General features: G+C 46.4%; 1 protein-coding gene across 2 annotated transcripts; it reads left to right on the plus strand.

The window, feature by feature from the left end:
* Positions 1-54,407: 54,407 nt before the first annotated feature.
* On the plus strand, positions 54,408-114,828 carry TCERG1L (transcription elongation regulator 1 like). 2 transcript variants are annotated; one of them, XM_027746331.2, is made up of 13 exons: positions 54,408-54,747; positions 56,053-56,199; positions 57,036-57,216; positions 65,693-65,848; positions 90,480-90,605; positions 94,875-94,969; positions 96,088-96,176; positions 97,454-97,608; positions 104,026-104,095; positions 106,533-106,668; positions 109,605-109,694; positions 111,744-111,862; positions 113,879-114,828. In XM_027746331.2, the coding sequence occupies exons 1-13, from the start codon at positions 54,484-54,486 to the stop codon at positions 114,033-114,035; spliced, it is 1,785 nt and encodes a 594-aa protein (XP_027602132.1). In that variant the 5' UTR covers positions 54,408-54,483; the 3' UTR covers positions 114,036-114,828. The 2 variants fall into 2 exon arrangements, with proteins under 2 accessions (XP_027602132.1, XP_039234880.1); XM_039378946.1 differs by having other exon boundaries at positions 104,029-104,095.
* The last annotated feature ends 28,506 nt before the right edge of the window (positions 114,829-143,334 follow it).

Genomic DNA, 143,334 nt, shown 5'->3' on the forward strand with positions numbered 1-143,334 from the left:
AATAACACTAAGGAGAATCCAGCAATAAGCACCAAAGTGCCTTGGCTAATTTTTAAAAGCTCTATGTGTGTGTTCATAGGCAGAGGGAGGAAAAGGAGAACGACTGTGAGAAGGAGGTAACATTTTCTTTTGTATTTGCTCTCCCTGTGATTTTTTATGGTCTCAGACCAGTTTATTTTTCTCTTCATCCCTCCTTTTTCTGGGTCCATCCACATAAATGGAGGAAATTCTTTCTCCAGGTTTGATGTGCCAGAACCAGTAGTTGGACAGCAGCATCACAAAAGGCTGATTTAATAACCCCACTTTGCTTTGCCTTTCTAAGTGAGTATGTTGTGGTAAAACAGGTTTGTGTAGCCAGATAACTTGGGTTTTCCACTTTGGGATGGACCAGACATCTCATGGAAAGGATGACTAACCCTGATGGTCTCCAGATTTCACGTTGAACCTGTGCCTCCCATACTCTTATGTGATGACTTGTGCATCATTCCATTACTAATTTGGGCTCCTACATTCATTCTTGGGTAGTTTTGATCCATAAAGCCATTGTTGGGAAGCCCTGGATAGGAGAAAAGCTGTGATATTTGTTACTGCTCTTGTGGGAGAGCTGCTCCCTGGGAATTTTGGAAAGACATTAATTACTTTTATACGCTTTCAGTTTGAATTCTGTTAAAATGTTTTGAGTTTTACTTCCTTTTCCAAGTTCAGTGTGAAAGAAGATCCAGTTGGATAGGGTTTGGGCTCAGATTAATACCTTTCCCAACACTTACCACTTCAAAATGCAAACCTCAACTTTGCAGAAACAACCTGAGTTACATTTCAGGTGCTTCCGAGATCTGACTGGACAAAACCATAATTTTCATTTCCACTTCCTTTTATATCTGGAACTAATTCAAATGTATAAGAAGAAAATAGGTGCCAATAAGTATTAAATGTCAAATAACAACCTTGAAATAGGTAGGTTTGGAGGAGAAGCAGGAGCACTTGCACAACAACTCCCTTTTCAAGGAAATCCCCTGGAAAGGAGAGAGAGCTTCACATATCATCACTCTGGAAGCAGAATTACCTTATTAGATAGTTCATGAAGGTGGATGTGATGGCTAAAAAAACCCTCTCCACATAGCCCCCCGTCTTGATTAATGGCTGAACAAAATTCACACGAATTTCCCACCTTGCAGAATGGAGGAGAGTTGTCATTTGGGACACATCCAATTAATTACGGCCAATTCACAGTTGTTCAGGTGCACCACTGTGGTTACTCCGCCTGAAAACCCACCGGGCTCTTCATCATTTCACTGACAGTTCCTTTAGTGGCCACTCATGGACTTTTTGTGCCCATCTTCTATACCTTAATGACTTTTCCAAGCCTGTCCATCAAGGCTTGGCTCCCTCTTAGAGCTTTAAGTAGACCCCATTGGGGTCTGCAGCTTCCTCCTGAGGGGCAGCTCTGACCTCTGCTCTGTGTCAGCACTGACAGGACCCAAGAAACACCTGGAGCTGTGCTAGAAGAGGGTTAGGGTGGATCTCAGGAAAAGATTCTTCCCCCAGAGGGTTCTGGGGCCCTGAACAGGCTCCCCAGGGCAGGGTCACAGCCCCAAGGCTGCCAGAGCTCAAGGAGCGTTTGGACAACACTCTCAGGGACAGGGTGGGATTGTTGGGGTGTCCCGTGCAGGGCTAAGAGCTGGACTGGATGATCCTGGTGGGTCCCTTGCAGCTCAGGATGTTCTATGACTCGAAATAAATCCTCAATGTTTTACAGGAACAGCTTTCTGGGTGAAATGGCTCCGGCCCCAGGAGCTGCCCCATCCAGCCCTGCTGGCAGTGTTTGCAAAGACAGCACCTCTTGGAACCTTTGTGCAAAAGTTTTTTGGAGGTGGTTTTTTTGATCAAAATTTAAAGTATGTTTTACTACCTGCGTTTTTCCCAACTCCTTGTCCCTGAACATGAAAATACAAATAAAGCTCTATTTCCTTAGCCCCTCAGGCTCCCTGTGCTCCTGCACTGAGGGTGCAGCCCTTCCGAGCTTCCTTGGGGCTGTTCATTTGTTTCCAAAGATCAAAAGGTCAGGCAATTTGGGCTCGGTGAAGCTTCAAGAGAATTACATCATGCATAAAAATTTGCTATTTTTGAGCTAACAAACTTCTCCTACGAGGATATTTTGCTCACTTGAGCAGAAAAGAGGCTGTGTTAGCAGCTTTTGGGTGCACTGTTCTCTGATGGCAGATCCATGTGTGGATCCTCCAGACTTTCCCTGGATTCAGCACCAGCTCCCCACTCCAATGCTGCCCTCAGATCATCCACAGGTTTGATACCTGTTTATTCAGCAACCATGGGATCACAGAGAAGTGAACTCTGTGTGCAGAGGTTGAGATGTGCACAGTGACTGCCTGTCTTTGAGGCGTGTTGTGCACACAAACAGGGTCTTGAGTGTCTGCTTAAGTGCCCCAAACCAAGGCTGGGTGAACAGATTCACGGAATCATGGAATTGTCAAAATTGGAAAAGACCTCCAAAATCATCAAGTCCAACCTTCAAGCAAATCCCATCAAGCCCGCTAAATCATATCACAAATTCCCATGTCTGCTCATTTTTTGAACACCTCCAGGGATGGTGACTCCACCACTGCCCTGGGCAGCCCCTCCCAATGCCTGACCACTCTTTCAGTGAAGAATTTTCCCCTCATATCCAACCTGAATCTCCCTCTTGGGAATTCACCTGAGTGTAGAGAGACACCAGCACTGAGGGGAGGGGCGAGGAACTGCGGTGCCTTCTGGGACTCTGGTGAGGAGAAACCCATTTTATCTCCTTGTGTTCAGGTCTATTAAGTTCCCCCATTCCTTTAACACTGTTGTTTAAGGATGGCTTTGCAACAAAACTCGGTGCTGCAGCAAGATAACGCACCCAATTTCCTTGGTGAATAGCAGAACCGTGTCATTTGATTTAAACCTAACCAGCACAATCTATGGATGTGTGTGTTTAGGCAGGGCCTGTGCATTTTAACTTTTATCACTCCCAGAATCACATTTCCAATTATTGCAAAACTGCAAATCCAGCCAACGCTAATGAAAAAAATGTGTGGAAGATACTGAGAAAATGAAGGTGCTGTGCTTGTAGCATCACTGCCCAAACTGGGAGAGTTACACACAACTTCTCTCTCTCGGGGATGGCTTTCCTGTACCTCCAGGTTGGATGGGGCTTGGAGCAACCTGGACTAGTGGAAGGTGTCCCTGCTCATGGCAGGGGTTGGAACAAGATGAGATTTAGGGTTCCTTCCTATCCAAACCAATCTGGAATTCCACTGCTCTCTCAAGCATCGTTTTCCAAAAATGCCTGTTGGTCTCCTCTTGCTTTAACTGTTTTCCCCCACATTTAATTTTCCCTCTGGCTTTAGGCAGTACTTGCTGGAATTCTGCAGTTTGGACATTTTCTAACTTTCTAACAGAAACTGAGGGCACTTGTTAAAAACTTTTTGTTTTCCAATTGCCCTCAGATCTAATTCCTAATCATGTCACCCAAATAGCAACGAATATCAAATTACATTTAAACAATTTGGATTTCTGTATTTTCTGTCCTGGCACATCCAAGGATGTGTTAGAAGTGTGAAACACCTCTGAGGTGAGAAAAGCTGATTTTTATTCAGTGTCACTGAGCTCATGTGTCTCCTGACCTGGCCAGGAAGGACTTTCTGTGAGGGCATGATCTGGGTGTCACTGTGCTGAGGAGCTGTGATAGTTGGATATGGAATGTACCTCCAACCCAGGGGGAGAGGCTGAGCATCCCTAGGGATGTGGGGACCAGAGCAGCCCTGCCCAGCAGGACTTGGGGGTGAATGAGGGAGTGGACATGTGCACTCACAGACCAGAAAGTGAACAGGGTCCTGGGCTGATCCCACAGCGTGGGCAGCAAGGGAGGGGGGATTCTGCCCCTCTGCCCACTCAGGTGAGACCCCACCTGCAGCTGCCTCCAGCTCTGGGGCCCAGCACAGGAAGGACATGGAGCTGTTGGAGTGAGTCCAGAGGAGGCACCAAGATGATCAGAGGGATGGAGCAGCTCTGCTGTGAGGAAAGGCTGAGAGAATTGGGATTGATCAGCCTGGAGAAGAGAAGCTTTGGGGTGACTTGATTGTGGCCTTACAGTGCCTGAAGGAGCTGACAGGAAAGATGGAGAGAGACTACAAGGGCCTGGAGTGACAGGACAAGGGGGAATGGCTTCCCACTTCCAGAGGGCAGGGTTAGATGGGATATTGGGAAAGAATTGTTTCCTGTGAGGGTGGTGAGGCCCTGGCACAGGTTGCCCAGAGAAGCTGTGGCTGCCCCATCCCTGGAAGTGTCCAAGGCCAGGTTGGATGTGGCTTGGAGCAACCTGGTCCAGTGGAAGGTGTCCCTGCAGGGGGGTGGGATTGGGTGAGTTTTAAGGTCCCTTCTAACCCAAACCATTCTGTGATTTTATGATTCTAGGTAATATTATGAAACCCTCCTGTTTTTTGCAAATTCTGTCCTGAATTTGAAAAATAAGTCCAAATGAGTTTATTCAAAAATGAATCCTGATCAATTTTAAGAGGAAAAATGAGACATACCAAGAAACCATTTCAAGCCATAGCAACAGTATAAAAATTATTATTTGAGGGGGATCTTTTACAACTTAATTCCATCCCTATTTTCTATTTTTAACCTTTAATCAAAGCTTCTGGCTTGTAGGGAAATACAATAAATCTTTATATCTCCAAAGCTTTTAAAGTATTCAGTGCACTTGCTGTTCTCTTTCTGACAGGAGATTATCCTTTTGAGTTGGAAATTTTCTCTTATTTGTGTCTGAAACAGTTGAAAGTGGAAGTGTAGCCTCAGATACTATAAATAGCAGCTCTAATGAAGGTGGGGGGTGCGTGGAGGCTTTTCATTGCAGGGATATTCATCGAACCAGCTGCTGGAACTGCACTCAGAGCACAAAGTCCTGCTTTTGTTCTACTGTTTCTTTTCTTTTTTGGTTGCAGCCCTCCTGTCCTCACACAGACCTGTAATGGGAACTTAACCAAACTTTGGGATTGTTTTCTCCATTATGGGCTTCCCAACCTCTCAGTGCCACCTTTAATCACCACTAAAACACATCCTGACTGTCCCCGGGCACACTGAGAAGTGCCCAGCGTGGGTGGTGCTGAGCCCAGGAGTGAGGTCTGTCCTCAGCTGGATTTGCCCTTTCTTCAGCCTCAGCATCATCACCAAACTTCAACAATGGGAATTTCACGGAATCACAGAATCACTGAGGTTGGGAAAGCCCTCCCAGACCATCGAGTCCACCCTGTGCCCAATCCCCACCTTGTCACCCAGCCCAGAGCACTGAGTGCCACCTCCAGTCATTCCTTGAACACCTCCAGGGATGGGGATTCCACCACCTCCCTGGGCAGCCCCTTCCAATGCCTGAACACCCTTTCTGTGAATAAATTTTCCCTGATATCTAACCTGAACCTCCCCTGGTGCAGCTTGAGGCCATTTCCCATTCTCTTTTTGCTGGTTCCTGGGAGAAGAGGCTGACTTACCAACTCCTCCCTAGTTTATTGTTGACAAAAATGTTTAAAATCATTCTCAGTCACTGATTTTAAGGCAATGGATCCCAGGATTTCCTGCCTGACTTTTTCTGTATGTTATTTCTCACCTGCTCAAAACCTGCTACTTCTTTCTTCCTCTTCTCACTTTGAAATTAATTATTCCGGTGTTTCACTCTGTTGGATACTCAAAGAAGCACAAGAAAGAAGTGTAAAATACAGTCCTTCAGCTCCAGGATGCCTCATCCAACACAATTTTCCCTTGCTGAGCTGGAAGTGGGAAGTTGCTTTTGCCTGGAGAGCTGGACTTGAATATTGCATTTATTAGGGTATTTCCCTGCATTTATTTATTTCACTGTAGTTATTAGGGTATTTCACTGCATTTATTGGGGCATTTAAATGCATTTATTACAGTATTTCAATCCATTTTTAGGGTATTTCACTGCATTTATTTATTTCACTGCAGTTATTAGGGTATTTCACTGCATTTATTAGAATGTTTCAAAGACTTTTTAGGATATTTCCAATGCATTTTTAGGGTATTTCAAAGAACAGTCAGTTTAGAGAATTTTGTGATGTCTCTTCACCCAAGAGGCAATAACTGCATCAATCACAGATGTGAAGCCACCCCTGGGGGCCTCCCTCGCTGTCTCTAAATGATGTAAATTAGATCCAACACCACCCACTACGAACAGCTTCAGGGAGATGCTGCCCCTAAACAGGAAAGTGGAACCCATGAGTGATCATCACCATGGGAGGAGTGGGGGGACAGGAGACCCTAAAACTGCTCCCTTGAGCCCCATTTACTGAGATCATTTTATAGCCTGGAAATTCCAAGGGAAACTGTGCTTCACATTACCTGATGCCCCCTAACATTGTGAATTTAGCTTTGAATTTTTGTCATCGTCAAGTTTTGCTTCTGAGCACTTGTGAATTAATTAACTATTGCCTTAAAAGTAGGAAAATGTGGCAAGGATTCTGAAATACTTTGTTCTGGACTTAAAAGGCTTACTTGTTTCAGAAGTACCACCAACACTTCCAGTGAGTAATGCTCCTAAAAATAACCTGTACCTGAAGGGAAAGGGAATGTTTTAGGTGAGTCAGTCTGTGGACTTCAGAACCACCACTATTTCTCTACAGCAGGTGTAGGACTGCGTCACATTCCCGGTGAGATTGAGAATCATGGAATCACAGGGTCCTTTGAGTTGGAAGGGGCCTTGAAGACCATCCAGTTCCACCCCCTGCCTTGGGCAGGGACACCTCCCACTATTCCAGGTTGCTCCAAGCCCTGTCCAACCTGGCCCTGGACACTTCTAGGGATGGGGCAGCCAAACCTCCTCCATGGGTCACCCTGGAGGTTCAATGGAGAATAAATCAAATGTACCTTCTCCTTGTCAACATGGGGGTGTTTCCTTTACTGTATCTTTGATTAAATAATTTCTTGCATTATTTTGTGCACAGGCTGGGTTGTTCCAGGCTTCCAATTAACAGTTGTGTTATTGGTCTTATAATGAAGTTTCATTACAAAGACTCTTCTCTTCTAGTCTCTGTTTTGAAACAGATTCCTAAAAAATATGCCACAGGGATTTGGTTCCTCAAACATCCATGAGGAAACTCATTGACTAAGGTATCCAAAAGTAGATATAAAAGGCACAGGAGTTTATTAAAGTTAGAACAGATTTTTATGCAAACAAAGACTTCTGGTTGAATTTCCAAACGTTGCCCCAGTTCTGATAAGTGCAGTAACTTATATTTAGAAACTTACCCAAGTATAACAAATATCTCAGATCTCTGCTCAGAGTGCTGGGACCACATGTAGGAGAAGGCACAAGAATAACAGGATTGTTTTTTCTTTGCTAATAAACAAGTCGCTAAACACAGCTGTGAAGTTGGACCTCTTTGTGCTGAAATCCAGCTCATTAAAGAAGTGTTAGGTACGTAAATACCTTCACAGATACTGATTATTTTCCTACTAGCTTCCAATTTTCAGCAATCCCCTAGAAAAACAATAAGAATATGCAAAAAAAATGTTGATTTTCCCCAGAAAATATGGGGATTTTTAAAAAAAATCAGTTACTGATTCAGTCTGTATAGGTTAATCTGCCTGGGAGAGGAAAATCACAAAATCACTGAGGTTGGAAAAGCCCTCTCAGACCATTGAATCCAATCTGTGACTGATCCCACCTTGGCACATGGCACTCAGGGCTCTGGGCTGGGTGACGAGGTGGGGATCGGTCACAGGTTGGACTTACTGATCCCAGAGGTCTTTTCCAACCTCAGTGATTCTGGGATTCTGTGATTCCATGCTCTCCCCAGCCTTGCCTCTCCAGCCATCACCAGCTTTCAGCTGCAGTATTGATTGCACTTCACATTCCCTCTGCTTTTTAGTCCATGAAAGTCCCTTTTTAATTCTCTGAAATCAAACTTCCCTTGTTTCAATGAAGAGTTCTTCCTCACAGTCCCTCCACTGGGTAACATCTGGAAGTCTGGTTCCACAGAGGATGAACCAGCTGGTGGTTGGCTTTGGGGCACGGTCTCAAACCCACCCCAGCCCTGCTGACTCTGAATGAGTGCCAGGAACCTGAAAACAAACCCCCTTCAGTAAGGAAAGATGGCTTTGTTCAGTCAGATGGCTTCGTGATGGTGCTTTAACCTGCTTCTCAAAGCTTTGGTTTGTTTTTCATGCAGAACCCGAAAAGCTTTCCCAGGTATCCACGTGCTCTGAACCTCTTGAGCTGAAAATGTCATGAGAACATGCCTCCTGATTTTCTGCTATTTCATGCTGTCTCTCTTGATGGCAAATTGCCTTGAGAAGAGCCTCTTCTGCTGGTTTCAGGAGCCTGCCTGATTTGTGTTGCTCCTCTGTCGTGTGTTCAGTGGTGTCTCCATGCACAGGGCTGAGGAACAGGCACTGTGGGGAAAAGAGATTCAAAATGTGTTTGAATCCAAAGCAATTTGTTTTGAGCTGATGGTTCCAGGCTGGACATTCTCTGGCTTCCTACACATTCTGCCTTTTCGACTGCCTGTGTGTCCATGCACAGGCTCAGCTCTGGCTGTCCAGGCTCAGCACAGAGTGGAGCTGGCTTTGCAGGGTGAATGTGGCACTTGGGGACACGGATTAGTGGTGCATTGGTGGTGCAGGGGGAATGGTTGAACTCAGTGGTCTCAGAGGGCTCTTTCAACTTAAACCCTCCCCTGTTTCTGTGAATATGGAGCTGAAATCTTTCCTTGTCCTGGCTTTCAGAAAAATACTTCAAAGAGCTCTCCCTGAGAAGGTTTAAGACAGAGGTACCTGGAACAGACAGTGAGTTAATGAATAGGATGGACTAATCTGGCACTGCATCAATGGGCCATTGAGCGAAACTCCTGCCAGCAGCTTTGAACTCTCATGCCTTAAGTGACCATATCTCACCTATGAGTTTGAATGTCAGAAACAAAGCAATTCCTGGAAGGATGCACTGGAGGAGTTTCCCTGAGCAGGGAATTTTTCCAGAGAGCTGTTGCTCAGCACAGCCCCAGCATTACTTTACAAAACACAGGACTTTGACAAGCCCCCAAAGCTCAATGTTTTGTGTCCAGCCCATTGTCAGGTGCTGCTCTCACGGGCTGAGTCAGAGCCAGGTCTCACCTTCCCATCTCCTCGAGCTGCTGAAACCCTCCCTGTGCCTGTTCCCCTCCATCCCTGCAAATTCTCCCCTGGGACCAAGTTCAGGGCTACAAAGCTGCAAGCCTATGTGGGTGAGGAGTACTTTTCCTCCTCCCTAAACTCCTGTTCACCCACAAGAGGAGTCCGGAAGAGTCTGATATCTATCCAAAACCCTCTGAAATGCATGGTACGTGTCAGCAGGCAGGGAAGGAAATCCTTGTCGGGATGAGAGGGTTGGAAATGAAAATAACAAGATCAGAATGAAAAATTTCAGGTTTCAAATCCAATGTGGGACATGGAAGTTTGGAATAGTGCTGGAAAATTCAGCAATGCCAAACCTGTGTTTGTGTCCTAGGCCTGGGTGGAGGTTGGTCCCTGTGGAGCCAGAGGAGGGGCTGGGGATATTTGTGGTCACATTAGCAGAGGGCTGGTCTCTACTTTACTCTGTCAGTGCCAGCTGGCACAATGCCATGTCCTGAGTGCCACAGGGAGAGCAGAGCCCCAGGAAGGGAATGTTTTGTGGAGAAACCACATCCCTCAGTGGTGCTGCAATTCAGAAAATGGAACTCTGATTCCAGTATTACAGCAGAGCTTTAAAACAACATTTCCATAAAAAACCCTCCCAAGTTTTACAGTCTCAAGTCTACAGTGCACAGAGGGGATTTGGGAGGGGTTGCAGTTTATTTTTGGTTTGTGCTGGAAACAAAGCCATTGAAGTTTTCAATGTCACTTAGTATCCTTTGAATACAATTAATCAATATGTTAATAACAGATGCACCTTGTGCCTGCTCAGTAATTATGTTTGAATTCCCCAGCTGGCTGGAGCAGATGTCACTCCTGGAGCCTGGGGAACAGGGAAAGGGGGATGAGCAGCCGTGTTTTCCGGGGTTGGAGGGGGCACTGGGGACTCTGCTCACAGAATTAGTTTTAAGGGTGTTGTCTCAAGTGTATCTGCCTGCTTATATATAATGGAGTTTATTCATATATCATGGACATGACAAAGGGGAATGGCTTCCCACTGCCAGAGGGCAGAGTTAGATGGGATATGGGGAAGGAATTCTTCCCTGTGAGGCCCTGGTACAGGTTACCTAGAGAAGCTGTGGTTGCCCCATCCCTGGAAGTGTCCAAGGCCAGGTTGGACGGGGCTTGGAGCAACCTGGGACAGTGGAAGGTCCTGCCCATGGCACAGGGTGGGACTGGATGTGCTTTAAGATACCTTCCAATGCAAAGCAGTCTATGATTCCATGATTTACTGTATGTGTAACACTATAAAATATACCTCTGTGCAAATTTCATTCTGGAAATATGGTCAATGGTGTGAAACCTGCTTTGGAACTAGTGGTGTGAGAAACGTCTTCCCAGAGGATTTGGGTGGCAGAGGATGCTTCTGTTCCCTCTGTTTCCCTTCTTTCCATGGCATGAGAAGCAGGAGGTGTCGGCAGTGCTGTCAGGCTGTCAAACAGGATACCCCCAGTGCCCCCTGACTTCTCCTGCACCTCTCACTGCCAAGCCCAAGCCCACGGGTGGCTGTGCCAATCCTGCCCCTGCCAGCTCTGCACAAATTCAGGTACAACAGGTGTGTGGATATTTTTTTGTTTGCTTGTAAAACATGAGCTATAAGAGTATATACTCTTATATGATTATGGTTGGAAACATTAAATTCAAACAAATTCAGCAAAGGAGGGGCAAATTTATTTATAGTTGTTGGCCAGGAATCTCCCACCACAGCGGTGCCTCCAGGGGGGTCTTATGGGGCTGTGCAGAGTCAGCAGGGCCAGGAGCTCCACAGCCACCCTGGGAAGAGTTATTTGATGGAGATCTAACTCTTCCTTGGCTCCTTTATGTGTCTCATAAAGCCTGAGCTCAGGGTGGCTTTATTTTATATCCCGCACTTCTGGCTGTGCTGGTCGATATTGGCAATATTTGGTCACAGGGAGATTTTAGGGTTTCCTTACGGGGGAGTGAGGACGAGGTACAAGCTCAGCTGCAAATCAACAGTGCAATTTTGGGTGGGGATTAGAGTCAGTTACATAATATTTTGCAAAGCCCAGCTCTCCAGAGTGTTCACTGCTCTTCGCCTGATATTGATTATTACTGTTATTATTATCTGCAGTCCTGGGTAATGATGGGAACTGGAAATCCTAGATCCTTGAGGCCACCTCCTGAAAGTGTCGGCCCAAACCATCTGGGAGGCAGAGGGATATTCAAGTACCTTGGAGATGTGCTCCAAGGAGAGATGGTTGCTCCAAGGAGAGTCAGCTTCTCCAAGGAGAGACAGTTTCCTGTGCCATCCTGGATGGATCTGTGAGTGTTCATGGGCAGATTTTCCCTGTGGGCTCTAGGATACATCCTCACATGTGCACACACACACACATACACAGGGTTTTGCCCAAGGACATGTGTGCTCTGCAGTGATGCCATAACCCCCCAGCCCTCACTGCTCCCCATGCAAATGATGGGGTTTCAGGCTTCAGAAACAACCCCAAAATTGAAATTCACAGCCAAATAAGTAATTGTGTTGCACTGAGCAGTTAAATTTGAAACTGGATTATGTGTTCTCTACTTCTGTTCAAATAGGAGATTTGTTTTTCAAATAGGAAACTTGCTTTTCCTTGCTCTAAATTCTGTAAACGAAATATCAATGCCCAGCGATAAATTCAATAAATGACACTGTAAATCCTCAGCCTGTGACAACCATTACACTGAAGGAGGTCCTGCTTTTAAACTCTTCCCAGTCCAGGTGATCTGACAAAAAGCTGCCATGAAACATTTGGCTCTCTGAGGTATCCAACCTTTTCTGAGTGGTCCTGCAGAATTTTTGTGGTTCTTTTAGTACTGACATTTAAAGCTGCTCTATAGCAATATTTCACCATAACATTAAAACTTTACTATAGCAATTTGGAATATACTTTTCTATTATTTTAATCTGTGACATAGGAATAGAATAAATTTTTGGCAGAATTTTGGCACCAATTTTAGGTGAACACCATTTACTGCTACCGTAGCCAGATCACAATCATGGCAAGGAAAACTCATCACTGTAGTGCCACATGATCCTTAAAATACATAAATATTGGGCAAAAAAAGATCACTTCTTATAACAAGGCTATGTCACATGTTATATATATGTTGTTATATACACATGGTTATTAGTTTTAATGTTACCATTTCAGTAGTACCTGTAAGTTGAATAATATCTGTAAAGTTTTTTCAGAGGTTGATAAATGGCAGAACAAAAATACTGCCATTGGAGGGGATTTGCAGCTGCTTATAAAACCTGCAGAGCTCAGGAAAACACACAACTCAGTTTCAGTATAAGGAGAAGACTATGAAATAATGTTTTCACAGAATTCCACACTGAGAGTGAGTCTGGTCAACATAAAAAATGAGTCATGCAAGTGTGAGCTCCAGCTGAGGGTTTGTCCAGCCTCCTTACAACAAAATGCTTAAAGTTCATCAACTTTTTCTTGCATACAAATTACAGTGATTATAACCCACACAGATTCTGTGTTGTTTGTCTCCAGCCCATCCACACTCACACCATTAAAATTCAAATGGATGTAATTTCAAATTGCCTTTATAATGTGAGGTAAATAAAACCAACATTCATGTTGGGTGGCAGCTCCTGCTTGTTTTTAATGGATTTTGCAATTACTGAGATGGATGATTTTGTAGCAGGAGGGTTGGTCTATAGGCCCGTGAAATGAGTGCTGTGGATGATGGATTCTGATGCCTTCACTGGCTGTTTTCTTGTTGCATCAGCTGTCACACCCAGTCCCTGCAAAAACCCAGCTCCTCATTCCTTCAGGTTCCAGGATGATGGGGAGGGGCAGAGCAGCACAGTCCTCAGCTCCTTGAGTTCAGCAGAGGTGTTCTATGTCTTAGTGGTCCATGAAGCCAAAGTTGTCACTGTCACCCAGCTGTGTGACACATGAAACAAGGAATTGTGATTAGGAGCCTGTGATGATCTCACAACAATGAGCCTGGCCCTGGCACAGGTTGCCCAGAGAAGCTGTGGCTGCCCCATTCCTGGAAGTATCCAAGGCCAGGACTTGGAGCAACCTGGGATAGTGGAAGGTGTCCCTGCCCATGGCAGGGGGTTGCAATAGGTGACCTTTAAGGTCCCTTCCAACCCAAACCATTCCATAATTTTATTTGCCCTCAGGCTTTCCCAGGCGATACATTCCAACTTTATTTTTTAACACCTTGCTGATTTTAGAAGAGCAAATTTTCAAAGCCAGGCTACTGCCCTTACCGAAAGGAAAGCACAGCTCAGCTGCCAAATGACAGAACTAAGATCTCCAATAATAATTTCTTTTCCTGAATTGCAAACAACCTAACCCATGTGCTGTAAGTACAGTCCCCCATTCCTCTGCTGTGCCACTCCCTCCATGCAGCTACAGCTCTGGTTTGCTTTGGCCCAGTGGTGTTGGCTCAGCACAGGTCTCACACCCATGGGTGACCTCCAGCTCCCACCACACTGAGGTGGGACTGGTTAAACCCCTTCCAGGACTGCAAACTCAGTTAGAAAGAGAGAAACTCTCAGTTAGAGAGAGTTTGCTGAAACTAAAATATTGTAGAGTATGAGGATCTCACCTATAGAATTGTAAGGCTGGGGAATACATACATTTAAAAGATTAATTATTTAATATTACCACGCTCCTTACCCTGTAAGGAGGAGTAGTGGGTAATGTATAGCACAAGCAAAGGCTCTGCCTTCCCCTCCAGCCAGAATTGCCAGTATTTATTTATTGCCAATATCATCAGCAATGTCCTGACACTGTGGGAGGCTGTTGCTCTCGAACAACCAGAATGTTTCTGGATAAAATAGAAGATGGATAAAAAGGATCTTTATTCTGTCAGTTTGATGAATAATTACAGTATGGTGGCAACTAAAGAGCTGTGCTTGAAACAGGTTCCGTCATCAGAGTTCGGGCTGAAAGAGAAATGCTTTATTTTTACTGTATTAAAAAAAGCTGTGTTTACAATCCGAAAATTGACTGGATGGCTACAGTCCTTTATAGGGGGATTAATGCATGTTTAATTCAAATATATGGCATTGATCTCACAGTGCTGAATATAATGGTGCTTCCAGCAAATGGGCCTCTCTTAAATCCTCAGACTCCAAATGTTTGCCTGACTACACTTTCTAAGTATGTTTTTTTTTGCAATTAATGACAATATATGAACTTCCCTCAGCATGAGGTTTGTCACTGGAAATCAGTGGCTGTGATGAAGTTGTTACACACCCAGAAAGGTTCCCTGTGGGGCCACAGCTCCAGCCTTGTGCTGTGTTTTTATGTAGCTGGTGTGATTGAACACTGATGTGGGAACAACGTGGGGAAACGTGCAGGCTCCTCATTTGCCTGTCCAGAGATCCCAGTTGCAAATATAATCCTGGAAATGAGTGTGGGACTGGCAATCACTCAGCCCTGCAGGGAAGGGCTCTGCCTTTTGTACAGTTGGGGAATAAAAAACTCACTGGGAGTGATCCCCAGAGGGTGGGAGGCACAGTGGCTCATGGGGCATGTAGTGATGGGACAAGGGGGAACGGCCTTCAGTGAAGGAGGGTGGGTTTGGATTCAGTGTAGGGAAGAAACTGTTCCCTTTTGGGGTGGTGAGACTCTGGCACAGATTGCCCAGAGAAGCTGTGGCTGTCCCACCCCTGGAAGTGTCCAAGGCCAGGTTGGATGCGTCTTGGAGCAACCTGGGCTAGTGGAAGGTGTTCCTGCCCAAGGCAGGAGGTGGAACTGAATGGTCTTCAAGGTCCCTTCCAACCTAAACCAGTCTGGGATTCCATGATAGACAATGAAAACATCCAAACTGAGCTTTTGTGGTGAAGTCAGGAATAAAAAAACTGTGTCTCATGGAAATTTAAATGAAACCCCCTCCCTGCCATTGCTTTTCACTGATGGCCCTGGTCACACAGAGTGGGAAGGTTGTACATTAATCACGGTGATAATCTGGCAAATACCAAAACCAAGATTTTAAAATGACAGTGGTGGTATTTGGGATCAGAACCACCTTTGGTGTCTACCTGAGGCCCTCACTGTGCTCCTCATTGCTGAGGAACCCACAAATAACTGGATTTCGATGAACATGAAGTTTAGGACATAAAGGAATCTCAGATTAAATTCCCTCCACAGGATTTGTAACTGAAGAGCCAGGGCTGGTCCAGGCTGCCTTGGTTCGTGTTCCTGAACCACTAAAGCTCTGACTGATCAACCTCTGCTCTTTGCTGAGCTCAGGACTTTGATCTCAGGGTACAAAATCTTCCAAAATCGGATTAGGAAGAATATGGGTAAAATAACGTCACCAAAGCCCTCAGGATGAGGTGGATTTAATGGGATGTGTTAAGTGCCTCCTCACTTTCTGAAGAACATTTAGTTTGGAATTTAGCCCAGAAAGTGCATCTGCCCCAGCAATTTACACCTCATTGGCTCAGGCTAAGGAGGGGGAAATGAAGGTGATTAATTAAGGACAAGTAAATTAGTCTCACTTCGTATGTGAACTGTGGTTGATTTGGTTTTGTACAGAAAAGCTGTTTGGGGGCCGTTTTGGCCTTCGATTCTGAAATAACAACGAAGAGTGTGTGTGATGAATCCGTGATGAATCCGGCAGGGACCAGCTCAGGAGACTTGATCAGGATTTTGTTAAGGATAGAAAATGTGCAGTTTATCTCAGAAGGCCTCTTCCCCCGGGTAGCATTTGTCTTCCCATAAGGTTTTGTTCTCACTTCATTCTATGCTAAGGATGATGCTAAAAGTGCTATTTTTGAGACAGAAGAGTCTAAAGGAAAGTTAATAGCTCCTGAGAACAGATAAAACTTTCCTGAAAGTGTATTTATTTGGGAAAAAAAAATCCTCTAGTCGTGTAAAGGCTCTGGGTATGATTTTGTCTTGATCCTGATATAAATCAGGAGCAAATCAAGGAGAGTCTGGTCCACTCTTGGGAGCTACTGAGGTGGTTCGTCGAGTGCTTTACATGAAACCCCCTGTTGCCAAATGGGAGATGCCCTGGTTTCACCAGGAAGAGGAAATTAAGACCCTAAAGAAGGCTGGTGTCTCCAGGCTGCAGGCAGTTCCTGGGTGGGTCTCCCTCCTGGCAGGGACACATTCCAGCCTGAAGATGGGGAACACTTGCTTTTGGATGGGGGAGTGAAAAGTGCCAAGATCCAGTCAAATAGAGATAAAATCCTAAAGTAGCTCCACAGGGCTTTTTTCCTTTGAGTTGTGAATTCTGCAAGACCAAAGTGCAAACCTGTGTGTTTCCAGCCAGGCCCGCTGATACATAACCCTTCAGACACAGACTGTGACCAAACCTGGGCCAAAGGGAACTGATCCAGGCCTGGGCTTCTCTGAGCAATTCAGGCACTGACAGGGGTCTCAGTGGAGCTCGTGACTCACCAGAAGGGACCAGGAGCTGATGGCACCATAATCCCTTGTAATAGATTATTTGTTATTTGGATACTGCTCTGGCAATATTTAGACACTGTATTAGCAATAAATCCGATCACAATCATCCCCATCACCACCATGTCCCACTTCTCACACCTGGCCAAGAGCCTTCCCTTGACTGCTCTGCCACACTGGAACAGGAAAATGAAGCATAATAATTGCAGGTGCAGGAAAAGTTATATTAAAGCAGGAACATCACCAGTTTCTTTATTATATGTAGCAGCTGAAGAATAAAGCTCTTGTCAAGTGGGAAATGAGAGGTTTGGCTGGGTTTTAATGCCAGCATTGGGATTTTGCTGCAGTTTCCTAAAAGAAATGATTGAAAATGTCTTTTCTTCTGTCTGTGAAATTTGTGCCCCTGGGCACGGCCTGTGGGCTCTGACTTCAGGCAAAATCTGGTGTAACCCCATGTCTGGGTCACCATGGGGCTCCCACCCCTCTGGGGTCCATGTGGTATCCATGGGGTATCCAACTTCTGTCCCTGTGCAGCCAGGCAGCTCTCCCTGAGCACCCAGCAGGGTCCCTGCCCCTGGGATCTCATCCTGTGGAGCTGTATTTTTGAGCTCCTAGAGAATTTATGGAATGCAGGGACCTATGGGGAGTGCCCTCCCCTTGTATGGCCAGAACAAGCTTGGATGGAAAAGGGACACAAGCCATGAGGCCATGATGGGAAGTAAACACTGTGCCAAGAACTCCTTCCCAGAGGCCTTGCATGCTACCAAGGCTGTAAAGACTCTGCAGCACTTGCAATATGTATTAACTTAAATTCGAAGAGCTCTGAGGCACAGCTGAAAGGCTGTAGTTTGGGTCTAATGCAGTTTGTTTATCTGGGCAGGTTCCTGGGTAACTTTTAATTTCCTTTAGCTGTGTCCTGATGCACCAGTCCTGATGCTTCAGAAAGGACTCACAGTCGTCATTTCTTCTTTCAGATTTTAATGTGGTTTGATTCTGGTCATGGTTGGTTATTCTATGCTCCTCATTATAGTGAAAGAGCTTTTCTGAGAATGCATCTAGGCTCTCCTTTGTGGAACAGCAAAGGTTTGAGTTCATTTTGATTTATTGTAGTTAGAAAAAAAAATTATGAAGATTAAAAGTTGTATGACTGTGTCCTTTGGACTTTGTTCTCCCTTTACCAGCAGTAGCATCCTTATTGGCTTCAGCAGGAGAAAAAAATTCTCTGAAATAATGAGACTGGCAACTTATATCTAAATATTGTGGCTTTTGCTTGGAGCAGAGTAGAGGTGTCTCTGTGTAAATGTTGGCACTTTTCATTGCCTGAACCTCAAATAGCTGAACTTCATCTGATATGACCTTCAAAGTCACCTTTAGGTGAGTGAGGTAAGAATGAGCAATAGGTGTCCTGAGAAGGGGAAGATGAGAAAACTTGAAGCTGATCAAGCATTTTTGAAATTATTTTTGTTCTCTCTAGACAGAAACTTGTTAAAAAGTCAGTCAATTAAGGTAATAGGCAGCACAGTCTCGTGCTTGGAGGGGTCTGTAAATGAGCAGCACAAAAAAGAGAAGCATTTTCTTCTGTGAGACCAGGGGTACTTGGATTAAACAGATCAATAAACCACCTGTATCACGGGAAAAACAGTCATAAATTACTCAAAAATTCTGCTTTTGAACAAATCATTGGGCATATGGGCAAAGACAAAGCTGCGAGTACTGCTGCTGGAAGCCGTCCTTGCACATCGCAGGCCTAATGACTCTGTCTGTTGTCACCAGCAAATGAGGCATGGGGTGGAAAAAATGGGCAAACAGGGATAAAGCCTTAAGGTACCACGGAATAAATGAAGTAAGTAAATTGTGTGCCATGCACTGTATTTAAAATCCAGCATCAATTATGTGTGTGAGTGTGTGTAAACCCTGTTGACTGACATGTCAAACACCATAACGGGAGGAAAACATCAGTTTTCCAGTTTTCTAACCACTGGAAATCTAGGAATTGTAAGTGCTGTTTTCCTTCTGGCTTAAAGTTTATTGCTCTGACTCGTGGTGAGGGGTATTCCCAGCCTTGGGTGGGTGCAGGGTGGGGGATCTGGGGGGCAGTGGGACAGGTAGAGCAGGTGCCAGCAGCCTCCCCCAGCAGTTCCACACTTTCCCTGGGAAAGCCCATTTCCAAAGGAAAGCTGGCCGGCTGCCTGCCATTCCTTTCACACTTTAAAAATGAGCTCATGATAATTTAAAGGACTAAACTTGGCCCTTTGTCCCTTTGCCAGTTTTTGTGGTTTCTCAGCACACACTGACAACTCCAAGGGTTTCCCCTCTTTGCTGTGCTGGGAGATGAAGGGAACAAGGACAGAGGGGAACAGGAGGCTGCACAAATGATACTGGGAACACGCAGGGAAACAGAGTTGTTTTCTCCTCTGCTCTCCAGTTCTCTTCAGGATAACAAGAGCTGGCGTTTGCCAAACAATCAGAAGGGCTGTTCAGGGTGTGTTGTCAGCAATGAGAGGAGTGGGACCACAGAGGGAACCCCTTATCTGGGGCCTGGGCAACATCATGGCACTGCAGCCCCTCAGCCAGCCCGGAGCAGAGAGGGCTCTGGGGACACCTTAGAGCCCCTTCCAGGGCCTAAAATGGCTCCAGGAGAGCTGGAGAGGGACTTTGGACAAGGGCCTGGAGGGACAGGACAAGAGGGAATGACTTCAAACTGAAGGAGGGGTGATTTAGTATAGATACATGAAAGTAATTCTTTCCTGTGAGGGTAGTGAGGCCCTGGTACAGGTTGCCCAGAGAAGCTGTGGCTGCCCCATCCCTGGAAGTGTCCAAGGCCAGGTTAGACGGGGCTTGGAGCGACCTGGGCTAGTGGAAGGTGTCCCTGCCCATGGCAGGGGCTTGCAATAGATGACTTTTCGGGTCCTTTTGAACCCAAACCACTCTATGGGTCTATTAATTCTGCTCTAAAGACCAGAGGGCCTGAAGAGATACAGAATTTTTTTTCCTGACTTCTGCTAAATGAAGTTTTATGGCAGTATTGCATTCAGGCAGGATTTCTGCTGAAGATACTTTGCAGTGCTGGATGATTCCTTTGGGGGATTGCTCTGCATTTTGCAGCCTCCTCCATGAATCTCTCCTGTGACTTTAAAGGGAGAAGCAGCAGAGGGGAGGGCGGGATTCACCCATCAGCGACTTTATCTCTTCCTTCCAAAGCCGTATCAAGCAAACGTTTTCTAGTTGGCTGCATTATCTGCCACTCCATCTCCATATTACACGAGATTTCTTAGCAGGATATTATAATATCCCTTTTTCTTTGCTTACCAGAAGCTCTTATATCGGACAAACATGACACATGGCTCACAGCTGCATGGTGGGGTTTATCTGAGCTCAGAACCAGAGTGTAATAACAGATTTTAATAATGCAGGACGGGGCTGTCCCTTCGTGATTTATAAACTTCATAGACACAGCAAGTCACTGCTAACGTGGATTTACTGCTCCCTCTGCATGAACAGCACAGGAATAATGGGGTGAGCAGATGCAGAGTTAAAAGAGAGTCACCATTTGTTTCAGCAGGGCTTGGGATAAATCTGTCTTCCTATGTCAAGGATCTGAGTTTTGCTTATGGGCCAAGCAGAACTTGGAGTCAAGAAATAAAAAACAAGTTCTGTGAAGAAGAAAAGCAGATGGGGAAGGGGCAAGAAAGGGTTTGCAAAGCATTTCTGGGGCTATGGAAAGTCTGTTTGGAGCTGCAGTGCCAGGAAGCTTCTTTTGTCCATCCTCCTAAATGTTGTCCAAGTTCCATCTCCACATGTGAGAAGTTGGTGTAGCAGTTGGAGACAAATGCCAGGATTCCTGGCTGAGGCAGGAGAAGCCATTTGAGCCTTGTGGGCCTTGTTGGCCTGTACCAAGAACCACCCTTTACAATTCTTCTATAGTCTGATCTGACCCTGAAGTGCTGTCTGTGGCTTCCACCCCAAAAACTGATCCTTGCTGGTCAAGGCTTGTATAAGGGGAGGCTTTGGGCGTGTACGTGTTTCCTCATGGAGCTTCCTAAGAACAACAGGAAGGTTTGTTGAGAGGGGAGGGAAGATGCTTTGGACTAGTTTTATCCTGTTCCTGTGGACTTAGCCCTTTAGGACCTGGAGAGCATTGACAGGCCCCTGCTGTCCAGCCCAGCAGCTCTTTTGACCCAGAGATGCTGCAGGAGACTTGGCCTCAGTTAACAGAAATCTCCCCACCTCTGGCTGCTGCTGTCCAGGCCAGTCCCTTTGGGAATCCGTCTCACTCCAGCCTCACTATCGATAGGGACAATTTCTCAGCACAATTTTATGGAGCCCGAATCCTTCAAGTGTGTGCAGCCAGCTGGGCTTTCACTGCTGATAATCCATCATCAGGGTGACACTGCTGCCAACTGACTAATAACAGCTCTGCCCATGAAGCCTCTAGAAATCTTAAATATTTTCTATGAAAGGCACATTCAGTCCCTTTCAAGAGAAACAGGTCTGACATGTGAAGGGGTTAAATGTAATTCAAAGCTGGAAGAACTCAAGATCTTGGGCTTTGATGTTTTGCATCTGAAGGGGAAGGAAACCTGCAATTAGGTAACTGGGACAAAAGAACTGGGGTTTTCCTCTAAAACACCTTGTGTTGTGTTAAAGCATTTGTACAAAGCGATGAATGAGGCTTTTTCAACATCTTCACTCTCTGCTGCTTTCACAAATCCGAATGTTACAGCCAACAAAAACACTGAGGGAGTTGGCTGAAAACCTTGAACTTTTCAGAGGAAAGAAAGAAATTATGACATTATCTACAAATTCCCTTAAAATACGTTAGGAATTCTAATGTTCCCAGTCGTTTAGGGAAGGAGGAGCCTCTTTCCCTTCACTGGAACAGAAAGGAGTTAACTGATGAGAGGATGAGCAGAGCTTTTAAACAGGTTAGGGAGAGAATTCTTCATCCACCTGTTTTCATTCTTCAAACAAACAAATGGAAAATAAACACATTGTGATTTCTCAGTCCATTATTCTCCCCTCCTTGTTAGGGCAGATGCTCCCTCAGTTAAAAAGCAAGGAAAGGGCTGTGCTTCCTCTAAAGGGCATCCTTTCTCTTCTTCTTTTCATGCTGGCACTTTAAAAAAGATAAGGAAAATGAGGTTCTATTTTTCCTGGCCAAATACCTGTTTATCCTCATTGTCATGTCTCTACTCTGCACTATTGTGATGTGGTGGGAGGATTTCTTTCTCTCCTCGCTGGGTTGTTGCACAACTAAATCACAGCACAAGGCAGAGGGTTCTGGCACAGCCTCTTCCATCTCACTTATGCCTCTACAGGAAAAAATAGGCAGGTTCACAGTCAAGCCTTGAATTCAAAGAATCATGGAATGGTCTGAGTTGGAAGGGATTTCAAAGCCCACCCCATTCCACCCCCTGCCATGGGCAGAGACAGATTCCACTAGCCCAGGTTGCTCCAAGCCCTGTCCAACCTGGCCTTGGACATTTCCACGGATGGGGCAGCCACAGCTTTTCTGGGCAACCTGTGCCAGGGCCTGACCACCCTCACAGGGAAGGATTCTTTTCCAGTGTCCAGTATCTAAACCTACTCTCTGCTCATCTTCCAGAAGCCCTTGGTGATGTCTCTGTTGGTTCTTTCTTCAGCACACTCCTGCTCTTCTGCCACCATTCCATTTTGCAGCCCCAAAGCTGTTCTCTGTTTCTTTAAAACCAGGTTTAGGGCCCTTGGTTCAAGCAGGAGGGCTAATTCTCTTTGCTACGTTGGCTTTTCTTTCAAATATATGGTTGAGAGCTTTAATCTGCTGCAGGCAGGTGCCACCGCAGGTGAGCTCTGTTAAAAGCATATGTTTAATTATGCTGCTGAAGTCTGAAAAAGCTGTTATTTTAAAAAACTTCCCTCAATAGTCTGTGTAAGCATTGGCAGCCAAATATTCTCAGCTGCAGATGTATTCAACTTATTATTTTAAAACAAATTTCAGCCTTGCAGAAATATTGAATTAAAGGAGTTTAAGTACAAAGTAAAAATTATAGATGTTTCATTCAGGGAGATGGGGTCAGGTCCCTGAATCCCCTGATTCCCTGGAACTGAACTGAACAGAGAAGCCTCAACCCTACAGAGAGAAATCTGGGGTGAGAAGCTTTGGGTAAGTGGCTTTAGGAGATCAAAGGATGAAGGTGAATGTGCTTGAATTCGAAGAGCCCACGGTTTCAACATCTCCAAGTGCCACATTTACACATCTGTTAAGTCCCTCCAGGGATGGGGACTCCACCACTGCCCTGGGCAGCTGTGCTCCAGTTTAACAACCCTTTCCAGAAATTCTTCCTGGTGTCCAACCTAAACTTCCCCTGGCATAGCTTGAGGCTGTCTGCTCTTGTCCTGATCCTTATTACCTGGGAGAAGAGACTGACCCTCACACAGCTCTGCCCTCCTGTCAGTGCTGCTCTGGCAATGCATCAAGGCTGGACAAGTTGGGACGAGATGGGATTGGGGTAGACAGGACACCCCTCCCTCCAAGAAACCCCCGAATTCCTACAGTTTTCTGAGAAATAACAAGCCACAATTAATTCTGCTCAGCCCTTGCAGTGAGATCTCTCTCTCTGCTTCCCAGGGAACACCGGGAAGGCACAGGCAGCCAGCCCCGTGTGGGAGTGTTTGAGCAGGATCCCATCCGGCTGCAGGGAAGGCAGTAATGGAAGCACTGCAGACTCTGAGACTACAGTATAATTTTATTTATGGGTAAATAATGCTTAGCACTGAGCTCCCGAGCATTAATCTCCAAGCAAGGGTTTTACTTCTCCATTTCCTGCTATTGTAAAATTAATGACAGGTAGGATGCTCTGGTGAATGCAAAGGGCTGTTACACCCTGGGAAGTGCCTGGCTTTGCTGTTTACAGCCACAGCTGCATTCTCAGACCTCTCCCCAGGCAGATTTCCTGAGAACCTTGGCTGTCTCTGAGTTCAAGCAATAACAACCAGGTGCAAATCCAAGGCGATGTTTCAAATGTCTCCTCTCCCACTGAATTAGAGCCCTCTAATGATACAACACTAAATCCATTCTGAAGGCTTCCAGCAACCAGAGTTTCACTGTGAAGTGTTGAATCATCACGGTGGGAAAGTTGTGCTGGAACAAAAAAGGTGATTTTGCCTCTCTGAATGTCAGTGATCCTGTACCAGTGTATATGGATCAAATATCAGTTACCAAATATCTCCTGGGGTGCATTAGGAGGAGCATTTCCAGCAGGTCAGGGAGATGATCCTACCCTGGGAAGGCACATGTGCAGTGCTGTGTCCAGGTCTGGGCTCCTCAGGACAGGAGGGACAGGGAGCTCCTGGAGAGGGTCCAGCAGAGGCTGCGGAGATGCTGAAGGGGCTGGAGCATCTCCCTGACCAGGAAAGGCTGAGGGAGCTGGGTCTGTTCAGCCTCCAGAGGAGACACTGAGAGGGGACCTCCCCAATGTCTGTCAGTGTCTGTAGGGAGGGGCCAGAGCATGGACCAGGCTCTGCTCCGTGGGGGCCAGCAATGGGACAAGAGGAATGGGCAGGAACTGATGCCCAGGAAGTTCCACCTGAACATGAGGAAGAACCTCTTTACTGTGCAGTGACCCGGCACTGAACAGATTGTCCAGAGAAGGTGTGGAGTCTCCTCCCTGGGGATATTCCAGAACCATCTGGACACAATCCTGTGCCATGTGCTCTGGGATGGCCCTGCCTAAGCAGGGAGGTGGGACCAGATGCGCCACTGTGGTCTCTTCCAGCCTGACCCAGCCTGTGATTCCATAAAACTGAGCACTGCCAGCCTGCTGGGTGTGAATTCCCTTCCTGTCCTCGTTTCTCAGGAGAAAGTGCTGCTTAAAATGCCTCTGAGCAAATGTCTCCATTCACCCTCATCTTGCTCTTGACTTTTTGGCTTCTCCTTGACTGCAGGGTCCTCCTGTGAAATGCCCTCTTGCCAATGACACACTTCCATCCCCAAATCCTTATTCATAAATGTCAACACTTCTGGAGATAAGAAGTAAAAGTGGGCTCTAAACCTTTATTTCAACTCATAATGACACTTCTGATTTTAAAGAGCCCAGTGTTAAGCAGTTTCATTGGATTTTCAGCCTAAATCAGCAGTAATGGGAGAAGTCCCACCCTTGTCACACAGTCTTTCACCCCACCAGGCTCGGGAAGTTTGCATCTCATACACACACAGGTTCGCAGCTCTCACACCTTCCAATCCATATTCTGAGATTTACTGGGCATTAACTTGTCTTTAAATGTCTTTTAACGATAAATTTACTCATTTGCTTTTGTGATGGGATGTGACAAGGTGGTGTGACATTTGTTTGATCCTGGTAAAATAGGGAAGCTTTTCAAAGATGAATCGAGTGAGTGGTAAATTATTCATATGCAGTGTCTGGAAATCTTTACATTGGTTTCCTAAATCACAGCAACCAGGAAAATTGGAAACCTCAGCTAATACCCTTGTAATAATGTGTCATCCAGAAAGGAATTAGAACTAATATTTTGTCACTTTTCAGCACTTTTTGTGAGCGCTGCTGCTGTAAATGCTTTGTGCTGCTTGATGGAAAGCTGGGGATGGCATATCCTGCCCATTGTGGAGATTGCAAGGTAAGGAATATTGCAAGGCTCACATCCCAGCGCCAGTGATGGGAAAGGATTGCTGGGAGCATATCCTTATTGTCAGAGTGGTGGGAAAACGAGGTCTCTGTGAGTGGAGAGCAAGAGGGAGTTTGGAAGGTGGGTGGAGCTGAGCAGGGACAGAGCCAGGAGGATTTTATCCTTCTAGAGTGGAATTTTATCCTTGACATTCAGAGGTAGGGGAGCAGCAGCCTCCAGGGGCTCAGTCACCAGCACTCAGGGATGGAGAGCTGGGAGAGCTGTTTTCTGCTTAAATCTCACCTGCATCATCTGAGCCTTGGGATAGCCCTCGCTGGGATTCCTGAAGGTGGCACAGGGAAAAAGGAGGCAGGTTTGGAGCAGCAGCAGACATGGGGTCCATCCTCTGCAAATGACTTGTTCTGTGCAGCCCTGATGTGTGATAGGTGAAACACTACAAAGACAGCGACAAAACTTCTCTGGTTGTGCCAGCACAGCTTCCCAAGGCACACTGAGAGCATCTTTTCACCAGGAGCATCACTGGCACCACTGTAAAGTCACCGAGGTCACATCACCAGTGATTCCCCAGCCCCACATTCCCATGTGTGTGTCTCTGTGCTTTCCAAAGCCTGGGGAGGGCAGGCAGCCAACATCAGAAGTGTGACACTGAAATGCCACCCAGGAGAAGGGACTTCTTCATCTTAGGTCTCCACAGGAATGTTTTTATTTTATAGTAATAAGTGATGCCTCCTTAATAGCCTTTATAAGGCCATGTTGGACTGTGGGAATCCTCAGGCACTGTCAGAACTGCCAGTGTTTCACTGCAGCAAGTGAAGGGGTTCCCTAAAGATACATTCACCCTTCAACCCACCCCCAGGGCCTTTCCAGCCCCTTGGCTCCTTCCAGCTGCATCTACAATGAACAGTTTCCTGAAGTGCCTCCAGCCTAAAGAACTTTGAAATGATTCAGGCCTTTTAGTCAGATGTTTCTCCCTCTCTCTCTCTCTCTCTCTCTCTCTGTGTGTGTGTGTTAGCAGCTCTCTCAAACATTTCTAACCCTCCTATTACAAAAACATCCTGTTGTGTAACTGATTGGATGAACATCACAGTTCTTTTTAGAATCGTGGAATCCCAGAATGGTTTGGGTTGGAAGGAATCTTAAAGGACATCCAGTCCCACCCCCTGCCATAGACAGGGACACCTTCCACTATCCCAAGTTGCTCCAAGCCCCGTCCAACCTGGCCTTGGACACTTCCAGGGATGGGGCAGCCGCAGCTTCTCTGGGCAACCTGTGCCAGGGCCTCACCACCCTCACAGGGAAGGATTCCTTCCTAAAATAATGCTCCCACATGGTCTCACAATGCAGGAGCCTTCCTGTGACCCCACAGTGCCACTTTAGGTCACAGCAATGACCTGGGAGCAGCGAGGCTTGACTTTGAGAGCAGCTGATACTTTAAGCTTCCAGCAGTGATTCCTTTAAAAGTCCAGTCTCTTGCTCCAAGTTGTTGTTGTTCAGAGGAGCCTAAACCAGATGGAACCTGCCTAGGTAAACATGAAAATAAAAAGCTCAGAAATGGCTTTAATGTTTACTTTGAAGCAAAGTTATTTTAATGAATTCCAATTAACAGTAAAAAAAAAAAATCCTTTTGCTAGACAGTCCCTATGGTTAACAAGGGATGCAGATGTTTTTTGCACTAATTGTTCTAATCTAAGTGTTTCCCTACTTTGCATTCCAAGGGCACCAGCTCACAGTGCCCCATGGTATTTAAATAAAAAAAAAGTGATTCCATGTAGCTTTATTCAACAAAATGCAGAAATAAACCTGCTACTCTTTGCATTTCAAAGTTATCTGGCAAATTTTATGACCTTCTGAATTTAAAAAGAAGAGACAGTATTCCAAATTTTGCAACACATTAACTAAGACATTCCAATTTATTCTTTTGTTTATTGTCAAAAAATTTATTTCACCAAATGCTTCCACTCTCTCCCAAAAACTCCTCACTTGAATCTCTTGTTAAGTGATGCCATCAGACAGATTTGAAGCTAAGATAAAGTAAACTCGAGGCCTGGATCTCTTGGTTGTTGAAAAGTCATTGTAAGTCAGAGCATCATCGAAGTGGGTTGGAAGGGACCTTAAAACCCATCCAGTCCCACCCCCGCCATGGGCAGGGACACCTTCCACTAGCCCAGGTTGCTCCAAGCCCCGTCCAACCTGGCCTTGGACACTTCCAGGGATGGGGCAGCCACAGCTTCTCTGGGCAACCTGTGCCAGGGCCTCACCCCCCTCACAGGGAAGAATTTCTTCCATATATACCACCTAAACCTGCTCTCTTTAACTTTGAAATCATGAAGATGCATCAGAAATTAAACTGCTCTGCTCCAGAAGAAATTTCTCAGCTTCACTTGACATCTTCAGTTGCTTTAGAAAGGAAAATGTTCCTGGGGAAATGTTTCTCTAGTTAGAGGAGAATCGTAAGGCTGCAAACCCAGTGAACCTGTCAGAAACTTCACAGCCCCGCTCTTGGAAAAGCGAGTGTTGGCTGGTTTTGTCTCATCCCTTTCAGATCAGTGTCAGGAAGGACTATCTGTGGTGGTGCTTTGCTATTTTCCCTCAGGCTCCAGGATCTCCAGCCCCTTGCTTTCATTTTGGATATACTACAAATGGCACTGCTGAGGTCCATCTGGCTCCTGCCAGCTGTAGAATTGTGGAATCAGGGAATACCTCGAGTTAGAATGGACCCATAGGGACTTTCTTTTAAAGCATTCCTTTATCTGAAATATCCAAGCCAGTGTTTCACCTGGTTCTAGTTTCAATTGTCCATATAAGCTTTGTTAAATATAACCTTAACCTAAACCTGTCCCCTCATAACATAATTATATATTGGAAGGTGCTGCTGCTGTAACCAGAATTTCAAAGGAAAGTCTCCCTAATCATGGAATTGTTTAGGTTGGAGAATCCCTCTAAGATCATCAAAGCCAACTGTTAACCCCTCACTCAAAACCCCCTGTGTGTACATGTGTATGTATAGATACACATAAACACACAGAACATTGTAACTGGCAGCTATTTTTGCATTATTTAATTACACTGATCTCTACCATTATTTATGGTAGATTTTCCTGAGCTGGTTAATGATCCCAGGCCTTTGACCTGGGATCTGCCTGTGACCTTCAGGGTTACTGCCCCATCCAGTGTCCTCTCACCTTCTGAAAATGGCTTTTCAAGGAGAGTAAATGGGGTTTTGACACAGAGCACTTAAATATGTCCCTGGACATCAGTGTAAATTAATGTTTGTGCTTAACTGAGGGACACAGAGATTGGTACTGACCTTGGAGGGCCTTAACAGCAACCTGAAATAGACCTTGTGCAGTTCTCAGCTTAGTGCTGTCCCCAGGTGTCTCTGGATCTGGGAGCGGGGTCTCTCATCACACTCATGGGCAGGATTTGGCCCCCAGCATTTCTCACGGTGCCAGAGTGCCAGGCAGGGCTTCACTCCTGACCCAGCCTGGTCAGAGTGCACAGGGATGCCCTGGGCACTGCTGCCCAGCTGGGCTTTCTGCTCAGGCCCATGTGGGTCTTCAATACATAAATTCCTTTTTCTTTGTTCATCTGTTGGTTCTTTTGTGTGTTATAACACTGGGTATAAGGGGATGGGGGGATACTCAGAGACCTTCAGGCATCATGGAATGGTTCAGGTGGGAAGGACCTTAAAGCTCATCCAGTTCCACCCCCTGCCATGGGCAAGGACACCTTCCATTAGACCAGGCTGCTCCAAGCCTCATCCAACCTGGCTTGGACAGTTCCAGGGATGGGGCAGCCACAGCTTCTCTGGGCAACCTGTGCCAGGGCCTGACCACCCTCACAGGGAAGGATTCCTTCCCAGTATCCCATCTAACCTTACTCTTTCATTTTGTTGTAGTACTACAGTTATCTTTTGAAGTAGGAAATGTGCATGTAATCAAAGTGTATTCCTGCTTTTCCCACTTAAATATGTGTCGTCAGGGCAGGAATTGTTGCTGTAACTCAACAGGTTGAGCCATCTGGTCTAGTGGAAGGTGTCCCTGCCCATGGCAGGACCTTTCAGGTCCCTTCCAGCCCTACCAGTATGTGATTCCCTGAGTTCCCAGGCACTGTGCCAAGCCTGGAGCTGCAGAGAACTCTCTTTGCTGTGGCTCATTAGCACGGAGCAGCTGTTGGTTCATCCACTATTAATGGCAGGATAATGAGAGACACCCACTTGCAGAAGTGAGGAATTTGGAGAGAACTCTAAAGCAGGACTGTGCCAAACTGCACAGCATCAGTCAAGGAGCTGAGTTAGAACAAGCCAGGCTTTGGGAAATCAGAAAGGAATAATGATAACAGCAGAAAAGATGAACATGCCCCTGACTCAGCAGCCTTTGGCCATAACACGTGTCTTCAGCTTCAAATTAATGAACAGAAAAAATTAAGAGGACTTTTGCTGGGATGATTTCAAATGTCAGAACCTGATATATATATTTATATACATGATACTCTTCATGCTTGAGACAACCTGACTCTGCTGCTGCTGCATCAAAATTTTGCCCTGGGGAATATGTGAAAAAAACCCTCCTGAAATGAAACTCACTTCATTTATTTTCCACTTCTGAAAATAACGGAGAAGAGTTTACAAATCCTTAACCATTTTTGTGCCTTTTAAGAATTCAAAAGGAAACACAGGATCTGCAGTGAACCCTCAAAACCAGAAAACATAAAACCCAAAGTATTTGCCAGAGGAAATTATTGTTATGCAAATTATATTTTTTAATACAAATTACAATGTTTATACAAATTACAATTTGTATACCAGTTACAAATATCTTGCAGAAATATAAGGGGACAGGGCTACTAAATGAGGAAAGGGCGGAAAATCTGAGCAGCAGCTCAGAGGAAAGGGGAAAATCCCTGTACACAGGCCATGGGGATTGGGAAGAAAGGAGATGGAGCACTGGCTCAGGAGGCTGGGAGCACTGGCTCAAGCTCAGGGTGAACTGGGGATCTCCAGGGGTAAATTCTGTGACCAGAAAAAGGTCTAAAATGCCTTCTCTCGGTCCTGGAGAATGACTGTTGTGAGGTCAGGCCACCATGGGTGCATTGCCCAACTCCTGGGATACCCAGAGCTGCTCTGGTATCGGGTTTGGAGAAATGTAGGGTTTTTTTAAAATGACAAGAAACAGCAAACAGCCAAGAAACCTTTTAAATTAAAGTTATAAAAGGACCAACCCCAGCACATCCAATCACAGACTCATGTCATGCTGTGCCTCAAAGCCACCATGACCAGTGTCACCCCACTCAGGCTCACCCCCTGGCTTTTCACACCTCCTGGATGGTGGCAGCTGTCAGACTGGATAAAGGAAAGTCAAATTAAAGGAACAATGACTTGGTCACTTAAAAAATCCATTCCGAACAAAAAATAGGTTGGAGGTTTTTTCTTGTCATTTCCTGAGCTCCAGCAATTAAGATCCTTTCCCTGCTCCAGCTGTCCCTAAGGCAGAACAATTTCCATAAGCAAAACCCTTCCCCCACTTTCATTGCCATGGGCCATGGTGACACTCACATGAGTCACATCCAAACAGTGCTCTTGCTTCTCATTTTTGCTGTATGTTTCCATGCTGGAATCCCAGAGGGATGTCCAAGACCAGGTTGGATGGGGCTTGAAGCAACCTGGTCTGGTAGAAGATGACCCTACCCACTGCAGAGGGTGGGACTGGATGGGCCTTAAGCTCCCCTCCCACCCAAACCAGTGTGTGATTCCAAGGCAGGGCAGGTTCTCCCTGTTACCACCCAAGGAAAGCAGGAGGGGAAGGGCCAGGTGGTCACTGCCTTCACTGCCAACACCTGGTGGCAAATCCCACCCCTGAGGGAAACAAGACACAGCCAGAGGGGGCAAAAGGAGTGGGAGGGGGGTTGGATCTCTGCAGGATCCTGGGTGGAGGGTCTGTTCTGCTGTTGTGGTGAGTGACTCTGAGGGTCTGTGTGGGTTTCACAGGGTCCTCAGAAGCTGCTTGGACGTGTTGACTCTTGGTAATGGTTTTGTTGTTAATCATAGAATCAGCTGGGTTGGAAAGGACCTCTGAGATCATCATGTCCAACCCTTGATTGACTACAACTGTGGTTACTAGACTATGGCACTGAGACATCCAGTCTCATCTTAAAAACCTCCAGGGATGGAGAATCCACCACTTCCCTGGGCAGCCCATTCCAATGTCTCATTACCCTCTCTGTAAAGAATTTCTTCCTGATATCTAACCTAAACCTCCCCTGGCAGAGCTTAAGACCGTGCCCTCTTGTCTTCCTGATAGCTGCCTGGGAGATGCCATCCTGCCTCCTCCTGCAGCCTCCCTGGTCCTGTAGAGGCTGAAATGGGAATGTGGCTAAAAGCAACCTATTTGCCATGTGGGATCAGGGTGGCATCAGCCCTTCTCATACCTGGGGAAGGAAGTCCTTTTCTTTCCATGATGTGGGTGCTTTGCCTGTGTCTGTCATGATTTTAGACAAGTTCTAGGAGAGGGGGTGCCTGGAATGGGATGTGTCCTCTGACAGGGGGTTTAACCCCACAGTGCTCTGTGCTGGCTGAGGAGGTTCTGTGTGCCCCCTGTCCCTGCAGCTCTGGTAGTGTTTGGGTTTGTGGTGAAGGAAACCATCCCTCAGATTTGGAGTGTGTGGAAATTTTGGCCACTGAGTATCTGCTGTTTGCTTTTCCTTAGCTGGGGAGAAGGTTTTAGATACGATGCCATAATGAACTCATTAACATCAGCTCCAGTCACATACTTTATGCAAAGACTGGATAAACTTACAAACTGCTCCTTCTTTTCAATTTGGGATGGGACAGTTATAAATACCTAGACCAAAAATAGCCTTATTACAAAAGCTCTGGTCTCATTAGGAAATTCAAATGTGTGTTGATTTTGCATCTACATATATTAAGTTGTCTGGTTTCAAAGATTCCCATGGAATAATGTTATGGAAGTAGTTAAACTATGTGGGTCACAAGTGGTGGTGGTGGTGGTGGGGGAAACCTCAAAGCTTAGGTATTAATTTTTTTCTCTATTGTTAATATTCCAAGAATTAGATCCTAATTTGAGCATGCAATGGGTTTTCCATTTTATTTTGACCTGACCCTGTGTAGCTCCGTGCCTTCTCCTACCTCTCCAAACCCCCATGGTTTTGGGAGAGGGGATGAGATGAAGAGGGTCCTTTCTCAGGGTGTGTGTTCAAGCTTAAAGGAAAAAAACAAATTCAAAATGGGAGTCATCTTCCTGCTGCTCAAGGTGAAGTACTGACCCCAATGTCCATAATTTTATATTAGAAAATGAAGTCAGATGTGGTGAAATACCTTTCCTGCAGTACTTTTAAGTTTGCCACTTCAGGAGCTTTGTGACTTTCCCTCCTGAGCAAACACCTTGTGTGGGTGGGGATGTGCTGCTGGGGAGGTACAGCCATGGCTGGGGGATAGCAAAACGCTTTTCTCTAACAAAGCCACAATCAGAGATGATTTTTCCTGCGTGGAGCCCTGTGTGATGCTCTGAGCTGCCTTCATTTGCTGCTGTCATCACTAATTACATGGCAGCAGGTAATTGTCCCAGTGTGATTTATGCAGCAGCTGTGAAGTGATGCATTAAATGCACTACTGAGAGGAGACCTAAAGGTGAGCTCTGAGAATCCCAGTCAGAGGAACAGTGGATTTCACAGGGAAATCTCCCTGTGCAGGTTGTGTGGAAGGTGCAGTTGCTGTGCTTGATTTGCCAGGTAATTTTCTGTCTTCATTGTGGGGCAGAACCAAAGGACAGAAAAAGCTCATTTAGGAGTGTTGTGGTGCTGTCAACTGAAAAAAGGGTGTGAGTCAGTGAAAGGCTTGAGCAAAACAGCCATGACTAACAAAAGATTGCAGCAGTCATGGCATGAGGCAAACATCTGTAATCTTGGAGATTTCTGAATCAGACAATTCTAGAAGCACAAATGGTTTTTTCATCGATCCAAGACATGTTTTACTGATTCCCTGCTGTCTCACAATGAGAGCTTTGCTGCATTTTCTTTCTGTATGTGGCAGTTTTCTATCTGTTCTCCCTGCAATCCCATCCTGATGGCTGGCAGGTGAGGGGGAAGCAGTGAGACCAGGCATTCTTTATTTTCCATTTGATTGCCATGATCAGCTGGAGCTGTGTGTGGGTGGATATCCTGCCTAGCAATTATTTATATATAGCAGTAGACAAATAAATAATAGGTATTGATGGATTAGTGCTGAGATGTACTTTTAGGCTTTCTTTCCACAGGAAAAGTAACCCATGGACTTGTGCAGATGTTGGGAAGGAGCTGTTGGGAGTCTTGGGATGTGCTCTGTGGGTCCTGGGCACAGGGCAATGTGTTGGCTGCCAGAGGTCACCTCTCACACCCTCCAATTCACAGCTATCAACCCACAGGAAACAAATCACTTGTTTCTGTGGTTTTTTCCTTGTTTGAGTTTTGCATAAGGGCTCCCTGGTGCTGTCCTGCTGATTTTTAAATGCTTATGTGTTTCCTGGTGTGAGTTAAACAACCAAACTCTGTTGGTGTCTGTGGGGATCCTTGGAGCAGATCCTTTGGCAGGCCTGGAAATCCTAGGGTGGAAGTCTGCTGGTGATGTTTGTTCTATTGACTTGCCAATGATTTAAGTGAATGCAGAAACAGAGCAGAGTAAGGGGTTGAACTTGTACAAATCCTCTTGAAACCAATGCCCTGCTAGGAAAAAAGGGCTGTGTTGTGGTCGTCCTGAAGGAGGGGTGTTTTGGAGAGCCTGGACAGTGTAGATCTAAGTGTGGAACCTGCTATTTCTGAAGTACTTCGGGAATTGGCTCTATAAAGTTTATGGAAAGCAAAAATATTACCTGTAACAAAGTGTGTCTCATTAGTGGTGTGAACACCCCCCAGGCCCTACTCAGGGCTGTAAAACACGGGCTCAGGGAGCTGCTCTCACCTGACAGCCAGGTACTGATTAACTGAAATGATGCCTCTCTGCACCCAGTGTTTCAGTGTCTAATGAACTCCTGGATAATACTGATTGCAATCAGTTCTCTGCCCAAAGCTCCCAAAGTGATGGCTCTGTTCGTTTGCTAAACAACCCCAAGATCTGAACATACATCTTCTGCCAACTGCCCAATGAATATTAATCTGCTTGTAATAAACCGTCTCATAAATAATTCCAGTTTCACAAAATGAGTGAGTTTAAGATATTGCAAAGTTAAATGAACCATTAGTGATGTCTTTTATAAGTATCACCAATTATTGGATGTTGTTTCAGAGAGTTTTCCATCACGTACCTTTCATTGATGAAAATGCTACAAAGAACCTTTAACTTCTGATCCTTATCTATCTTTTTATTGTCTCTATTGAAATGTTAGATGGATTTATGTTGGATTACAGTGCTTATGACACAATTCTAAGCATAAAAAATACTGCAATGCTCCCATTCAGTGAAGAACAAAAGTAGGAGATGACAAAGTACTTTGATAAAATAAGGGCTAAGGATGTCTGAGTAAAGATTTTTACTCCTTAAATTACCTGCCTTACCCAGGACAAGACTTTCAAGCTACCTCAGTTTCCCATATTATAAACTAAGGATGACATTCCCTATTATGTTTAAAAAAATCTTTTCTTGAAGAGAATCCTATGGCATGAATGACCTTTCTGGATGAAAGTGCTGCTCAGCTCTGGGTAACAAGTTATGTTACCTGATTTTTTAATACCAAAAGGTTTGCAAAGTTTGCCAAATTCAGCTTAGATAGGTAAAGAAATAAAATGCTGGAATTGTTTGGGTTGAAATGATGCCATGGCCCCCCCCATGGGCAGGGGCATCTTCCACTTCCCAAACTTAACATGTTTCCATTGTTGTCTTATTTTGAAATATAACCCACTGTTGTAGCTGAGCGTCAGGTGGGCAAGATGAAGATTTGCCTTTAGAAATCACAAAAATAGACAAACCACATGAGCTTAATTATCAATCACTAAAACTGCAGTGAAAAATTTGTTCAACTGCTTCCTTCAAAATAAAAGGTCTAATAAACTGTGCAAAAGGCAATTTTAAGGGAAGTGTTTATCGCAGTGAGATGATTTATTCCCTAGAAAGTACTCTCAGCTTGACTTTTTGGAGGCTCTCAGTACAAAAAAAATAAATTACTACTTTAAGCCATGAGAAATTTTGAAGCAGACAAAGTCACAGTGACAGTGGCCTACTTTAATCTGTTATTTAAGGCATATTAAAAAACAGGCTCCTTGCATTTATAGTTTCTAAAGCTGTTGTCATGTCTGGTTACAGGAATACCTCCATGATTGCTGAAAATCCCCTTTTATTTTGTGGGAGAACCCAATTTCTGTGTGGGGAAGACAGTGCCCAGGTTTTTGTTTGCGTGATCTGATTCCGTGGTGGAGGAAGGTTTTCCTTGAGTGAGCACAGACAGGAAGATGCTGTGTCAGCACCTTCCCCCCTCCTTTTTAAGATTCTGCCTGGGGTTTCCACGCAGTGTCAGTGCCTGGCTCTGTTATTCACACACCTGGTGATTCAATATTGCAGAGGGTTCATCAAACCCACTGAGCTGAGAAACTCTGACTAATTAGGAGGCAGCTGTACAGTGGCCATAAATCCATTTCCTCAGAGAAACAAGGTAAGATGTGAATCTCTTGGCTCTCAAACCATGAATGGTTAAAGAATTTAGCTATTTATAAGAATATTCAAGCTGTACCAAGCCAGATAAGACATGCTTATGAATAACATTACCCTAAAATCTTTATCTGACGCTTCATCCCTTCTCTGCCATTGCTGCAGAGATTGCAGGAGATAACAACCATTTGTAAATTAAACTAAATGTTGTGTATGAATTATTCTAACATTTTGGGCTAATTTGGGCCTGTAACTCTTAGGGACTTGCCCTTCTCTTACCATCACCTGCCTGGGAGCCTTGGGGTGCCATGTGGGATGTTGTGAGAGACCTCTGAAGAATTTGGGCATTAACAGCAGGTTCAGGGTAAACCCCTCTTTCTAGAGAGTTAGAACTTGTCTGCAAATATTCTTCCCAGTGAGGGTGGTGAGGCCCTGGCACAGGCTGCCCAGAGAAGCTCTGGCTAGCCCATCCCTGGAAGTGTCCAAGGCCAGGTTGGATGGAGCTTGGAGTAACCTGGTCTGGTGGAAGGTGTCCCTACCCATGGCAGGGATGGCTTTGAAGATCCCTTCAAACCCAATACATTCCATGATTCACCTTGCAGGATGATGGTTTTGAGCACAGACTGCACCTGCCGTGGGGTGAAGGATGTGCTGATATTCTCCACATCCCCAGTGGGTCTGACTCTGGGCACTTGCAGCTCTCCAATTTGGTGAGCAATAGCTCTGGTCTCTGCAGGAGTGGCAGGGTATTTCCTTCAAGAGGCCTCTGGAGCTTCAGGTGCTCATTTAATTCACTCGAGGACCTACAAGGTCCTTGTAGGTGACTTGTCTGTCCCCCAGGCTGTGGAGGGACCAGTCTGTGCTGCAAGAAAACCAGCCATGTCCAACTGGAGAAGTCCTGTGCTTGTAGAGGGAGTTGATACCAAAATCACAAAATCATTGAGGTTGGAAAAGCCCTCCCAGCTGATCAAGTCCAACCTGTGCCCAATCCCCACCTTGTCACCCAGCCCAGAGCACTGAGGGCCACATCCAGTTGTTCCATGGACACCCCCAGGGAGGGGGACTCCACCACCTCCCTGGGCAGCCCCTTCCAATGCCTGACCACCCTTTCCAGGAAGAACTAACATGTTGCAACTCCAAGTCTGTACAAACCCAACTCTTGCAGCACTGCTCTGATATTTGCCCTGTCCCAGGGTGATGTCCATCCTCTGTGGGAATGTTGGGAAGGAGCAAAGATGGAGCTGGTTTGTAGAGGTGATTTTTCAACTTTTTTCTCTTGTAGAGAATTAATTAGCTGTTATCGGGGGCTCGGCAGCAGCAGGTTGCCATGTGGTTCTTGGGTGTGTGGGTGTAGTCCTGGAGGTTTTCTGAATCTTTTAATTACCAGGCAGGAGTGGAGCAGAGCCTTGAGGAGATTTATGCCTATGGAGGAAAATATTAATACTGTCTGGATGGGGGGCTGTGGGGAATGCCTCCAGTGTGTGCAGCCAAACCTGCTTGAAACAGGCTCTGAGAGAAATAAAAGCAGAGAGAACAATTCCACGGGTTGACTCAACATTACACCAGTGGTGGGGATATGTACATTAGGCTTTTAATTTTAACAGTCTTATTAAACCTGGCTCCCACAGAAGGGGTTCAGAGAGCCTTTGGCATTGCCAATAGTATTTTCTCCACTAAAAGCACCTTTTTGTGTGTTCGCCTCTGGTAAAAAAAAAAAAAAAACCTTCCTGTTTTCACTTGGTTAATTTTATTTCTTATACAGATTTTAAAGGCTTATTGCTTAAGAGCAGCAAACACTTCATGCACAGAAGTCACAGCTGTGACACAGAAGACACAATGTCACAGCTGTGTGACATTCCCCAGCTATCACTGGCAAAGAAAAACCTTTGTTATCTCCCTCGGGAGCTGCCTGGACACATCACCCAGGACAGACTTCCACCCTCTCCATCAGTTTGCAGTAAGATGTGCTGAGGTCTGGTAGGGGCATCCCTGGGTGAGAAATGAAGGGTATGGCCCATTATTCTTATTTATGTATTTTTATATAAAATAAAAAAAAACCCTAAACCCCAAACCCAACCAAACTTTGATGTGTGGTTTCCCAGGGTACAGCTCTGCTGGTGCCTCAGTAGGGTCTGGGTTGGTCCTTGCAAGGTGTGGGACCTGCGTAAGGTTCACATGTCCTGTCTGTGCCACCAGCTGGGGCTTCAAAGGGAACATCACTGCCAACATCCACTGTTGAGTTTCTGCAGGCTCAGCTGCAATGGGAAGATAGAAGCAAGAACCCAGATTTAAGCCAAACCCAGAGCTCTACAAACACCTCCCTTAGTCTGGGTTTATTCAACTTGTCAGAGGACCCTCTGTCTTTACCCCACACTTGATGCACAGCTCCTGCTCCGTTTGGTGGGCAAATAAGGCATCTCCTGTACTTTGGGACAGCATATTTCCCCCAAAAATAGGGCATGTAAAGCCCTGGGGATTCTGTTAATTTGATAACTCAAAAGACCGAACAATTTTAGTGTTTCTTTTGCCCAGGAGCTCTGAGCTCCCCTGGCCATGTCATTAGTTCAGGTTGGCACATCCCAAATATTGATTGTGCAAAGCTGCAGAGGAATGAGATGGGAAATGGGCACAGGTACCAAAGGCATTCAATCACTTCCCATGGGGGGAAAAATGGAGATAACAGGAGTGGTGGTAAATGCATTGATTTGGGATTTTGGACCACCAACTTTTTTGTTTCATGACAAATTTTAGATTATCCTTGTACAAGTGCAGGTAGAAATTGCTGCATATAATTTTTATTCAGAGGACAGGCATTAGTTAACAAAAGAAATAAAAAACCCTCATCTAATAGCCTGTAATAACTCATGGTGTCAACTCCTAAATTGTGTTTCTGTGGCATTGAGATTGGCATTGAGATTACCCAGAGGTTTTCTTCCAACTGAGGGTCTGAAAGATCTGCATATTCTATGTCGTTGATGAAGACAAATTCTCCCAATGTTCAATTGCATTAGGGTGATGTCTGAGGGTGGTTCCTTAGGAATATGATGATAAATTAAATTGGTTGGTGTTGGGCAGGAGCATGTGCAGTTTCAGGATAGGGAGATGTTTATACCTAGAAAGATTTTCTATATATAAATTCATATCATGTGTTGCGATCATAACTGCTGGGTTTCCTCCTCCTCCAAGTTCAGTTGTGGGGTTCTGAGCTTTTCCAGAGCTGCCTGTGCTCGGGAATTGATCTCAGTGATCCTTGTGAGTCCCTTTCAACTCAGATATTCTGTGATTCACCTATTCTGTGCAGAAATGCAGCTGACTTTGAAAATTCACTTGGAACAATCCAGTTCTGCCCAACCTCAGTTTCACTGTGTAAGAAATGTTCATTTGCAAGATGGCTTAAAATTTGTTTTTCTGTTACTCTGTTTATTTGTTCTCTTTCTTTCATTTTTTTTTCTATTGTCTGTTCTCACTTATTTTGTGACCCTGTGTTTTACTCATCCTTCTTTCTCTTTCTTATCCTTCATGGTGATGGGACAGGACCAGGGGAATGGCTTTAAGCTGAAGGAGGGTAGGACTAGATTGGAATTTTGGAGGAAATCCTTCCCTGTAAGGCCAGTGAGACCCTGGCACAGATTGCCCAGAGAAGCTGTGGCTGCCCCATCCCTGGAAGTGTCCAAGGCCAGGTTGGATCAGGCTTGGAGCAACCCATGGCAGGGGCTGGGACTGGATGAGATTTAAGGTCTCTTCCAACACAGACTATTTTATTATTCCATGATCTTCCATCAGTTCTCCCTCTGCCCTTTCTTAACATTACTTTCTTCATATGACTTTCTGGATACACATTTGCAAAGCCCTGCTGGGAGGGTTACCAGGGTGGTAGGGGGTGGTTGGAGTGAGGTTACATCTAATCCCTGTCTTCCATCTGTGCAGGAAGCCAATTTCTGCTCCCAGCCTTGAATTCAGCTGTGCCTTCCACAAATCCAGGCCTTGGTCCTGCATGAAGAACATGGCTGAATTCTCAGATGAACCTGGTTGGGAATGTTCAGGGTGTCCTTGGGTTGGCTACAAGAGGGAAGGGGGAACCTGCTGATGCTCATCTGCACAGGTCAAGGGTTGGTTGGATGGTTAATGGAAATATTCCTTGTAATGTCGTCTCCCTAATTCTGTACTGCTATGAAAAGGAGAGAGGGGGAGAAAAAGTGATTCAGAATGTATTTGACTGGAGATAATGTGGATCTCTCTGCAAACACAGTTTGACCATCTATGGAAGAAATATGATCTCTTTAGTTTTGTGTTTCAGACTTCTGCAGTCAGTGAGTGCAGCAGAAATGAGTCACTGACCCCAGCAAAATATCACTGATTTGATTAATTAGCACTTAAAAGGACTCCTCAGAAAGGGAATTTTCAAAGGTTGGAAATAATGCTGGTATTTTATTTGTCCTTTCATTAGCTGGGATACTCAGAGATTCTGACATGATTTTTATGGTGTGGCTTTCCAGCCGGTGCAGTGCAACCTCTGACGAGGCCACTTTGAGCAGGAATATTGTCATACACAGATCAGAAAGGAAATTCAAAGGGAAGCAGGTTTTATTTGACTGAGCTGGAATTTCTCTTTAAAATTAACTTTAAAATTAGAAAGCAGGGGGTCCATTCAGGATAGATAATGTACACTTTCCTTTTTATTGATAAAGATGTTATTAAATCATATTTCACTGTTTTCAGTGAGATACATCACTTCGATGCTTTAGTGATTTAATCCTTCAAATCCCTCACAACTGCATGAAAAGGAAGGGAAGTCACGTTCTCCTGTCTTGCAGGAGCTGTTCATTGGGGGGATATTCGGTGGGGCTCAAATCTTCTGATGAGATCAGTGAAAACGTGATGTTTCACAGAATCACAGACAGAATTGGGTTGAAAGGGACCTTAAAGGCCATCTCTTTCCCTCCTCTGCCATGGGCAGAGAAACCTTCCACTAGACCAGGTTGCTCCAAGCTCTGTGCAACCTGGCCTTGGACACTTCCAGGGATAGGGAAGCCACGGCTTCTCTGGACAACCTGTGTCAGGGCCTCCCCACCCTCATTGTAAAACATTTCTCTAGAGACTTTCCAGAGAGTCTCAGTCAGTGGAACAAACTAATTAATGAGTTAGAAAAGCCTTCCCTTAAGTGTAACATTTGCTGTTGCTGCAGGGAGTGCGAAGCCTTGGACGTGACCAGTAAGTGGAGATGTTCCTGAGCAGGGAAGCTCAGCAGGTACCTGGAGGTGTTTTGGCTGTGATTAGAGCTCTCCCAACAGGGAACAGGGGTGATGGTGTCTGTAGCAGCCTAGAGAGACCCAGTCAGGAGTTTGGGGAGAACAGGCAGCTCATCCTTGCTCACTGCCCTGAGGGTGCTCTGGGTCAGAACTGGCCTTGCTGCACCCTGGGCACAGACACCAGAGTAGAGAATAAAGAAAACTGGGAAACCTCCAGTAGAATTGAAGAACACAACGTTATTCCAGCCTCCACCTGCTGCAACTCTCCATTTCTCTGTCACTTTACTCCCTTCCCATCCCTGCATTTTATGACTTTTTTTTTTTTCCCCTGCCCATTCACCAGACCTGGCTTGTGCTGAGGCCAGTTCCTCATCCCCACACTCACAGGAGTGATGCTGTCAAAGAAACATCCCTGAGAGCACAAGGGACCCTTCCCCTTGGGGCAGTATTGCTGCTTAGAAAGGGATCTTTAGGTTTTCATGCCTTCAGTAGAGCAAAGCAGAATTTTAAAGAGGGTGGTGTGACACGCAAGTGAATGTCTGGCAGTAGAAGGCCTGGCTGGAGGCACCTCACTGAGACCAGGGAAGTGATTCCCAGTTTCCTCTGAGCACTGGGAGACTGGGACTGGGTGATGGGCTCCAGATAAACTGCTTATCTGTGGGGAAAAAAAGTCAGAAATAGCAGCCTTTGATTTGGTTGCCCTTTCTGACAGCTGATGGATGAACCACTGGGCTTGAATCTGGTCTGATCATGTCAGTGGGATGAGCCAGGTAGGGCCAAGCCAACCAGCCTGGGAGTGTTACCATGTCCAATTTCAAGCACTGGCATTTGCCCTTAATGATTCAAGAAACACATGAACAGTCTTAGATTAATCAACATCTCTGGATTTCATGAATCCCATAAATTCACTTAATGAATTCAGATTTCCAGACCTCTGCCTATGCCTGTTCCTGAAAGGAGCTCAGAAGGAAAGGGAGAAAAGCAGCTTTTACTTGCATTTCATGTAGGACTAGATGTGTTCTGCAGTAATTTAGAGTTTAATCTGAACCCAAGTTATAGCATTATGTGTGTGTGATGCAATGTCATTACGTGCTAATTAAATTAATTGAAATATGCTAACTGGTGATTAGTCAGACACTTTAATTGGATGGATGGGGCTCTGGCACAGGGAACAGAGTGACACACACGTCTTGCACAGCTCCCACCTTTGGGTTGCCTCTTATGCAGTAACAAGCTTTGCATTTTATGGGGCTGAACTTTATAGGAGCAGTTCCCATCCTGTGCCTCTGGGATATCCTTTGATCCATGCTGTTTATGTTTTATTGGATTAAAACTGCTTTAATAACTGCAGAAAGCTGTGTTTGGATTAAGGAGGGAAATTAATGCTACGAGGAAGGAAATAATGAGATGATCCTACTCCTTGTGCCCCTGACTGGCTCAATAATGAGCCAAATGTGGCTGTCAGGGACTGTCGGGGGGGGACTGGTGTCATGGGGACCATGGTGCTGGTTGATGGTTAGACTTGATCTTACAGGTCTTTTCCAGCCTTAAAGATTCCCTGATTTTATGACTGGCTGGAGCAGACATTCCTGGTTTCTGGTGAATATCAGAATGCAGAGGACAGGCTGTGGCTTCATGCAGCTTGCTCTGTTCATGGACATTGGATAATTTTTAGCCACGAACTATATAAATGTAAATTTTTCTGAGTGCTTTGATTCAGCAGATCGCAGGTCTAGGGACTGGAGCAGATCCAAGCTCCAGGGAGAACTCAGAGCCCCTTCCAGTGCCCAAAGGGGCTTCAGGAGAGCTGGAGAGGGACTTTGGACAACAGCCTGGAAGGACAGGACAAGAGGGAATGGCTTCCCACTGCCACAGGGCAGGGTTAGATGGAATATTGGGAAGGAATTCTCGGCTGTGAGGGTGGTGAGGCCCTGGCACAGGTTGCCCAGAGAAGCTGTGGCTGCCCCATCCCTGGAAGTGTCCAAGGCCAGGTTGGATGGGGCTTGGAGCAACCTGGTCTAGTGGAAGGTGTCCCTGCCCATGGCAGAGGCTGGGACTGGGTGTGCTTTAAGGTCCCTTGCAACCCAAACCATTCCATGATCCTGTAAGTTTGGAGGAGAAGAGTCCACTGGTGTAAAGCCCAAGGCTGATGCTGTGGGATACTCCATCACTCAATAAACATCAAGAGATACCTCAGCTCTTACTCCATGAACAGACTCTGGTCCTGTGTCTGGTCCCATCAGGGCCAGCAGTGGAGCTCTAGGGGCTCAGACAGATGGTGGGAATTCCTCCTGCTTAGCCTCATCCCATGGGAAAAGAAAAATTTCTCCTCTCCTTTTAGTGGCCCATCACAGCACATCTTGCTGCTACAATCAAGCAATGAAAAGAGTGCTGGGTTGGGCTTTTTTTAAAGCTTTTATTGGTATTCAACAAACAATAATAATGTAATCAGAGCGATCAAATCTTCAAGCACTGTCAAATTATTTCTGGGAGATGAAAGCATGAAATGTTCTGCGCTCCTGGCAGTTTGTGCTACAGACACTGAACAAACTGAAGGTTTGATAATGCATTAATAGTGCATTTTTTGAGAGGAGCTGCATGAGATGCCACATTTCCCCGTCACAGGATCGATGGGATGTTCTTCTCATTGTCTGATGTGTTGGAGGCTTTCTCTCCTGTTTCTGCACAATCACTCTCACCTCTTGCACAAAGCCCTGCACACTCCCAGCAGTGCAGCATCACCCCCCGGGCCCCTCATCCTGCTCAGGAGCAGTTGGAGCTTCACTTATAGTTAAAAAAACCACCTGTCCCTCCCTGGTAAAGTCTCAGATTTGAGGAATCAAACCCAGTTGCACTTAAATGTTTGGGTGTCTGTAGAAGTCCTAGAGAATGGAAAAAGAGTAGTTAAAATACCTTTCATCATTTGTTTGTCCATACTCATAAGACTTTCTGTGGTTTTTTAAGGGGTATAATGTGGAATAAGGAGAGGTGAAAATAAAGCAAGGTTTCAGAGGTGCAGTGGGAGCTGGGCTGTGGTCTGGACTGGGCTGTTGGAATTCAGGATAAAAGATGGTCTGGAAGGGGCATCGCTCACGGATCAGGGACAGGAGCAGCTTTCCTGCTTGCACCAAAGGAAACATAATTGACAGATTTATAGTGAAGTAAGAAAGCGACAGAAGAGTTACAGCAACAATCAGAGGGGCTGCAGAGGAGTGTCAAAGAGCTCTGGTGTTCTGAGAAATCTTTAAAAGATATAGGTAACTGAACTTTTGAAGTATTGTGATATTTAATATCTCCCAGTTCAGAGTGCTCAAACATGCAGGACCTGCTCAGATGTGAGAGTTGCATCACTTGCAGGACAGACACCTGTGCTGTGTCCCCATGGATGGAGAGGTGCCACCACCTCTCTCCTCACTGGGGGCCTCAGTGAGGCTTTTGAATTCTGAGGTCACGTGTGTCAACCTGGGCAGTGGGACCAGGACAAATCCCTGGCCAAGCTCTTGGCTGGAGGCCTCCAGCTCCAGGATGGTGCTGGCTCTGCTGGACATGACTGGGAGATGATGTTCATCTACCAGTGGTGCTTCTCTTTGCTTTTAATTTGTTAGTAAAAGAGCTGCTTCATTTACTCCAGACCAAACGGCCCCCATGGCAGTGGAGCTGTCACTGGAAACATCCCCCTTGCCTCACCTGAGGAGAAACCTTTGGAGTTCTGCTGGCTCACTCCCATAAATCTGGGGGATTTTTAATGGGAGAGGAAGCCACAAAGTTAATTGTGTCATTATCTGAGTGATAAATATTTCTCCAGGAATGACATAAAGCTCTCATGGTCTGCTGGCTGTGTTGATGAAAGGGTTGGATGTAGCACTTAGAAGTATTTTTGTTTGGGCTGTTTTTCCATAGGAATTTACAGGAGAACCCATTTCAGCTCCTCTTCATGCCCACACCCTTCATGGTCTCACGGGCCATCAGTATATTGAATTCTCCCTAAAAACCCCCGTGAGAAGCTCAAGAAGGACTTAAATAAACCAAGAAAAAAACCCAAACCAAACCCCAAAAGAGCACACAAAAGAGTGATGACCCCAGGGACCTCCCTACACACTTTTATGAGCATCACAGGAGACCCACACAACTCCATTCCCAAGAAGAATTCCTGTGGCAGATGTAATTGTCATTTGCCAGCAGGACCCTCTGCAACTGATTCCCTTTTCTCTTTAGGATTTTACTTGTCAACTGAGCATTAAAGCATTTCTTTTTCTTTCAATTTTCATCTGATCAAAAAATATCCTAAAAAGAAACTCAGGGCATTTTTTACTTTCTCTAGTAGAATAGTGCTACCAGCAGTTGCTCAGGCTATTTTTAAATTACACAGAGCAGAGGAATTTTCTAATAAGAAGGGAGGATCTCAATCATTATTAGTCTCTCTTAAAGCCCAAGCCCAAAGCAGGAGCTTTCCTCAACTCTTGGGAGAAGGAAAGCACAAGCCCAGCATGCCAATGCAGGGTGTTGTGGTTGGTGGTTTTCTTTTTGGGGTTTTTTTGAGGTTTGTTTTTTTATTGTAAAACTGTCTTAAATTTGCAGTGTTTGAGGGGTCTGTAGAATTCCTCTCTTTTACAAAGTCAGTCAGGTTTTTACTCAGCAGTAACAGTGATTTTTTTTTTTTAAGGGTGGATATGTTTTTTGTCCAAACAACTGCATTAGCTGATTTTTTAAAGTTGTTTAGAAATCAGAGAATCACAGAATGATTTGGGTTGGAAAGGATACTAAAGACCATCTCATTGCACCTCCTGATATGGGCAGGGACATCTCCCACTATCCCAGATTGCTCCAAGCCCCATCCAACCTGGCCTTGGACACTTCCAGGGATGGGGAAGCCATAGCTTCTCTGGTCAACCTGTGCCAGGGCCTCACCACCCTCACAGCCAAGAATTCCTTACCAATAGACCATCTAACCCTGCCCTGTGGCAGTGGGAAGCCATTCCCTCTTGTTCTGTCCCTCCAGCCTGTTGTCCAAAATCCCTTTCCAGCTCTCTTGGAGCCCCTTTGGGCACTGGAAGGGGCTCCAAGGTCTCCCTGGAGCCTTCTCTGCTCCAGGCTGAAATCTTTTTCTCATGGCTGAATTCCAGCCGTGGTTGAGCCATTTCTCTCCCTAACCTGGGCTGTCCAGTTGTGCCCACATCTGCAAATGGCTCTCCACAACCTGCCAGGAACACCAGTGGCATCTTCAAACAGGGAATCCATGCTTGGCTCTTTAGAAGATGATTTAACAAGTTGTGCAGTGTTTAGTGTAAATTCCTTCTGAGCAACGAGTTTCTTATGTCACCAGAAAACTGCCTTTTATCGTGTTTTCTGCCCTAACTAAAGGCTGGCAGTCACAGCTCAGTCCGTGCCATTCGCAGCCTGTGAGGGAAGGCCTGATGAGTAAGAGGATAATTCTCTCTCTCCCTCGGAAACGTAAGAAGGTGCTGGTGAGCCCTAAGGAGCAGAGTCCTAACGAGCAGCTCTTCCCCATCCACAGCCGGCCTGGCCACGCTCAGCTCTGTCCCTTGGCTGTGCTGCCCCCTGTCCTGACACAGTGACCACCTCCTGTGCTGGCACAGGGAGCTCGTGCTCCCCACGGAAAAGGGGGAGGCACCACTTCTGCCCAGTTCGGTCTGGGTGGGTGAGAGCCCTGCAGGGATGGATCCTGATATGAGGAACCAGCAGCACCCGCCCCAAGGGACGGGGCTGAAAGCAGCAGTTGTCCTGTGCTCTCAGTGTGCAGTTCCCAGGGGCATCCATCACTGCCTGCCTCACCCATTCCCGCACCAGGGCTGGGAACTGGATCCAGGAGACGAGTGGGGGCCTCCTGAGCGTCTCCTCCTCCCCCTCCTGCTCCCTGGGGTTCCTGGCCGGAGGCGGGGAAGCTCCGGCGGCTGCTGAGAGTGTTGAGTTGTTGCTTTGAGCTGCAGCCCCGAGAGCTGGGGGAGGCTCCGATGCCTCCGGCGGATGCTCTGGTCCCTTCAGGGAACAGAGCACAACTGCTTCGGTGCTACCGAAGGCAGCAGGACCGAGTTCTACCCCCAAAACCAAACAGTGAGATATAACTGGTGTGTGCCCCACACTGTACTGGTGTTTGCTCCCCATGTACGATCTGGGAGCTAAGCACTCACTGGAGAGGCTTGGACTGGGATTTGTTCTTTGCCAGAGACATCCGAGTCCCAGAAGTTTCTGGCAGACCCCAGGCTCCTCTTCTCCTCACAGCAGCACATCCCAGCTTGGGGGAGGGATTTTGATGCAAGCATTTGTTTTTAGGAGGGTTTTGTGTCCTAATTCCTAAATGACTGTCTTAGCACTTTCTATGGATGAAAAGCCGGTGCTCTTTCTCCAGCCCCAAGCTGGTGGCACGGGGGGTGGCTGTGTCACTGGAGGTGACCCTGCCTCCCTCTCCAGCCCCTCTGTGAGCGCAGGGAAAGCTCAGGCACGGGAGGAGGCAAAACCGCAGCACCCAGCCCTGCTCCAACCCTGGGCTGCAGGAGGACTGGGGGTGGAATAAATGGCCTCAGCGAACAGCTCCAACTGCGAGGGAAAATCATCCCTGAAATGGGTAATTAGGCGGCAAGGAAAAGTGGCTGCAGCGAGGAGGGAGCGGGAGAGCACTGTCCTGGAAAGGCTCCTGCGGGAGTGGAGCAGAGCCCGTTCCAGCTGAGTGGCTGCGGAGAGACACCGGGGATTTAGTGCCGGGGAAATTAAATCGGAAGGTTTCCAGATGAAATAATTAGTTCTCGGTACGTTTTTTGTAGCTTGACACTGATATTCCCACATTTGGTTCCCCAAATGGGTTTGAAGGGAAGTGTGTGATTTGGGCCACTGTCTCCACCGCTGAATCCAGAATAATGGGGATTTTACTTAAGAGCAATAATCTGGGAAGGGAAATAATTAAGTAACAAAAGTGCATTAAAGTTACTGCAAAGAGGATAAATCCCATAAAAGTGTAATTGCTTCACTGATAAAGTGAAGTTTAAAACTTGCAATTGGCTCTGGCAAAACTGTGTTAATGTGAGGAGGTAAAAACACCTAATTAAGAAGCCAAAAACGTATTTTTATATTGAAAAAATGTATAAAAAGCAGAGGTAGTTGTGATTTTCCCCCAGTGTGAGACTCAAGCGCCCACGACTCCCCTCGCTGCCCTGATGTATTTTCAGCCCACTCAGCTCTGGTGCAGGAACCCTCGTGAGCCCCTGTGCACATGGAGTGGGCTGATGGAAACTGGTGCCTCAGGAGAGGTGTGTCCCTGGCAGGGAGCTCTGCTGGCTCCTCACTGGCTGCTTTGGTTTGTGTTGTGTATGGCAGGGGTGTGTGGGTGGGTGCAGCACCTTTCCAACATTCCCACTCAGCATCCAGAACATCCCTGTGAGGCTTCACAGCAGTGTGAGAGCCTCATCCTTGTCTGGTGAGGGTTCTGTGCTGGGCACTGGTAAGGCTGTGTCTGGAATTCTGGGGTCAGAAGGACATTGAGGGGCTGGAGCGTGTTCAGGGAAGGGAACAGAGCTGGGGAAGGGTCTGGAGCACCAGGAGCAGTTGAGGGAGCTGGGGAGGCTCAGCCTGGAGAAAAGGAGGCTCGAGGGGGACCTTCTCACTCCCTGCAACTCCCTGACAGGAGGGGGGAGCCGGGGGGGATTGGGCTCTGCTCCAAGGGAATAAGGGACAGGACAAGGGGAAGCGGCCTCAAGTTGTGCCAGGGAGGTTCAGGTTGGACATCAGGAGGAATTTCTTCCTGGAAAGGGTGGTCAGGCATTGGAAGGAGCTGCACAGGGAGGTGGTGGAGTCCCCATCCCTGGGGGTGTCTAAGGAACGACTGGACATGGCAATCCTGACTCCCTACAGTAGGGAGAATTTTTTGTCCCTCCAGGATGAAATGTAACTTGCTTCTGAGAGTGAAAACCCAAGTTGCTGAGTATGTGACAGGCATTTTTGCTGGACTGTGGTACCTTCTGCCTGCCCTGCTGGTGCTGTGGAGTGTGTTGATGTGATCACTGCTCTTTATTGATAAACTAGCACAAAAAAAGTTGGATCTTTCTACTCTAAACCCTACTGTGAGTCTGCCTATGAGGGGCTTCACTGACTATCCATCAAGTGTCCCTTCAGAGCAGTAGGTAGATATGAGACGACACCATCTGTTGTTGTTGTCGTTTTGGATTCCAGGGCTGTTTGAGCAGAAGGATGTTTGACTAGCAGGATGTTTGGAGCTTCTCACATAAGTATTTGCTGAAATTCATGAAACAGTTAATTTCCAGACTAGTTATTTTGAGTGAACTCATTGATCTGACTTCACTGAGAACCTGCAATGCTCCAAGTTTCTTCCTGAGGTACCTGGAATGCTTATGAGATGAGAGGTGATGCAGAGGACCAGGTCTCCAGGCTTTCAGTGATGGCTGAAGAATGTAAATCAGGAAAGCATCCCCTGAAAACTTAAACATTAAACCCCTCTTCTGATTTCCTGCTGGGCTGTACCAGCTGCAAACCAGCATCTTCTCCTCAAACCCTTCATGCTTCACATCTTTGTATTTTAGAGGACTAAGAAGTTTCAGATCTAACTCAGAATGCTGTGTTTCTGCAATAGGTCTCCTTGGTGATGCACAGACTGCTCCAGACAACCCATTGGCTCTGTAGGTCAGAAGGGAATAAGGAAATTTGTCACTTTCTGCTAACGGTCAGCAGGGCCTCCCAGGAGTGTCTCCCATGGAAAGGAGATGTGGTGGCCCCTAGGAAAGCCTCAAGGGCTCTTCTGGAGCATTGGGCCAGCACCAGGTCAGACACTTCACAGAATCCCAGAATGGTTTGTGTTGGAATGGACCTTAAAGCCCCTCCAGTCCAACCCCCTGCCATGGGCAAGGACACCTTCCACTAGCCCAGGTTGCTCCAAGTCCTGTCCAACCTGGCCTTGAACGCTTCCAGGGATGGGGCAGCCACAGCTTCTCTGGGCAACCTGTGCCAATGTCCCATCAGCAATGCTGGGCTGGAGGGAGGTGCCCACCTCCCTTGTGTCTGTTCCCCGACCTGACAGAGCAGCTCCCTTCCCAAATTTCACAACCTGGCACATGATGTGTGAGGGCATCACTGGCTGTATTTTGTGAATTCCAGGTGTACTGAGGATGGTTCTATCCATCCTCACCCTTCTTCCTCTATGCAGAGGGGAGATGAGTTGCTGCCTCTACAGACTGCTCAGCCCCAGATTTAGCATGGAAACTTTTTTGGAGTCTTTTAAATGGATGCCCATATCAAAGTGAGAGCAAAGCGTGCTCTCAGAAGTGCTTTGGCACAAAGGGGAGTCAGAGGTAGATATCTTTATCCTGTGTTTCTTTTATCCTTCTGCTACCATGGAGTGGAACTGGGAATGACTCCCAAAAAAGCAAAATCTTAAAAAGCAAACCTTACCTGAAATGACTGTGCTCTTTGTTCTGCAATTCACAAAGAAAATGTTTGCAGCCTCTCAGTCTCGAGCCTGCACACACAAAAGATGCCATTTTTTTTTTTTTTTTTATTTCTCATGGTTTGAACATTTTCTGTTTCTTAGCCATCTGAAGTGATCTTCCTGTATGCAAACCCTGCAGAGCTTTACCCTGAATCTGTGCAGCAGTTGTGCTGTTTTTAAAGAAGAGAGGTTGGTTTGACTTCTGAATCCAACAGGATGAGAAGAAATTTGGGATTTGAGTGAATGAATTTAGCTGCCCCAGCAGCCTTGGCACAGGTTGCTCAGAGAAGCTGTGGCTGCCCCATCCCTGGAAGTGTCCAAGGCCAGGTTGGATAGGGCTTGGAGCAACCTGGGCTAGTGGAAGGTGTCCCTGCCCATGGCAGGGGATGGAACTGGATGAGCTTTAAGTTCCTTCTAACCCAAACCAGTCTGGGATTCTGTGTTTGCCTGTGCCCTCTTGTTCCTGCTTTCAGTTGACTGTGAATGGAAGGGCAGCAATTCCTCATTTGTTTTCCCTTCCTAAACAAGAGTTTGAAGTATTGGTATCAATAACTCTATCATTGTGTAAAACCAGCTTGTGAATATTGAAGAAGAAATCAGAAAACAAATTCAGTGGAATATAATGGAAAGGAAACTGATATTTTACAGAGGGAATTTTACAGGGGGAATGATGCTCCATCCTTTTCTCCACCCAGTTTGCCATGGGTCATGTCCTGCCAGAAAGATTGGGAAGTCTCTCAGGGAGCCAGGTGTTCCAAGGCAGTTCCCACTCTCCACAGAACCTGAAAAAGGGCTCTAGGGAAGGCTGAAGTCAGGTGTCACACAGGTTTTCCTGTAGTGATTTTTGTTACACTGAAGCCACTCTTCATTTGCCTCTTATTTCTTTGATATTTTTAATGGGGTTGAAACAGGCTCATGGAAATCAATGGAATTCAGCAAAAATCAAATCAGGGATCGGGTATTTCACACGACAGGAATAGAAACGAGGTCATTTCATGTCAGGATTTTCAATCTGATGTGTTTCCCTTGGGTACTCTGCTCACTGGAGGGTTGACTTGTGCTCCGAGGAGCAGTGGAAGCTACTCCCCCATCCACCACACGCACCTCCAGCAGCTGTGAAATCCCATGGGATCCACACGGGTTTAGGCATCGGGGGTTAATCCCTCTATCCAGCCACAATTTCCAAAACAGGGGAATTTGTCAGAGCTTCCAGCGAGCTTTGTGGGAGAATAAAAAGCATCTGTCTGTAATTAAAGACACAGGACAATCAATTCTCCTGCTCCAGGAGCCGATCGCGAGCAGACTCGGAGGCTCGTTTCCCTTTGTCATGTGGTGTTGCACATTTAGGGGCACGGTGGGTTTATTTGATGCATTTCTGAAGTAGCTGCTCTTCACCACTGCTGGAAACAATGAGTGAAGCAGCAGATAAGGATTAACCCGAGGGACAGACTATTGGTCTGTGCTGGTGTGAGGAAATAGAACAATCACCTTGCAGGCTCGTTTGTTTGCCCGGGGTTTGACAGCTCTGCTGGAGGAGGAATGAGAGCTCCTGGGACAGGGTCCTGATTGCTGCCCTGCCGGGAGGGAGGGAGGGAAAGGGGGGATTGGTGCCTCAAATGAACGAGCTCTCTGTGCTCACGTTTGCTTTCTCACCCAGCACTAGATCCCTGTGATGGGGGAGGAGATTCCCTGTCCTTGCTCCTTCCCTGGGACTCTGAGCTCAGATCACACATGGAAACAGGGAGGAATTTATTCATTAGGGATTTGCTAAGTGTGTAGCTGTGCCGGGATTCTGGTCAGTGCTATCACCTACAGGCAGCTTCAGATGTTCAAATGTTCATGGCTCCAGAAACACTTGCACGCACGGTGTTCTACACAATGCCTTTGGAATGTGGCCTGGGATCTGCTCTGCTTGTGTTCCCCAACCAAATCAAATGGATCCCTATGGATGGCTGCTGATTTATGGCAACTGTATTTTGAAATAGTCAGTGCATTAACAACAGAAAGTTTGGTCATTACCTGATATTGTGTCACAAAGACAACCCTGTCATGAAGAACAGTGGCTAAGAATGTCCTCAGGAAAAAAAATCTGTAATTTAGATATAAATGAAGGGCATGTCTTATTTGAGTGCTTAGATGCATTTTTCAGAAATGAAGATGATGGGTCTGAACCTTTTATTTCAGGGCTAAATTGGCTTTTTGTCTTTCTAAAGTGCTCTTTGCAGTATCCAAGGGCTAAGGTGTGCACCAGGGGTGAGACTGAACTGTCTCAGGTGCCTTTTTCCCCTATTGCATTTAAACCCAACTACTTGAGGACCTCTGCATTTCAGAGGAAACAAACATTTTTGTTTTTTTGGTTTTTGTTGTTGATATTGTCATTGCATTTCTGTTTCTCTTGCTTGGTTACTATTCCCAGAATGTGGTTGAGTTTTACAAACACACTAAAATATTCAGCAGTGATCCTCTGTCCATCTGACTCCTGTCACTTTGTACCTTACTCAGATCAGTATTTCAGTGTCTCTCTGAGGGTAATTATGAGCAATGTATTTCCCTGATTCAGTGTTCAGCCACAGGTCATCAAATTTGGTTTCAAACCTTTTTGAGTATTACCTTTACTCAGGTTGTTCTCTGCCATAGGAGATCCAGTTCCTCTGCAATGGTTTTAAACTGTGAAGCTGAAACACTTGGTGTGATCTCAGGCTCATTTCACTGGTATTCATTCCTTTAATTTTTGCAGGAGCGCCTGGAAGCTGGGATGCTGTCAACAGCTCGCAGGGGTTTGTTCAGCTGCTTTATTTCCCAGCGTGGAGGAGAAGGCAGGAGAAACAAGCCCACAGGTTGTAAAGAACACATTGCTTGTCCTGCTGGGGTGGCTTAGCCCAGGATCACCTGAGCTGGGTTGGAGAAGGGATCTGCTCTCTGGTGGTAGCAGTGGTACCAGGCTTCTGTATGCTGGAAAATCCTTAGAATTCTATGCTGGTTTGGTTAGAAGGGATCTTAAAGATCATCCAGTTCCACCCCCTGCCATAGGCAGGGACACCCTCCATTAGACCAGGTTCTCGAAGCCCCATCCAACCTGGCCTTGGACACTTCCAGGGATGGGGCAGCCGCAGCTTCTCTGGGCAACCTGTGCCAGGGCCTCCCCACCCTCACAGGGAAGAATTCCTTCCCAATATCTAAGACAGTTCTCCCCTCTTTTAGTTTAAATTCAGGTTATTTCCACTGCAGACAGAAGGGTCGTGTTCGAGGGGGCAGCTGTGGGATATCTGAGCCTCCTGCTGCTGCTGCTGCCGTGGCACATTCACGGGCTGAGAAAGGTAGAGAGACTGGAGGGGGTCGGGCAGGTCGGGGGTTTGGGGCTGCTTGGGAGAGGCCGGAGAGGTTTGGGGGGTCGAGGGTGTTGGGGGATTGGGGAAGGTTGGGGGTTCGGTGAGGTTTTGGGGAGGTCGGGGGGATTGGGGAAATTGAGAAGGTTTTGGGCATGGTGGGGGGCTCTGGGAGGTTGGGAGTGTTGGGGTGTCGGGGGTGCTGTCGGAGGGGCCGTGCCCAGCCCAACTGTCTCTCCCATCCCCACGCATCCCCCCTCCGCCTCTCCCCCCGACCCCCCGCGCGCGGGGGCTGCCCCCCGGGCGCTGGAGAAGTGGCCGAAAAGCCCATTTTATTCCCCCACGGCACACGGCAGCGTCCGCGCTCCCGGTGGGGGCTGTGCCGGGGGCCGGTCCCGGCGCCCCCTCCCTCTCTCCCTTCCCCGGAGCGGCTCCGGCGCCCCCGCCCCGCTCCGCGCCCCCCCCCCCCCCCCCCCCCCCCCCCCCCCCCCCCCGCGCCGGGCGGAGCCTGCCCGCGGCTCCCGCCGCTCGGAGTTCACTCGGCGGCGGTGCCGGAGCGGAGCCGGTGCCGGAGCCGAGCGGAGCCGCTCCCGCTCCCCCCGTGCCATGCGGGATGCTCCCGGCCGCCGCCGCCCCCCGCCCGCCGCCTCTGCTGTGGCCGCCGCCCGCGGAGCCCCCCGCGCCCCCCTGGGCCTGGGTGCTGCCCGCGGCCGCGGGGCTGCTCCGGGTGGGCGCTGCCAACGCCGGGGGTCCCCCCCCGCCCCCGCCGCTGCTGCTGCCGCCCCCCGCCCCCGCCGTGCTGCGGGGCTGGCGCGGCCCCGCAGAGCCGCTGCTGCCGCTGCTGCCCGCGACCACCGAGCCGCTGCTCCAGGGGCAGGTAAGGGCGGAGCGGCCCCGCGACCCCCGGGGGGCACAGCTGTCCCGGGGCCGTGTCCGTGCCCGTGCCCGGCGCCAGCCCCGCCACCGGGACACCCCCCCCCCACCCCGCCGAGGGGACGCGGCGGGACGGACCCCGCGGGACGATGGGGGCACCCCGGGCTCGGCATCGCCCTTCCCCGAGCTCGGCATCCTCTTTCCCCCGGCGGTGCCCCCCCTGGGCTCTACAATCCCCCTCCCCGGGCTCTGCACCCCCCGGGCTCGGTCTCCGGTCGCGCCTCCAAGTGTGGGGGATCGCGACGCTTCCAGCGGCTCTAGAAACCTACGGCAGGGTTTTCCCCGGGACGAGAAGGGCTGGGAGAGGGGCTGGGGTCCCTTCGGCAGGGCTGGGGGTCCCTTCGGCGGGGCTGGGCTCCGGCTCCCCTCCCCGCCGGCTGGGGATGCGCTTCCCGCAGATCCGGCGGGAACGCGAGGGATGCTCCGGCAGCCGGGGCAGCATCGCCGCTCTGCGTTCTTTGAATATTTATAAAGACGAAAGTTTTGAGCCGTGTCACTGGAACCGGTGTGTCGCGCCAGTGCTTCCCCTGATGAATATTTGAATTATTAATTGCTGCCGTGAGCAGCAGCAGCAATAGCGGAGCCTCTCGGCCGGGTGCTCTCCCTGTCACAGTGCAGGTGCCAGAGCTGTGCTGTAGTTTTGCATCGTCTTTATGTTTTTCACCACGCAGAGGTAAAAATAAACCCGGGATTTGAGCGCTGTGGTGTCCGCGCGATTTCGTGTGATGATTTCCAGCCGTTTCGAGCTCGAGCGTCTCTTGTGGTTCGGGAGAAAATAGTCGGTGCTGGGTCTAATGAAACGGGAACATCAATTATTCCCCAGCGTGAGACCACTTGACTAATCCACAGAGGTGGTTTTGCTGTGGGAACCCACTTGCCAAGAGAATTTAAGTTGAGAAAAAATACGTTTCTGCCATTTCCTTTGGTTCTCCAAAGCACTTTCTAGCGATGTTTGGTTTTGTGCATGAGGTTCAATCTGATCAGAGCAAACCCACTGCAGCCATTACCAGTGCTGCTGTGCTCCGGGCTACTGGTTTGTGGCTTCCTAAAGCAGTTTATGATGCCAGTGCCATGTGCTGCTCACCGTGGGATGCCCAAAGAACCACAGATTCTTGTTGGACTGGAGGAATGTGCTTGAAAATCTCAGTGCTCTTCTGTAACATAATTAGGAAGTCATGAAAAGCAGCAGTTTACTCGGGATAAAATCCTCTTGTTAACTCTTCCTCCTGGTTTTTTTCCCCCTCCAAAGTGGATATTTGGAGCTCATTCTCCAGTCATAGGATTTTCACCTTCTTCGAGCATGGAATTTGTCCCTGTTTTCCCCCCTGTGTTCACGGCTTCAGTTCCGCCTCACACTGGGAAAAGCTGGATCGATAAAAGGCTGCCCAACTGCAAAGTAAGTCTGATCTTGGATGTTGAAGTGGTTTTGAGGCTGAAGCACATAAAGTACGGAAGCTGAGGAATGTTATGGGTTTAGTGGATTGTGATGGAGTGTGAGAGGTCAGTGGTTTGTCAGGAAAACCCTGTGGAGGAGGAATGTTGGGAGGGAGGGTTGATGGAGCAACGCTCACGCAGCTTTGCTATTCTGAAGCCTTAAAAAAACTAGAATATCTCCAAAATTAGCCTTTACTCTATTGAAGAGAGTGTCTTATTTTTAAAATGGGATGTGATTGTGGGAGTTTTCCCTTTCTTCCTGTTTTTTCCCCTATTTACCCCAGAGCGATGCCGAGGTCCAGCTCTGGCAGCAGCCGTGTCAGTTATGAGTGACCAGTGCCCGGTCACTCATGGTCCTGTGTCCTCATCCCACCCTCAGTTACCTTCACCTGACCATTTACCATCTGAATGCTGAAAATGCAGCTCTGTGCCTTCATCCCATCCCCTCCCTCACCTCATGTCCCCAGTTCGGAAGGTGGCTGCATTCTCTGAGGTGCTGATGGGTCTCTCTGGAGTGGCTGTGGCTGTGGCTGGGACACCGTTTCCTTCAGTGATTCTTTTCTCTTTGTGATGCTGCATCAGCTGATGATTCATGTTAAAAGCCAATTAATTTTTAAATAGTCACTTAAGCTCAGCCTCAACAGTGAGGGACCAGAAATCCATCTAGTTTGGCAGATTTGTCCCCAGGTGAGACACCACCTGTTATAATACTGAGTTAAAGACACTTTAGTCTCAGTTTTTTATTACTGAATTTTTTATCTCAAGCGGTAACATTTTTCATTTCTCCCTGTTGGACAGATATACTTGAACAATGCATTTGCTCTGGATTCAGCCTGGATACATCCTGAGGAGTCCAGGCTGTTCCAGGGAGCTGAGAAACCTCTGCTGATGACCAACCAAGTAGCTCTGGCTGTAGCCAGGCCAGCTGCTGCCTCCAGGCCACTGCCCACGCTGGTTTTGGCACCTCAGCTGGTACCAGGTCAGTAGCATGTAAATAATTAAACACTTGTCTGTTACTTGGTGTTTTTCCCTTAATGCATCTCCCAGAGAAGCACAAGCCATTCTCTAGAGTAAAGGTTTCCTTCCATTCAACTAAAAATCTCCTGTTTGAGCTGAACCTTGATGGCAAAGTGCATTTCATCCTCTAAAATTACTCCGAAAGAAGGAAAAGACTATGTGTAATTACAGGAGATTGTAACAGGTTGTTCCATAGCCTGTTGTTGACCTCTGGAATGAAGGGACCAGCCACTCCCCAACTGCACAGTTTGTTTTTCAAACAAGAAAATTGCTGACAACCTGAATGATTCCATGATTCTCTGGCACAGCCTATGCACAGTTCTGTTGGCTGCTCATTGTAAGAGTTCGGTGTGGTCTCTGTAGACTGCTGGCAGTAGAGGGGAGGAATTGATCAGTCAGCTCATTAAGGCTCAGTTATGCACAGGGATAGTGTGAAATAAATTCCATTGATCTGCATAAATCATTAATAGGACTAAGAGTTATATACTTATAAATATATTTATACTATTATGTATATTTTCTGTATAAATATTCAGGGATTCTGTAAGTTACTAAGATTTATACTTGGAAAAGAACAGTTACACTTGGAAAAGAGCAGGACATGCATTTCTGTAGAGCTGAATCTCTGTTTTGTCACTGCAGTAGTAACATAGCAGTTGTTTCAGAGAAGAGGTTGAGAAGTAAAATGCTACTGATGTTTCAACCTCTAAATATATTCTTAAATTGAGAATTAGAATTAATGGCTCACTGTCAATTGTTTCTTCCTCCTCTTTCCGTGGTCTCTGCCCCATAAAGTCCTTTTTATTTTGCAGCTGAGCAGCACATGGGATGTTGTGTTTTGCCATCACTGTTGAGATTCAGAGTGTGCTGGAAGAGATTGTTGCTGTTTGGGTTCATTTGCCAACCTGATTAATTAGCAGTGAATATTGTTCTGCACTGAAACATGTTGAACCACTTGAATGGGTCCATATTTTGGTGTTTTAGCAAAGCCATGTCTATCAGCTGCCTCCTCCTGACAGGATCTCCAGTGCTCAGCTGGGGGAGTGAAGCTGCTATGGGGAAACCCTGTTTTTTATTTATTTATATTAATTATATTATTTATTTGTATTAATTATCCATAAAACCTGCTGCATCCCCCCAGCATGACATGGGGAAGCGTCAAGCTGTGTTCCCAGGCAGGAGAAAGTGGGGTTTAAGGAGAAGTAGGATGGTGAGGGAGGTGTTCTGGGCAGGGGAACAACAGCCCCTCCTTTTTTATGTATGTTTAAAAGATTTCAATATTTTAAAATATTTCACAACAATGTTATTTAAACATGCACAAACATTTTATTACACGCATAACACAAGAGTGTACCTGGCAGTGGGTCAGGGGGATGTACTGGGCAGAACCAGGACATTCCCAGCCTGGTGCCATGTCTGAGGTCTGGAACTAGCATGGAGAAGGGAAGGTTTTCTTCTGCCTGAATAATATATGCAAACACCAGCCTGTTTGTACAGGGTATCCTCAGGTGGATCCAGCTCTTCCTGCGGCAGTGTGTGCAGCACTGTCTGCCTCTTCAGAACTCCCTGAGCTCCACTGGGAGGGAGAAATGCAGCGAGGAGCTCAAAGACCCCCAACCACCTTTCTAAATCATAGAATCCTGGAAGGGTTTGGGTTTGAAGGGACCTTAAAGCCCACCCAGTCCCACCCCCTGCCACAGGCAGGGACACCTCTCACTATCCCAGGTTGCTCCAAGCCCCGTCCAACCTGGCCTTGGACACTTCCAGGGATGGGGCAGCCACAGCTTCTCTGGGCAACCTGTGCCAGGGCCTCACCCCCCTCTGAGTCAAGAATTCCTTCCCATCTTTCTCAAAATCTCATTTCTGGTTGCTGTGGTTGTACCAATCCAGTAACATCCCAGGCCGTGGGGCCTCAGAGCTCGTGCAGGACATGTGTGGGATGGGGCCATCCCTGCAGGACGGCACTGTCGGAGCCCTCCAGCCACAACCAGAACCTGCCTCTCCAAGGGTTATGGTGGCACTTGAAGTATTTACTGTGTAGTCTTTACACTTAAGGTGGAGATTAATAAAAACCCTGTGAGCAAATGGCTTTGTTAAGTGGTACAAACGGAGCAGTTAATAAGGGTTCTGCCGGCTCTGCGTTGGATTCATTTCGGGAACCGCTCGTACGACGGGTCTGCCTTGCACAGTTATCAGTAATGATATAATTGTTTCCTCAATGGATCTGTAGTTCCAGAGATAAAGGAATGAGCACTGAGTCTGTGGTGGGTAATATGCATAATTTACCAGCTGCAGCTCCAGCTACTATAAGGTGTTATTTTCTGTAAGGAAAGGAAGCTCTATTATTATCTCACAAACTGCAAACCATGAATTTATGTACTTAGTGGTTTGTGTATCTGAGGAGAACTGTGGACTTTGGCCACCTCGGAATGATGGCTCGTTTTGTGTCTGCTGGATTTGGCGGGTTTGGGTGGAAGGCAGTGGCTGGATGTTTTTCAGAGAAAGGACTGATGTTTTTTCAAAGAAAGGATTGATACTTTTCAAAGAAAGGATTGATATTTTTGCAAAGAAAGGATTAATATTTTTATCTCCTGCATTGTGCTCTCAGCCATGTGGGTGAGGTCAGGGCTGGTTTGGTCCTCAGTCAGATGTGCCCCTGTGGCACCTGCACATCCCTGTAAGGTCGGCGACTGCTGAATTAGGGGTGAGGAAGCATTGGCAGGACCCTTGGTGGCACCTGTTAGATAAAAGCTGTCACCTTCTGGTACATGATATTTTGTGCTTTTACTGTTGTTAATATTGGTTTAAATGCTTGAAGGGGTGTTCTTGTAGTTTGACATTCCTGGCTCTCAAGAGCTTCACCAGCAGTGATTACTTGCAAAGGGTGTGTTCCTGTTGGTATGTTTGGGAAGGTTTTCACAGAATCATGGAATGGTTTGGCTTGGAAGGAACACTAACGTTCATCTTGTTCAACCCCTGCCATGGGCAGGGATGCCTTCCACTAGACCAGGTTGCTCCAACCTGGCCTTGAACACTTCCAGGGATGGGGCATACACCAACACCCCCAAGTCCTTCTCCCCAGGGCTGTTCTCCAGCCATTCTCCTTCCAGCCTGTGATGGGATTGCCCTGACCCACCTGTAAGACCTTCATGAATTTGGCACAGCCCCAGCTCTCCAGCCTCTCCACATCCCTTTGGATGCCCCATCCCTTCCCTCAAGCATGTGACTGCACCACCCAGCTCGGTGTCATTGGCAAACTGACCAAAGGTGCATCAATCCCACTGTCCCTGTCACAGACACAGATGTCAAACAGCTCCAGTCCCAGTCCCAACCCCTGAGGACACCACTCCTCACTGGGCTCCACTTGGACATTGAGCCATTGACCACAACTCTGCATGTGACCTTCCAGACAATTCCCTACCCGCTGAGTGGTCCATCTTTCAAATCCATGTCCAGGTTAGAGACAAGGATGTCACGTGGGATGTCCTCAGTAGATTAAAACTTTGATTCTCCCTGTCAGTGTCCTTTCTTTCTTTTAACCCCAGGAACCTTTACAGAACTGAGCAGTGTCTCTTGTAGCAATTATCAGCATTAGGATTTATATGCAAATACACACCTACATACAGGCACAGTTTTCTGGGTGATTTCAGTTTAGATTTCAGACATTACAAATCTCTGAATTAAGTGAGGTTGCTTTGTGTTGAATTTGGGTTCTGTCTTACGTTTTTTAGCAGTTCTGAAATACAGGACCCAGAACCTCCAGCCTTCTGTATTTCCTGAGCACAAGCTTTGATTTGAAGCCCATTTGCATATACAAATAATCAGGTTTGGGCTTCTCAAATTGGATTATCTTGTATTTAACATGTGTGTGCTGGGGCTCCCTGTTTGGGAAACAACAATAGCACTGCAGGACCCTCTTCATGTCCCTGAAAAGCCATCAAACCCCTCTTTATTTGTGGAGTGTTCAAGCATTGCAGAGCCAAATGCTTTATTAGGTCTGGGAATGCTTGACTTTAATCACAGTCTTCACAAAGTTTTTGTTTTGCTTATTAAGTTTATGGTTCTTTGGTGCTTTTTCTTGTTATTAACCCAAATCAAGAGAAAATTTAGCCCAGTTCGGGTTGATTTAACACTTCCATTATATAAATAACACATAAAATGTGTTATTTATGGGCAAGGCTGGTAATTCTGACCCTTTCATACCATTGTCCTGCCTGACCACAGACCCTTTGGTAAATAAATGCAGCTCTCCTAGTGCTTTGCAGGGCTTTGTTTGTGAAGAGTCAGGGATTTTTGTTTATTGCAAATGAGCAGAAAAGTGAGGGGTCGGTGAGGCTCCCCCTGGCACGCTCATACAATACCTGGAGTTCACAAATGGAAGTGACACAAGCTGTTTTCCCCCGTTGGGTTGCAGGAGACAGGGATATCAATATGTTTTCCTTTGCAGAGGGATAAATATGCTGTTTAAGTCAATCCATGGCTTCACTTATTGAAGGATCGATGTTGCTGCAGGAGCTCAGCAAGTGATGGTTTGGAGCCTGTAGGATGGGGGTGGAATGGCCAGATGGGCATGGAGCATCACCCTGTAGGTGTGGGGGCTGGGATGGGTGGGGCTGGATGGTTGGAAGGGCAAAGTTCCTTCCAAGAGACATCAGAAGCTCCTGTTAAAGCATGACTGTTGTCAGACCTTGATGATGATTCTTCCTGATTCTCAGGAAAAATTTATTTCTGGAAAGGGTGTTCAGGCATTGGAAGGGGCTACCCAGGGAGGTGGTGGAATCCCCATCCCTGGAGGTGTCCAAGGAAGGACTGAACATGGCACTCAGTGCTCTGGGCTGGGTGACAAGGTGGGCATCGAGCACAGATTGGACTGAATGTGCTGGGAGGACTCTTCCAAACCTCAGTGATTCTGGGATTCAGCAGACAAGTCTCACCTCCCTGCCCAGGGTGTACCCTGACCTGCCAAAAACAGATTTGGGAAAACACCATTGCTAGGAAAAATATTGCATATTTTCCCCCCTCAAGGATATGTTGACAGCTGCATTTTACTCCTATTTTCAAGGCATTTGACTCTTGAAATTCCACCTATAAATGTGGAATGGTTAATGATGATTCTAAAAAACTCTTTCAAGAACTTTTTCAAAAATCTTATGGCAGAATCTGGTTGGTTTCTGAGAAGAACTTCTCAGATGAAGGTACTCAGCCCTCAAGGAGTCACATCCTGGGCCAGCTTTGGCAAGTCCAGTGTTGTGTTAGAGCTGATAAATTGCTGAGTGATTGTTGAGCTGCCTTCAAATAGGAGAGAGGCTTTGCTGACCCCACACACCCCACTCGTGCCTCCTCTCCCGGATTAACAATCGCAGGGATAGTCCTTTCTTCATGGAGTTATTTAGCAGGAGAGAAGGAGAGAGAACTTCATCAAAGGAGGGGAAATCACCCAAACTTCTCTTTCAACTGACTGATGAAACTTTAATAAGGGGATTGATGAAAGTTTAATAAGGAAGCCCTGCTCCAGGACTGTTACTCATTGGTGCTGGCAGAAGCTCTGGCTGGCCAAGCAACCAAGGCTCACATTATTTTCCTGTTTTCCTGGACTCTTTGGGGAAATTGCATCCTCTTCTCCAAAATAAAATAATCAAATGAGAAGTAAAGAACCTTTCTGCTCAGGTACCCTGTAGGAAGCCAGTAGAAAAGCCGTTTTTCCAAACAACATTAGTTTTCATAAGAGCTACAGAAGATGTTTTGTGGGTTTTTCTCAGTTGCAGACAGCTGGAATTAGGAATGAGCCTTGACTCTGGGAGGCCAGGTGTTTGACCTCACTAAATGGCTGTTCTAGTCCCCAGGTGAATACAAAATGAGGTTGGATTTACCACTTGGATTAGTTGGACACTGATTTTTATTTATTTTTATTTAAATGTCTGTCATGACTCTGGCAGAAAAATTTGTTTTTGTTTATCCATCACTGAGTGATCAAAACTGAAATATTTGTGAGCTTTTTTGGCCTGTGTGCCTGTTAATTAGTGCATCTGCAGGTGTTTCTTGGCATTGAGGGATACAGTAGAAATAACAAACTTTTTTTTTTGGTGATGATTACTGAAAATATTTAAACGTATGTTTTACTAATGCATGGCTTAGTTGTTGAAAAATAATTGTCTATAAAGGGTTAGAACAAAGCTAAGAGAGCTAGGGGTGTTCACTTGGAGAAGAGGAGGCTCCAGAGAGAGCTTAGCATCCCTTCCAATGTCTAAAGGGGCTCCAAGAAAGCTGGAGAGGGACTTTGGACAAGGGCCTGGTGGTACAGGACAAGGGGGAATGGCTTCCCACTGCCAGAGGGCAGGGTTAGATGGGATATTGGGAAGGATTTTTTGGCTGTGAGGGTGGTGAGGGGCTGGAATGGATTTCCCAGAGAAATTCCCATCCCTTGGAAGTGTCCAAGGGCAGGTTGGACAGGGCTTGGAGCAACCTGGGCTAGTGGAAGGTGTGGGATAGTGGAACGGGGGGGGGGGGACAGACTGGATGAGCTTCCAACTCAAACCAGTCTGTGATTCCACCCTGCAGCAGTGATGTTGTAGGTGCTGCATCACCCCCCTGATAGTCCCCCTTCCCAAACACCAATTCCATGTTTTCCTCTCAGTGATACGCAAGGATAAAGGAACCCCCCAGACTGACATTGTGCCTGGGGTGAGGAGTCTGATCAAATAGTGATTTTTTTGGATCACCACAGTTGCCTCCTGTTGCCTGAAGGATTTCCACAGGAGCTGGGAGGGTTTGCTGAATGACATAATAAGCTAATGATTGCTTAATTCTGGAATCCTTAGCTCGGTGTGGAGGGAGGAACAGCTGCTGTGTGTCAAATTAGGTTTTCTCCTTAAGATTTTTACTCCTCATATTCTCATTTATTTAACATATTTAGCCAAGATTGAGCTCTGAAGGTCTTTCCTGCAAGTTTGTCAGACAAGGTGAATAGGACAGAGTCTAAATGCTGCTTGAGCTTTAATTTGGAAGACTCCTTAGTTCTCACATTAGACCATTGGAAGTTTCCTGCATGTGATGTTTCTGAGATGAAGGATATGCATGTACTACTTGTAAAACCCAGGTATTTGTGTGCAGAACAAAGCAGAGCAGCCAGGAAGGCAAGAGGAACATTGGGTTGTTAATATAGCAAGTAATAAAAAAAATCAGATTTGAAATCAGACAGCTTATATTTAGGAAAGTTGAGAATAATTGTGTTCAATGTGCTCAAATATTTGGCTTTTTTATTGAGGTTTTTTCATTTATATTTAATAACTCTGCGCAGTTTGGATATGAGTCACTGCTGCCTTGTCCCTCTGGGTTATAATGATGTTTTCACATCTATGGGGTTTTAATATCTAAAAATGCTCCAGCCATGAGCTGGGACTTCAGAATAAGGATTAGGAAAGGGGCTTTGGGAGTCATTAGGAAATATATCTCAGAGCCACAGAATAGTTGGGTTGGAAGGGACCTCTGGGGATCCCCCAGTCCATCCCTCTGCCCAGGCAGGGTCACCTGGAGCAGGTGAAACAGGAACGAGTCCAGGTGGGGTTGGAATGTCTCCAGAGGGGGAGACTCCACACCCTCCCTGGGCAGTTGTTTCAGGCTCTGCCACCTCCATGGAAAGAAGTTCTTCCTCGTGTTGAGGTGGAACTTGTTGTGTTTTAGTTTATGGCCATTGCTCCTCGTCCTGTCCCTGGGCAGCACTGAACAGAGTGTGGGACCATCCTGACACTCCTTGGAGATATTTGTGTGGATTGATGAGATCCCCTCAGCCTTCTCTTCTCTGGGCTAACCAGGCCCAGTTCCTGCAATCTCTGCTCATCAGAGAGATGCTCCAAACCCCAGATCATCTCTGTGGCCTCTGCTGGACCCTCTCCAGTAGCTCCTTGTCTTTCCTGCTTCATCTTCCAGGCAACCAGTACCAGGACAAGAGGCAATGGCCTCAAACTTTGCCAGAGGAGGTTCAGGTTGGATATCAGGGAAAATCTCTTCACAGAAAGGGTGTTCAGGCATTGGAAGGGGCTGCCCAGGGAGATAGTGGAGTCCCCATCCCTGGAGGAGTCCAAGGAAGGACTGAACATGGCACTCAGTGTTCTGGGCTGGGTGACAAGGTGGGGATTGGGCACAGGGTGGACTTGATGATCTGGGAGGGCTTTTCCATCCTCGGTGATTTTGGGATTTTTGAGCCTGGAGACCAGAATTGAACCCAATACTGCAGATATGCTCTCACTATATAATATATACATATATTATATATAGTATATATTCAAGCTCCAATGTCTCTGACATGCAGCAGGGGCCAGGTGGGAAGTGTTGCAGACTTCTGTTCCATCTTGTGTTGAAACTGAGTGCTGGAAACGTCCTTTTCCTTAAACCCACTGTTTCCCATCCAGATAACCCTGCTGTGCCTCCCTGTCCCACAGGTGGTTGCCAGAACAGCCTGAAGGCCATGGGTACCAACCAGACCCTGGCTCTGGCCACGGCGGCCGTGGTGTCGGTGGAGCCCGAGGCCCCCCAGCCCTGCCACCTCCTCACCTTCTCCCCGCTCAAAATCCCGCTGGTGGCTTCGCCCTTCCCAGGTAAGGTCCCTCCTGGGACACTGATGAGCAGCTTTTCATGTTTTCATGCAGCAGAGAGGCTTCTGTGTGTGTTGGGTACGTCCTGAGGGGTGCAGGGGGTGTCGCTGCAGTCGGGGGTTGAAGGCGGGTTTTCTGGGGCAGTTTGGAGGCGTCCTCTGAAATGGTGTCAGAGCTGAGTTCAGAATTCTGTGGACATTTGCAGTGGCCCTCTTGCTGTGGCATTTACGGGCAGTTGATGAACTGAACGGGTTCCTCCATCTCAGTGAGTTCTGTAAGGAAATGTGGTCTGAGCTACACCAAGCCGCTGGAGCTGATCCTCAGCTTAAGTGTTGGTGTTTGAAAGGTATCTGCTCAATGTACAATAATATTTGATTAAGACTTAAGTAGATTCCTTGGCTGTTTATCATTTTAAAGCACACTGGGAGACCCAACCTGAGTCTGTGGTTTTTTTCCAATAGGTTGCAACGTGGTTTCTGACTGGAAAACAACACTGTTTTCTTGGTGTGGTGTTGAGTAAAAACTTTCTGTATGTGGCAGCTGGGGAGGTACTGGGGCATCTTTGCCTCACCGGGGCTGGTTTAAAGTCTTAAGGGCAATTTTTGAGACTGTACTTTGAATGCTCAAGGCTATATTTAGAAATGTTATGTGTTGATGAAGTTAAAAATGTAAATTAGGGTGTGTTTTCCATATAGTGAGATTGGATTTCACAGAAGGTGTGTGGTCATGGCTTTGGTGCTCAGATGAAATCTTTTCATGAGAAATGTATCTCAGTGATTCCTGAATTAATTCTACTGTAGGGCAGAGAGTTGGTGGTGCTTCCCATGGAATATTGTATTTGACCCATAGAAAACACTTTGCCTGTTTATGAGTATCTTGGAGGAGAAACCAAAGGAGAAAAAAATCATTCTTTATAGAAAAAGTGAAATTACTTGTTAGATGTGTTCTTCCTTGAGTTGGAGTTCATTTTAATGCAATTTATTTTACATTTTGTAAAAGAAAATCAGAGCTATAAGAGAGCACAGGATATTTAGGGAATTTAAACCCATGTGTTGCCTTTTACTGTGAAGGATCCCAGCTGGGGATGGGGCTGAGCAGACGTGGGTGGGATGTGCTGGGTGGTGCAGGTTTTCTGTGCTGTGGCTCTGCCACGAGAGAAGCTTCTGTGATCGTTTTTATTGTTGGGTATTTGTTTGCCACTGTCCTGAGCTTGGAAAACTGTAATAATGAAATAAATATACGGGGGAAAAAGCAGCATAAAATACTGGGTTTAGTAGCAACATAAAATTTTATTTAAAATATTTAAATTTGAGGAACCTATTTCTACATGAGTGATCTGTGACTGGACTTTCACTGGACTAAAACTCAGGTACTGGGGCTGGAGCAGTCCAGCAGCACCGAGAGGGAGAAGGGGCTTGGCACAATATTCTTCTGCTGTCACATCAGTGACTTACATGGACAAGGTTCCAGCAATGCTGTTTCAGCTCCATTTCATGATTTTATTCCTTTCCCCCCCCCTTTTTCTTCTTTTTGCATCTACTCATGGTTCTGCTCATGCATCTACCAGGCAAAATGTTCCCTTAAATATTTAATGCCAGCCTCGCTGTTAGCTTAGTTTTTGTGCCAGGTTTCATATAAAGACTAAATAGGAGCTTGTGGAGATGCAGCTCCTCACTGTGCTGCACCTTCGTGCTTGTGAGCTCTGCTGATGGAGAGAAAACTGAATTTCCCAGCACTGTCAAACCAAGGCTTTGAAGATGATCATAAAGAAACCTAAATGCAATAAACTTTGGGAACATAAGCAGTTACATGGAGTATTCAGGTATAGGATGTCTAGTGACCTGCAATACCACTTTTACAGCTACTCTGTAAAGAATTGGGTATTTATTTTCTTTATGTGCAGTTTTTTAATTATTGGAGTGAAGAAGGTAAGAGCTGAGTCTGTGGTTATGGACTCCCTAAATTAGCAGTGAGTACAAATATTAAAAAAGGCACCATCTGCCACCTAAACCATTTGCCACCTGTTCCTGGCTTCCCGAATTATTTAAGGTTTCAATGCACTGTTTTACCCTGCCATGGAACAGCTGGGAAGTGACTCAGTATTTTTCCTCTCGGCACCTAAACGGCCAAACAACGTCGTGTGTTAAACCAGCTCTTAATGCCAGTGCTTGTCTGGGGCCTTTCATGTGTCTGTCACTCCTTCATTAGCTGGTTTAAACCACGTTTTCGTAAGTTATTCAGTGATTTTTAACGGTGTTTTGGGGAGGAAGCATCTCCTCCCCCGCAGCAAACAGAGGTAATGGCTGTTTGAGTGGTCACAGCACTTAGTGAGGGGTCAGTGCTGGGGAAAGGTAACGTGACAGTGGAGTTACTCCCATTACACCCTTAAGCTCAGCCTAATATCTTCATGGAATCATAGAATCACATAGAATCCAATCCCTTCTGGGTTGGAAGGGACCTTAAAGCCCACCCAGTCCCACCCCCTGCCATGGACAGGGAAACCTTCCACTCTCCCAGGTTGCTCCAAGCCCTGTCCAGCCTGGCCTGGATGTTGCCAGATGTTTCCTGGCCAACCCCTTCCCTCCCCAGTTTCTTACTGCTGTCAAAGGTGAGGCTGATTAACAGTGGGACTTGATGATCTTCGAGATCTTTTCCAACCTATACAGTCCCATGATTCTGTGATTGTGAATGAGTGGGCTGGGAATTTCCTGCAAAATATTTGGAGCACAAGTCTGTTGAGGAGCAGCTGAGGGAGCTGGGGGGGCTCAGCCTGGAGAAAAGGAGGCTCAGGGGGGACCTTCTCACTCTCTGCAACTCCCTGACAGGAGGGGGGAGCTGGGGGGGGTGTCGGGCTCTGCTCCCAGGGAACGAGGGACAGACAAGGGGAAATGGCCTCAAGTTGTGCCAGGGGAGATTTAGATTGGAAATTAGGGAGAATTCCTTCCCTAAAAGGTCTGTCCAGCCCTGGCACAGCTGCCCAGGGCACTGGTGGAGCCCCCATCCTTGGGAGTGTTCAAAAACCATGTAAATGTGGCACTTGAGAACATGTTTTAGTTGTGACCACGGTGGTGGTGCTGGATTGACATTTGGACTTGATGATCTTCGAGGGCTTTCCCAACCTTAACAATTCCGTGACTCTATGAGATAAAATTTGTCTGTAAAAAATATTTGTTTTCTGGGGAATGGAATTGAAGAAATTAGGGAGCAAGGCCTGAGACCTCCAGTACCTCCCAGTTACCAGGAAGTTGCTCTGCTCATCTCCTCCCAGTGCCCAGCTGGTGGGGTTGGGTGTTCCAGCAGACTGCAGGGCTGGGGAAAGCTGGGCTGAGGACATTTGTCCAACCTCTGTGGAAGCTACAAACCCTTTTCTTTCTTGTCTTTACAAGATTAATTAAAAACTGTGATCCAGTGATATATAATACTTGGAGAGCTAACGCAGTTCTGGCACTGGGATTGTTCCTGCCTGTTCTGCCAGGAACAGAGCCCCTCTCTAATGGGCTCATTCCCATCAGGAAGATGATTCATTCAGTGGTAATTTAAGATTAGTCTGGTCATCCTGCATACCAGAATTCCTAGGTATTAGGTGAGCAAAAAATAACAATTTTTGAAAAATCACAAATATTCTAATCAGAAATGTGATGTTCTTCTCCTCAGGAAGCTTTTCCTTCTCTTTCCTAGGTGTCCCACATGCCTGGCAGTAAAATAGGCTTGACTTGGAATGCTGAGTAGTTCTAACAAGCTTGTTGTAAATGATCTGCCCAGCTTTAATGCTGTGTAACGAAGCAAGATAATGAATGTTTATAGTTATTAAAGTGATAACTTCCTACTGGAGCTAATATTCAGCATAAAATTACTTTTCTGTTCCTATCTGTGTTGGCACATGCAAGGGAAGTCATGATTGTACAGTGGGATAAATTAATACCCAGAATCACATTGAAATGAGCACCAATTCTCTTCTCCTGTTGGACACAAAATCTCTGTTGGAAACTGGAAGCGCTCTGCTGCCCAATTAAGACTCTCTAAGAAGTGGGGTGATGGTTCTAATTGTGTGAAAATTCAGCTGTTTTTTGAGTTACCAAAGCAAACTTCATGAAAAGGACAGGCAGAGTGATGGCAGGCAGAACGTTTTAATATTGCAAATTTGAAAAAACTGAAAAAATGAAGTCAATCATGGAGCATTTATTGGTGAAAATATGTGGCTGGACCCAACTGGATTGATTTATGGATCATGATGCACTTGGTCTGTGCAAACAGACTGGGATTCCCAAGGCATTCAGAGAATGCCTGGGGACCAGTGACAGGACCCAGGGAACACCTGGGGCTGTGTTGGGGCAGGGTTAGGTTGGATCTCAGGCAAAGGTTCTTCCCCCAGAGGGTGGTCGGGCACTGAACAGGCTCCCCAGGGCAGTGGTCACGGCCCCAAGGCTGCCAGAGCCCAAGGAGCATTTGGACAACACTCTCAGGGACAGGGTGGGATTGTTGGGGTTTTCTGGGCAGGGCCAGGAGTTGGAATGATGGTCCTTGTGGATCTCTTCCAACTCAGGATATTCCATGATCTCATGTACGTATAGAAAAAACGCTTCTCTAATCCTTTTTTCCTGGAATATCATTGGTATGATGAACCAGAAGAAGAAAGAAAGATCTTCTGGCAGAATAAAAATACCCTTGTGGAGGGAATGTGCTGCTGTGGTGCTTAAGGACAGGACTTGGCACTCAGTGCTCTGGGCTGGGCGACAAGGTGAGGGTCAGTCACAAGTTGGACTTGATCTCAGAGGTCTTTTCCAGCCTCAGTGATTCTGGGACTCATCACGTTCGTGGCCTAACAAACAGTTGTTTCCTCTGGTGTGAACCAGAGGGGCCTCGTTCAGTGTCTCCCATGTAGTAACAAGATATTGACAAAAGAGAAAATATAAATATTTCCTGTAGTTACAAAAGACAAACAACCAAATCCTTTCATTCATGCTCAGCTCTTTGCTTGGTAAATGTCATCGAAGTCAGATGTAATTGACTTTAACTGCTCGGTAAAACAAGTACTAGGGTTTTTTTTCTTTGAAAAATGCCAGTGCACTTATAGAGTGTTTAAATCAGGTTTCACTGTCAGTAATAGCAATTACACAGTTAAAACACCTGCTGGGGGGGGGTTTCCCCAACCAAGAGCCAAACAAGGTGTGCAGGCTGAGGATTGTCTCTGCTGGTACTTGGAAGATTAGTACTGATACAGCAGTTGGTAATTTTTGCTGTGTCCCTTGGAGGAATTTTATCTGAATTGGTCACAGTTTGCTTTTCCCCCCCCAGGATGGGCCCCTGGGCTGGGGGGGCCAAGGTGCTGCCACTCCCCTGCTATGGACATGGAGAGGCACCTAAAAGCACTAGAGATCGCTTGTCTTCTTATTTTATGCTTTGTGGTTACTTGGGCAGCCTTGAAATGTTTTGGTCTGAGTTGAAAAAGACATTGAGGGGCTGGAGTGTGTCTAGGGAAGGGAACGAAGCTGGGGAAGGGTCTGGAGCACCAGGAGCAGCTGAGGGAGCTGGGGGGGCTCAGCCTGGAGAAAAGGAGGCTCAGGGGGGACCTTCTCACTCTCTGCAACTCCCTGACAGGAGGGGGGAGCCAGGTGGGGGTTGGGCTCTGCTCCCAGGGAACAAGGGACAGGACAAAGGGAAACGGCCTCAAGTTGTGCCAGGGGAGATTTAGATTGGAAATTAGGGAGAATTCCTTCCCTAAAAGGGCTGTCCATTGCTGGCACAGCTGCCCAGGGCAGTGGTGGAGTCCCCATCCCTGAAGGGATTTAAAAGCCAAGTGGATGTGGCACTTGGGGACATGGGTTAGTGGTGGCCTTGGCAGTGCTGGGAATGGTTGGGCTCAGTGATCTCAGAGGGCTTTTCCCAGCTGAATGATTCCGTGTTTTGTGACATGGATGCACAAACTCTCTTGATCTGACACTTGAGACAAGGGGCTGTAATGGGTCAGGACTGGTGGGATCTTGGCAGGTCCTGCTCTGCTTTAAGGGCTGAATTCCTCCCGCCTGTGGCAGATGGGACCACTGGGAATCCATAGGGGAAAGGTCTCATTTTCCATATGACTTCTGAATTTCCAACCTGCCCACCAGTGCTCCTGAAGCACCATCCCCAGCTGGGCTGTGTCAGTATGAGTGTTTCCCACCCCTGCTCAAACATCTCACTCAAATCAGTTCAGCTCCTCCTCAGGAGCTACAGGAGACACCATTTACCCCTTGGAAGACTTTTCATAAAGGATTCCCCTGCCTCCTGTTTTTCTGTTGCAGACTCAGATTTAGTTGAGATTTTTGTAGCTTAAAACAGTTTTCTCATGATATATTTCCTGTAAATGGAGCAGCAGTCTGAGAAGGAAAAACCAAATGAACTGAAATGAAGAAATAAGTCTTGCAAGGATAATGGATCAGTTCCAAGAAGATTCTTTGGCTTGTCCCTTTCCAGGAGAAGGGAAATGGATGAGAATTACTGTGTGTGATCATAAGTTTTAAATCAGAGCTGAGAGAACACCTTGTTTTGGAGGCTCCTGCTGTTGTTTCCTTAAATTTATTTACACAATTAAACCATCAGGAACTTTGTGTGTGTGGCCAAGGCTCAAAGCAGCCAGGATAGAATGCTGTGTGATACCAGGTAATTCCCAGTGCCATGATCAAACCCATCTCTTCTGTCCCTGCTTGTTGGTACCTACTAGGAATATTGGGGAGATTTGGAGAGGGAACAAAGGAGCCAGTTTTCCTGAGGTCTGTGTAAAAGGAGTGACATTGTTTTGTGTGCATTTTTCTTGCTCTACGTAACGTTTCAGGTACATTATCAGTGAGAAAAAACACATGGGCTTTTGAAATTATTTTTCAGATATTCAGCCAACTTTATTTTTGAAATATTGGTTTTTTTGGTTCTTATTTTGATATTGTAAAGAGAAACCACAGAGTGGGTTTCAACCAACATGTTCTCAGTGTTTGACCTGAATTTTCAGTCCTGAATCAGGTCTGTATGTGGTGTAAACTCAGTGCAAAACTAATGTCTGATGGAGGGAGAAATTCCATGGTCTCAGTGGATTAATATCTTCTTTTAGGATTTGCATCTCAGAATCTGGTGGGAAACTCTCAGTGTGGTGTGTTGGGCAGGGAAATAATTTCACAGCATTCCCTGGGATAGAATGGGACCTCAAAAGGCTGAAAGTTTCATTTTCCCCTAAACATTCTGTCTAATGGAACTGTGAGCTGAGGAAACCCTGTGCCACAAAACCATCCTTGAGGTAATTAAAAAATTACATTAATTACATTTAATCTCAGAAATTAAAATTAATACAGAAATATCTGTATGGAAGTTTATTATAAATAAATAAAAATATAAATTTAAGTGGCAGTATGTGCCCAGGAGCAGCTGGAGAGCTCAGGGAGGTTTCCTGGCGAAGGACCTACTGGTCCTTGTGCTGGTGGCCTTGGTCCTCCAGCTCCAGGGACATGTGGGTGCCTGGGGAGGACACAGGGAATGGGAGAAGGATGATGATGATGATTATTCCAATAAAACATCTATTCCTTTTCAACTTCTTAGATGGTTAAACCACATTTTAGGCATTTTCCTGGTATTTGTAACCAGTTGTAATTTGGAACCAGTGGATGTTTTCTGGATGACTTCATGTGGTTCTCAATCAAGCCCCTCTATGTCACTGTAAATAAATGTAACAAGCTAAAGTGAATCTTAGTTCATTGCCAGAATATAAATAAGGAAAATTAATTGAAATCCCTAATTTTAAGTATGCCATAGATGCTTCCCTGAAGTAGCTAAATGGAATTTCATTGATTTTATTGCAAATGTGGTTGTGTTTGCTGCATGCAGAACATGATGTTTGTGAAAGGAGATCCCTTCCAGCCCAAACCAGTCTGGGATTCCATTGTTCCAGTCAACTACAGGTTTGCCAAAGCTATGTGGCCTGAGGACCTGGCAGCAAATATTCCAAAGCAGAACCTTTCTGTCTTGGGTTTGTTTTGGAGATGGATAAAGCAGCAGAGAAAAGTGTGAACAGACCCCCAGGGTTCCACAGGGATAAACTTTTCGGCAGGTCCTGTTGTGATAAGACAAAGGAGGATGGTTTAAAACTGAAATAAGGTTGATTTAGATCAGATAAGACGTTTTTTTCAGTTAAGGTGGTGAGGCCCTGGCAGAGGTTACCCAGAGAAGCTGTGGCTGCCCCATCCCTGGAAGTGTCCAAGGCCAGGTTGGACAGGGCTTGGAGCAACATGGGCTAGTGGAAGGTGTCCCTGCCCATGGCAGGGGGTGGAGTGGATGGGCTTTAAGATCCCTTCCAACCCAAACCAGTCTAGGATTCTGTCATGGCAAGAAAATCCCCCCCCTGCCAGGCCCTGTGTGCTGTTTAACCTCAACTCAGAAACCATCATTAAAACTGCACAAGAGAATCACATTTCTGGTTTCTACTTCATTGGTTTCAAAATTCCAAACCTAATTTATAACTCAAATCCTCCTAGAAATGAGCATTTGAAGATTTCACTCAAATACAAAGGGTTGGTTCATGCAGAAATAATTACTCTGCTATGATGCAGAGAAAGTGGAAGTTGCAAAGGTTTGATACTACAGAATTTAGGAAATTCTCTCCGAAATACATCCTGTTAAACCAGGAGATTGATATTTTGTGTTGGAGTTTTCATGAGGCTGGAAATAAAGCAGAAAATTTTTGTAAATGGGGCCATATGGAGCAGCAAGAAGCGTTATGGGAGGTGAAGGGTGTGGGGTGATCATCATCATCGTCATCCCTTTCCCCTCTTGGTGTGGGCAGATGATTCCCAGCCCTGTGGCTCCCATGGATGCAGGATGGTTTCTCCACAATCCTCCTCAGTGTTTGCTGGTGCATCGCAGTGCCCCTTGTGCTTGGAGAAGCTCTGTGTTCCCGCCTGGGACACTCCAGTTCCTGCAAAATGTACCAAGGTACACTCAGCACAAAGCACTGCTGTGGGTTTGGGGACCTCCAGCCTTATTTTCCAACTTGATTGGATGGATCCCATGAATAATTCAAAAAGAACCTTTTATCCAATAGCAACTGCCACGTTCCAAGCTCGGGAGGTCCCCGTGCGCCGGGAGGTCACCCGGGTTAGGTGCTACTGCCTGAGAAACTCGCCAAAAATCTAATATTAATTTCCCTCCCCTTATTTTTGGGACTACATTATGCTCTGTAATGCACCAGGAGCCAGCAGTGCCCAAAATGATCTCAGTGGAGCTTTAGACACACAGGAACCACGGCTGGAAAAATGTGGCAGCCCCTGCCCTGAGCCCTTGGTTACACCTCATTTGTGTTTTACTGAAGAGGGAAATAGCAATGCCACAATCAGGGCCTTGTAAAGGGGAATTGGGAGGAAGGAATCCTCCAAATGAGATTCTAGAAACATTTAAATTGTTGAGACTTTAATACCAATTTTAAAAATTGCTTGTAATACTTCTCTCTATGTGAGCAGGGACAGGACCAGGGAACGGCTGAAGCTGTGCCCGGGCAGGCTTAGGGTGGATCTCAGGAAAAGGTTCTTCCCCCAGAGGGTGGTGGGGCACTGAACAGGCTCCCCAGGGCAGTGGTCATGCCCCCAAGGCTGCCAGAGCTCAAGGAGCATTTGGACAATGCTCTCAGGGATAGGGTGGGATTGTTGGGATGTCCTGGGCAGGACCCAGGGCTGGATGGTTCTTGTGGGTCCCTTCCAACTCAGGAGATTCCATGATTCCATAGCTATTAAATCAAAGCACAGAATAGAATCAGCCATTCCTCCTTGTCTTCGTGGTGCTGAAGATCCCTGGCACAAAATACATCAAGGCCTTTCCCAGGGCTAAAATCTCGGGGGCATCTCTGGGTTCATTCATGGCCACGTGACCTGTAAAGCTGCAGGAAAACCTGAGGTAGGAGAGGTGGGGAATTCACCTTCATGGCTCAGGTGGGGATTAGTGTCTGACGGCTCAGGAGCTGAGTGTCATTTATGTTCATGGAATCACAGAGTATCCCGACTTGGAAGGGACCCACAAGGACCATCGAGTCCAGCTCCTGGCCCTGCCCAGGACACCCCAACAGTCCCACCCTGTGCCTGAGGGTGTTGTCCAACATTCAACTGTATATCCTTAAAAATAAAAATGGTAAGAAAAAGCTTCCAGACAGGATTCGTATTTTCAGTCTTCCAAAGCTGTGGGATCTGACCCCAGGCAGAGTCTGGAGCAGAGGGTCAACAGGAGTCAGAGCTGAGCAGTCACATGGGGACACGAGCTGGGACTTGGGATTTGCATCATTTGCTTTTCTAACTAAGGGGCTTAAAGTGGTGTTTAATAGTCCTGCTATTTTTGTTATTAAATATGTCAGTTTTAATACCGTCATTATGAGTCCTGCTTTTACAGCTCCTGTGATGAGAAATCTCATTAAAAGTTGGAAATGGTTTCTGTTAACTGTGCTGGTCACAGAGTTCTCATTCAATTTGGACTTTTTTTTTCCAATTAAACACCAGTGTCAGGAGGTGGCAGCAAGGGGGTGAATTCCTGCACTGGATCCTCCAGGCAGGTCCAGGGAAGGGGTCAAGTGTGGTGAGGGCAAGGTTTGTCTGGAGTGGGTGTATGGCCTTGAAGAACCATTTCTCCCCAAAAGGGCAGAAATGAGAATGCCAACCCCCCATTTTAAATAATTCCTCTGAGAAATCTTTTAGATTGAGACACTTCAGCTTCCCAAAAGCAGCTGCAAGACTTTGAGGAGCAGAGTCTGCCTGTGATTAATGGCAGAGGGTGGAGAGGGGAGGGGGGGGACTTGCACATGGTTTTTGGGGGGGATATTTCATGCCCTCTGAACCCAGTGGTGTGAGAATGTGCTCAGTGATGCTGGGGAAGCTGGTGCCTGGTGCCATCACTGACACAGAATCACAGAATGGTTTGGTTTGGAAGAGATCTTCAAAGGTCATCTAGTCCAACCTCCTGAAACATCCCCCTCCCTCAGGGCAGGGAGAGTTTCCTTGGTTGGTTTTTAACTTATGGTGTTTTTCTCAAACATCAACAATACAGGATACAGTTTTAAAAAAAGGCTGGATGTGACATTTCAGCTTTTAGGGAGTTTTGATTTGTTTTGATTTTACTTTGGTTTTGAAGCAACTTTTTTACTCGTTTTGCTGCTCATTTGTTGGGAATTGCAAAAAACCAGGTTGTTAAAGGAAGAGAAAGTAGATAGAGAAATGTTCCCCCAGTAGAGCTAATTGCAGAAGGTGCTCATTGACACTCAGTCCTGACTCTGCAGATTTACAGAAATACTTGCTGACTTTCCATCTCACATCTTCCCTTCCCGCTCCAATAAGCAATTTACTTCAGCATTTACTAGTTCCTGAAGTGGTTATGGCAATGCATATTGAAATGAGAGCTGAAATTATCCTGCAGAAACAAAAGTGCAGCTCCTGCTAGTGCTGTGGGGGGAGGGTGGGGAACTCTATGCCAGCAGGAATTTTGGGTTTGCTGTTGGGCATAGAGAAACATGGAATAGGTTGTGTTGGAAGTGACCTTAAAGCCCATCCAGTCCCACCCCCTGCCATGGGCAGGGACACCTTCCACTCTCCCAGGTTGCTCCAAGCCCTGTCCAACCTGGCCTTGGACACTTCCAGGGATGGGGCAGCCACAGCTTCTCTGGGCAGCCTAGTCCCCTCTAGACTTGCTCCTGCAGGTCCATGTCCTTGTTTACTCAGGTCTTGTTTTGTACTGGGAGCAAAATAATGAAAATCTAGACCTGGCTGGAGCTCAGGGTTTGCAGGGTGTCCAGCTCTGCTGCTTGGTGGGCTGGTAGGTGGCCGTGGAATTTTTATACCCCCAGGCTTTCCGATAAAATCATTTTAATTGCATAAATTGACAGAAATGGGTAGTTGTAAAGTTCAGCAAACTTCCTGAATCAGCTGTCCTGAAAAGCTGTAGATACTGTCCCTGTCTGTCTGTCTGTCCACACAGGGTCTGCCACCCTGTAAGGCTCAGGGGGACAGGGAATCCAAGCTGGAGGACACCAATAACTTGCTGATGTCTCATCATAAAAGTGAAGTGGCTGATTTCCCTCTCCATCCCTCAAATTATTATTAGGGTATGTGTGCAATATCTACTTGGTATCAGTACAGATAATTTTGAAGGAAAAATATTCCAAGGTGAGGTGTAGTGGAGGGGAGGTGATGTAAAGCCATGTCAGCCGAACACAGATTGGGATCTGATACCTGTGGCCATGTTGTCAGTGTGATTTGTGTCCTGTAAATACCCACCTGCATGAAATGAGATGAAATTGTGTTTTCTCTTTGCTCCTAAAAATCAATTGTCCTGTTAAAATCACAGTGAGTGAAAAGCAGACACTGCAGAGCAGCTTCGTGATTTGCAACAGTGTCAGGTCATTTTTTATTCTGTTCCTGAAGACAGGTGGCTCCAGCCTTCCTGTACATGGACCAGGGATGTGGGATGTAGCTGGGGACGCCTGGGCATGGCTCTGTACCAGGTGGGTTTAGGGACACACCCCAGCCAAGCTCCAGCAGGGACCAACTCCTATTTCCACAGCCCCCACTGGAGCCAAACGTGTCCTCAGAGACAAACTTGGAGCTTCGTGCCCCTCAAAACACAATTCCAGATTTGTGGAGTTACAGCTTGTACAGAGCTGCCCCTGGAGAACCTGCTGTTGGAGTATAGGAAGAAAAGCAGTGACAGGACTTGGGAAATGGGAACCCAAACCGATGTTCCTGGACTTCTCCTGGTCTCCTGACCCCTGGTGTGGCTCCTGCAGAGCAAGCAAAGAGGAGGTGGAGGAGGAGTAAGTGCTACCAACCCCACCTGTGCTTCGGCCCCTGAGCCTTAAGATCATCCCAACGTGGAAGATTTGCCTGGGAACCTCCAGGATGGGAAGGGCTGTTGGTCCATCCACCTCCAAGCCTGGAATGGGTTGGCCCGTGCTGGAATGTTGCACTTGACTGGGTCACGTGCAAGGTCTTCCTTCAGAAGGAGGACACTGTGATGGGAAAGCAGGGGGGTTGTTTTCCCAAAAGCTCTTTGGATAGTTTAAGACCCAAATTTAAAACAGGCTAGTAATGAAGATGCAGGAAGGGAGTTCTGTGTGATCTTAACTGGGCTCTGCAGAACTAATTGGCACATCCCTGGGATTTGGCTCTGCTCCAGAACACATCTCACTTCATTATCCCGAACGATGGTGACACAGCCTGCCAATTGTTCAACAGGCTCATTTATTTCTGATTTCATCTTGGAGGGAATAAGGGATCACTGCTCATGAAAATATAACAACCATAAACTCACAACTGTTGTTTTTTAAAAATTCTATCAGTTTCTCTTTGCACCTCGTATTGTCTTTGTTAGATTTGGTGCATTTCTGTTCTAAGGAAAACAAACAGTGATTCAGATCTGATGTCATCCAGTGCTTCCTGGACAGGAAAGGTTAAAATACTCCTGGCAGTGTCTAAGGCCAGGTTGGATGGGGGTTGGAGCAGTCTCCTCTAGTGGAAGGTGTCCCTGCCCATGGCAGAGGGTGGGACTGGATGGACTTTAAGGTCTCTTCCCACCCAAACCAATCCATGATTTTAGGAATTTTCTTCAAACCTCCCAATAGTGGAAGTGTTTTGGTTCATAAGTTACTTAGGGAGCATTTAGCACTGACTGGTACTTGGGCTACTGCAGGTGAACAGACCCTGGGGCTGCAAGGTCTGACCCTTCCAGCCTTGCTCCGAGGGGGTCATTCCCCAGGACACCAGTACTGGGGCAGGCTTGGGTTATAAAGGAACAGTTCCCTTTTCCAACTTTACATGAGGGTGGAGGAAAGGTTGAATTCAGGATGGATGTGGAAAGCTGTAGAGTGGAAGGATGGAGGGTGGAGGTGCTGGTGGCAGTGGGGAGATGCTACGGGGTGTCCAGCATGACCAGAGAAGAGAATTTAGGTTCAAGGCACTGTCAGTGCATTACCCTGTTGGTGTTTTCTGGCTCCCAGAGATTTAATAATTCTGATTCCCAGAGATTTTCATGAGTCAGGATTTAACCATATTAGCACTCCTCGTTCTTCAGCTGGAGCTGTTTGTCTGAGCAGTGTCAGTGGTACAAGTACAATGGGCAACTCTGAGCCCCAAAATTCCCATTTCTGTTCTGTTCATTTCTGATATTGGAGCACTGCTGGATGGACTCTCCTGCTTTGTCATGAACATGCATTTGCATTTTGTTTCTCCCCTTGGTTTTAAAAAAAAAAAAAAAAAAAAGCAAAGCCAAAACAACCCAGGAAACTGCTGTTGCTTCACTTTTGGCCTCAAAGGTACGGAGTTGGTGGCAATGAAACAGCCAAGTTCCCAAAGCTGCCTGTGAATCTGACCTGGTTGGGTGGTGCAGCAATGGCTCCATTCCCAGATCAGTTACTGAACCTCTGCAGACCAGTCTGACAGTCACTGGGGAAGATTTCCAGAGGAAGGGCCCCCTGTGCAATAGAACTGTGACCTGGAAAAATGGAATGATGAGAACCCTGACTTTCAGTGAAGAAAGGGAGTTTTCCAGCACTTCTGACTCCCTGCCTTTGGGAGAGGAGATCCAGCAGCAATGATCTCCTGCTTTATTTCCATTTTGGTACCAGGTGGGACATGCTTTGTTTAAATTTCTCTTTGCAGTTGTAACTACCTCATGTTCTGATTAAAGATTCTTAATTTCTCTTTAATGAACTATAACATTCTGCATATTTTGAAGCACACGTTTTAATGTTTTTAAAAGGCATTTTGCAGAAGAAAGCAGAGCTGTTGCCTACAGCTCCAGCTGATCTGGGCTTGGTGCACTGCTCTGGGTCCTTTAAAATTTCATGATAAAACCCTATTTGCAGCCCAGAGCAGCAGTTGTTTTGGAGCTGGCAGGAAACCCAGCCTGGAACACCCCAGTAAGTTGGAGTTACTGGGGGTTGCTTTGGCTCAGGAAGGATCCCTGGGTTTAATCCTTTTTGGCACCTTACAAACTGCCCTGATTTTTTTTTTTTTTGTCTTCTGTTGCTGATACATTTCTTCAAACAAATATTGAGGAGTAATGGCATCAGTGTGGGCGTTAGTGAGGAATCCAAGGCATTGCAAAGCAATCAATTAATTTCAGAAAAATCCAGAGATTTCCAATATTTCCAAATATGGGAAACAGAAACATGTTAAGAGCATAATAAAGCTGAGGGCAAAGGAACTCAGTGAAAATTCCTACTGAAGAGATTTCCCTGGAAGTGTCCAAGGCCAGGTTGGACAGCACTTGGAACAACCTGGTCCATGGAAGGTGTCCCTGCCCATGGCAGGCATGGAGCTGGATGGCCTTTAAGGTCCCTTCCAACCCAACCCGGTCTGGGATTCTCTGAAAGTGGGGGTTCTGTATCTTAGGTTCTATTTTGCATATAAACATTAAGATTTGTGAGGAATTTCCACAGGAGGGTGGGGTCATGGCTGATAAAAACACAGAAAATTGTGTTGAGCCTTATTATGAGCCAAAGTTTTCCCTTTTTTTTTTTTAAATACCCCATTCCCAAAAGAAGGAGCTGGAGAGAAAGGGAGTTCAGAGAATTTGGTTCTTTACTAAGTGTGTCTGAAAATGCTCCATCTTCTTAAACCTTTGTCCAGGTCATAGATTTGTGTCTAAGGGAGGTTGTAGCAACAGAATCTTTTTCAGAAGTGAGGTGGAATCTGCAATGATGCTCAAAACCCCAGAAGAAATAAAGTTTTTCAAGGAAATTGAAATTAGAGTGTAGGAGGATGGAAGAGTTGGAGAGATCTTAATTTTAACCCAGTGGTGTCTGGCAGCTGTTTGCTGAGATATTACAAGGGTAGGCAGCTCTTATTGTGCTGAAGTGTTTTATCTCTGTAGAAGTACTGAAAGAGTAACTGATGTGAGATTAATTTCTGATTTTAGGAAGACTGAAGATTTTCTCAGAACCCTGAAGGGTCAGCATCCTGTCCATGGATGTTCTGTACAGGTGCCCAGGTGACTTGGGGACTTGGAAACCAGAGATCCCAAAAACATGTCCCTTGAAAATTCAAATATAGAAGTATTATTGATTTTTCTTGTGGGATGCAGGGAAGGATCAGGGTGTGTGAGGTACCTAGTCACTGGAAAACATCAGAGGACTGAGGCAGATTCCCGGCTTGAAAAGCTGCCACAGTCAGAACCCTAAGTGGGAAGAACTAAACAAAAACAAATGTTGTTTGTTTTGGGAGCCACCACTGCAAATACATCCATTTGTACTCATCCTAAGGAGGCATAATCTCATTTAAACAAACAGATGTTTGTTTTCTCTTGTTTAACTGTGTACTGAGAGCTGAATCTCCCTCCTCAATCCCCTTTTTCAGGCATCACTGCCTTGTCCTGTGTAGATAGTCCTGAAAATTCTCCCCATGGGCTTTAAGCAAATGCTGGGCTGTGCTGCAGCTCTCACACACTGCTGGGGGCACTGTCCGTGTTCATCATCCCTTCAGTCCCTCATTACACACCAGGCTTCCAATGCAGAGGAGAATATTTTCCAATAATCCGTGTTTTATGCCACAGTCAGTGTCCAGCCTGGCAGCCAGAGCTGTAACAGGATCATTGTAATGAGATGCAAATCGTTCCCAAACAGGGCTTTTCTTCCAGAGCTGCTGCTGCCTGTGGGACATACCCACACCCTGCTGTTCCTCGTGCCTGGGCTGCCCTTGGCACAGCAGGGCTATGTGCTGGGGCATGGCTGGTGGAGGTCCAGCAGGGCAGGGGTGTGCTGGAGACACCCCTCACCTTCTCCTTGTACCCAGGAATTAAATCTGGGCAGAGTCCTGGCAGCTGAAACCAGACAGTCCTTGATTCCCGGATGATAAAGGACAGTACCCAAGGCTGTCAGAGCCTTGGGTGAGGTGGTGGCAGTTGGAGATGACCCACGTGGTGGCTGAGATGGTGATTACCTCCTTCAGTAACTGACCTAACAAGGGCTGGTTTCCCACAGACTTGTGCCTCCAGGTATTTAAAGAAGTGCAAACTTCAAGTGAAGCTTTTTTTGGCATCCAGAGTCCTTTCCTTCCTCATGGATGTTGAGCACTGAGTCCCTGAGCAAAGGTGGGGCTCTGCTTTCAGTGTGAGCACTCACAGCCCTCCCTCCTCCTCCCTGCCCTGCTCTTCATGGGAATGGAGGTGTTGATTTGTTCAGTCTTTGAATCATGGAATCCTGGACTGGTTTGAGTTGAAAGGGACCTTAAAGATCATCTTGTTCCACCCCCTGCCATGGGCAGGAACACCTTCCATCAGATCAGGTGCTCCAAGCCCTGTCCAGCCTGGCCTTGGACACTTCCAGGGCTAGGGAAGTTTCCTATAGAAAAGATAGTTCTCAATGTTGCCTTTCTGCTGTACAGTTGCATATCTGTGAGTGTGTGTGTGTCTCTGTCCCTCTGTAGTTTTGGGTCTCATGCCTCTATTTTTCATTTAACCCAAGAGGGAAATTTCTACCCTAATTTCCTGACATCCTTCTAGGGCAATATATTAATCGGATGGAGTACAATGAGGTGATTAAGCTTCTGCATTATCAATTTAAACTAAAAAATAAAGCATTTCCATGCCAAAATCCATAAGCAACTCATGCTTCTTGCAGTGGCTGTGATGCCCTGGATTCCCTGGTGTCTGTGCCAGGCTGGACCATCCCGGCTGGGAGCTCTTCCTCTTCAGAAACACCCATTCATTCTGGAGTCACCCTTCACCTTCCAGCTCATTGTCATTCTTCTGGGCTCCATCTGGGATGACTGAATGTATTATTTGTGTTGCTTCCCAGTACAGCAGGAAAATAGATCTTCAGTAGCAATTTCCATATTTTTTTTTTCTGATTTCAAAATAGGAAAACTCAAACAAAAATAAACCACAGGAAAGCTGGATGAAGAACTGCAAAGCAGTTGAGGTAATTCTGCCAAAACCAGTGATGCTGCCAAAAGTCAAAGGTTGGATGGGGCTTGGAGCAATCTGGTATAGTGGAAGGTGTCCCTGCCCATGGCAGAGTGTGGGACTGGATGAGTTTTAAAGTCCATTCCAACCCAAACCAGTCTGGGATTCCATGATTTTCTGGTGTAAGTTCTGTTTGTGTGTGGTGTCTCCTTCTCTTCAAGCAAGCAAAAAATTCCTGTTTGCATCTAGTTGTCAAATTTGCTTCAGTTTCTGGTTTCCAGCTCGAGTCGAGGGGCTGTTGGCAGCTTCCCAGTGAGGAGGACTCAATAGGGCAGAGCTGTGTTCCATGAATCACCATTGCCCTTTGTAACCACCTTCATGGTGCATTCCAGGGAAAATGATAAACAGGGATTGCCGTTCTCACCGGTTTCCTCCAGCTTTTGGCAGTTTTGGGGCAGCTGTGGTTCCTGGAGCACCAGAAAGTATTGCGGCGTGTGGAGACTTTCCCCGGTGCTGAAGGGGAGGAGAGCACAGGGGAGCTCCACCGCACCCAGGGGACACTATGGCTTTCTCCTGGGGAAATTTGGGGTAGGAATGAGGACAGGGCAGGCTTTGCTGAGCGTTCCAGCATCTGTGCTGAAGGTGTCTCTCATGAGGCCTCACCCAGCAGCACTTCAGCAGAGCTGTGAGGGCAGCGGCTGCTCGGAACACACCACACGTTTGGGATCTGAGGGAGATAATCAGATTCAGAAAATGCTGAATCTTTTTAATGAATGTGTCTGGGCCCTTCAAAGAAACAGAGGAAGGAGAGAAAATTTCTCAAAGGTATGTTCTAGGCAGCCTTGTGTTTACCCATCAAAAATTGCCTTGAGGAAGAGCAGTGTATGTCCTTGAGGAGAAGGGAAGAGCAGAGCTGAGGGGCTGAATGGAGCTAGAGAAGGCTACATGGTTGATAAAAAGTCAATTTTTTAGTATTACTGCTCAATTCTTCCTTTTTTCAAGCAAAGAGACCTCTCTTGTCCTTTGCAGAGAGGCAGAATTGCCCCAAATTACCTCATCAGGACGGATGGTGCTTCTAAATGAAGCAAGTCCCTGAGCCCTGATCTCCAGTAACTTCTGGGGTCAGGAAATGATAGCAGCAATAATAGAAATAAATTGGTGCATTTCTGTGTCTGACTGGTACTGGCTATTAGACACAGAGGCTGAAATTACTAATTTCATTTCTCTCCTCTTTTCAATTAAACTCTGTGTTTATATCCCAGGAATTTTACAAACTCATCCTCCCTGTGGCTGAGAGCAGTTTGCACCAAGACAGGAAAAGAGGGGCCAGGGTAACAAGTGTCCACATCAGGGGAGGGTTAGATTAGATATTAGGTAATTTTTTTCATGGGAAGGGTTGTAAAGCATTGGAACTGTCTGCCCAGGGTAGTGGTGGAGTCTCCGTCTCTGGAGGGATTTAAAAGTTGTGTGGATGTGGCAGCTGGGGACATGGGTTAGTGGTGAACATGGTGGTGGTGGTGGTTGACAGTTGGAGTTCATGATCTTTAAGGTCTTCTCCAGCCTTAATGATTCCATGATCCCATCCATGATGCTGATGTCACTCACCTGGCTGAGCACCCTCGGGGCTGGGAATGGGCAAATTCCTTCAGAGCAATGGTCCAGTAGTGAAAAAGTTGGACCAGGCATGGATTTGTTCTGATTCCTTCTTGCCAAACCATCCTGCATCCCGGTCTCTTCTGCCCAGGCCCATCCTCAGCAGCAGGAAGGCTGGATTTCTCTGCTGGGCTTGGTTTGTATTGGGCAGAAGCTTCGTGCTGATGCTTTTGCCCAACCTGCTTCATCCTGGTCACAGAGTTCTTAAGGTTATTCCCTTCTCTTCCAAGATGTTTGAACTCTACCTGTTTCTTTGTCTCAGTTCAAGTCCAAGTCCCCCAGGAGACATTAGAGAGGCAGCAGAGCTAAGTGTGAAATGCTGGCCATGATTTTTAAAGCGAGATGTGGTTTCCCTGCAGTATCACACACTGGATTTTCATTCCCAGCGTTGCCTTCTGGAGCTCCCCATGCAGAGCTGGGGATTACAGGCATTTCTCACATGAGCTGGGGGAGTGCCTGGCATCAGATCCCTCTCAGAGGATTTAGTGCCTTGAGCTTAGTGTCAGCAACAGTGAGGGGGGTTTGGAGAACAGGTCAGACACTGGAGTGAGCGGGGATGGAGGTGCTGCCATGAGCTGGAACCCCCTTTCCTCTCACCTTTCTCTGTCTCTGGTCACCCCTTCTCCTCCCACCTTTCCCTGTCTCCGTGTTGTGATGGCTGTTCCTACATAGCAGAGCATCTTCTTCTAGGTATGGGATGAGGCTGGTGAGTGCCTGCCCTGCAACCCAGACATGCTCATTACCTGCTGCTCAGGAATTAATTACTTCATGGCTTCACTCATCTGTTCCTCAAATTTCTGTTCCTTCCAGCAGTTTCCAGGCATTTGGGTGAGATTCCTTCGCACTGGAATGCTTTTCATTAACGCAGTTTTGTAATTTCGTGGTGTTAAAATAGGGTCACAGAATTCCAGAATGGTTTGGATTTGAAGAAGCCCATCTCATCCTACCCCCTTGCCAGGGCCAGGGACTCCTTTCACTAGCCCAGGTTGCTCCAAGCCCCCCAGGTTGCTCCAAGCCCTGTCCAACCTGGCCTTGGACACTTCGAGGGATGGGGCAGCCACAGCTTCTCTGGGCAACCTGTGCCAGGGCCTCCCCACCCTCACAGGGAAGGATTTCTTCCCAGTATCTCATCTAATTGAATGTGCAACTGCAGGGAAATACAAAGTATGTCATAAAGGGGAGAAAAGAGAAAATGTGAATGGAACAGGGGTGAAATTGGGTATGTGAAAAACAGTCAGTTTTTTAAATTAAAACCTTGGCATTTTTCTTACTGCTGAGCAGGATGGTGGCTCAGGATGGTGGCTCAGGCTGGGCCATCACTGGTGCTGAATCCTGATCCACCCCTGAATGGGTGGCTGGTGCCTGTGTGGAACCTCATGGCTGTGCTGTGGATTGGTGGGACTTTCTGGGAGCAGCCAGAGGCTGTTGCCTGGAGGAGACTCAGGGGTGACCATGTCACTCTCTAGAACTACTTGAAATGAAGTTGTAGGTGGAGGTCAGGCTCTTCTCTCAGAGCAAGGGACAGGACAAGAGGGAAGGTTCCCCGGGGCTGCAGGTGCCTGGGCAGCCCCTTGGCTGGGTCCCCCACTCTCCATGGGGAAGTATTTGCTGAGCTGGGGGAGCAGCTCTGGGGATGGAGCTGTGCCCGGTGTGATCCTTCTGCTCCAGCCCTGCTGATGCCCAACCGTGGCTGAGGTGGGGCTGGACAGTGTGGCCGTGGGGACCAGCAGCTGAGGGGGAGTCTGTGGAGACCCTGAACCCTCTGCAGGAGGGTTGAGGGTTCCAGTCCAGCCACGGAGCCTCCGGCACCCCTGCTCTCCCCTCTGCATTCCATCATCCCACACGCCAATGAACACTCTCTCATCAGGGGTGCAAATCAGGGCACTGTTTCACTTGCAAGAGGATCTTCAGCTTTCTGAACCTTCCATTCCTGTGCCTTTGTCCTCCCTTGTCCTTGTGGTGTCCTTGCAGTGTAAGGAGATGTGGATTGCTCTGTGTTTGTAAAATGCAGGAAAACGTGCTGAAATAATCTCAAAAAGGGGCAGATGTTCTCTGAACACTTGGTTTGCTCGTCAGGCCTCCCTGACTCTGCAATAATCCAAAACTTCATAGGGAAGAGCACTTTTATCCTCCCTCCCACTCCACAGGATTGTGTTAGAGTAAAATTTGCCTAAATTTAATCGTAAAACGCTCAGAGTGTGGCTTCATACTGGGGTGTAATTCCAACCCAGGTTATGTTCAGTTCAGACTAGAAGCTGATATTGCATTGTGACATTCAACTCAATCCAGAGTTTATTTGTATTCCAAATCCATCTATTGCAAAGGCTGCTCTTTATGAGCTCAAAGAGCTATAAAACATAAATATTTATTCCTTAAAGGTTAAGATTGCCTTAAATCATTCCGGCTTATTTGGTGAGCAGCACTTATAATTAAAATAAGCAGTTGAACTCGATCTGCATGTATGAAATAAGTATATATATATGCATATGGATGTATATACTTGACTGTGATGTGGGTGGAAGCTGTGGGATAATTGCTTCCATCACATCAAAAGATGCACTGATATTGTGTTTGGATTTGGTAATAAATCAACATAAAGAAGCAGCTGAAATTATATAATGGCAAGTCACATTTCAACAGGCAGCATAAACCGTGGTAGGAGAATGAGCAGAGCTCAGCTCAAATGTGTGTGTGGAATTACAGAGAGATAATTATGCATGTTATGAAAATTATTCCAGTTTTGGGTGTAGAGAATTCATAGAATCCCAGACTGGTTTGGGCTGGAAGGGACCTTAAAGCTCATTCAGTGCCATCCCCTGCCATGGCCAGAGACACCTTCCGCTATCCCAGGTTGCTCCAAGCCCCATCCAGTCTGGCCTTGGACACTTCCAGGGATGGGGCAGCCACAGCTGCATAACCTTTTCCAAGGATATTTTTGTAGATAACAGGTCATTCATGTGCACAAACCCCACTAGAACAAGGTGGTGAAATTCTGTTTTAATCTGCCTCTGATACTTCTGAAATCAACAGGATTAAAGTCTCCTTTTTGTTGTCATTAAAATTAATTTGAAAAGATGAAGAAACCCCAAACTCTCTTGCTTTATAAAATATTATTCCTGGAATTAATTGTGTAGGAGTGTACATCTAAGGTACAGATGTAAATGGTCTCCAAGGATGTGGAAACCAGAATTTCCATGTGCTCACGTGTGTGTCCTGCTGAGGGGCTGTTGGGAATCTGCTGTTGTGCCACGTAATTAGAGGCACCTTTGACTCCAGAGTTGGAATTGCTGGTTCCTCAGTGTTCCTTGATATCCAGAGAGCTCATAAAAGGTAATGGTTTTGCCAGGGGCTTTGACAGAAGCAGAACTAAGGAACTGTCATTGCCTGAGGTCTGAACATGGGCTCGAGCTGGAAAATGGTTCAGTTCTTGTTAGAGGTGGCCGAGGTACAAGTGCCTCCAGTCACGCTGTGGTGCTGTAGGGAGCACAACAAACATCTCACTGACCTGCTCCTCTTCCCTAAATGCTTTATTTATCGTTCTTTCCAGACCCAGCAAGTCTGGATTCCATTTATCACAGCACCGTGCAGGGGAATTTCTTTATTGTGCTGTCGATTGTGTCTTGCAGGGATTTCTTTATCCTGACTTAATGTTGGGGAAAAAAAGAAGGGAAATAATGAAATGTTTCATTTCCTGATGTTTATCCTGTAGCTGGTAGTTCATCTCCTCATATCCCGAGGAAGTCCTGCAGGTCTCCCCTGGGAGGGTAGTGAGGCCCTGGCACAGGTTGCCCAGAGAAGCTGTGGAAGCATCCCTGGAAGTGTCCAAGCCCAGGTTGGACAGGGCATGGAGCAACCTGGGATAGTAGGAGGTGTCCCTACCCATGGCAGGGGCTTGAAACTCTCTAAGGTCCCCTTCAACACAAACCATTCTGGGATTCCATAGTTCTGTGTTGGTGAGAGTTATGTTTAACGTTGTGCTTTGACACCTGGGATTGTAGAAACACAAATCATAGAAGGGGTTTAAAGTGTGTTAGCGAGTTTTTATGAGTGGAGGTTTCAGAAATTATCCATATTATTCCTAAATTCAGAGAAGTTCGGATGGGAACTGTTTGATAGCCCATGAACAGTTAGTGAAATGAAGGGTCAGTAAATCTGGCAGCTTGGATTGTGCTTGGGAAACACATTCTTCCCAGAGTTTGCCTTAAAGTAAAGGTATGTCTGTACTGACAGGTCAGTTTGGAAATGGTGGCTTGTAAATAGAACATGGAACTTCTAATGGAACACCTGAACTTACAGCTGAGAGGAGAGGATGTTGTGTGGGCCTTGCGTGGGATTCTCGGTTTCTGAAAAATGGTTTTGTGCATAATAATGGGAAATTAATACTCCAGGTTTGACCTTAAATTTGGCAACAACCATGAATTCTCCAGGATTGAATAGCCTGGTTTAATTAGCACAGTTGTAGCAGCAAACCTGGGTTACTGATTTACCACGAATAATGTACATGAGCACATTAGTGATTTTCTGCTTCGGGCCCTGTCTGAGCAGACTGTGGTTCCCTGGATAAAGCTGCAGTTTTAAATTATTGGCAAAATCATTTCCCATGGATAGAGTGGGACACAAAGAGTTTGTGAAGAGTAACAGTAGAAACCAGAGGTGTGTTCTTTAAAATAAGAAAACTGGTCTCGCTGTAATTTGCTCTGAAGGCATTAATCTATCCATGCAAATTCTTACTTTGAGGGATATGTTTTCTTTCATTAATTTCAAATCTCTGGCAACACTTATTGTCTGAGAATTAGTGGGCAGGCTAGAGCAGGAACTGAGCTAAAGACAAACCTTCTTGTTTTAACCGTGCCAGTGGCTGTAGGGGGAAGTGTTTAGCAGGAGATTAATAATAGAGTCATTAAAGTTGGAAAAGCTCTCTAAGATCTCCATGTCCAACCCTCAGTGCAGCACCACCATGTTCACCACCCGCCCATGGCCTCGAGTGCTGAAAGAAATGTTCTGTGAAATACAACTGGGAAACAAACTGAGTTTTTTAAAGGCATATTTTTTTTACAGGTTAAAAATGGGTTTCCTTATGGTTTGCACACAGGTTCTGGCTCCAGGCTGGATGCCCACGTGGGTCCCTTGATGCCAACTCAAGTCACCCGTGTCACCGCGGTGTCCGCACCAGCTGTGACGTTCATGGCCACCAACCTCATGGACCAGGCACTGACAGGTGGGTTGTGTTTCCGTGTCCTGGAATGATGGCTGAAGCACAGGTTGTGGATTTGTGTCCTCCCAACCAGCCTGAGCTTCCTGTGCTACACAGGGATGGGCACCCTCTCAGTGACTCTCCTCCAATTTAATGACATTTGCTTTAGTTAATTAGGGGTGTACTCGGTGTGTTTTGAGTCCTGTTTTCTCACTCCAGCAATTGGCTGTAGCTTTGAATTTGATGACATAAAAGGCAGATCTCTGACACATCTTGGGCTTTCCCTGTCCTTCACTGGTGACTTTCACAGCCCTACAGTGACAATGTGTTTGTCTTTGGGGTAATTGCTCCACAAGGCCTTGTTGGCCAAACCCTCCGAGGGCTCTCTGTGCTGTACCTTGTGATAAACCAGGTTTATTTATTGCCATTTAAACGTGTGTGTGTTGTGAGAGAAGGGGCAGTGCTGTTTCCAAAGGCTAGAGGAAGTCTCATGGCTTTGTTCAGATTTGTGTACACTCAAATCACCATCAGATTTTGCCAGGAAATTGGGAACATCAACCCTAACAACGGGACATTGCTCTCGCAGTGCTGCGGTGTGAGGGCAGGAGCTCTGTTACTGCAAAGGAGATGCTGCAGTGGGGTTGAAGAGGTGATTCCTCTGCCTGAGCTTGGGCCATGCAGCCACAGAGGGGGATCCAGCCACCCTTGCTACCTTTATGGCACCGCAGGGCTGTGAGTGCACCTTCCCAGCCCTGTTCCATGGAAAAAAACAAACGTTTATCAGGAATTACTCTAGGGATCAGTTCAGGAGTAATTTATCTGATCCTTCAGCCCTAAAGATTAGACTTTGTTGTCCAAAGAGGTTGTAACTCCCCATCCCTGGAAGTGTCCAAGGCCAGGTTGGGCAGGGCTTGAAGCAACCTGGGCTAGTGGAAGGTGTCCCTGCCCATGGAAGGGGATGGGACTGGGTGGGTTTTGAGGTCCCTCCCAACCCAAACCACTCTGTGATTTTATGATTTTCAGGGCAGTGACAAATAGCACCTCTTGGGCAGCGCTGGCTCTGTGCCTGGAAAATGCAACCATGCGATGAGTTTGTCCTTGAACTCTGCACCAACAAAGAATTTGTCCTTGTTATTGTACTGTTCCCATTACAAATCTCCAGAACAATAAAGGGGAGGGTGAGAAGTGATTGCTGGAGGATGGAGAAAAGCTCAGCTCAAGTAGATTTGTTCTAAGAGGGGAAAGGAGTGCTTGGAGGGCACAGCAAAACTGGTGAGAGCAGCAAACAGACACCAGTGACAGTGGAAAATACCGTGTGCAGGCAGGAGCTGGAGTGGGATCTGTCCCTGAAACTGTGGTGATGGGGTGAAGTGCCATTGGGAGCAGGGCATGGACCTGGCTGGTGTAGCCAGCACTGAAATCTCACTCTGGGATTGAGTGAGAACCAGCAGAGAAGGAGTTGGGAAACAGTCAGGGAGGGTTTTTAGGCCAGTCTCAAAAAACAGAGCAATAGGGTTATGAGGAGAGACAGAACCAACCTGTGGAGATGCTGGGGGATGATAACACCCAGAGTATTCACATGTGTGCACTTGAGTAAATCCAGTTCTCAGAAGCATTTGGAATCAGAACTTTAAACTTCTTTTGAGATTAATGGTGGTTTGGCCTCTACATACCTTTGCAAAACAAATTTTTATTATGTCTTGTCCACAGCTCCTCGTGCCATGAATCAACCTTCCCTCTTCCCCTCCCTCTCTAATTCTGCTTTTAATCAGCTGTTTATGATCACACACCGACATCCTCTGTGATTTACCCAAGGTAGTTTTGCTGCTTCACCTTTCCTTTTCGCCCTGTGAATTATTCATGTCTCTGTACCTGCCATGGAGCAGGAGAAGCCTCTTTGATCAGGTATTTCATCCTCTGTCTGCAGCGCATCCTTGGGCAGCGGCACAGCAAAGGGATGATGATCACACCGGTGGGTTTAGGGGCAAAAAAAGGGTTGGAAAGATGTTGTGGTGCCTGAATTGTCAGGCTGCAATTTAGTTTATGCACTTAAGTAAAAAAGGAGAGGAAAAAAAGATTATTTAATGAGTAAAGCTGAGCAAAGACATTCTCAAGTTGGCAGTGGAGGGTGAACACAGGCTGTGCTGGATGTTCTTCCCCCGTGTGAGCAGAGGAGGGGAGATCTATAATGATGGAAAAAGTCCTAACAGGGACCTGCTTGGTGTCCTCCATGGGAAGCACAGAGGGTTTGTGGGGCAGTGGATGGACCACCCTCCCCCACCTCTGTGCTGTTTGGGGCTCGGGATCCCCCCATGGCACAGCCCATGGGGTTGGTGCTCCTGTCCTGAGCCCACTGGGGATTCCTGAGCTTGAGAAGGGAGGCACAAGCTCGGATTATCTTTCTCTTTACATTATACTTAAGAAAAACATTCAGTGTTCAACTGTAGACATAAAACTAAATGACTCCTGCAGTGCACAGGGACTCTCAGGACTTTCCTTTGTTATTTTATTTTGCTTTTTTTTATTATTCCCGTCTTCTTTTCTATGTGCTGACTGTCCCAAATGTTGTGTTTCCCACGTGAATGCCTAAGGAGCTCCCTGCTGCAGAAGCTCACCCACGTGTTCAGCAAAAGCTGCAGCACCCAAGTCTGTCCCTGGGGCTCTGGGGATGCTGTGAGGTAGCTTTTCAGAGCTGCAAAAAAGAGATGGAAAGAGATTGAAGAAGAGATTGAACAAGAGATTGCCTCGGGCGTTTGCAGTGTCTCCTCCAGGAAGGTGTGTGAGGTTCAAAGAGGACTGAGAGTGGCTGTTGGTGTGGGAGAGCTGCCCACACCAGCCCCTCCCTGCTCTGGGCTTCATCCTCAGCTTCATTTACTAACGAGCAGGGCAGGGGAAGCAGAGACAAAAGCAGTTACACTATGTTGTACCTTCCTGTGCATCAAACGAGAGCTCCTGGAGTGTGTTTAGGATTTCTCTCCTATTTTAGTTTGCTTAAATCTCCCAACTGGCACTCATATATTTCCTGTGAGGATGGTGAGGCCCTGGCACAGGTTGCCCAGAGAAGCTGTGGCTGCTCCATCCCTGGAAGTGTCCAAGGCCAGGTTGGACAGGTCCCTGTGTTATCCCTCCAGTGTCCCAGAACTTTCTGAGCACACTCCTGGGATGTCCTTCCCCTTTCCAGAGGCCAGGCAGGAGAAGGCAGAGGTGGACATTGACTGGGTGTGACTTCACTGTGTTCAAAGACCAGTGTTCCTGGTAAAGCTTTGATTCCTGATTACCAGATACTGAGGGAAAGAAGATGAATTTAGAGCCCTCTTTGATATGTATTAGCTGCTCCCTACTCCTGGCTCCTTTAATGTGGAAATTAATTGATCTGGTTTGTAAATGTTCTCTTTCTCTACCCATAAAAACTGAGTAAGTCATCTTCTGAGCAAAATGACATGGATTTAATTTTTTATTATTCTGAAATATTCCAAGTGAAGCAGAGTTACATATGTGTTTTAAGAGGACGAGAAGAAAAAAAGCCCTCCACAATTAAGAAAATAACGTATTTCTTAATATGTCTTACTGCGAAAACTCCTTTTTTTCTGATGATTGGGTCTGTGTCTCACACCTGCTGCCTTTTTGCCTTTCCCTGGGGTCTCTTAAGGCCTCTCTGTTCTGGAGACATTTCGTAGCAGCAGAAACTTCTGGTGTTTAGGATTTCAGGATGGAGACAGGAGTCTGGAAAGGAGAGGAAGGTGTTCTTGTACTGCTTCCAGTGGAAATGCAACCCAGCGCTTGGTGGTGGTTCCTATGGAGGTTATCCCAGAGCACAGGAAGATCACAGCAGGATCTCTGGGCTGGGAGGAGAGGGGATGGCCAGCCCCAAAACCCAGGGGGGAGAGGGCTACTGTTCCCAGGGGGGCCGTGGTCCCCACAGAAAAGAGGATCATAGAATCAGGGAATTATTTCTGTTGGAAAAACCCTCTGAGATTGAGTCCAACTGTTAACTAAACATCACCAAGCCCCCCAGTAAGCCATGTCTCTCAGGATATTCCATGAGAAAAGATTGTGGGTTCAGGGAGAGCAGGACACAAAGCTCAGTGCAATAAAAACCTCCTTCTAAGGTCTGTGAATGATTCCCATTAAAAGGTGGTATTTGGAAGGTATGTGAGTGAATAAAGAACCAAGTGAGAAGGAAGAGGTGGAGAGAGGGGGCTCAGAGCTATAGGGGGTGGTTTGGTTTCTGTTTACTAGTTTTGGCTTGTTGCAAGTTTATTTGATGTTAAAAAAAATGCTTTCTCCCCACAGATCATGGCAAAGAATCGAGCAGATCCTCCTGCCCCCCGACTCTGATCCTGCACACGGACAGGAAGAGTGTCCCTGTGGACAGCGATGGCAACAAGGTCTGTGCTGGAGCTTCTTAAAAACCTCTTTAAACCATCGAACTGCACAAATTGGAGTCAGGGTGTGGGGCTGTGCTGGCGACACACAATCATTTCCTGCAGCTGATTTTAAAGAGCCATAGACTTAATTTACCTTGGTGTTTTGTAGGAGCTCTGTCACTGAGTGTCAGAGTGTTAGGGAAGGGACCTTTGCAGCTGGCTTGCTCCCCATGAAATCCCAGAATGGTTTGTGTTGGAGGGGACCTTAAAGGTCATCTTGTTCCACCCCCTGCCATGGGCAGAGGAGGTACCTTCCACTAGCCCAGGTTGCTCCAAGCCCCATCCAACCTGGCCTAGGACACTTCCAGGGATGGGGCAGCCACAGCTTCTCTGGGCAACCTGTGCCAGGGCCTCACTACTCTCACGGCCAAGAATTCCTTCCCAATATCCCACATACCTCTGCTGTCTGGCAGTGGGAAGCCATTCCCCCTTGTCCTGTCCCTCCATCCCTTGTCCCCAGTCCCTCTCCAGCTCTCCTGGAGCCTCTTTATGCACTGGAGGGGGCTCTAAGGTCTCTCTGGAGCCTTCTGTTCTCCAGGTGAACACCCCCAGCTCTCCCATCCTGTCTCCAGAGCAGAGGGGCTCCAGCCCTTGGAGCATCTGTGTGGCCTCCTCTGGATTCACTCTAGCAGCTCCAAATATTTTTGTGCCATTTTATGGGGGAGAGAGTGCAGCTGGGTCCCCTCCACCCCCTGTTGTTTTGCCTTTTGGAAGTCAGGAAGCAGGACCAGTATGATGGCCTTGAGCTGGGCCCTTCGAGGCACCTGCTGCTCCCTGGGCTCATTCCTTCCTCGTTAGTGCCATACACAGAGTAATCCCTGCTCTCCCAAGGGAGTCATTGGCATGGACAGGAGTGCATTGGCTGCTTTTTCATTTATACTGCTGGAAGTGGGGTGACATTTTTATCATTCCCATTTATCTGGGCTATTCCCGAGGCAGCTGGTTGTTCATAAAGCCACTCATGGGATAATGGCCCTAAGGGGAATCCACTCCAGGTTAAAGGGGTGATTTGTACAGCAATAACAGTACAAATAAACCCCGGGCTTTATTTGTTAACTCATCTCTGTCTGCCTTTCCAGGGTCATTCCTTTAAACTGGTGGCTGAGGGCGACAGCACAGCCAACGGCAACAAGCCCGTGGCCTCCACCCCTGTGCCGGGATCACCGTGGTGAGCAGGGGGGGTCAGACTGATAGAGGCTGTTCCTCAGTGCCATTCCCTTCCCAGACGTGTGTTAGTGGGAAAGAGAAAACTCCCATGGGCTGTCTTTCTGATTGAAGCCACAGCTGGGTTTGTGCAATCACTTTGGTGGGATGTCTTACCTGTGGTGCACAGGGTGTGTGTCAGATTATTTTAATACTCTGCAGTGGTGGAGCACTTTTCCAATTTGGACTCTTTTACCCAGACCAGACTATTTTTTAACCAGCTTTATTCCCTGCTTTTAATAACAATTAAGCAGCAGAGCTTCTAATTATAAGATTTGTTCCTTCCAGATATTTATGCTTCAGAGACACCAGCATTTTCCTCCTGTCAGTGTGTGTGTGTGTGTGTCAGTGTTTATTAGTTCTCATTGTGATTCAGAAACTGCTGGCTTGAGATGGAAATTCTGTTTGTTTATTTACATATAAATTTAGGGAAGTACAGCTCCCGGATTTTGAATGTCTATTAAGGATAGTGCAAAACTTATTTTCATATTGTCTTGGCTGATTCCAAATGACTGTCAGGACGAAGAGCTGCACTGCTGCCATGCATCTCTTACCTGGCCAAGCCATAAGACTGCACTTGGTCACATCTGTCAGATCTGAAACAGCGCTAAAAAATCAACCTAAAGCTTTGGGGCAGTGCTGGAGTGGTGGTGGGGACCTGTCCAGTTGGGGAGACCTGTCCAGAGCAGGTGGGAGTTGGCTGGGATGACATTGAGGATGCCATGGGGATGTCCCAGGAATGCCTTTGGGATGCTATGGGGATGGCCCAGGACTGCTGTGATTACACCTCCTCGCACCAGCACAGCGGAAAAGGCTCCCATGGCCACCTGCCAGCAGCAAGTAGAGCCCTGGCCTGTGGCATCAAGGTTATGGCTCCCTTGTCCCATGGCTGAGGCTCCTGCCACTGGCTGCTCTCAGCCATGGCTTTGGATCAGGAAATCTCTTTTCCTGTGGCTGCTCATGCTGTGGGCACACAGTGAGCTCTGTGCTTGGTTCTTTCTCCCTTCTGCGATAGGATTTCCCCTTACTGCTTCTGAGGAGGGGGATTTTTCAAACATTTCTGTGATACTGTGTTGGCAAGGAGAGAGTTGGCGTTGGGGTGGGCTGGCAGGGCATGGGCAGAGGGCAGTCCCAGGAGGTGTCACCAGGCATGGCAATGCAGATGCAATACCCAGCTGGGGGGAATGTTTTGCTGGTGGATGTGTCTGACCTGGTCTAAACCCGGTTTATCTCCTGGCACAGGTGTGTGGTGTGGACTGGAGATGACAGGGTGTTCTTCTTCAACCCCTCCATGCAGCTCTCGGTGTGGGAGAAGCCGCTGGACCTGCGGCACCGCGGGGACATCAACCGGCTGCTCGAGGACCCCCCGCACAAGCGCAAGCTGGAGGCTGCTCCAGGTGACTCATTCCGGGTTATTGGCCTCTAAACTCCAGTGTCCAGGGAAGCCTGGGCGCTGAACATGCTTGGTGGAGGTTTGGTAGCCATAGTTAGAGCGGGTTTCCTTTGGAGATTCCACGTGAAGTATTGCAGGAAAATTGCTGTTTGTTGCAGAATCCTTGTTTTCACTGGAATGCTGAGCTGGGGACTGAGTGTTCTCATTACTGGCAGGGAAGAAGCAGGTGGCTCCTTACATGAGATGAATCTTTGAGGTATAAAATACGTCTCAGAAGACTCTGTCCGTATGTTTTATTGTCCTGAGTTCCAAGATGTACATTAGGAGACCATTACCAACACATCACTCAGCTGCTGTACGAGGCAGATACTCCAGAGCTAATGATTATCCAACCGAGTTGTAGAGGGGGAAAAATCCCAGGAGTAAATCTCTGAGTGCTAAAAGGTTTGGTGGAAAGGTGGGTGCTTCCATCTAACCGTGGCTCTGCCAGGCATCTTCTGATCACCCTGGATTCCTGAAGGGAGGGTTTTCCCAGCTGGACTTTCCCATCCCATGCTCCAGCTTCTTTTCTGCTCTCCATACCTTATTTGCTCAGTCCAGGTGTTGTCATACTGGTGCCAGTCCAGGAGCAGCCCAGTGTGCCAGCCTCTGCTTGCTGTTTCTGTAGTGGCTCTACAGCTTGTTACACCACATTTCTCTCCAAAGATTATGTTTCACCAGTTTAATGGACTCCCTGTTCCTGGGAGCGGTTCCTTCCCATGGCAGTGCTCCTTTTATGTACTGAGGCTTCACATTGGCTTTGCTGGGTGCAGGGTCCATAAGACCTGCCCTTATGGGGGAGGCACTGAGTCATGGCAGTCACTGGAAATGTTCTTGGTCTTGATTAGCTGCTTGGAATTCCTGAATGTTCTGTTTTTCGTGGGGAAAAAATAGTCATTATCCTTCAGTTGCTACTTGTTCTTTAGTGGTGAGGTCTAGAAAGATGGAGGGGGGGGAAAGTGAGACTTCAGTTATTGTTTTAAAGTGTAGTTTTTATAACTAAAGGAGGATGGCACTGCCATTCTGATAAGGGGACCTACCTCATCCCCTCAACCCAGCGGGGCTGGGTATTGGCTTTGAACCAGGGGCACAGCTCCCAATTAACCCCTGTGTCTGCAGGGGATAAAAAGGAGTGATAACCAGGATTTGTGTCAGCAGTATGAGCAGGAAAACAGCCACAGAGGCTGTTTGCTGTTGGTGTGTCCTTATCAACAAAGGCTGTAATTACATTTTTCAATATCAATTTCAATCCGCAGATGCCTGTATATGTATTTATGAATGTTTTGTATATGACTTGAAGAACTTCAGCAGATACACTTTGGAATTACAGCTAAAATTCGTTCTTCAGGAGAAAAAGATAACATATGCTTTTTATTACAGCTCAGTTAATTCCTGACAAGGGGGAATGATGGCCAGAGACAAAACTGAGGTCATTGTTCATGGTCTATATCATAATTCATGGTCTGTAATTAATTAACAGGAGGGTCTGAAGTCATGGTTGGTACATCCCACTTCAAAACTCTGGTTTTTGCTGTGTGTTCCATCCTTTTTATTTATTATCTCTATGTCCCACGAAGACTTGACTCATGCACCAGTTTTTTTATGGCCATGACTTTCATTGTTGCTAATTGTCTTAATATTCCTTGGTATAATTGGGCCTTACTTGGTGTTTGAGCAAGGCAGGTTATAATTAGTATATATTGGCTGCTGAGGTGAAAGGGATTATTTGTTCCCACTTCTCTTAGTTTATAATCTGGAGTAAACAAATAACACAAATGAGCTGTGCGTTCCCAACAATGGTTCCCAAATTTATTGAGCTGAGTGGCTGCTGCTGAGTTTTAATTAGAATCTTCAAATCAAAGGCATGGAAAACAAGTTGTCAAGTGAAGTTGTTCATGGGGTGCTCTGGGTTATCTCTGCTGAAAGATCAAGTGCATTTGTAATTTGGGCATAAATGAAAAATTACTCATTGTCATGGTTTGAGAGTTCCAAAACCCAATTCCCTAGTCCAAGCCCCCTCCCACATCTCAACCCAATATGAGATGGGTTTTCCAGACACCACACGAGACTCAAAATGGGGGAAAGGGAATATATTACAATGACTGTACAAATAAATACTACAATACATTACGTACAATCTCACCTGTCTCTACCATGACAGAATAGTATTTACAATGGGTCAAATCTCTTCTCCCCTCCAAATAAAAGTCCAGGAGGGAAGAAGGAAAGATCCTTTTCTTTTCAGAGCAGCAGTGTTTCTAAGGCAGCAGGCATCTCTTCTGCAGCAGCTGTAGCTGGATCTCTGCCAGTACACACGAGGGGGTATCCAATCCCCTCTGCCACTCGTCTTCAAGCGAGGGTCTTCTCTTCTGTGGGTTGCGTTCACCCAGACAACAGTCGCTTCACCATGGTCATACCACGAAGCACGGGGGTCTTTGTGACAGTCTCTATCTTCAGGGGATTCAAGTCGCCTTTGCAGAGCTCTGTGCTCTGTCCAAGCAGTGGGGGGGCCAAGGTCACCCTCTCCACATTCCTTCTCGGAGCTGTTCAGCTCCTTTCTGCAGTGCTGTAGCACTTCAAGGCTCTTTCAAGTAAGAGTTCATCCTCCTCCTCTCTCTGGGAGGGGTCTCCAAGGAGTTTGGGGGTTTCTGGTTCAGTTTCTTACCCCAACTCTGTCTCTGTAGAGCCTAATTCTCTCTCTGCTGCTGGCTCTCTCTCTCTCTCTCTCTCTCTCCTTCCAGGAGTTCTCTCTGTGTTGCTGCATGCCTGTCGTTGTTGCTTGGTCTTATCTCTTCTGGCTCTCTGCCACCGTTTCTTCAGTCAGTGCAGTTCTGCCGCTGTTGCTGCTGCTGCTGCTCACAGTGAAGAAACATCCCCCAGCTCTTAGCTACAGATACTTAGTGCAGTCTTACACTGTTCCAAGTCTCTGTAGCCCCCCTGCCGGGGACTGGGGGGGGGCAGAGGCCCCAAGGGGCTCCGAGCCCCTTGCCCGTGGCTCTACAACATGGCTACTTCTTCCCAACAACAACTACAACTACCTTCTCTTCCATTCTGCTTGTGATATGTTTATATTTTGCAAAAGTGCTCATTGGATCAGAACTTCAAGAGTCACCACTCCCTGGGGATTTACCATTTTATAACTTCAGGGGGAAAACTGTTTCCCCCCACCACACTCATTTATCAGTTCCTCCACCTCCCCCAAGTGTTTGTTCTCAGGAGATTGATGGACGTGGCCCTTCACTAATGGTGCCCATCAGGCCATCCCGTGGGATTGGAGAGGAGGGGCAGCTCCTCCTGTGTCCCAGAGCAAATGGATCTGCTTTTATCTCCTCCTCTTCCTTAACTCCTCCTATGGTTTGTCCAGATGTTCAGGCTGAGGAAGTTTTTTCAGCTAATTGGAAGAAAATGGACATTATAGAATCATGGAATCACAGGATGGCTTGGGTTGGAAGGGACCTTAAAGCTCATCCAGTCCCACCCCCTGCCAGGGGCAGGGACACCTTCCACTAGATCAGGTTGCTCCAAGCCCTGTCTAACCTGACCTTGAATATAGTTGGTAGAATCCACCAGTGATGGTTCCATTTACTCAATTCCCACAAATATTTTGGACCCTTTCACATTCAGACAAAAATCTGAAGCCTGTCCCTATCACAGGGGAGCTCCTGGGCTGACAGACAACTCCAAAACTGCAAATCAGAGTTTTACATGGGAGCGGTGGATCAACAAGGATCTGGTAAATGCTGTTTCCTCTTTGGGCTGGAAAATGAACCAGAATTCCTGACAAGGCTGGGATTAGCTGAGTGATTTAATTAATCAGCACTAAGCTCAATAGACCAACAGACTGGGGCAGTGCTCTGCTTTGTGATTCTGTGGAAAGATCCCTGTCAAGAGATGTTCTTCCTCGAAGCTTTACATCAATTACTGCATTTTGTGCTTGGTTGCCTCTTCCCTACGCGGTGGGTTTGTAACTCACAGAGGTCCAGGAGCATGATGTGATTCAGTGGATTTCTGAGTGAGAGCACAGACACCATTTGTCACGTTTTCCTAAGTTTTCCATTGCACTGAGGTATCAGTGATGCACTGGCTGGAATTGTGTCCCATTTGCCCACAGCGCTGTGCCCCTGGCAGTCACTCATGTGGCAAAGTGAAGAGGGTTTGGTCTGTCCTTGCTCTCTGGGGGAACCTGAGGTGTGATAGGAAGGGTCAGACGGAATCAAACTCTGAAGCTGGGATGTTTTGTGTCAGAGTTCCTTTACTTGAAGGCTCTGTGGTAGCTAAGATTGGGTTTTATTACCCGGTTCACAGATTTTTCATGGCAAAACTTTAAAATGATACCTCCTTTTAAGAGAGCTGTGAGAGATCTTGTCATAAAATGATTTAGAACTTGAGTTCTTCTTGAAGTAGCTGAAGAAATTCACATAATTTATCATCACCAGAGGGTTTCTCTTGTCCTGTGGAAATGTGGAATGTGAAAGGCTCTGCTGCCTTGGTTGGACTCTCCCCACTTGTTTTACTAAAAGAACATCCCATCAGGGTTCAGAGTGTCTGACCTTCCCACAACATCTGTCCTTGAGCCGCCTCTGGAAGGGCTCCCATGGCAGGTGCCAAGTGCAGGGGGGGGAATTTTCCTTTTCTTTCATAGAATCACAGAATTACTGAGGTTGTAAAAGCCCTCTGAGACCAATGAGACCAACCATTCCCCCAGCACTGCCAAGGCCACCACTGACTCACGTCCCTAAATTTGGTAGGAACAGAGTTGTGCTTGCCCAATCACCCAACTCTCCTGGAAAGCACCAACAAATAGTCTCATTTCGTATTCTTACCCTCAGAGTTAAATTAACACTACTGCTGCCTTTGCAGGATGTCCAACTCCTAATTAATAGCTCTATAATATCTCCGTTGTGTTACATTCCACCTTCTGAGTTCACAGGTTGGTTTTCCTGTTTCTTCGTATTCTTAATTGGGTTTTAATTCTTCTCTCAAAAAAGAATTTACTGAGAAGGGGTAATTTATGACCTAATAATTTTACATTTATTTAAAACATTATTCCATTTATTTATGTTGTCATAATGCTAATTTATTGTCAGGACTGTTGAGATCAATCTCTCCTTATTTTGGAATTCCATCCCTTTCTCCTTATTATCCTTTAGGGTTTTAAGTAGAATGTCCTTTTGCACCTGCCATGTTTTTCCTCCTCATGGGGTCCCTGCTCCCGATCTTTCCGTGCCGCAAAGTCACAGCTGCTCTTTGCTTTTTATTGTTCCTTTGAGCACTGAATTTAAATAGAAAGTAACATTTGCTGAAAGAACACAAATAAACATGTAATTTCCTTCAAATAGGGAACCAAAGGGAGCTAAGAGCAAGATTCTTAAATTGAAACTAGAAATAAATGACCAAATTTCTGTTCCCTTCACTGGTACAAAGACTGGGCCCATTTTCCAGCAGAAGTCTTGGAGTTCTGTTGGGTTTCAGTGAGCTCAGATCTTACCATTTCATTTATTCAAACCTTTTCTCTCCATAACCTCAGTTCGATTTTATATTTGCCTTTAATTTATTTTTTCATAGTTTCCTAAAGAGCAAGACAAGTTCATTACCAGGCTAATCCAAAAGGGCTGAAATTGGTGGTTCTGATATTCTCAAGGGAACCCCTTGCAGTTTGATATTTACATTTCTCAACCAATGTGTTTGGGATGGAAGAGTCACAGCACAAACCAAGCACTGGGTGGTTGTGGCTCCTGGTGTTCTGTCCAGGGGAATTTGGATGAAAACTGCAGCTTATATGGATGAAAAGAAAATATTTCAGAAGTAAACGTGTTTCACAGCTGAAAATCCAACCTCTGGGTCCTTCAAGGACGTGTGTCCAGGTCAATCCAGGGGAGTGATGTTGCCTTGGAAGTTACTCCCAACATCAGGAGTGAGAGGTTGTTGGTATCTCTACAGCCTTGCCACACTGGTGCTTATGTTCCTGGGAAAATGGGGGTGTATTTGCTCATATTTGAAAGAAAAATGGGCTAAGGGGGGAGGTTCTGGGGGAGTTCCCTCTAGTGAATCCCTCAGGCTGCCAGCACGGAAATCATTTTGCAGGAATGTCTTTGCAGCTGCATTTTTAAGGGAAGGGAGGAGGGAGGATCAGGTGAAACAATAACAAGATTGAAACCAATAATGTCATGAATGAAAAATGAGTGATTTTGCTGAATGAATGAAAATGGTCAGTTTATTTCTGTCCCTTTCCTTTGGATGAAGCAATTCTGGAAATCTGATAAAATACGTAGTATATTTTTAAACACTCTGAGCAGCAAAGACAAGGAGTGAAAGCTCAATTGGAGGAATTTGTGTTCCCATTTCTCTGGTTCCAATCTAGTAATGATTTCTCTCTCTTTAGCAGACAAGTGTGTTAGTTCTTGCCCAGGGGATGAAAACGATGATCTCAACATCAAAACTAAGAGAAATAAGTAAGTTCTAAAGTTTGCTTGTCTGTATGTAATGGTGGGAAGGGAATGTTTGGTACGAAGGAGGGCAAAGAAAACACAGTTTTTCTGTGTGGATAACTGCACCACTAAATTATAGGAGTCATTCTGTGGGTATCCAGTCCTCATCAGACTCCAGGTCTCTCTGTAATCTCTGTTTCCCATGGACACCATCCATTTTTGTCTGAGTAGCTTTTCCTTTAAAATGGTTAAACAAAAGACTGCAAGGATATTTCAAGTTATTTCAAAGACATTGGATAAAATCTTTGTCTCTATTGAAGTGAAGCAGTTTTTTCCCCTGGTCTTAGGTTTCCAGGCTCAGAAGTAGCCTGCGGTGTTGCTGTTATTGACCTTTATTACCATTTGTGCTTCAAATTCTCATGAAATAACAATTGAAGAAACAATTTTGAGACGTTCAGGCTTCCAAGATTCATGGCCTGTGTCCTTCTGAGCAGGCAGTCATGGAGTGTGATGTGCAGATTGTTGTATATTTGCTAAATTAAATTTTTTATTGTCTTTTTTTGGCATGAGAAAAAAAATCAGTGTGATTCACAGCATCATTTTCACTTGTGTAAGGGCTGAAGGACAGAGGAGCCTTCCTGGTGTTTGGCTGGGGGAGCAATGGGATGTACTTCCCTCAGTTTTGGCTGGACACAGCTCTTTGTGTGTAGTAGAAATTGGATTGGGCCTTTCATGGGTGATGTCACCAAATGAAATTTGCTATTTTGATATCACACTCATTGTCATTCTGTGAAGGGCACCAGTGTGGTCCCTCTCAGCTCACTGGTGATGCTGCACCGTTTTGGGATGAATGTCAAGTGAAATGTAATTGTTTGCAGGAGGATAATGGGCCAGAGCTCAAGTTACACAATGATCAAATTCCTCTGATTGGAAGTAAACCAAATTGGTCTCTTGTTGAACTTTCAAACTGAGTAATATCCTGTAGTGGTGAAAGTTGCATCAATAGAAAATGCAGTCATGTTTAGTAGGAGGCTAAAAATCAAATCACCTTCCTTGAATTACCCTCACTTGAACCTTGTGATCCTTTAAAGATTCCTGGTCTTTCCAGAAAGAGCCTGAATTTGTACTGAACTTAATCATAGAGTCATAGAACAGTTTGGGTTGGAAGGGACCTTAAAGCCCATCCAGTCCCACTCCCTGCCATGGGAAGGGACACCTTCCACTAGCCCAGGTTGCTCCAAGCCCTGTCCCGCCTGGCCTTGGACACTTCCAGGGATGGGGCAGCCACAGCTTCTCTGGGCAACCTGTGCCAGGGTCTCACCACCCCCACAGCCAAGAATTCCTTCCCACTATCCCATCTATCCCTGCCCTCTGGCATTGGGAAGCCATTCCCCTTTGTCCTGTCCCTCCATCCCTTGTCCCAAGTTCCTCTCCAGCTCTCCTGGAGCCCGTTTATGCACTGGAAGGGGCTCTAAGGTCTCCTTGGAGCCTTCTGTTCTCCGGGTGAACACCCCCAGCTCTCCCATCCTGTCTCCAGAGCAGAGGGGCTCCAGCCCTTGGAGCATCTCTGTGGTCTCCTCTAGACTTACTCCAGCAGCTTCACATCCTTGGGGGTCCTTTGGGGATCCCAGGGCTGGATGCTCCAGGAGGGGATATTTATCCTGTGTGAAGCAGCTCAGCTCCGGTGATGACACTGGTTATGTTGGGCTGCACCTGAGGGGAGCATCACTCTCAGGGTGCTGTGACTTTACAGTTGAAACTTGAAGATCCTGGAGGTCTTTTCCAACTGTAATGATTCTGTGATTCCATGATGAACTGTCCCTCCCGGCAGAGAGCCCCGTGGTGCTGCCCACCTGCTTTATCCAGGAATATTGTGGGCAAAGGCACTCAGACAATGTGTAGGATGTGATTTCTCAGGAACACCTATTTATTCCAATCAGATGCAATCTTGGAAAAGGCTGCCAGAATAAACACAGACCCTCTGGCAGGGTTTGTGAACTCGGGGTGTTCCTGGATTACTTCCCTTAGGAATGAGCTCCTGGGGTGCACAGGAACATAAAATAAAAGATGAGCATTACCCGTCAAGTTCCAGGCCACAAAAACAGAGGGGAAAAAAGAATAAACCAAGATGAGTCTTTTTGATCCTTCAAAGTCTGTACTCCTTGGCAAGGTTTATTTAAAGCTGTCACTTTGCTGTAGCTGGAATTATCGTGTAATGTTTGGCTGCTGAGTCCCTCTGATGTCCCTGATGGACCATCCTTCCTCATAAGGAGCTGCCAGAGGTCCCTCACAGGTCCCCCAAAGCCCAGGGTTTAATAACCAGCTGCAGGCTGGGGGAACTTCTCATCCATCAGCGTCCGCTCCTAGCGGCTCCCAGATCCTCAAGGATGTTCTGGGGAGGATTAAAATCCCCTCCCAGGCTCACAATTGCTGAACTCTTTTCTATCTTACCTTGTTAAAGAACAGAAGATTCCCAAGCTGCTGGCCTGGAGAGGGCTGGAGTGGAGGAGAGGAATGAAGAGACATCTGCTCCCCAGATCACCCCTCCCCTGGAGGAGCGAATCACCCACTTCCGAGACATGCTGCTGGAGAGGGGGGTAAGGAACTGCTCCATTCCTGACATCCCATCTCTCAACCAGGGCATCAGCCAGGGTGATGCAGGAGTCATTTCATGACTATGGCTCAGCAGCCAAGTGGAGAATTGGTGAGAGGGAGTCCATGACCATGTTGGCTTGGGACACTTTCTGTGCCTTTTCTCCCGCTGCCAAACACTGCCATGCAGAACTGAAGCCCTTCCCAAAGAAATTCCTGGAGACAGACCCGCAGACAACCAGGGGCAGCAGCTCTTCCAGCACAGAGCAGTGGCTCAGCAGATCATGGGGACTGTGGCCATGCACCATCCCAAAGAGCAAATGGTGTGTCTTGTACATCACCCTGGAAGGCTTGTCCTGGAAAGGGCTTTGCTTTTTTTAGTGTTCACCACCACAAATTGCAGTGATTCCAGCAGACTGAAGCCAAGTTCACTTACTGGCCATCCAAAATGATAGAATCATGGAATTACAGACTGGTTTGGGTGGGAAGAGAACATACAGCTCATCCAGTCCCACCCCTGCCATGAGCAGGGACACCTTCTACTATCCCAGGTTTCTCCAAGCCCTGTCCAAGCTGGCCTTGGACACTTCCAGGGATGGGGCAGCCACAGCTTCTCTGGGCAACCTGTGCCAGGGCCTCACCACCCTCCCAGCCCAGAATTCCTTCCCAATATCCCATCTAACCCACTCTCTGGCAGTGGGAAACCATTAATGCTTATCCAGATCCCTAGAAAAGGATGTTCTGGAGGTGTTCCAGCTGAGGCTGAGCTGCGGGAACATGGGATGCTCAGGGATGAACAGGGACAAGGAGGGTTTATAATTGAGCAGCGTGTGCAGTTTTTCTCCCTCCCTCTAACACTCTGCAATCTGTGTTCTCTAAAGATAACTCAATATGTGTTCTATAAAGATAATGTCATTCCTGTAACAAAATAAAACCCAAGGTGTCTGTTGTTAGGCAGTAAAGCCTATAAAATTTATCCCTGGTAATCAGCAGCTTTAAAGGTGCATAATTAGAACTTCAGCATCTCAGCAGTAAATTATCTCCACGCCAGCCCTGCTTTATTAATGCATTTTGTTATTTATGCATAAAAATACAGAAGGGCCATAAATGAACCCTGGTTGAGACTTCTGTTGGCACAGTTTAAGTTGGGGGTTAATAAGTCAATATTTGGAAGTATTAGGGATGTTCTGAGGAATAGGATCCTCAAGTGTTTCTGGGTAAGAGTCAGATTTGCTCATAAAACTAAGAAATTTGGGAATTTTACTGTTTTGCTTTGCTATGATTTAAAAATGTGGAGATAAGGGGGGATTTGACTTTTGCCCTGAGTGATTTTTAAATGTCCAGATGAGCCCTGGGTCAGCACCAGCTGCTTGGCATCACTTGGGACACAGGGAGGGCATTAGTGCTGCTTTAATCTGATTATTTAATGGCCATCTCCTGCCATTTTCTCCTCATGTTGTTGTTTCTCAAGGAATTACTTGATGGCATTACAAAGAGCTGAACCAGATGGAGTTTGCCAGGGTAGTTCTGCATCTTCCTACGTAAATTATGTCAACAGAAGAATATTTATTGTAACATTTCAAAAATAGATGGAATTTTTGGTGCTGCTCCAAGACAAAGGCGCTATTTATTCTGAAGTCTGGGGCAAGTTTTTCTGTGTAAAAAGTGTAATCCCTGATACACTCTTGGAAGTTTAAAAGTTTACACAAAAATCCTGGAAAATTTAAGCTGCTTTCTGGCTCCTTCCCAGCCCCAGCCTCAAAATATCCGTGTTCTACAGCATTCCTAGGAAAGTGTTCTCCTTGCTGGGATTCTGGCAGAAAGGATTCCACGTGGTATTTTTTCCTCAAGATTTTACCTTCCTAATACTGGAGAGAAAGGGGGTGTTGGGCTTTCCTAAACTCCACCTTCCCATCTCAAAGTCTGAGTTTAACTGCCTTTGAGTTTGAAGTGGATTTTGTGCTGGGAACAAAGCCAATGTCCAAGAGAGTATAAAAGACACCCTGAAAAGGGGATTTCTGCTGCTGAGCCTTTTGAAGGGGGAACCCCCAAACCTCAGGCCATGGTGGGCACAGGGAGGGGACATCAGGAAAGGAGATGTTGGGAGGAGATGGCCTTGAATCCCCAAAAGGAGCTTGAACTTTGAATATTCCAATCTCTGACCACTCTTAAGAGGAAAATAAGTCCGTTTAAACCCATTTTGCTTCATCAAACCTTTCCTGTTCAAGTGTTAATTACTCTATTTAATTATACTTCACATACTTAATTTTGTTAAAAGAGTTTACTCTGCTTTGTAATTAGATGGAGTGATTAGAATATTTTATGTTCCTCCAGATTGTTCTGTAGCAAGTAATTCCCAGTGATGTTCTGTAGCAAATAATTCCCAAGGTCCTGAAATAGTGGAAGGTGTCCCTGCCCATGGCAGTGGGTGGAACTGGGTGAGCTTTAAGGTCCCTTTCAACCCAAACCATTCCATGATTCCATGACTTTGTGAAGATGGAAGAACCTCTGTGGGATGTGATCTCCTCATCTCCTGTAGCTGCAGGGATGTGGTGCTTTGAAGATGTTCACTGGTGGTTCCTCAGTCTGTGCCTCAGCTGGGTCATAATTTCAGCTTTGGAATTAAAGCTAATTCCTTTGATGGAATTGATTTTTCTGTTGCTCAAACAGGATCATAAAATGGAATTTTCCTTTCTGCTACAGATTTTTTCCACCAAAAATGTGGAAGGAACATCTCCCAGCTCCTCACTGAGATATCCTACAGAAAGTCAATGGTGGGGGGGTGACCAGAGCATTACCAAAATCATTAAAATTCCCCTTCCAGCCGCTCTGACATGTCCTCCCGAGGGCTCATTAGCTCCTCTTTGGCTTTACCTTGGAACATTTGCTTCTTCCACATCCTATTAAGATTCCTCAGTGCAACTCTTGGTGTGCTGTGCAGGTTTCAGCATTTTCTACATGGGAGAAGGAATTACACAAAATAGTGTTTGACCCCCGGTACCTCCTGCTGAACTCAGAGGAGCGGAAGCAGGTGAGTGTTTCCCTGGCCTGGCTCCTGATTGGCCTCAAACATCGCCCAAATTAACCGGGATACCAGAGGAATTACCTTGGGAGGGTAAAAATTGCATAAAATTAATATTTCTTTGTGGAAACTCCCGGTTTAGGCTCAGCTCACTGGGATATGATGCTCCTCAGGCATAGATTGGGATTGTTGAGGTGTCCTACGCAGGGCCTAGAGTTGGACTTGGATGATCCTTGTGGGTCCCTTCCAACTTAGGATATTCCATGTTTTAAAGTGTTGTCTCCTTGGAGAAGGAAGTGGTACAGGGAGGTTTGAACGCAAGGCAAGCTCTGGTCTCTTGGGTTGTAGGAACAACTCCTGAGCCTGGGAAACTGGGCTGGAAAGAAGGAAATGGTCATAAGACAATGTTCCTACCCTGAATTATTTAAATATTGAAGAGAGACTGCTTCATTTTTATTTTTTAGTACATTTTCTAGGAGTTTGGCAGGATTTACTGCTGGATTTGAAAATAACTGGGCACAGCCCTGTGTTGTGCTGATGCCTGTTAGAAGAGTTGAGTTTTCCTGGTGATGCAAAGGGACGTGGATGTTTAGCTTACTTGATAATTTGGGTGTTATTTATCACAAGGGATCCAAAAGTCTGCAGGTTAGTCTAAAAAATTTAGGAGAGATGCAAGGATGTTGCAGAGAAGGTGGGGACTTCTGTCCTGCAGTTATTGCTCTTCTTTAGAAGTCTTTTATCATCCTGGAAAAGGAAGAATTTTAAATATGGAATTGTCCATTTTTTAAATGAACACGATGGAAAAATGGACTTATTCCTATTCCATATTGTCCCCTGGTTCTCCAGAGAGCTTCCTGTAGATATTTACTGAGGGACTGGGCACATCCATCTTCATTTACTGACTTGGTGACTGTGGCCTCAAGAGCAACTGTTGCAGGCTTTGGGAATGTTGGAAATTCAGTGAGAGGGGAAAAGTGGCTCAAAATGAAAGGGAGGAGGGAGGGAAGGAGAGAATAAGGGAGAGAGGAGGTAAAGGGATGAAGGAAGGAAAGGAAAGCAAAACCAGTGTTACCTGTTAGTTCTGTTTTTTCCATCTTTACTGAACTTACTCAATTGCATTTAGATTTCCTTGAGGTTCTTTTTAGTGATTCTTCCATGACCATCTTAATATTTACTTTTCCAGTGCTACTCCTTCCCTTTTCCACATTCCTCCTAAATCCCACCTGTAGTTTGGTTACTTCAGCTTTCCTGGGGTGTAGATTTGCACCTGAGCATCCTCGTGCTGGGGAGGGAGCTTGTGGTGGTATAATGGATTTCATGTTTAATGTGTGTCATTTGTGGTGAGAAGGATGTTGACTATGGAAAACTCAGGGAATTCTGAGGAGCAGCTCCTTTGGTTGAACAGCTTAGCGTGTTACAGTGTTTAGAGCATGAAACCAGCCAGGGTTTGGGGATTAAAAATGGGATTAAAGTAGTTGGCAGAATTTTGTAACATAGTGAGCTCCTTAAGTCCCTTTCAAGACACCAAAAGTCCTGATGTTGTGTGTCCTGCCACCTGCTTTGCTGCCAAATACTATTAGAGGAAAGTTGTTGCTCATTCCAAAGACATTAAAGCTTTTGGGTGCATGAGGATCATGTGTAAACTCCTGGTGTTTGAAAGATCTTCAGGGTTTTTTTGGGATAATGTACAGAATTGCTGTTTGGTGTTATAGACATTTTCAGGAATTCCATCCAGCTGGGAATGATGCAAGATTCAAACTGAAGGCCTGCAGGCAGTTGGACAGCGGACAAAAGTAATGCTGGAGGCACGAAAATGCGAGCAAGGCACTGGAGTTGGGAGATTTTGATTTATGTTGCATTTGATGTTTGGATGGAGATGTTACCTCTCCAAATTGTGCCTTTTCCCAGCTCCTTCCTTTGTGGGAATGCACAGTCAGTGCTGCAGGAACCTCAGGCAGATAGGAACTGCAGTCCCTGGACTTGGCAGCTCTTGGGCCAGGCCCCAACACCACAAAGGCTTCGTTAATAACTCTATGTCTTCTTCCCTTTCTTGGCAAGATCTTTGAGCAGTTTGTCAAGACCCGGATCAGAGAGGAGTACAAGGAGAAGAAAAACAAACTGTTGCTGGCCAAAGAAGAATTCAAAAAGCTTCTTGAAGAATCCAAGTTGTCACCAAGGTGGGCATTGCCTTAGGAAGGTGTTACGACCCGCCCCAGGAAAAGGGGAGGGGGGGTAACTCAGGTTTTTATCAATAATTCCCTTGGGGTGGATTAAAGTGAAACGACACTAAATAATCGGTGTCTGAAAACAAAGTTTATTTTAACAATTTTGTATCAACAAGTATGCTAGCGTTTTGGGGGTTGTCATAAAATAATGCAACATAGAGATAACTTTGGGGGGGGGGGAGAAACTGTTTAGGGGAGAGGAAAAACAGGATGAGAGTAAGGGAAAAGAGAAGCTGAGAGTGCAAAGAAATGGATATAGTCACCGCCCACTGGATCCAGTGATGCTTGAGAGCGATGGTCTTGGTTAGCAGGCTGTGGGGGAGAAAGAGAACCCAAATTCCCAAAGTCACCAGTTAGTTTATATACCCTCAGTATGCTTTTGCACCTCCCTGGGATGAGGAGTTGTTTGCCTTTTTAGGGCTTAACACTGGAGGGATGGGCCCAACTACCCATCTGAGGTATCTCCTTGCCTTTTTAGGGCAAAAGTCAAAGCCTGCAAACTCCTGGAATGCATAAATCATTAACCATTTCAGTCTCTGACAGAAGGCTTGGAGAGATAAGATTTCTCATTTAGGCTGAGCTTATCAGCCCAGAGTGCTGGAACACTGAGCTTAACTCTTCATAACAAGCTCTTCCAATGCTGTGCTGATGTTTCTTCCGTAATATTTTATTATATTTCCTTAAATTGCTGGGAGAGGGAACGTTCCCTCTCTCTCCCTCTCATTCAGAATGTGTAATATTTTGCATAACATATGTATTTTATATTTATGTATATGCTTTGATTGTAGAACACACACATACATATTAATCACGTAAAATTAGTTCCTGAATGTTAAATCTCATTTATATTACACATACAGGTGGAACTAGTCATAAACTGTATTTAGGTTTGGTTTTTGATGGAAGAGAAATATAATTTAACAAATTTGCTGTCAATGCTATATCATTAAATTAGTGCAAAGTGTCCCTACCCATGGTAAGGGGTTGGAACAAGATGATCTCTAAGGTCTCTCCCAACCCAAACCATTGTTTAATTCTATGATTAATTTAAAATAAAGTGCCCAATGTGTAATTTGTTTTTTTACATTGTTTTTCAAGTGATGGATCCAAACCTAGCAAATGTATAGCAAATGCAGTGCTTAGGGCAGTGCTTTCTTATTTGTAAATTATATGAAAATAAGTGTTTATATATTATAAATTTATAGTTGGAAGCAATAAATTAATGTTTTCTCTTCTAAAATATGCGAGTATTTAATTATACAGCACAACCTGCCAAGACATGTAGATACAAACAGCACGTGGGGCTGCATGGAGATAATAATAATAATTATTATTATTATAAGAAGGATTTTGCAACAAAACTGGGAATATTCTGAGGGTAATGTAGCACTTAAAAGCTGGTTCCAGCAATGATATTTCCAGCCTGCAAGGGAAAAACTGTGCTGGCCTACAGGACAGGGAACATTTAACCTGTGAATGGTTTTGACACAGCAGGAAGGATGCTCGTTTCCCTGCAATAGTCTCTGGCTTGGTTTAGGTACACAATGAGATAAATAAAACACAAGTCTTTCCTATAAAAAGAAAACATCGCGCTGGGAGTGCAGCCTGAAAGGAAATTAAGGGAGAAAATGCTGCTAGGAGAGTGTAATATAAAATATCCAGTATAAGATAAAAAAATCCCGTCACTGGTTTGTGAATGACATGTTAGTGATTCAGCAATGTCCATTGTGCCAACTATCACCCCTTTTTTCCATAAAAAGTGGACCTTAGCCATTGCAGGGAGGTCTGTGTGTCCAGAGGTTCAGTGGTTCTGGCATTGTCCTGCTTTCCCTCACCATTATATTCCTGTCAGATATTCCCAGAACACCCCTCATTTTTGGTGTCTGTGTGAACAACTGAGATCCAGGTCAAAGAGCCTGAGAGTGGCTTGGCCAAGTCCCAGCTCTAAAATGTCTCTGTTTCCTGCAGGACAACATTTAAGGAATTTGCAGAGAAACACGGCCGAGACCAGCGGTTCCGCCTCGTCCAGAAGAAGAAGGACCAGGAGCATTTTTTCAATCAGTTCATACTTATTCTTAAAAAGAGAGACAAAGAAAACAGGATAAGGCTACGGAAAATGAGATAAGAACTCCTGAAACTGGCAATAAAGACACGAGTGAGCCGAGGCTGTGACTGCGGGGAGGAACTTGAAGGAGAAGGAGTTCAGGGTTCAATGTTCAACAGCACGACAGCGAGTGGGTTTCCCAGGGACAAACTTGCTCTAAACGGAGTTTCTTGACTATCTCTGGGATTTGTGAAGGCTGTTCTGCAGGAATCTAAAGGATATTTTGTTCTCAAAGAATTAATGTTTCATATTGAAGCTCTCTTTTGTACAACATCCAGAGTTTGATGCATTTCTAATTGCCATGATATGTCAATCCCTTAATTGTTTTAATTATGCAAATTACTTGTAATATACACAAATTATGAATCCAGTGCAGGTTTATAATTAAGCAGAAGCAGATGCCATCCATAACCATCCCAAGGTATTTTCATCATTTAGGGGAATTATCTCAAGCGACCTTTTGGCAACTTTCTGCATTCCAGTGTGTGGGGGTCTGGTGGTCACAGGAATCCAGTCCCCGCTGCTCATATGTCTCTGTCCAGTCCTCTGAGTAGTAGTAATCAGATATTAATTGTTAATATTGGTGAAGAGTGTGAAAATCTTGGCATATGTCCCATAGGAAAACTCTCTCAGAACTTCCCACCCCCCGTGACCGGTGCTCCAGGCGGGTGAGAGCGACACTTCTCCCTCAACGTCCCCAAACCCAAGTTTTGTAAAGCCATCCCAGTCTGGGTTCTGTTACTGTCTGTGAAAAGTCTGCATGAGATTTTTCTCATCATATTTGTATAAATAAATATTTAACTTTTTTAATTAATAAGTATGTTAAACCAATTTTTAGAGGGGTTTAAGTTTCAGGACTGTTTGAATAGTTTCTTTGCCAGAGCTCAAGGAGTGTTTGGTGGGATTGTTGGGGCTGTGCGGGGCCAGAAACTGGACTGGATGATCCTTGTGGGTCCCTTCCAACTCAGGATATTCTGTGTTTCTCTGAAATAATGGGTAAAATCTTGTGGTTTTCACTGGAGAGATGGAAAACCGGAGGAGTGGGAGGAGCCTCACTCATGATTCATGTGCAAATTCCACTGGGATCCATCAGAGTTCTGAGGATATTGGGAGCAAAAGAGTCACTCTGGCTAAACAGATAGGATTCATGGCTGGATTAAACCAGCACAGCCCTGCTGGACATCAGGGTATCTCTGCCTTTGTGCTGCTTCAAAGACACTCTCTCTGTGATCATCACTTTCTTCTCAGTTGACCCAATCCATAGCTTTTGTTTGCTTGAAGTGAGGGGGATATTTTCGCCAACTAACAGGAATTATTCTTTACGTGTGTGCTACATATTTTTATAATTAAGGAGATACGAGGTATTTTCTAATGCCTTGGAAAATTGAACTCTGAATAATTCAAAGAGTGCCAGGACAAGGGGGAATGGCTTCCCACTGCCAGGGGGCAGGGTTAGGCAGGATATTGAGAAGAAATGTTTGTCCAGGTCCTGATTTCCTCGCTTCCCGTTGGAGTCTCCAATTGTTCTGTATTTTCCTTCGCTTGCTCCATGATTTCCCATCTGTGATGGATCTTCTACATGTTCTTCTGCCCAGGTAAGTGCCTGGGGGGGGTTGGATATCTGCTCTTTTTCAATTTTGGAGTTGGAAAAGTTTGGAGCATTTAGTGGTTCTGATGGTCTCCAGTTCAACCAACGACCCTGAAACCCCCCCAGGACACGTAGAGCAGATTTGCTTATAGTTGGTTGGATCCTTGGGAAGGAGAATGAACTGGAGCTGAGCATAGGGTGCATTTCCAGAGGGAGCTCTGCTTTTGGCTTCCCTATGAACAAGACACTAGAAATTAAGGATGTTGTAATTCAAACTAAATTAAGGTGGAAGGGGCTGCCAGAGGCTGGAGCTTGTTGTGTTTTGGCTTCACATGCCAATAAAATCCTAATAATCACTTTGTTTGAATAACTCTGTTTGAAGAGCAATTTGTGTGTTTGCATCCTTAGCAGGATTATGTTTGGCTGAAAACAAGATACATAGGAGGGAAAATCAAAGGTGAAAATGTTGAGTTTTTTTCTTTAGGAAAAGTGCAAAATACTCAGTAAATAAATTCTGAACAGTGTGGGAAATATGAAGATACACAAAGGGTGGTCATTGGGAGGTTTGGATGAGTTTTGGATGGTTTTTTTTCTCTGCTTTTTGGCCTCCTAACAAGGCTACAGATTTTTGGGTGAATGTTTAGTAGTTCAACAACAGTTAAAGCCATTTTGTTTTTCTCTCCTAAATACTTTGTGACTCTGCTTTTTTTAAACTTCTCCATATTTTGATTTCTTTGCCTGTGTTTACTTTGGTAAATATTCCTTTCATCCCATTACCCTGGGAGCAGGTTTTTGTATTGCTGTGATCATTGTTGGGAGAGCTAATCTCGAGCCTAAACGAAGAGAAGTCAGAGCAATGAAAACAAATGATGGCAACGTTCCCAGGAGACTCAGAATTGACTTTTCTGGATTCACGAGATGCTTTGGGTTTACTTCTGTGAGCAATTCAACTCGATTTATCCCTCCAAGCACCAAGGAAATCTCCATATATTGTATTTCTCCAGCCCTGGTGGAGACACCCAGAATTGGTGTCTCTCCACTTGCTTTTCCTGATGAATTCACCCCTGGAAGGTTTGCTCGTGTTGTATCCTGAGAGATTGTCATGGTTTTCTTCCATCTCCTTGTCTTGAGGTTGTTGTTTTTAAAGCCTTTGGGAAGGAAAACAGGACAGCAACTGGAAATGCAGAAACAATGGTTTCTCTTGGACAGGGGACTGAGTTTCACCCCTTTCAACAGAGGGGCATCTGGAGATGACTTGGAGTAATTTGCTTTTGAAGAGTTTGTGAGACGTTCCTCTAAAATGGTAAACTGGCCACTTGGTGTAGCCCTAGAAATGCTTTAGGGTTTGTCAAACTTGCTGTAAATTGGACTTTATTTTCCTCAGGCATCCTGTACTGGACATGAGGGGGGAGCTCACAACTCATTCCTGATCCACTGTATTTCCATACTTGGGTGCTCACCAGGTTTAGCTTTGGGCAGAAAAATTAAGGATATTTTTTGTCGATTTTTATAAACTACAGTCAGAGACCTGGTCCTGTCCTCTCATCTTCCCTGCAGACCACTAACCATCCTCTTTTCTCTCTTCCTGTTAACAGAACTGCATAATTTGCCAATATTTAAATTAGAATGATTTTCAATATAAATATCACAAAGTCTTCTGTTGATTATTTTTGAGTTACTGTCTGGTAAAAATAAAGGTACTGATATAAAAAGGGCAAAAAAATCTTTGCCAATTCCCTGAACACTCTCTGAACACCTCCCCTTCTTTTGACCTTGTTATTTATCTGTAGAGAAAAGAAAAATCCTGTTCTTGGGAATTCTTGTTCTTGCCTGAGATGCAGATTTCAGGCAGCTTTTCAGTGGAATTGGAGTCTCCAGTTCTACTGCACATAGGAGTTTCTGAGCTGTAAGGACTGGTGCAAGCATTTCTAAATTAATTTTTTCACATTTACCTGTTGGAATTGATTCTGCTTTGGCCATCCTTGGTTTTGAACCAACGAAATCAGACAAAATGCCCAGAGCAGCTGTCACTGTCCCATCCCTGGAAGTGTCCAGGGCCAGGTTGGAGCAACCTGGTCTAGTGGAAGGTGTCCCTGCCCATGGCAGGGCGTGGGACTGGATGAGCTTTAAGGTCCCTTCCAACCAAACCAGTCTGGTATTCTTAGATCAGGTTTAACCCAATGAAACAAAATGTCATTTTATTATATTTCCCCTTTTTTCTACTTTGAAGAGAAAACCTTTCCCCGGAATCACAGGAAAGCAGTGCTTCTGTTTGGAACAGAAACTGAAAAACAAGAATATATTTAACTTTAAAGAGCATTTTTAATAAAGACCTTCTCCTTCTGAGAAGGCTGTGATTTTAAGCACGGGAGGCTGAGACTTTCAAGGCTCGTGTTTTGTTTGTATTAGAAATAATTTTTCCCTCAGATGTGATGTTTTTCCTCCTAAAAGAATAAAATATTGATTTAATAATTCAAACCCAGTAAACTTGAGGTTGATCTGTCTGGATCTTCCACACAGATCTGACGAATTACCACTGTATGTTTTTATTTTTAAACAAAAGCTGCTCATGTGTTCTCAAAAATATCCAGAGTAGCTGTGATGTTCCAAAATCAGGGGAAATCCTCTTCCTTGCAGCACCTGATGGCGATTTCAGAGTGAGGAGAGCTCAGAGTGGGGGAACAGGGACACAGACATGGAGGGAGCTGTGCCAAAACTTGCCTATGGTTAAAGGAAATAAGTCTGGGTGTTTTGTGGTGGAGTCCCATTCCTGGAGGGGTTTAAAAGCCATGTGGATGTGGCACTTGGGGACATGGGTCAGTGGTGGCCTTGGCAGTGCTGGGAATGGTTGTGCTCATTCTCAGAGGACTTTTCCAGCCTCAGGTATCTGTGATTCCGTGATTCTAAGGAGACATTACTCTCAGCCCTGGCAATCTCCATGTACTGTTCCAGCCTCAAAGCAGTTACTTAAAAGGGATGCTGTAACTTTTTTCCCTTGGGATAATTCCCATCCCAGGACCTCCAGGATGTGCTGGTTCATGGCTGTAGGTGTGGGGGACCTGCTCTGTGCTTCCCTTTGCAAGGCAACGTGGATGGTCAGCAGGTCTGAATTCACCCCTGAGCCCTTCCACTGATCTCTGGTGGCTTTGGAGCGGGATCTGCTCACATGGAGCACATCCCATGGGCTCAACTGTGGAACACCCCACTCTGTGTAGGTGAGGACACATCTGGAGTGCAGGCACTGGGGCTGCTGCTCCTGCAGCCACTGCTGGGCTTCTCACCCGAGAACCTGCAGCACCTTAGTGCTGCTGACCTAAAATTAAGTTAATTCCTTTGTATTCCAATCACTGCTGGGTGTTGGTTGGGTCAGAAATGAATGACTCTTGTAATGAGCAATGAAAAGTCTCAGCAAAGCAGCACTGATGGTCCCTCTGCTCTGACAATGAGAGCAGAGAAGCACAGTCAAAGTACTGATGGAAGCTTTGGCTTTTCACTAGTTGAAAATGGGTAAATCCTTCCAACCTCTGCCACTGCTTCGTCTTACTGGAGTCTCTGTAGCTGCCATGAACAAGGAGAGTTTACTCCATGTCAGCTCCTGGAATTGCTACACCAAAAGCTCTGTTGCCCTGGGATGCCTTGGGGAAAGCGGAACCCTGAGCTGCTTAAAAATGAAAGGATTTACTTTGGGCAATTTTTAAAAAAAACATCTATTTTGACTTTTCATTTAAAAAACAAAGCAAACTACAAATTCCAATGTGGAGATGATGAGCAGGAATATCCCGGTCATGGCTTCCATGTAATGCATGGGTCAGGTTTGTTCTGTAAATTATTCTGTTTATCCCATCTGGACCCCTGTGTCCAGAACCAGGACCCCAACAGTAGAAGGACATGGAGCAAGTCCAGAGTAGGCTGTGAGATGCTCCAAGGGCTGGAGCCCCTCTGCTCTGGAGACAGGCTGGGAGAGCTGGGAGCATTCACTTGGAGAAGAGAAGGTTCCAGGGAGACCTCAGCCCCCTTTCCAGTGACTAAAGGGGCTCCAGGAGAGCTGGAGAGGGACTTTGGACAAAGGCCTGGAGGGACAAGACAAGGGGGAATGGCTTCCCATTGCCAGAGGGCAGGGTTAGATGGGATATTGGTAAGGAATTCTTGGCTGTGAGGGTGGTGAGGCCCTGGCACAGGTTGCCCAGAGAAGCTGTGGCTGCCCAATCCCTGAAAGTGTCCAAGGCCAGGCTGGATGGGGCTTGGAGCAACCTGGGCTAGTGGAAGGAGTCCCTGTCCATGGCAGGGAGTGGAATGAGATGGGCTTTTAGGGTCCGTTCTGACTCAAACCATTCTGAGATTCATATTTTCCTCAGGGATATTCTTCAAGGCATTTCAGGTGGATTTCAAAGCCTCCCAATGTTGTTCCTGCATCTGTTTTACAGCAGCACATTCATTTAATTGTGAGCAGGAAAATGTCAAAAGAAAAAGTGAGCCCCTGCAGAAGCCTCTTGATCTTGTGGATTTCCCAGGTCTCCCAGTGGGACACCAAAGCCACGCAATGAAAAAGGAATTTTCTGGGGATCTGCTTTATCCAGGAGCATGGCCCCAGCTCTTTCCAAAGGTACCTTTTGCTCACACAGCTCTCTGAGCCTGCGCCTAAGGCAGTCCAGTGTGGAATATTGCCATTAAAAGAAGGGATTGTCTTTTACAGCAGGAGGGTGTGTCCCCCCATGCTCATCAAGGGGGTCCTCTGCACTGTGAATGGGGAGTTCTGTATTTGTTGTTCTCCAAAGTGAAGGTTGGGAAGTGAAAAGGCAGTATTTTCCTCTCAGTTTTGCTGCTCTCTTTAAGTATTCTACACTTGTCCTCTGCCAAGAGAAAAGTTTTGCCACAGGGGAGATCCTGGGGAAAAGCAAAACAAAAAAAGATGTGACACTGTTTACTTTATACCTTGGGAATTATGACACAAATTATGCAGAATGCAAAGAGAAAGTTGAAACAAGTTCAGGAGGAGGATTGGTGGGTTTCCATCCCAGCTCCAGTTTATCCATCCCTGTCCTGGATACAAAGAGCCACCATAAACCTGGCTCATTCTCAGAGGCAGGGTCCTCCCAGGGCTGGTCTCACATTCCTCAGGGATTCAGGCAGGAATTTTCTCTGCAGGAAAAATATGTGTTTCTAGCTCTCTGTCCGTTTTTCTGGCTGCCTTTAATCCTGGTTGTTGGGCTGGCACTGTGAGAAGAAAGGAGTTTATTTCCCCTGGCAGAGTTTCAGCTCTTTCTTGGGCTGTATAAGTAGCTTGTGATTGTCTTTCCATGATAAACCTTTGTGGTGATAAACCCTTTGTGTTCCCCAGCTGAAGTCTCGTAGTGTTGGACAGGATAAGGTGTTTTCTTTAATATACTTATTTTGAAGCAGCAGACAGGATGATGAGTGTTCCTACACTGGACTGTCTGAAACACTCAGGGAGACAAAGCATGATATTCCTAATCCCACCTCTTTTCTCCCAGTGCCTCTTTGATGTCTATTTAGCAGCCTGGCTCCCAACAATGGGACAAATGGGCAAAAATCAATGTATTCCTTGAGTGGGGCATGTTGTGGGATCAGCCCTAGTGCAGGTGGGGACCAAGGACTCCTATATGAGCATCCTGAGGGCTGCCAGGGGAACCTGCTGCACGAAGCTGATTTCAGTCCAAGGGAATCAGAAACATTGCTTTTCAGTCCAGGCAGCTCCAGTCTGATTCCCAATTAAATAAAAAGACAGCCAAGTAAAACAAAACAAACTGGATAACCCATCCTGGATGATGCCCTTGATAATTCCAATCACAGAGATGCAAACCTGTGGTGAAGCTGATGGTTGGGTGGCTTGTAATAATTTAGCTCCCTCTGACAGAAGCAGATGGTTTTGCACATGGGTTTTATTTCTGTTTCTATAAACAAACATTTATTCTGCCTGCTATGCTAAATATATATATTTTATTGAATGGTCTTTGCTGCTGCTGTGAGTAACAGTAATTATCCCATCCATGTGTTGGGTTTACAGCCAGAGTCTGGCACCTACTTTACAGCAAATGAATATGTGAGAGATATATTATAGAAATATATGAATGCAGTGACATCACTTCAAAATTTTAAAAATAATAATGAATTGAGCCACCTTTAGTTGATGCTCCACAGCCAGAATAATTCCCAAAGCAGCCTCACGTGTCTCGTGTGCTGCTGAGGGTCGAATCAATGAAATATGAAACAGCTCCACTTCTTCCTTGGACCTCTCACACGACTCTTTTAATAAGAAAATAGACAATATGCCTTCACAGTGCATCTTCCTAGGATTCCATGGAAATGTTTCAGTTAATGAAGATGCTCTTCTCTTCCATGGAGACAGAAACTCAGCTAATGAGAGGTTGGGAGAGGAGAAGGGGCTTGACTGTGCTGAGCCTGAGGGACAGGGAGATGCTGGAGATGGGGCTTCAACAGCACTGAAAAACAAGGAAAACTCCAGATGATGGAAAAGGTAATGGAGGATTGTGGGTCCCCCAGCCACTCACTCAAGATGTGTGGGCTTGGTCCTGGCTTTGCTGCTCCCCACAGCAGACAGGAACATGGAGCAGGGAGTGGCACCACCTGAGCTACCTCTTTACTAAGGCAGTGGCTGGTGGCATTTCAAAGTCATTAAGAAATAACCCCTTTCCCCACACAGATGCTTTTCCCTCTCTGGAGGCTGTGGCTCAGTTTGCCAGAGTTTGGAATTGCTGGATGTGCTGCCTGTTGAGCCCGTGGGAGCAAAGACTCCCCTTTTTTTTTTTTCTGCTGTAGCCACTGAGCTGCACACCAATATTTTGCCCAGGAACACCCAAATTTCCCAAGTTTTACTCTGGGCAGAGTTTTTTGTCTTTAAGCAAATTATCTCATGAACCAGCACATCCAGTGACATGACCCAGAGAGCAGCTGAAGTTGTGTCAGGGCAGGTTTAGGTTGGATCTCAGGAAAAGGTTCTTCCCCCAGAGGGTGGTTGGGCACTGAACAGGCTCCCCAGGGCAGTGGTCACAGCCCCAAGGCTGCCAGAGCTCAAGGAGTGTTTGGACAACATTCTCAGGGACAGGGTGGGATTGTTGGGGTGTCCTGGGCAGGGCCAGGAGTTGGACTGGATGATCCTTGTGGGTCCCTTCCAACTCAGGAGATTCTATGATTCTGTCATAGTTTGGTAGCACCCTAACAGAGCCCATAGCACTGAGCACAGCCCCAGGTGAGGAGCTGGCCGTGCCCTACCCATAGAATTGCACATTCCATGTGAACCTGGGTACTGGCAGGGGTGGCAGGCATGTGCTCTCCCCCCTGAGCTGGTTTATCTCCCCACAGCAGGCAGCAGCAGAGGGGTTACAAGCCCTTGATGGTGGAAAAAGTTTGTGCTGGGCTCTGCTGGCCCAGCTGCTGTGATGGAACAGGCACAGCCACATGTCAACATTCCCATCCTCGGGAAGAGCAGGTATGAAACCACCCAGCTCAGTCTGATCCCCTACTGGGCCCAGGCTGATGTAAAAGTGCTTTGCAATCCACCTGCAACACATTAGCTGTGGTACAGTCCTGTCAGAGCAGAGCACTGGGAATGAATGCTAACAAATTGGAAATCATTCCGTGTTATGGGCATCGGCAGGAAAAATGATATTGCCTCTGCTACCTCCTCTGCTCCCTCCCCACTCACAGTGCTCTGGGACTTGCAGCAGGAAAAAATAGCAGGAACACAGGGCAGGGGCAGAGTCCCCAGCCCTGGAGGGATCTAAAAAATGTGGATGTGGCACTTGGGGATGCAGGTTAGTGGTGGCCTTGCAGTGCTGGGGAATGGTTGGGCTGGATGGGCTCAGATGGTTTTTCCAAATGATTCTGTGATCCCTGCTGCTCTGAACCCACTACAGGCATTGCCTGGGCAGTTTTACGTTTCAGTCCCCTGTGCCCACACTGCCCCAAACACCAGATACCCCCAGTAAATGTGTCATTCAATTTAAACTCTGGAGCTGAATTTTTGATTGGTGTGGGACCGGCTGTTGCTGGAGGCTGGGGGGGCCTGTTCTCACTGTGCTAAGGCACCTGGTTGCTCTGCCATGATCCATCCCAAGCTCCCATTGTTCCACAGCTCAGATGAAACCCATCACCACACAGGGAATGTGACAGCATTGAACAGCAAATAACAGGGAGAAGGAAAATAGCCCTGAGTGTTTGTGGTTCAGCCCTTTGCACAAATCCTGCTGGGATGGGATTATCCTCGACTCGACTTTCCTGATCCTTTGTATGCTGTCAGCAGACGTCCTTCCAAACTCCATCTCCTGTTTTTCTCTCTAATTCCTGAACTCGATTATCTGCTCTCCCCTGTGTTTAAGCCAGTTTTGGTTCATTTACTTCACACTTATCTTTTTCGAAAACTGCCTGTGTTTACACTTTAACTCATTTAACTTTTGTTTTGCTGCCTCTCGCCAGAATTACGTTATAACTGATAATTTATGCTTGGGGGGATCAAAAAAGGGATATTTTGTTCCAAATCTGCCTGGCTATTTAGCAAAGTCACCTCCTTCCAACGTGGGCTCCACCACTGGAACAGCTCTTGCAGAACCACCTGGACACACCCGCTCAGGTGAGACCCCCCCTGCAGAGCTGCCTCCAGCTCTGGGGCCCAGCACAGGAAGGACATGGAGCCGCTGGAGCGAGTCCAGGGGAGGCACCAAGATGATCAGAGAGATGGAGCAGCTCTGCTGTGAGGAAAGGCTGAGAGAACTGGAATGGAGAGAGACTATTTACGAGGGCCTGGAGGGACAGGACAAGGGGGAATGGCTTCCCATTGCCAGAGGGCAGGGATAGTTGGGATACTGGGAAGGAATCCTTCCCTGTGAGGGTGGTGAGGCCCTGGCACAGGTTGCCCAGAGAAAATGGGGCTGCCCCATCCCTGGAAGTGTCCAAGGCCAGACTGGATAGGGTTTGGAGCAACCTGGTGTAGTGGAAGGTGTCCCTGCCCATGGCAGAGGGTGGGACTGGATGATCTTTAAGGTCCCTTCCAACCCCAATCATTCTGGGATTCTACCCCACATTTGCCCAGTGCAACAGCTCCCATAAGCAGATAATGGTTTTGAGGAGACCATTTCACGCATAAAACCCACTGCCAAGGGAACTATGGGAAATGCCCATAGAAAGAGATAACAAAACAGATGAGTGATTTAGGGTAAATATAAATTTCTCATCTCCCAGATTCATTAGGCAGCCCAGTGTCCTTATCCACACGGATAATCAACATTTCCAACAGCTCCTTGTTCTCTCCATCTCCTGATAGAAAGGGAAGCATTCAATTAGCAAACAGAGACTTTAAAAGGGTGATTAACCAGAGCTCAGGAAATAATAAACCCATTTAATTAGCAAGGTCTTTCTAGACTTGCCATTTAAGCTACTTTTGTTCTTTGAGAGCAGGAGAGCTCCAGCCAAAAATGCCTCCCCATTGTGTTAACCAGGTCTGTGTTTCCCATATGCACATCTGAGACCTTCCAAAGTTGTCCTCTGGGTTTACAGTCACTGGTGGGGTTTTGGCTGCCTGCCTTGGAAATGGTTAAATTCCAAACCAGAGGATGTTGGAGAAGGAAATTAGAGGTACAAGGCAAATTAAATTTTGCCTTTAGACTCCTTTCCTGCAGCACTTCCACAGCTGTTTTTCCCTGGCTGCTGCTGGGAGGGTGATCACAGAGCTGCTGCCACAGCCCTGTCCTGCAGAACTGACACCTCGTTTATCCCAGACAAGGAATCGCTGCCGTCACAGCCAATTAAGCAGGAGGTGAAGAGGGGGGTGATGGAGATGAGCTGCTCCCCACAGCTGGTGCCTCTGCTCCTCTTCACACTCCCTCGGGGTGGAATGTGCCAGATTCCAGGAAAAAAGCTTCCTGGTTTTAAGATGCTGCTTCTCATTTTGGTTGGACTGTGATTTCCAGTTGGAAATTTCAGTTTCCTTGTTCCTGACACAGTGAAGGGCTGAGCCAAGACCCTTCTCTTTGTGCAGCCCTTGCCTGTCACCTTCTCTCATCTCTCTGAATTACTATTTTTCCTTCTTTCTATCCTACCATAAGTAGAAAGTCTCCTTGGCTTAGGTATCCCATCTTGCCATGGAGGTTGGTGCCCCAAACTCCCACAGTGCCCCGTGGGATAAGAACCCCCACAGGCCAGGCAACAAGTGTTTTCCAACTTTGGGTTTTAGATTTGCCTCCCTCTCCTGTAATGCCTGTTTTTATTGTCATTGTGCCGCTTGGAGAAGCAAAAATCTCCCTCACCCTCTGCATTGCTTCTGTCCAAGCTGCTCCTTCCCAGCTGAGCTGGATCCCTGGAATCTTTTACTCCTCTGAGAGTTCTGTTAGGTTGATTCTTCTATCCCTCTGTAATACCTGGAAGTGTGTATTAAGTGAAGCTCTTTTTCCTGCATCCCTCCTCCATAATCCTTTTCCCAAAATCTTGCTGTTCCTCCTAAAATGCTCTTACTTTGCCTTTAGCACCAGTGATGTCCCAGCCAGAGGCACGTCCTGGTCCCCCCCCAGCAACACCACTGTTCCCTCCCCTTGGCTTTGCGGATCCAGGTGTCCAACTTCCCTCTTTTTCTCTTGCTCAGCTTGACTGCAATAATTTAAAAACCTCCAAACCTGACATTTGAAGCCTCATTGTTCTGGTTAAACAGGAGGATGAAGAAGGACGTGTCAAAGTGGCTCTGCCCAGCCTGGGGCTGTGGAGCTCTGTTCCCACCAAACCCTCCCCTGGGCCACCAGATTTTAAGGAGCTGCACCAAAGCCAAGCCTGAAGTCAGCCAGCTCCAGGTGGGGATGAAAGGGGTATTTAAAACCTAAATTTTAACTGGTGGTACTCCCCTCTCCCTTCATTCCACTGGCTGTGGCAGTGAAGGGATCAAAGAGTCAGCCACCAGGACAGCACAGCCCCACTCTCTGGGGATTCTTCAGGTGACCTTTTGGTAAAGGCCATTTTACATCCAAACACAATTAACAGTGACTTTGCTGTTTAGGACTAGAAGAAATATCATTCTATTATTATTAATTTACATACCATATATACCTAACTGTGCATATAGAAACTGTACAACTCTCCAGTTCTCAATTAACCTGGGCACTAATTCAACAACTCTGTGCACATTAATCTTTCTCACAGCCTGAAGAAGGAATGTTTAATCTTTGGTTGTAATGGAGTGTCCTGGCTGTTTCCCTCCTGCCCTTGCCCTGGGAATGCCGTGCTGTGAGGGCACTGGTGGCTGCTCAGCTCAGGGAAAATGCCAGATGCTGGGGACAGATCTGGTTGAAATATTGTGGCCTGGAGAAAGTTCTTGACACCTCCAACACACGTGGCTGCGGGTGGAAAGCACAGTGTGGTTTGAGGGCATAGAAACGTGGAATTATGGAATGGTTTGGGTGGGAAGAGACCTTAAACTCATCCAGTCCCACCCCCTGCCATGGACAGGGACACCTTCCACTAGCCCAGGTTGCTCCAAGCCCCGTCCAACCTGGCCGTGGACACTTCAAGAATGTGGCAGCCTGGAATAATTTCCAGGTAGATTTCTTGCTCTTTCAGACAAATTGAAATGGAGTTTGTTTCATAACAGAAAAACAGTTTTTCTCTGTAGCTGTTTAGAAAGTGTCAAGTTTGTGACCTAATGCACCCGAGAGAGGGTGTGACTGGAATGAGCAGGACATTGAGATGCAGGTGCTGGGAGAGGGACTCCTCACCCTGCCACAGAAATCAGAAGGCAGGGCCCGAGCTCAACCTGAGCTTGGGAGGGTTCAGAAGAGGTTTACAACCAGCCTGTAGTCAAATGTCCCGCAGAAGCCAGATCAAAGGAAATTGGATTTTGTTATCACTGAAAATTCTCATTTTTGCAAAGGAGTTTCACTGTAAAGACTTTTTTTTCTCAGTTGGAGAAAATATTCTTCCCTGATTGACTGTGTGGCTAAGCCAGGTCCAGGAAGGGGAGCAGATTATGCTTTATGGAAGTAATTTCTTTAATCTTGTGGGTTGCTTGAAGGCTTCAGCCTCTGTCGTGAGGATCACAGAGAGCTGGTTTAGTAGTGCTGCTATTGCTGATCTGGTTGGGCTTAGAGACTGTTTAATGGAAATCCCAGGGGCCCTTTCCTGGAGATCACATCTCCATTGTTAATCTTTTAATGTGGTTCAATGAGAAAAGAGAACAAGACTGGGCTTTTTTTTGTACCAGGGTATTTGGGAGTCATTTCTTTGCCCTTTCCATGTACCAGCAAAGTCCCATAAAGCATCACCAGAGCACAGAGGATGTGCTTGAGCTCCTTGGTCTGCTCTCTTTCTCAATACCTACAGAGTTCCATCAGTTTTCCAGGACATTTAATTAGGAAAACCCCTCTGTTTCAGCTCCCAGCAGCACAGACACCTCCCAGTGCTGGTGTCCAGCTCCTTGGTGATGCCAAGGGCAGCAGTGGGAGGTGCAGGGTCAGCACTGGGAGGTGCTCAGAGGTGCAGGTTCACCTGCTTTATTGTGGTGTTGGACATTTTGCTTCAATAAAAGTGAACATTTTTGGAAAAACCCTCAATTCCTGTGAGAAATGAAAAATTAAAACATAGTCCTTCCCCTTAAATCCAGAGCTCTCCATCCAACCTGGGAAGCACCTGTGATGGAAAGGTGGGAGGAGGTGAAGGACTTCCAGGAGACAGAGAACTGTTTCCCAGGGACAAATCCAGCTCCATCCCAGAGAAGCAAATTGTGAGGATTCAAAGCTTGCAGCTCACAGCTCATCCCCCGCTTTCAGCAAAGCAGCAGAAAGGGCCAAATGAAGGTAAGAAACATTTCTGTGTCTCTTCTAACTAATACTGAATAAATTGATTAACAAAGTGCTTTGCTCTGTGGTTGTGAACACGCAGATATCTGATATTTCAGTGCATGTGTGCCCTAAAATTGATTTTAGATGGAAGGTCCCACATTCAGGTATCTCTGTTTGTAAACTGATTAAGTGAATATGGTATCACAGACTGCTTTGGGATGGGAGAGACCTTAAAGCTGATCTTGTTCTACCCCCTGCCATGGGCAGGGACACCTTCCACTACCCCAAGTTACTCCAAGCCCTGTCCAATCTGGCCTTGGACACTTCCAGGGATGGGGCAGCCACAGCTTCTCTGGGCAACCTGTGCCATAAGTTATAAATGAAATATAATAAAATAAAAATCTATGAATTAGCAAACGTGAAATAGATTTAAAACCAAAACTAAATAAAACAACAGCAAAAAAACCCCCAAACATTTCTGAGTTAAGTGAAGTGTATGTATTTCCCTGAAGGGTCTGCAAGCAGTTTGGCAATAAAACTGATTATCTTGGAGGAGCAAACGAGTGTCAGCAAGGTCGTTGCTCCCATAGCTCAGCAGATTGTTGAATTGATCCCACAATGGATTGGCCTCAAAGGCAAGGCAGAACTATGCCTTCCTTTCCCCTTTCCCCGTGTGCAGGGGGGCTTTGGGAGGCACAGACCTTCAGCTCCCTATGGGCTGTGTCCCATGGCAGTGAGAAAGGGGAAAGGGCCTGGAATTCCTGGGTAGGTTCCATTCCATTCAATGAGGCATCACAGGTATCCACAGTGAATGGAATGGTTTTTAAAGTGATTGGTGAGCTCTGAAACACAGAGCCCTTGATCCTCTCCTTGGGGACACAGGGAAATGTGCCTTGAAAGGATTAACTTTTCACACCCAATGAGCTCACACTGAACCTGGGAAAGGCTCCGTAAAAACACTGTGTCAGGAATTTATTCCTCCTGTTGTGGAAGCTGGGGCGTAATAAATCACCTGCAAACACTTGGGATGGGGGAGGAAGAGAAAATACGGGAGGCAGATAGGACAGGGATTGGGATAACTTGAGAACTGGGAAAAGTTGAAAAAGAGATTTGTAAAATACTCTTTGCGTGCACATGTGTGGCTGCATGTGACACATGGCATAATCATGGAACGGTTTGGGTGGGAAGGGACCTTAAAGCCCATCCTGTCCCACCCCCTGCCACAGGCAGGGACACCTCCCACTAGCCCAGGTTACTCCAACCTGGCCTTGGACACTTCCGGGGATGGGGCAGCCACAGCTTCTCTGTGCCAGTGTTTAGATTAATAATTACATTAATTAAGTATTAGTAATTAACCTTGGTCTTTGGAAACCATGAGAGGCTCTGCTGCATCCTGGGGTCTGAGGATGGGGGGAATGGGCTTCTCCCATCCCTGGGCTGCAGGAGCTGCCGAGTGCTGGGTGTAAATCATGAAAAAGAATCACTTCAAAAGCACCAAACTGCAGGAGCTGCAGTGGGAATGAATCTTTCAAATGGGTCAATTTATCAGTAAATTCACAGTTCCTAATTCAAAACAAGGGAAGTAATTATTGAAAGAAAGTCATTAATTGTAGTAAAGCTCATTATTGAATGTGCTGCCAAGTCAGTCTTACACACATTTGTGGGTCATTGCATTGTGTTTGGGATGAAGGAACTCACTGGGAGGTCACTGGATGGAATCAGTCATGGGGGTGGAGCAGGTCCCACCTGAGTAGTGAAAAATAGCAAATTTGAAAAAATTGAAAAATTTGAAAATTTTGAAAATGAGAGACCGAGGCCGGGTTGGACAGGGCTTGGAGCAACCTGGGCTAGTGGGAGGTGTCTCTGCCCATGCAGGGGGTGGGACTGGATGGGCTTTAATGTTCCTTCCCACCCAAACCATTCTGGGACTCTGTTTCTAGATCATTCTCCAGGATGACCAAAGCCTGTGGACTTGAGGGAAATGGGTGGTGTGGAGCTGCAGGATGAGCTGCAGGAGGGGCATTTCCTCCACCTCTGTATCCTGCTGTGACCTCCTTCCAGCACAGGGCTGTCCCAGCAGTTTCCTCCTGCTCTGCACAGCTGAAATTGGGCTGCATTTCTTACATTTGAGTAGAAAATATTTTATACTTTCCTGTTCATTAGAGTCACTGCAAAGCTCACCTGGAGAGACCTTTAAACAGCCTCCAGCTGGAAAGGTGACCCGGGGAGGATGTAAGGAATCTGTTCTTCCCACCACCCACGCCTCCAAGAACAGAGTTTTGAGGGAGTGTTTTGAGGGGAAGAGTAATTTTCTACTTTGTGAATAAAAGAAATGAGAGGATGAAACAACCTGTTCTCTCATTCCAGCTTGATCTGTCTGGGGTTTTCTGCTGCTGGGCTCTGTTATTGAGTGTGAATTTATTCCCTAATTATCAGCTCTGCCTGGCTCCCTTCCCATTTTGTTTCAGCTGCTGGAAAGAATCGAGTCATCCCTGTGTCTATTAAATCCCTCACTGCTCCAGCCTGAGCAGCTGGAAGGGCTGGGATGTGTCAGAAGCCAAGGAGAGCTTGGAGCAAAGTGGTGTCTGGCTCCAGGGAAAGTCCTGGTGCAGCTGGGGTCCCAAAATCCTTGTTTACAGGGGAAGCAGTTGGGTATTTGCTCAGTGGCAGAGATGGAAAGAAGTGATCTGAAGGCTGGTCAAAAGGAACAGGGAACTCCAGATGTTAAGATGCCTTTGGGCAGTGGTGTGTTGTCCCTGGTCTTTGTTATTAATTGGTGGCTTTCTGATAAAATTTAAGAGAAGTAGGTGTCCCTACTCACTGCTCAGGGGCAGGTGGAAGAGTTGCTCCTTGATTTACAATATGCTGGATGTTTTCCCGAAGAACTGGTGGAGTCCCCACTCTTGGAGAGATTTAAAGGCCCTGTGGATGTGGAGCTTGGGACAGAAGTTGGTGGTGGCCTTGGCAGTGCTGTGGAACAGTTGAACTCAGTAATCTGGAAGGTCTTTCCCAACCTAAACGATTCTGTGACTCTATGGCTCTTCTAGTGAGACTTTTGCGGTGTTTTGTCAGGGTATATGCGATCAAACACCCCAAATTACTCTGTTTCAAAGACAGCAGCTACATGTGCTGTGCTGTGAATAGAACTTGAGCACATATTTGTAATTCGTCAGCCTTGCAATCCATGCACAGCATCCTTTTAGGTTTGCTGGAGAGAAACCCAGAAAGGAGCAGCCACTTCAGCACCTCATGTGTCTGAACCCAGGGACATCCAGGGCACAGCGTAGCTCGTGTTAAGAGACTCACTCAGGGACAATTTGCTCCTGGTGATTTTAAAACACAAAGAAATCAATACCAAACTGAACAGCAACACAAGCCACCAGTCCCAGAGCAAAGCAGCAGGAAAATGCTGCTGTTATGAAGATGCTGCTTGAGATCTCTGGGTCTGAGACTGAGCAAAATTTTGTTTTCAGAGGGTGATGAATTAGGAAGCCTAGAAAACCCACCCCATCCTTTAGTGGGCTGTTCCCAGTAGCACCAGTTCTGTATTTCATTTACTCTGTCAATAGTGTTTCTTTATGTTGATTCAAAGCTCTACCTGCTCTTGCAATCACTAATATTAATTAATTCCCAAAACGGAAAAGTTACAGAAAACACAAAGCAGACCTGGAATTTATTCAGAAAATACATTTCACCTGCAATGAGAAGATTGATCCAAGGTCCCCCTGGCAGGGGAACTGCCTGCCCACCCCTGTGAGTACAGTGATCTGTTCTAAAGATGTGTGATCAAGAATGACACCAGGAAACAAATTAAGAGGGTTGGGAACAGCCCAGGCAGCCCCCGAGCTGATTAACATACACATTCCATAGCTTCCAAGGGCAGTGCTTTATGTGCAGCACAGGCTGGAGGAATTAAATCATTTATTGCTGTGACTGTAATGGAGAGAAAAATGAGATCATGAGCAAAATGGAATAAACACTAGAGCATAATTTAATGGTGTTTTAAGTAATTCTAATTTCTATGTTGGCAGTTTGGGGCACAGTCACTAATTTATATTTCCCATTCTTTTGGCTAAAAGTGAGTAATTTCCAAAGGAAAGGATAAAGGAGAGCGTGGCAGGATTTTGCCTGGTGTCCTCAGGGATGTTTCCCCCCTTCCTGCACCGACCTGAATCCAGAAGAAATTTCTCCCTGGAAAGGGTGTTGAGAAGTTGGAAGGGGCTGCCCAGGGAGGTGGTAGAGTTCCCATCCCTGGAGGTGTCCAAGGAAGGACTGGATGTGGCCCTTAGTGCTCTGGGCTGGGTGACAAGGTGAGGACTGGGCATAGGGTTGACTCAATGGTCTGGGAGGGCTTTTTCAAGCTAAATGATTCCTTTTAGTTATTCTTCTTGTCCTGTGATGCCTTTTGGACTACCCTAAATACTGAGTTTCTAACTCTTCTAGACTGTACAACAGCCCAGACAGGCTCATTTTGGGAAATACAGTTTACAGGGGCCTTAATTGTACCTTATTCTGTCCATCTCTTCTGATCATCCCCTCAGCTGTTGGGGAGAAAATCCTCTTAGCTGGGATTAGTTCTTACAAACCCAATTAGTTAATCACGAAATTTTACTGTGGTGCAGGAGGGTCTGTGTCCCTGTTTGCTGTAACCTGATACAGCATGTAAGGATATTTACACTGCTGGAAGTACTGGATTTAATTTAATTTCTTTCTTTATTTGATCTTGTGGAGCCCACGATCCCAGTGGTGCCCTGCTCCAAAGCATTCATGGGACTAGACCATGGCCATCCCCACGGAAGGGGAGTGGGCTGGAGGCTGGAGACACCACCACCTGTGGGCTCAGGGGATGATTTCTGTCAGGTCCTTTTCCATGGATATCTCAACTGCTCTTATTGCAGGATGAAATGCTTCAGTCCATGGGAGGCTTGTTCTGGAGTAAAACAAAATAAGTCAGAAGTAAAATTAATTTTGTGTTAGAAATTGGTGCTTTATAACAGCAAGGCGGATGAGGTGTCAGGTTTGGTGTCTCTTCCTCTTCTCTTTGTAATTCCATAAATCTCTACAGGATGCTCTCTGATTTATTTCATCTTGAATCTAACTCTCCCATCTTTTGGAGTTTTCATGTCTTAACTGATTGTAGCAACCCTCTGCCCAACTCTTTTGAGGGTAAGAAGTACTGGGTGCATTTGCCAAGTAAGATCACTCTAATTTAAAAAATACAAATGTAGGTTGGGACAAAGAATCTGCAGCAGGTAGTACACAATTCCTTGTGTTGTTTGACTTCTACTCTGTTTTATGCTGCTCAGCACTTCACTTGCAATCAGCAATACCACACACAGAGAGAAAATGAGCTCAGAAATGATTCCCAGGTCTGATCCCTGCACAACTGCAAGGAATCTAGAATTAATACTGATGTGTCTTTGGTAAGATGTGGATTCCTCCACCATCATCCTGCCAATTGAACTGGACTTGTTTGGTCCCCTCTAAATGTCTTCACAGTCTGTTCTCTTGACCTTTGCCTCGTTCAAGTGATTTGCGGCATCAGCACTTCCCTCATTGTATCACTCAGACTTTCCAGAGCTCAGACAGCAAAAGATGAGAATTTAAACTGTAGAAAAGCTTGGCCATTCACATTCTGACCTTGATTTCTGTTGGTTTGTGAGTCAGGAAAAATAAAAAGCCTGAACTTTGGGAGGAATTTTCAGAAGTGTCTCAAAAACTGTCTGGGGTCAGAGGGCTGAGAGCTGTGGAAGCAGCTCCTGGGGGTGGCTGCTCCTCCTGCTGTGACTCTGAGCAGGAGGGCCCTGAACACTCCTTCCCTCTCCTCTGGATATCCAAATATCCATGGAACTGTGGTTTTAACACACAGCCATGTCTGTGACACCCATCTGCTGCTTCTCCTTGGGGAACTGGGGGTTTTACACTGCTGGGGACCAGGGAAGCAGCAGCTGTGCTGAGGACACCATCTGTCACCTCGGCTGTTTTTAACCACCTTTTATTTGGACTCAATTTTGTGACTCAAGCTTGGGAGATGAGTTCAGATTTACTAATTAATTTTTAACAGATAATACCTAGGTGGGGAGAAGAATAATGGCGGTGAATATTCATTCGCACTCTGTCAGGAGCAGCCAGTGCTCCCTAACGGGGCCCAACAGCACCTGGGCTCCTTGGCAGGTCCAACCAGCTGTGACACACAGGTGACAGCAGGAAAACCCAAATCCCATCTTCAGGGAACCGTGCCCACACCGCTGGATGTGGTGGGTCCCAACCCCGAGGTGCCCTGGGCACAGGACAAGGGACAGAGCTACTCTTTGCCCCTTGTTCCTGTCAATGCACCTCTCAGTGCTGTTTTACAAAGACTTCAAAAATAAAATTGGCAGGGAATTTTACCACAGAGTCACATGTCATTGGTGCTATTGATCCATTTCTTCTGCCAGGGCACTTCTGAACCCAGTACGATGTGATGATCAGAGCACGGGGAACCTCCAGAACCCAGGGCAGCCAGGGGCTCATTTGGGATCTGGGCAAGGAAGAGCTGATATAAAATCCTTTCCCACTTTCATTTAAATTCCAGGCTTATATCAAACCCTCAGACATGTCTTAATTACCTTTTTTCCCCCCTTCTATTAATTTTAAACTCAATGTCTTATTTTTTTTTAATATATTTAAAACTTATCTCATATAAAACAATATTCTGCATCTGTTGAAATGGAAATCAGGAGAATTTCAGCACATCTTCTACGGAGCCAGGCTGGGAGAGCTGTGGGTGTTCACCTGGAGAAGAGAAGGCTCCAGGGTGACCTTAGAGCCTCTTCCAGTGCATAAAGGGGCTCCAGGAGAGCTGGAGAGGGACTTTGGACGAGGGCCTGGAGGGACAGGACAAGGGGCAATGGCTTCCCAGTGTCAGATGGCAGGGTTAGATGGGATATTAGGAAGGAATTCTCAGCTGTGAGGGTGGTGAGACCCTGGCACAGGTTGCCCAGAGAAGCTGTGGCTGCCCCATCTCTGGAAGTGTCCAAGGCCAGGTTGGTCGGGGCTTGGAGCAACCTGGGCTAGTGGAAGGTGTCCCTGCCCATGGCAGGGAGTGGGACTGGATGGGTTTCAAGGTCCCTTCCAATCCAAACCACTCTGGGATTCTCTGAAAATCTTACTAGATTTTGGCAGACAGTGAAAGATGGAATTGTTCAGCCTTCCAGGAGTCACCTGCAGGTCCCTTCAGGATCCAGGCAGCTCCAGCCTGGGCTCTCACAGTCATGTCTCCCTTTCCTGCAGGATGTGGCAGCAACGGAGCTTTACCTTCCCAAGAGAAGCTACTCTGACTGTATTTGGGCCCAGCAGGGAAAAGGGAGCAGCCCCAGCCCAGTGTGTTCCCCATGTTTTCCAGAGCCTGTGGCAGCTCCTCTGAGGGCTCCATTCCCAGCATCAGCCCCAAAACATCACATTTCATTGGAGACACAGGAAAGAAACTCTTTCAGATTAACCTTGGGACTCTTCTGAGTTCGTCTGTGCTCCATTCCTCTTCTGTGGGATATTCCCCTTTTCTTCCCACCCACTGGTATTACATTCAAGGATAACACAGAATTAATCATCCAGCCATTTGATAGCTCATCTGAAGATTTATATTCTGTTTCTCAAAGAACAGAACTCAGCCTTGTGCAGCTGAATGGCCATGAATCACATCAGTGTCAGCAACAGGACAGAGGAGAATTAATGTGTATTTTGCTTTTAAAATCTGATATTTAGGAAAGGAGATTCTTCATGCATTTTATGGTGTTATTTTTATTACACTTGTCACTCCAGCATTTAGTTGAAATGAGGTTTCTGCGGAAGAGAAATTTGAAGATAGAGCCAGAAACGTGGGATGTAGGTCTGTTTATAGGGGATACATGAGGCACTGATTCCCTCCACGTAGCCACTCTCAAGTGCTTGGAGTTTCTCTGCTCTTAGTTCAAAACCCCTTTCACCTACCACTTTATTGTTCTCAGCCTTTTTATTTTCCTGTTTCTGTGCACAGGTGATGCTCCCACTGCCCTGTTGCTCAGCTGGTGTCTCCTGCCTCCTTTTCCCTCTGCTCCACTATTCTTTGTGCACCAAGCCCAACCTTCACACACAAGATCCTTCACCTCTCTTGGTCAGGGCCACGACATTCAGATGCTCAGAATGGGCTGCTGCTGCCTTTCAGTTCCTTTGTGTCTTGTAACAGCCTTGTTGGTGGTGTGTTTGGGCTTCTGTTACTGTGGAAGTGAAGGCTGGCTCTTGCCCTGCCCCGCAATGAGGCCACTCGCCTTCCAGGGGTGTCCCTGACATCTCCCGTGATGGCATTTCAGTGGTGCTGGACCCCAGTGCAGTGCAGGCTCTTGCTGGCTTCACTCCACTCCTGTGACTGAAACGAGGGCTTTGCACAGATCTCTGAGGGTTTCAGGCTCCTGTACCACAGACACTCCTGGTTGTCTCATTGAGTAGAGTCTCAGAGAGTTTGCTCTCTAGTGAGGTAAGAATCAGTTTGGTGTGGGATGCTAAACTCTGCTCTGATTGCAACAAACTGGCAGCGCTAGAGATGGGAAAAGACAGGCTGGAAACACTACATTTTCCAGAAAATTCTGTAAGATAATCATAGGATCCTTGAGATTGCAAAAGACCTCCAGGAGGACGAAGGGACTGGAGCATCTCCCTGACCAGGAAAGGCTGAGGGAGCTGGGTCTGTTCAGCCTCCAGAGGAGACAATGAGAGGGGACCTCCCCAATGTCTGCCAGTGTCTGTAGGGAGGGGCCAGAGCATGGACCAGGCTCTGCTCCGTGGGGCCGAGCAATGGGACAAGAGGAATGGGCAGGAACTGATGCCCAGGAAGTTCCACCTGAACATGAGGAAGAACCTCTTTGCTGTGCAGTGACCCGGCACTGAACAGATTGTCCAGAGAAGGTGTGGAGTCTCCTCCCTGGGGATATTCCAGAACCATCTGGACACAATCCTGTGCCGTGTCCTCTGGGATGGCCCTGCCTAAGCAGGGAGGTGGGACCAGATACCCCACTGTGGTCTCTTCCAGCCCAACCCAGTCTGTGATTCTGTGACCATCAATTCAACCTCGTGGTTGTACTTACAAAGAAGTGCCCATCACCACCCTCCCTTTGGGCTTAAGCCCAGCCTGAGCCCTGCCCCTGCCCTGCCCTCACTGGGGAGAGGTCCCTGCCTGGCACCAGGAAAGCACATCCCAACCCCCAGAGCCCACAACACTATTTTGGGCCGTGTGGATGCCCAAAGCTGTCACAGAGCAGTGTATACCCAGCCCTTTACAGTCCCTGCCATACACAGCAAAGTATAATTTGCAGTATGAAGGAAACAAAAGCTCATGCACTGAGCTCTGGGGCTTTGTCAGGTTCCCACACTCATAAACAACAGGATTCAATAATATGTTAATTCAGGGAAACTAATTTCCCATGTCATTAAATGGTCTTAAGCAAATTAGCTTAAATTTATTTTCCAGAATTTGAAATTAAAATTGCCACAGATCTCCATCATGCTCTGGTTTTCCTTCTCTCTCATACCCAAATTTCAGCTGCTCTGTTTCCCTCCATCCCATGGTGTGTGCTGGTGTTTAACAGGGCTCACCACGTTCATCTTTATGGACTCACCAGAGACTTTCAATTTAGCAACCTGAAGTGTCTGGGGAGTGATTTTCAGCTCGTGTGCGAGCAGAGCTCCATATTTCAGAGCTGCTGCTTTATTCAGTGATCAGATTTCTTGACCAAGTTTTATGATCTCTGCGTTTTTATTGTGATCCAGATTAGAATAAGTGCTTTGTCTTCTGCAGCCATAAGTGATGTGGGAAGTGTTATTGATGATCAGAGAGCTCGTGTGTGTCTGCCTGGCAGGATCATTGTGCCTCTGGGTAAACCTTGAACAGAAATTCATCAGCTTTGCAAAAAAATGTATGAGCCTCCACAAAATGTGTAAAAGAACATGAATAATGACTTGCACTTTAAAGTTTCTGAGACCCATCCGTGTTGCTCATAAGTTTTCAGAATTCCTTCATACAACAGACAGAAGTAATAAATGCTGCTTTTTCCCTTTCTGTGGCACCAGCCCCTTTGTTGCCTGATCAGTCCAAGTTCCACGTGTGCCTCTGGCTCTGAACAGCAGAGTTTGTTCCAAGTGGGCTCCAGCTGATGGACAACCCAGTGCTGAGCGTGGGATGGGCAGGAAAAGCAACTGCTCTTTGGATGAAGATGGAGAAGATGTTTAATGAGTCGGCCCCTTCTATTGTTTTGGAGAAACAAAGATCAGCTTTGCTGTTCATTTCATTGCCACTGAAAAGGCAGAAATCTGTCACCAGGAAAAGGTTGTTGGCTGATATTTCTTTTTTGCAATGTGTCCAGAATTAATTGGCTTGTGTTTGCTGCCCAGTTCCTCCTGGGGGATGCCGGAAGACAAGGTCACTGAAAAATAGCTCCCTATGGTGTGGGTTTGTTTATTTTTTAGTTCTGAAGGAAAAGTCTGTTCTCTGGGGATGAGGCATGAAATTCACATCATCTATCACCATCTCATCTCACATAATTTGAGGAAGAACTTGTGCTGGTTCTGTGCAAAGCCCCTTGCCCAGCCAGGCTGCCAGTGACAGACATGGGCTGGGTTTGAAAGTGTTTAATGAAGGGCTCCCAGCAAATACCCAGCACAGAAACTGTTTCTTTCCCCCTCAAAGCCCCCTGAATCTGTTTGATAAGAAGTTGGGAAAAACGCTTGATGAAATTCTTGTATTTCAAATGTCTGGGTACAAACACAGTCTGTCTTTGCAGAAATCCTCCCTCACACAAAAACAGCACAGAATTTAATCTGATTGTTTGGCGCTGAGCAGGTTTATATCATGAAATCATAAACATAGAAGGGCTTGTTCATCAAAGCTGGATCCCTGTTAACCAGCCCAGAGCCTCAAGGCCCCTTCCCACTCAAATAATTCGGTGACTTTCTGATCCTATTTCATTTATACCTATTTCCATTAGGCTGTCACTACACCATACAAATTACTCAAAATAAAAAGTCAATACAAATTCTCAGTGCCCTACAAACTCAGGAAATAAAATAATCACATTTAGCAGAGAGAAAAATGGGGAGTTCAGGAAAGGTCTCTGTAGCAAAACCAGATCTTTTGGCTTACTCCAGTTTTCTCCTTGTTGTCAGTGGCTATTTTGACTGGAAAACTCCTGAGTGTTTGACTGGAAAACTCAGATTTCAGCAACTCAGAAATGTAACAGGATTACCTTATCAACACCTCGTGGGGCAGTCCAGTAATGGCAATGCCCATCTCACAGGTGACAGTGGCAGATATGCTCTCATCCATGCCCATTTTCCAGAAGGTGATTCTTTAGCACCACCTCCTCCCTTCCTGCTGCATCCATTTTTAATGTACTCCACCGGAAAAATCCCGATAGGATTTACTTCCAAGTGGTTTTCCAGTCAGAGCAACATTCAGGATGGAGAAAGATGATACCTTTCATTTTGTCCTACATCATGGACAGTGGTAGATTTAACCCTCAATCAGCAGTGCAAGGTGGCAGGTTACACCTCTCCCAGGGGTGATATCTCTGAGAACAAAGGATTATTTGGCTTTTGGGGTAGAGAAAAAGTCCTGGACCCAGGGAGTGCTGTGGGTTCACACAGGGACTTTGCCTTCATTGGTAATCGTATCATGGGAGGGTTTATACTCCATAAACTATAATAATTATGCTTTAATCATGGAGCACATGGGGTTTAAATCTCCATGTGGCAAGTATTTGATATCTGCTTCTTGCTAACGTGGTTATTTTATCAATTTTTCCAGACTCCAAAACTGCAGTTATTTCATATATTTTCAAGCCTAAACTTCTATAGCTGAACTGCTCCAGAAAAGGTGGTTTGTCTCTGGAGAGGTTTGGACCCATTTGAATACACCCAGTTTTCCCTCCAGGCACTGCAGGCACTGACTCCCATCCCAGGAGAGAGAGTTCACAGAATCCCAGAATCATGTGGGTTGGAAAAGACCTCCAAGATCAAGTCCAATGTTTGACCCATCTGAACTTTGTCACCCAGCCCAGAGCACTGAGGGCCATATCCAGGGGTTCCTTGGACACCTCTAGGGATGAGGACTCCACCACCTCCCTGAGTAGCCCCTTCCAATGCCTGAACACCCTTTCCAGGAAAAAATTCTACCTGAGTTGAAGCCTTCCTGGAGTTTTTCCTTGTTACGGTGTATAATTTAATGACTAGCAATGAATGATCCCTGGCTGTGGCTGCCCATCTTCCTAAAATTCCCCTGCATCTGCTAACCCACAGTTTATGAGAACACCATGCTGGCCATGGCCCTATTGCCCCATCCCATCACCTTTTGAACCTTGAAAGACTTTTTCCCACTGCCTTCCATCCTCCCAAAATGCCCTAGACTTGTTCCTTTACTGGTAGAGAGTTAACACCTAATTATTTCAGATCTGATGACACAGGGATCTCCAAGCCAGTGATAATAACAGGAAAAATAAATATTAAATCTTTCAGAATTAGCTGAACCCAAAGTTCCCAGAAACATCAAAGAATGCTCTATTAAAGAGAAGAATGTTACACTTTAGCCCAAGAAGATGAGAGGGAACAGGAATGAAATAGAAATCTATCCATTGTCAGAATTTTGTTTAGATGTCAAGAGTGAAATATTCCCCTACCATCTTCCCATTAGGGACAGCAAGTCAGGTGTTCCACATGGCCAGGCCGCAGTCCAGGCTGAGCTGCACTTGGATTGAAGATGTCTTTTGAAGATTCACTGCTTAATTTGTGAATATTAGATAGAATAAATAAAAAGAGCCTCAGTCCAGACCAGGAACTGAGAGATAAATGTCATAGGACAGGCAGCATGAAATGCAGGTGAGTGGGATGGAGAGTATGACAATGGGATGGGTAATGAGCTACTAATCGTGGCAGGACTAATAAGCCACTAATCATGGCTTTGTCTTCTCACAGCCAGAGTGGGTGTTTTAATCTGCTCATGAACACCATTAATTAATCCACCATCATTTCCTCTCCACACACTGGTACTACCTGTTCAGGGAAGGGTTCTGTGAGGGGTGTGTCACACCATCATGGATGTGGCACCATCAGGGCAGGCACTGAGATTTTCTCTCTGGTCTTCCACTGCAGGACCAACAAACAGAGCACAAACTAATGTACTTCTGTAACTCTGAAACCCTCATTAAAATGATCTGTTTAATTAGAATCATAGAATCACAGAATAGTTAAGGTTGGCAAAGAGCTCTAAGATTACCCAGTCCAACCATAAACCAGCACCACTAAACCATGTCCCCAAGTGCCACATGACACATGTTTCGAACACTTCCAGGGAGGGTGACTCCACCATTGCTCTGGGCAGCCTGTTTAATGTTTGACAACCCTTTCCTTGGAGGAATTTTTCCTATGTCTAATTTAAACCTCCCCTGATGCAACTTGAGGCCATTTCCTCAATCACACAAACTCCAGAGATATTTAAACAGAAATCCTTTCCCGGTAAGTCATCCTAGATGTATTTCAAGGTAGTTCAGTGCTGTGTGGAAAAAGTCTGAGAGTTGCTGGTGTTGCAATTTGCCACCAGAGGATTTGCTTTCCCACTCTGGGTTGTCAGTAGTGATGCTGTCAGCACCGGAGCCGGAAGATTCTCATGGGCTCCTGTACCAGCGCACACACAAAACACCCTGAGAACCAGCATTTCAATTACCAGCTCCTGCTCTCCAAGAAAATAAATAGAGATCAAAATCTATAAATGTTCTCTGTAAATCTGCTGCTCAAGCTCAGAGCAGTTGGATTCAATCGAGGCAGCAGGGAAACCTCCCAGGGTCAGGCAGTGCCTCTACCAGCCTGGCAAATATTCACCCTCACTTATTAGGACTCAGTTAAAGTGACATCTCCTGCTACCATTGGGCAGGGTTACTTTTGGGAAGAATGAATATGAATTGCAGATTTGTCACTATACTGAGCTGGAGAAGGACAGGAATTAATAAATCATCTAATATTGTCTTAGACATGGCAAGCTTGATCTAAAGAGTTCAGTTTAGAAATTTAACCCTGAAGCATAAACTGATTTATCTTAATTTTCAGGAAATCATGACCTGGCAGACAAGTAGAAACACACTCAACCCCAAAAACCAAAAGGAACAGCTCCCAGACCTCAGAAATGTGTTTGTCTATCTTCCCACATAGAGTCATGTAACCATGGAATGGTTTGGATTGGAAGGGACCTTAAAACTCATCCAGTTCCACCGCTTGCCATGGGCGGGGACACCTTCCCCTTGTTTCTCCAAGACCCATCCAACCTGGCCTGGGACACTTCCAGGGATGGGCCAGCCACATCTTCTCTGGGCAACCTGTGCCAGGGCCTCACCACCCTCACAGGAGAACTTTCTATCCACAGCTCCAGCTCCCAGAGACCTATTTGCAAACACTTAGTTGAATCCTAATGTATCAGTACCTAATAATAGTGGCCTTTTTCACCGAATGGTAGCCTGGAATGTTACAATGTTTTGTGGAACAGTGTCTCAACAGAGTGCTCTCATGTCCACAAGGAGAAGGTGGGTGGACCTGGAAGAAGTCAACTGGAGAAGAGTCTGGGAACACTCTCTTTGAACTGTGCACCTGAAACTACCTGTACAGGTTCCCGAAGGAAAGGGAGCCCACCAGAGCAGAAAGACAACTAAAAAGTTTAATTTTATAGATCACAACCCCCTTACTCTACTCTTAAAATAGATTAAAAGGTCTAATTTGTTCCCCCTGAAGAGAAAAGAGCTCTGGATGGTTACTGAGCAAAGATAACAATTTGCCTTTTCTCTTTCATTCAGGAGAACTCGATCCAAGTATTTCAGGAGCACTTTCAATTCCTGTTTATATTCATCATAATCAAGCCCTGTTTTGGGAGGCTGAGAAACCAGAGCCCCCC

This window comes from Pipra filicauda, unplaced genomic scaffold, assembly GCF_003945595.2.
Source record: "Pipra filicauda isolate LSUMZ 115617 unplaced genomic scaffold, ASM394559v2 scaffold150_size2825430_pilon, whole genome shotgun sequence".
NCBI classification, from domain to species: Eukaryota; Metazoa; Chordata; class Aves; order Passeriformes; family Pipridae; genus Pipra; species Pipra filicauda.

What these genes read in the sequence shown, in the direction of transcription:
- TCERG1L (XM_027746331.2), top strand. Translation starts at nt 54,484, where the DNA reads ATGCTCCCGGCCGCCGCCGCCCCCCGCCCGCCGCCTCTGCTGTGGCCG. An exon ending in AAAGGCTGCCCAACTGCAAA is followed by an intron (nt 56,200 to 57,035) that starts GTAAGTCTGATC and finishes CCTGTTGGACAG; the next exon opens with ATATACTTGAACAATGCATT. An exon ending in GAATCCAAGTTGTCACCAAG is followed by an intron (nt 111,863 to 113,878) that starts GTGGGCATTGCC and finishes TGTTTCCTGCAG; the next exon opens with GACAACATTTAAGGAATTTG.